Consider the following 105056-nt stretch of genomic DNA (forward strand, 5'->3'; position numbering starts at 1 on the left):
CTCTGTGTGCATGATGCGACGCCTGCCGGCATCTCTGGCTGTGCTTCATGTTTCTCCTATGTCTGTGCTGTCAAGTCGACGCTGACAAAACAAGATTTGATAAACAAGCGATACGTGAATGCTAAAATCTGTGAAAACTACTTCATGTGCCAATGAGCAGCACTCCAACTCAAAGCAATGGGGGGAAAGATGTCATTTGCTGCATGAGGTGATTAGAAACCCATATAAAGTAACAAAAAGGACAGCAATCGAGTGACAGATTGAATACCGTAAGTCATTATTTGGCAGAATATTACAGCACAGAGAGATGCAAAAATGTCTGTAATTTCAGATATTTATTCATTGGCGGGAGATGACTTCCTAAAGAGACCAGGAAATTGGAATTCTTCATGTCCTCACTTACATTAAATATGGATTGAGGAAGCGTATGATAGGGCCGCTATTTAAGTGGCTGGGGTTAAAGTAGGCAGTGATTGACCACCTCCTGTTCAGGCCTGACAAAACCCCATTTACATGCCACATCTAAAAGACACTAATTCTCCACTTTAGCACCAGCAAATGAGAATAAGGATATAAATGTAGTGACAAGCATCACGTGGTTGCATTTTGTGCACTATTTCGACTATGGATTAAGCCATTCAGACTCTCTTAACCATTTTTAAACTTATGCAACACTTGTAGGGGAAAACTAACTATTGCAGGTTGAACTAGGATGTACTAACAGCTGGGAATAAAAGCGATGGAGCGGATGGGTGAGGAAGACAGACAGCAAGAGATCAAATGAGACATCTGAAGATCCAAGCCCAGTAATCTCTGATTTCTACCTCCGAGCAACTGATCATTTGCCAAGTCAAAGCAAGCCTTCTCATCTGCGAGCTTAGTTAGCTTCCAACCCAAAACCTCATTTGGATGTCCTCAATCCTCCAAAAGAGCCTATGTCAGCCGCCATTAATGGGGGAAAAAAGAGAGATGGTTGCTGGTTGACACATAGTTCAAGACTTAGTTTTGCTCCTGCAAAAACAAGAGAAAACCCAGAGCATTTTCTAGAAGACTCTGTTGGTATGAATGAGAAAACAAGGTGAGTTCATGCCATTACAAGCAATTACGAGATTGCAGCTTGTAAAAAGCATTCACATTCTTGTAGAACTCGAAATTACAACTTGAAATCTTGTAATTTTTGGAGAGCTCTGAAGTAGTTATCTCTATTTAACAATTCCTATTATTGACTATTGTTAATGCAGTGTATTGTAAAACAGTTTAATGTAGCAAGCACAGTTAAATAACTATCTAATAATCTCATGCTAAATAAATTATAATCTGTTTGTATAATAACTATTACCTGTTGTATTGCAGTTTTGTTTACTGATTATTCAAATGACACAATCATTTTGGTGTTAATAGTTAATATGTTAATATGGATAATTCCGAGTTAAAGGACAAGAACTATTCCAAGTAGAACATCCAGGTTGTCGTCTAGTAATTACAGTAGTTACATTGTCACATGAATGCAACAATATGCCTTACAGTTGTTTGTTTGGAACAAATTGATTTGGAACAATTTTACAGTAAGTAAATGATGACATGATTTTCATTTTTGGGTGAACTATCTCTTTAAATGTAAAAATAATTTAAAGTGCACCAAGTTGTACATTGTACATTTTATATGTTTAAAATGAGTTGTCGTAACAATGAACTAAAAAAAAAAGAAAAAGAAAAAAAAAGTGGTTTTATTTTACATAGGACAGGTAGCTCCCTCATGTTGGTGATCAGATGTATTTGGCATTTTAATAAACTTTATTTCTAAATAAACTTTTTTTCAAACTGACAACTTGTTACAGAGTGCACCGCTTAACCTGACAGGGCAACATCATGCCATGGATGCTCCAAAACCGCTGGGGGCAGCAGAGAGGGTAATACAGATGAATAAGAGCCAGTAAGACATAAACTTAAAAAATGACTTTTAAATATGAAATCTCTAACTATATTTGAAATTATACATGGACACATCAAGCTAACCAGAAAAAAAGTACTAAAGATCACTTCAGCAGACATTGTTTATCAATATAGTGAGGCAGATCATTCCTTGCACTGCTCTTTCGCATTTTGCATCATTCAGAGCGATCCTGGCCGAACTTTTGGTCAGTCTGACAGTAATTTACACAGTGAATGTGTATGATGGCACAATTGAGCACTATGGTGTCATTCTCTGATATGGTGTCTATCCTATTACATGTCATAAACTTCAGGCTGCTCCAAATGATACAAAACAAATTCTCTGTATTTTAAAGCAGATTCTGTGTTGTGCTGGAGAGAGAGAGAAGGAGGTTTTCAAACAGACGCGATCATTATCCTCATCACCACATTTCATTGTGTCAGTCACAGTAAATGTGAGCTTGCAGGCAAAGCTAGAGAATATTTTAGGCATGGTGCAATGCTGGGAAACCATTTTAAAAGAAGGACGCCTTTTTATGTGCTATTAAGTGTTATTGAATTCACACACTGGGCTTCAGAAATCAGTGATACTTTGGAAATGTGTGACTAAAAATGTAACCTCAAACTGAATAGAGATTTTAGGATAAAAATGAAATAAATATTTATTTATTTTGATATTGTGGAATAAAGTAAACCAGAAATATTAAAGATTCTGCTCCATGGTTATGAATACGATCAGTCCTAATTTAGAAAACGCATTCAATTATAATTAATGTAAAACAGTGATCTCAGGTGAACCCCTTTGTATGTTACATACCTGGTCATGTGATTGAGAAAACATACAATGTGACATTTAAATCACAAGCAAACACTGTCTTCTTAGTGTCAGATTCATAAGGGATGTCCTTCACCACTATAAAAACAAATAGTATCTGAAAATCTCCGGCATGCATAGGTCAGAGAGTCAGTCAAAGGAGCTCTAGCTGACATTTAGTTGCACTGATAAATACCATGACATTTTACAAGATGGCCTTGCCTTAAAAGAGGACCTCCAATAAGGGAGTGTATCAGTCAATCCATCACACTATGCTCAGCATGTAACTGATTTAAGTGTTTACACTGTATCCTGTTATTTACAAGCTCAGCAGAGTCTTCCCTCCAATTACGAACCAATCAGCCAACATGCATCACCTTGAAAGTGACGTTTTAACCCTAACTCATTTCCTACGATCAGAAAACAGCCCAGCTTTTATCCATTCTGGATTCACAAACAATATGCAAACTGCATTCACACATAAAAGCAGTGTGGCATCTTTGTTCTGTCACTTCTTAATGTCTTCCATGAAGGCTCGGCTTATTCATTAAGAAGGTTGTCTCACCTGCAGTAGAATTCCCTCAGATTGAGTCTGCCACCCCTGCTGTGAGGAAGTGCACAACCGATGGTCTGGAAAGATAAATCTCAAGTGAATATTAGAGAATGTGTGCCTCACAGGTTTAAGTGTTGACTGGAGGAAATACCCAGAATTCCCAGGAAGATTAAGCACACTTCTAAGCTAATTTACTTCAGTCATATCCTGTTACATAAATGCTACCTGTTTCATTTAAGTGTGACTGATCAATATTTTAGAGAACAGCATATTCCAGGGCTCAGGTTTATACTGGGTCAAACCTCTTTCCAGAGACCATTGCACTGTTGTACATTATCAGTTTTTTAACTGACAGTATAAGATGTAATTTAATATCAAATAATTGCACTTTATAAGTTTCAGAGAAGCTACAGTTTATCTTTCCTTAAGATAACTTAACTCTGCTGTGGGAACACCCAATTTAATCACTGTTTTATACATTATGTCTGGTTAACTAAACCAGGACAAATATCGATGGCCCATGAACATGACAAAGATAGGGATTTAACGTTTCAGGAACTCTATAAGTAAAGAGCTAAAATATGTAGATTGTCTGACAGTCAGGAGGAGGAGAAGCTGAAAAGCTGAGAACTGACATGGTGCACCCTGCAATTTAGTTGACGAATTCCCATAATGACATGTTAGTACAGATGGAGAGGTTAAGTGCAGTAAGTATCAATCGAAATAAGACTAAAGCTGAGTTAAGGTCAACTTTGCAGGAAATTTCTTAGGAGAAAAAGAAATTGAACAGGATTTGCTTTCCAACCCAGATGACACCAAACTGAAGCTGCAGCTAGAACATCGGTGTTGGTAAACAAAGATGCTGTTGCAGAACAGAGATGTGAAGGAGAAGGAACAAGAATGAGTGAATTGGAGAAAGGCAGGCACCCACCCCATAAGCAACCTGAACTACAGGAACAACAGATATGACCACGTTCTGAGCTTCCAGTCTGTGAGAAAGAGACATTGACAGATACCCTATACTCATCTTTCTTACCCTAAGAGTTTTCGTCCAGCCAGATAACATGTGCAGCACATCCTGAGCCTCAATCCTAAACAAACAAAAGTGGATTGACCAAGTTTTGAGTCTCTGGTTCAGAAAGTCAGAAGACATATAGACATTTGTTACAAGGTTAAGCTGAGCAAACCTCCACTTCGGAGTACTTTCACCTGCATGTTCCAGATTAATGAACTTCTGCAACTTCAGGGCCTCACCTGCGTGTTCCAGACTTTAGGAAATGTTGGTGCTCCAGGAGGTCAGCATCTCACAGCGCTTCGAGTTCAGATCTGCGGACACGGATTCGACTCTTTTCCTCATTGCACTGTCACCCAGCACAACCAGTGGAAGTAATTACCACCACCTGACTGCTCAGTCGAAGATGGGGAACAGAAATATCACTTAACCAAACCTTAGCACTGCTGTATATTATTAGTGTATCATTTTTTAATTTACATTAGATGTTGTATATCAGTTAATAACAAATAACCTTTCATTTATTTGTTTGTTGCATAAAAAGGTTCTTTGCCTTATTAGTTTAAGAGAAGCAATGGTTTATCTTACCTTAAGATAATGTTACTCTGCCATGGCAACACCCAACCTCATCACTTGCACTTTATGCATCTTTGGCACTTTATTCCTTCATTATTCTTAGTGTTCATTTAGTAGCTGTTGGTTACTCTTGTTTATCTTCAATAAGAGGTTCTACAATACAATATTTCACTATCCTTTAGATAAATCAGTTAACAAACTCCATTGAACAGCCCATTAGCAGTGTTCTCATGCCAAGGTAAAAGTCCTTGTCTCGTGTCCCGAACTAAGAAAGAGGGGAATTGATCATCTGATGTGCTCATAACCGCACCTTTAGTGACATGCTATCCAAAAATAAAAAATAATAAGTACTAGTCACTACAATATGTATCAAACTATGTATATTAGCTTATGTTAAAACTGTATAATGCAAACGGATGGACATTTTATATGCAATTAAAATACATACAACTTACATTTGGGGCTGACCATGTTTCTGAGTCTATGCATAATATTCTATTTCAGTTTTATTCAATGAACAAGCTTTATAATCTTCATTCGTTTTTTGATATTGGGGCGAATTCATTGCAATGGTTACTATTCACCACAACAGACAGAAAACATCTGTGGCTTATTTAAAGATGTAGTTTATTTACTTATTCTTTTATGAGAAGCTAACACATACTGATTTTAAAACAACTGCTATTTCTGTAAGAATGTGTAAATGCTGTTCTTTCCTTCTAACTCTTTTATGTAGAAATCAATTATCAGTCTAGCAGCTCTGTTCTGTCTGGGCAGCACTGCACGGGCCACAGAATTGATTTTTATAGGGAGGGCAAGAATGAACTGAACTATAAACTGAATTATGGTTTAAACTGCAATAAAATAAAATGCAAATCTGCACTTTTAATTATGAATCCACAAGCAACATGCACCCTCAGGGATATCATGATAGTGAATGTTGCCCTCTTTATCAGTTGTGCTAGCAATAAACAAGCGTGGCAGATCATTTTTAGTATTATTAGCTGCTCACCGACTGAATCAGACAAAAAGTCTACTACTGCGCACACAAACAAACAAACAAGCCCCCAAAAGAGGCCATTCCATTTCAGTTTGATGCTCATAATAAATTCAAAATGACATCTCCAATTTCTCCACATTAAAAGAGCCGTGCAAAAAAAAAAGGAAGTGGAACTGATAGACAACCTCAGGTGTTTGCTTTGGGCCTTTCATTTTTGATGAAGCATGCAGAGCTAATAGAGCTTTTTATACAGTCCACTAGGGAATGAGGCAGTCTTTTACATACAGTAATAACACAAAAATTCCTAATCAGGAAATAATCGTAAAGAAGATCATAATCCTCAGGGATGAATGCCATCAGCACAGTAATCGTTATTTTAAAAGGCATCATTGTCTTTAGATTGTCTTTGAAGTGTTAAATTATTACCAGATTGCTTTTAGTTTAGTATTTGTATAAATGTTCGCCACAAATACAAATGCTTAACTTTTTTTTTTATCATTTAAGTCAAGAACTTTTTGACAACAACAAAAATATTATTTTCTCTGTGTTGATGGCATTAACCAAACAGTGTAACTCAGACTTGTTTTATTATAAACAATAACAAGGAAAGGTAAAAGAATCTGCACCATGACGATAAGGTAAGTAAACATACTGTTAATGAAAACATGGCAAGAAAAAAAAAAGAATAAAAAGCAAGATACTAATACTGCAATAACAACGTTTTCCAAATGGAAAAAAAATAAATAAATAGGAGGAGCATGATTTTTTCCAATAATCTGATCATACTCAAAATGATTCCAATACACAATTAAATATGTGCTAGTAAGAATGTATGAAGTCTTCTTGGGACGTTTCTATTTGCAAATGAGGAAGTTTTACTTACGACGTCCATTGCGTTCAAATCACTTTGGCTGAGGAAGTTGATGTACCTTTACAAAAAAAAAAAAAAAAAAAAAAAAAAATATATATATATATATATATATATATATATATATTTTTTTTACATGCAACTTAGCTACAATAAAGCTTAGGTTAATAAAAAAAAAGTCAAAGAAACTAATTTCACTCACATTGCAAATTAATGAACCAAATCTCGCTGACTCAGAAACTCAGAGCTCAAAGGAAATATGATCTTTCCAGCATGACTTGAATGCATTATAAATCATGTTATCAGGTGAATACATCCTTCACAGCGCACTAAAGCACGGATAGTAAATTCACAACACTGTTATGAAAACCACAGCTTGCGAATAACGCTATAATGAGTACGCAGTTTCAGTTTACACATGGTTTAAATTAATATATAATATGTTTGAATATTTGTTTTAATTTCTCACCAATGAAATTTCATATTCTTAAACTAAGATTAATGAATATTAATTAATATTTTCATTAAAAAAATAAATAAAAAAACTACGCAGGATTAAAAACTCTACACCAAACCACAAATAAATCAGCATCAAGCAACCACTATACTACATCTAAAAGGTGATTCCATACCTTTGAAATTACTTTAAGGTGTTACTTTGTCTTATTAATTTGTGTGGAAATACATTCCGTGGAAGGGACATTTGTAAACAGCCTGAAGATGTCATTAGAAGCCCAACAGAATGAGCATTGGTCTGCGCTGTAATTGAAAGATAGTGGCTGCGCAGCTGCAGTACAGGAATCTCCGTTCAGCACGCATGACACCAGATTATTCTGGGTAGACAGAAATGCAATGATTAATTTCATCTTTGGGTCTCTCGCAATCACAATTATGGGTAAGAAAATGTGGCATTGATTTGCTCAAAGCAGCAGTGCTCCTGGTGTTTCCCACAGTGTGAACTTTGAAATGATGTGTTCCTGTACCTCAGTTAGCTGCCAGGAAACAAATGAGTCACCCAGCATCCCACGCCTGCATGCACATCCAACGTATGATAAAGCCATTTCACCCAGCATGAAAGAAAAGACCATTCTCAAGTTCAGTGATTGGGTTCATAAACTCGCTCACTGCCTAAAACACACAGACACACACTCACACGAGCGGGTGCGTGCAACAGTATGCACAAGAGCACGGATGACAACTTGCACAATGTGACATCAAGCCATGTCATTTTTTTGACATATACGATTGGAATAAAAAAAAAAAAAAAAAAAAAAAAAAAAACACAACACTTAAATTAAGCAAACAAAAAATATAATTCCACATTATGATATAATGCTTCGCTTAATATTAAAGGAATAGTTCACCCAAAAATAAACATGTGCTGAAAATTAATCCTCAGACCATCCAAGATGTAGATGAGTTTGTTTCTTCATCAGAACAGATTTGGAGACATTTAGCACTCCTTGCTCACCAATGGATCCTAGTGAATGGGTGCCGTCAGAATGAGAGCCCAAACTGCTGATAAAAACATCACAATAATCCACAAGTTTTCCACAAGACTCCAGTCCATCCATTAATGTCTTCCGAAGCTGCGTGTTTGTTATAAACAAATCCATCAAGATGATCTCAACGGCTTTTAACGGCTTTGCTTTCAGCTAAAACACGATCCATAATATTGCTCCATAAGATCCATGACATTGTTTTCTGCAGTAAAAACGCCTGGTTTGAATCAGGAGAGAAATAGGCCCTGATCAAGCACTGTTTAAAAATGTAAACTGTCCAAAACTGTTCAAATATGTATGTGGATTTTGATGTGAGAGGACAACAGGGGATACACTTTTTCATTTCAAAGCATTACTATGGATTATGGATTTTTGGGTGAACTGTTCCTTTCTTTAAAAGAATGAGAATTAAAAGCATAATGCCGTCTGATTTTTGCAGAATTTAACCTGAAGGAACCCTGCTAGCCCACCCACTTCAATGCCCAATAAAGCGGACAACTTCAACTAATACCCTGATAATAATCTTATTTTTCTACTATAAAGCATTTTTTATAAAATATGACTGCAATGTCAAGTGCATCATATGATTTACCCGAATGATCTGGGCTGCAGAACAGATTACTGTTCTCCCTCCAACGCACGTCTTGATCAAAGTTGGCCTGCAGTTTTAAGTGATTCAAAGGCCGTTACATCTTAGTTTGAATGTTAATCCCTTGACATATCATTTGTGGCGATACATCAGTCCTAAAAATCATAAACTGTTGCCATAGACACTAATTAGCTTGCCAGGATGAATTAAATTGGACTAACAATGCATTGCTTAAAGGTTTCTCTCCTCATTTAAATAATGAAGAACAAACATGGCTAATTTGAGTTTGTTGGTTTGTTCTACATGAATAAAGTTGTACGATTGATTATTCCTTCCCACACTTTATTAAACAAAAAACTAAAATCTGTGTTTTTGTGATGTAAATGTGATGCAAATAAGAATTTTGGCAAAGCTGTCCTTTTCACTGATTTGGTTTGTCAATAAAACTACCTAGTAAGTATTTCATCTGCACCTTTTCTGTGCTTTACTCACAAATACCTGAAGAATGTGTGATTCAACAGCACCCTCTAGTGTGGGCCACGATGCTGCACATGAACTGTTGCTATGCTACAAAGCACAATAAATTTTCAGTTAACTCAAAGCCACATTGTCTGCTATTAACAATGATGTCACTTGAGCAATCTGGCTTGCTTCTCCACAATCAAGGTGTCTGTCAAGCTAAAACACATAACCTGACTTGACCTCCGATTTCCATGTACAATATGATCACACCAAAGATATACACCAATCTTTTTTTTTATTTGGAAAGATTGTGCATTTCATATCAAAAGCGGACCACAGAAACTTTATTAAAACAAGGTGACTGTAGTTCAGCAAACACCTTCGACAGGTCTCTGAACTGTTTATCAGTTCATACACAAACAGAGCTATGGAGAAAGAGAGTCTGCTGATGGAAAGATGAACTGAGCTCATGTGAAGGGATAGTCCTGTCAATCTTCATACATTCTTTGAATGTCTATGACAGCAAAATTATAGACGCTTACTTGGCAGAGGCCTGTTAATTTCAGTTATTCATATTACATTACACAAAAGCAAGAATATCAACACGGTAGCCATAGCGAATGTTACCATTTGGCAAAAATATACACATTTTGTACTTTGATTCCTTTTGTCCTTTCTACATTTTGTGCTTCCTTTTGGCAATTTGATGCATAACTGATTATTTTACTGAGAAGTATTTATGAAGAGCCTCTTATGAATAAGGACATACCTTGAAACTCATTCATGATGCTTAATCTGCCTACCTACTCTTTCTTGACATGAACACTATTTTTATTATTAGTGTTGCCGTTTACGCTGTTTGAGTTCAGTTTCCCTTTTGCCATCAGTTTTTTAATGTGGTCATGCGGCCCATTCCCCATCAAGGCTGAAGGGTAGCGGTAGGAACCTCCAATGCGGTCCCACAGGGTGAAGTACTGCCCGTAATTGTAGTCAAAGAAAAGATGATGGTCTGTGTGGTGAGCTGAACCGTTGATGATTTGTTGCATCAGGCTGGGCACACGGTAGTCCCCATCATGGATGGAGATGGTCCATATGTTGACGAACACGTACAGGACTAAGTACAGAACCTTGTGTAGGGGGAAGAGGAAGGGGTAGATGTGGTACGGCAGGCCCTGGAGAAATCCGTCCACAGGGTGGAAAGCGTGGCTGGCAAACGGACTGGGGATCTTCCACACATGATGTGGTTTGTGGAAATTCTGTATATGAGAAAAAAAAAAAAAAAAAAAAGCAAGTTAGATGGAGCTGAGAGTGTTACAGTTTTGTTGGTAGCTTAAAGCATACTTTTTGACCCATGCAGGTGTGTTATTCTTACTATGTACCCATCATACGGATGGTTGATAAAATAGCAAATTTTTTATAAAGAAAAATATTAGTTAATTTAGTCTTTTTGTTCAATATCACAAAGTTAATTAGATGAATAGTGCTGAATTTAAAATAATTTCACTTGGTAATAAGCTTTTATTGTTATTTTTGCACCAGATACCGAGCAACTATTAAAACAGTGCTGTAATTGTTAACTAGTAATAATAATAATAATAATAATAAATAATATATAATACACTTAAAAAAATGCAACTAATGAAATGTTTAAGTTGAAGCACTAGAACAACAAAATAAAACCCAAAATAAAAGCACATAAAATCAACAAAACAAACTATAATGAAAACTGAAAATATAAACGCAAAAGCTAATTAAATAAAAAATTAAGACTTTTTGGGGGGGGTTATTGTTTTAATTGGTTATTAAGTTTTTCCTATGTCCTCAAATCTTTTGTTATATTATTCCATCTTATTAAATTTCTTGCCCATTATTACAACAATTGAATTTAATGAATAAAATATAAGTGCCTAAGCTTGACCTGGGCATATTTAGTAAGTTTTCTACATGCTTTAATAGAAAAACTACCTTAAATTACAAGTCAAGCATTTTCATTTAGTTCAAAAACAAACAAAACATTACATTAACGGGAATTACTCTTGTCTTTACTTATATTTAACCATATGCCAATACAAGGCAGTTCATATATATCTTTAATACCTTATATATCAACTTGTGGTGAAGGAATCTGTGAATCCAGTAAATGCACATGTCAGTAAAAAACAGGAAAGAGACCATGCTGAAAATCAGCCCTGACCATCCTGAAAAACAAGCAGAAATCGTATGAGATGGTTATGCCCATAGCAAAGCGATTATCTAAAGCACATCTGACAGGCTGTATTACTGGCACTTTCCAAAATTAGGGCTGTCAGTTTGTTGCATCCAGATTAAAGCACTTTTAATGTTTCTGCTCCACCCTTGCTTAAAATTCGAAAGCTAGTGATTTCCACACATCCAGCTTTTTCCACTTCTCATTTGATAAAGCAAAGGATCTCTTACCGAGGGGCGATTCATCGACCCGGTCGTACAGTTTGCTGTACCCTCTGACCTCAGCGAAAAACAATGCTACTGTTGGTACACTGATCCAGGGCAGAGACCACAAAGCATACTTAATTTCACGTTGCACCTGGTTCTGTGGACGAAAATATAACAAATAACATACAAATATATTACATACTGTACATGTATAAATATATTCCTTTTAAAGACTGTAGTTTGCTAGCAGGATAAACAAACCTCCAAAAACTGAGGGTGTTGCTTTAATTTGTGATCAAAAATGAAGAAGTAGCTCAAAGCACCCAGGCCTAGATATAAGACTGCGGCACCCAGGTTGGTGACCACCATCAAGCCGATGATCTGGCGCAGAGCCTCGTCCTCCGGCCAAGAGGAGGGATACACATATGGAGTGAAGAAGTAATAATCTGCAACGTTCAGCACAAGGTCCATCTTTGATCCTAAGAGTTGGGACAGAAGTGTAATTAAATGTCTAAAATGTGAAAGAAGTATTCAAATTGACTTGATCGTCATTGCCATATAGTAACAACCACTAACAATACAAGAAACACTCCAGTGCACTTTGCCCAATGTTGTAAATATTTACTTTGCACTTTCCTAAGACAACATGAATTAGAAATAGATTATACTGAATGAATGCAGTCTTATAGTTAATAATAAATGCGCATCTCTTAAACCAAATGCTGTAATTGTAGGAAACAATCAGCTCACCTGTAAAGGTGCTTTTGAAGACTCACCATAAGAGAATAATACGTGAGGTTAAAGCCTCAGAGAGGCCGTCCTTCTGCTCCCACTCTAGAAACACAAACGGACGCAGCCAATAGCGGCTCACTTTCACACAGCGCGAGCCAGTTTCTTGACATCTCATTGGACAGATGCGCGTTCTGGTCATGGCGTTAGTGACAGGGAGTTCAATTCCATTTAGCGAATCGATTCTTTTGAACGGGTCATCTCAGAATCAATAACTATTTGACGACGTTATGTTATTGCATTGTCACGAGGCAAACATCTTGTTCTTTGTGACTTTATTATTAATAGTGCGTATTGTATTTTTAATCTGTCCCAGTTCAGTTTGTTTTAGCCGTAAAATCAGCTCTTAAAAAGTCAATTTAAAAATAAATGTTACATTCTAATAAACAATGCTAAATCCATTTTCCTTTTTTTGTTGAAATATTTTGTAGTTTTAGTAAAAACAACTGTGCATAGAACTAATATACGACCGTAAACATATTTCAGTTACGGTTTGTTCGTGAACCAGATTTGTGAACCGGTTGAAAAGGTCCAACGAATATCTCCTTTCACAAATTGTCCATCGCAATATGGCGCTACAGATTAATCAGGGTCTATTAAAAAAAACTTTGTAATTACTCAATTTCATTAATCCAGGTACATCGGGCTGGCTATGCTGTATTCTGAATATATTTAGGAGTTTTATTGCAGAAAAGATTCAAAGAGTAGGATATGTCGTCATCAAAGAGCGACATAACAACAAATTGGATCGCTGGGCAGAAGGCTGCAAGGGTCTGTATTATTACTTTCACTGAGATCATTTAAGAACTATCATGATAAGCGTACTTTTATGAAATCCACGCGCAACATAATTTACGATAGATACAGTGTTTTTCTTTCTTCTTCTTTTGATTGTGTAGCAAACTCTGATCATGGACAGTGAAGTTCAGAGAGATGGAAGAGTTCTCGATCTCACCGATGATGCCTGGAGAGAAGACAGACTGCCATACGAGGATGTCACAATCCCACTGGTAAAACTTCACATCTACAGTTTTGATTGTGCATTCCGAATTATGTACGTCATTATATTATGTTAAGTAACCTTCGAAATGATGGCGAGTACTGTTAATACTATTTATTAATATTCGAGCATTAATTATTTATATTTGTATTATATGATATCATATTTGCCACAATTGCTTATTAGCCCATTGTATGATTTAACTTTATTTCATACCTTTTTCTGCCAGAGTGAACTTCCAGAATCAGAACAAGACAACGGCGGATCGACTGAGTCAGTCAAAGAGCAAGAGATGAAGTGGTCCGATCTCGCCCTGCAGAGTTTGCATGAAAACACCCCAAACGTTGGCACTTAGATGAAAAGATGCTCTGTCCTCTCCAGCTGATTCCCAACCATGTATTCTGATGGAAATAACTCAAGACTCGTTTCAGATTCAAATAATTATGTGCCAATGTGATTTGCATTGTGTTTCGTTGTTTTGTTATAAAAATAAACAAATGTTTAAAATGTAAAGTGCATTATTCATTTAAACTAAGTTGTATGCTAGTTGTTTGTTACAAATAATTCTTACAACTCACACAATGGTTTCAAACTGGTTATCTAAAATACACAATACTTATTGTCTGCATACTGTATATTAGCTGCAACCTCTATGGGATCAGTTTTTTTATTTTTTTTATTAAGAAATGTATAGTTTTATTCAGAATGGATGCATTATTTTGATCAAAAGTGACAGTAAAGACATTTTACTGTTACAAAAGTTTTATATTCCAAATAAACTCTTTGAACTTTACATTCATCAAAATATTTTTCATGTTTCTGGCCTACCCTTCCTTAAAGTTTAAAAGCCAGTGATTTCCACATGTCCAGCTTTTCTATATGTATAACCAAAACCCATTTGATTAAGCAAAGGATCTTACGGAGGGGCGATTCATCGACACTGAAGACTGTAGAGTAAAGGCTGCTGAAAGTTCAGCTTTGCCTTCACATGAATAAATTACATTTTAAAATATATTAAAATCTAACAATAATAATAGTAATAAAGTTATTCAAAATTGTATCAAATAAATGCAACCTTAGTGAACATGAAACTGCTTTAAAATAAAAAAGTTCAAAACCCCAAATTTCTGAACAGTAGTGTACATTAGCCATGTACTAAAGTTGTGCTAGAAACCACCCTCCCCCAATAATAAAAAAAAAAACTACTGTATCTTTATAGTATCTGATATTTTGATTGTACTATGACAAAATGAAATGAATTAGTAACTAGAAATATTACTTAAGCGAGTGTAAATTAGCTAATCCAATTAAATGCACAAGCAGTGAAGAATGGAATCATTGAATCATTCCTTCTTTCAGGCTAAACTGAATTTTATTTGGGTTCAAAGGTGACACTGAGATGCTCCATTTATCATCATAAATATGTTTGATACATGTCTAACTGTGAGCATATTATGTTTTAGTAATAGCCAACATGTATGAGTATACTCTCTTGGTAATACAGAAAGACGTGTTCAGCTAGGTGGCTCCTTAGGCAGATGTGTAGAGGTTTGGGGGAATTTAACCAAATAGCTATGAATTTATAGTATATTGCATGAGATTAACATATCAAATGCTATCTTAATGGAGGTCTTTATTACAACAATCCATTTTGCAGCCAAATAAAATCAAATAGTAGCTGTATTACATAGATCTAAAATGACTAAGTATTGGTATTGTTTAGCCTACTTTTTTTGTTTGCTATACTAAAATATCTTCCTCAAAAATGTGCATTAAAGGATTAAATGTTATTTAAGGCTAAAAGAAATCAGACTGCAGGTACATACAAGTTTGATCAAATTAGGCTCTGAGGCTTTAATGCTCAAGTTTTAGATCAAATCCTCATGAGAAGAGTGCAAATATGGAGGTGTAGCATTAAAATTTCAGTTTGGTCCCATAAATAGAGGTTACATATGAGTGCCTTTATTTGTTTTTTCTCTCGCTAGCCACCCAACCAATTTTTTCACAGTCTAAAACAAATATAAACAGAAAAACAGCATATTAAATGTCAATCATAAAAATGCTGTCAAAATGAAAATGAACTGCATAAGACTTGGCAAAACACAAAAACAGATGTTATTAGGAGATCAACCAAAAACATCCAAATTATGCCATTGTGAGCTTGGGCTCATCTGAACACTTAAATTTTCAAGGCATCGTAATGCAATAATAATAATAATTACTGTCTACAGAACCGTAACATGCAATGACTTGCAAAACAACAAAATGGGTCCCCTAATCATAAATCTCTACTTTTAAATACCTCAAATATTGGTTTATCCCCACCTGACAGATTTGTTCTGAAGGCAATGTACATTGTACTAATTGCAACAGCACAAATTGCTCAGTGTTATTAAATGAATTGACTTTTTCAGGCAAATGTTTTTCTTTACTTTAAGTTTATGGATCTATGTGAAATTAAGTAAGTAAGGTGCTGTTCTAAAATAAGACAGAGTATCAAAAAACTCCCTGTCAATAACACATTTCTTTGAAAGTGTCTAAGTCACTTCACATTGGCACTCTCACCTTCAGTCATTCTCCACTATCATAATGAATACGTCTGCGATCACAATCTGCATTCATTGTTCAGCCCTCTAACAACCCATCCAAGCAGAATTCAGTCAAATCATGTCAAGTTTTAAAACGAAGAAAGAAATCCAGTTGCTTGTGATTAATCCCTATCATATATAATAGTAATGGCACAGTTTTGACAAAATGAAATATGCACATTTTGGGCCCCCAACCTGAAGGCAGAAAAATTAAGAATTCCATGTACCACCTAATTGTGTACACTGAGTGTATAATGAAGGAAGGATGACTTAAAAAGGGCTTCCCTTTCACTGTTACTGTAACATCCAGAAAGTACACAATATATATTTATATATATATCAAGGTACACAGAACTGTTCTGTAAAATGTAGATTACATGCATTTCTAAAATGCAAACCTTTACACTTCATTTATATCCAGTCCCAGACATTTCAATGTAATAAAACAGAACAAAAAGAATCCCTTATATCCAGTAGTACTTCCAAGATATACATAACTCGTCTGGTTATGTACCATTTGTCAATATATCAGAATATCTACAGTATATAACAAGTTATATCTCCTTGTCAAAATGTTTAAACAACTGATGAAATTATGGTACATTCAGTTCTGTAAAAAGTCTTAAATTTCTTTGTACATAAAAAAAAAAAAGAAAACAGTCAGAAGGCAGTCCACTGTCCCGCAGAGGCTGTTATCTTCAAATGAATTACTATTGACACCTTCAATAATGTTCCAAATGTATCTTGTTTGTCATTAAATGTCTGTTTACTCTGCATTAATCTCTGTCTCTGGCCTCTGCACTGACAGCTCAGCTTGTATGAAGGCGCCCTGTCCCAAGGCAGTGGAGTATGCACGATTACTATGTGGAGTTGAGAAACCAGGGAGGTGATAGGAGCTGGAGCCACCTCGATTTGATAGTGATGTTTGAGACTGAGGTACTGGATGGTAGACATCCAGATTGTCGTAGTGTGACTGTAAAGTAACGGCACAATGCCCCTGTGACTGATGAGAGTAGGATCCACTATGGTCTCTATCTGAATTGTCTGGTAGATGTGCAGGAAGACTGGACTGGTTGTAATGCTGCCGCTCTCTAATACTATGGGATCTCTCTGGCTTGGGTGGAGGAGCTGGCTTCACTGGAGCTGCTTGTTCATCTTCACTGGTGCTGCTAGTGGCTTTACCCCTGCATATGTGGTGATCCAAATCTGACCTTTCGTAACGAGGTTGGGCACTCCTGCTCTCTGAGTGTTCCTGCCAATGTTTACTGCTCAGTAGCTTTTCCCCTGGCTCAAACTTCGGGTCAAGATGGCCACCTTCAGGTAAGTGCTGCAGGCTTCGTGCTGGAAGTTGCGATTGATGTGAAGGGATGGATGAGTAGTTCCTGGAGCCACCTTGTTTGGTGGTTTTGTCCCCCATCCCATTTCCTTGGCAGTGCTTCTCTGTTTCCATATACATCAGGACATCTGGATCAGAGATCAAGTGCCTAGAACCATGCTGAGACCCAGAAACGATGTTATATCTAGCCTCCTTGCTCTCGGCAGCCATCAATACAGTTTTGCCAGGATCTGATTTGCTCCGCAAGTGTAACATGTCTATATCCACTGGCATGTAGGGTCCTATGTTGTCATACTGAGACAAAACAGAACCCTTAACTTTTTGCCTTGCTCGGCTTTCCCTGCGGATAGAGTGTATGCGAAGCCTCTCTGCTTCTTCTGGATCCAACGCAAAGTAAACACTGGCTTTTGAACCACTGTAAGGTGGCATGTCTCTGCTTATGAAGCTATGCTCCTTTAAAGGAATTAAATGCCGTGAAAGGTAGTGGTAGCCTCCAGATTTGGCTCCAGTCCGAAGGAGAGGAGCACTGTCCCGACCGCTGAAGGAATGGACATGCCGTAAGCGGATCGTACCATAATGGTCCACATCGTAGAATGGGGCATCCAGAATGTGAGAGCCAGAGTAGGGACTGTAGCGGTACTGAACTCTTCCATTCTCAAAATAAGGCTGCAGTTGTGTGACGTGGTAGTCGGCTTGAGAGGATGGTTGGTGAGACTTGCAGTGATAGACTGGATGCTGGTAGTAAAACAACTCATCATCTGCTGGAACCTCGGTTCTGGTGACTGGCACTGAGCGGATGGCAGAGGGGGGCACATGTAGGGAGTGGACTCTACGGATTGTTGGGTACACGGTGGGTCCATCTACTTGGCTGTAGCCATGGGAGTGGTGCAGTGAGCTTGGAGAAGTATACTCATTTCTCAGTGGGCCACGAGATTTGATAGAGTGGTGGTAGGACCTGGGTCCAATCGTATTGTACCGGCCATCACCGTGGCCTCTATAGGACATCTGTGGCTCTGATTTTGAGACATAAGAAACATGTGGTGGAACACTCTCTGGTCTGTAATGGTATGCCATCGTAGCCTGACCTGAAGGGGATACTCCCCGATGGTAATACACTTCTGTGGTGGGCTCCAGTAGGGCAGCATCCCCTTTTGAGTGGTAACTGTAACCTGTCTGATGCGTGGAAGCCCTGCGATGAGTTGGATGAGACTGTTGGGGAGTCTCCTCGACTGAGCCTCTCATGGATGTTTCTAATATGGCATGAAAGTTGGCAGGGTTTGCAACCTCAGTGTTGCAGAGAGCAGCCATTGCTAGTTTACTTTCAATGGAACGAACTGGGGGTGTTGGCGGCATCACTCCCTGAGTATGGTGTTGAGAAGCACTATCTGCTTTTGGATGGACAGGCTTAATGGCTTCCCATGGCTTTTCCAGAGGATCAAGAGGTACTGCCGGGGTTGGTGCAACTCTAGCATTGGGCTGCGATTTGGGTTGAAACTGAGGCTGTGCTTGTGACTGAGAATGTGGCTGAACTTGAGGTTGAGACCGAATCGCTGTATGAGGTTGAGTCTGTATTTGTGGCTGAGGCTGGAGAATTGCAATTGGTTGATCTGGCGTCTTTGTGGGTTTTGGTGGCATAACCATTTCAGTCATATGGAACTAGGGATTAAGCCCAAAAAAACATTGTTAGGTTTCTTGTACATTTGCCTTTTTGTATTTACATGTGCTGTAATTTTAGCTATTTATATCAATACCAGATTAATGACTGAATCATTCCTGACATTAATTTTGTTGCAATATGACAAAACTGAAATATCAGACAACATTCAGCATTTTCTAATTCTGAATTCACAAATGGTGAAGGCCTGGCTCATAAATATTAATAACATTATTTAATTGTTCAGCCTTGGTACTGAAGAACTAGTGCTACTTATATCCCTGCATGTACCACTGCTTACCTCAGAGCAAGGTTGTTGAATGATGGTATCGTTGCTGCTGATAGATGGTGTGGTGATTGTGGTAGTGGTTTTGTCTGTGCTCACAGGTGTCTGGCCCACAGCTGGCTGCTGCCTTTCTGGGCTTTTTTGTAATTGGGAAACTTGAGAAGGTTGACTAGAAGGCATTGCACTCTGACTTGGGGTCTCTTTTGAGACAACACACTGGCTATTGCAAGAAATGCTGGATAGCTTCCCACTATCACCTGTGTTGAGGTGCAGACTGACAGAGCGAGTTAACCTTTCAACTGGGGAGGAGGGTGGTGAAGACATAGGAGCAGACCTCTTTGATACTTCTACTGTAGCTTCCTCCAAGGATGTCTGTGATGGCAAGGAAGGAGGAGGAGGCCACTCCATGGTCTCCAGTAACTCTTGTGGCCTAATGGGGGACACTGGTGTAGGGGGTCCAGAGGATTGCCTCTGACAAAGAATAGTGGCCTGCTGGGCAGATTCTGCTAGAGCTAGTGCAAGCATTCGGGCAGCATTCTTTGGTGGGGGAGGGGGAGGTATGAGGGACACAGAGCTGACAGGGACATTGCCCTTTGGTGAGTCCAGAGCTACGGCTCCTACAGATGGACAAAACAGAGGGAACTCAAACAAAGAGAAGGCAGGCTAATATTCATGTGAAGGTAAGAAAGGGAAATGTTAAATTTCTACAGACTGTGGACAGATTTCTCTACACTGAGGCTGTTCATGCAAAGCGCTACAGGTAAAAGCCTGGTGAACTAAACCTGAAAAATCAAATAATTATCTTATGAAACCCAGTATAACTTGTTAATGATAACTTATTGTTAATGATAGCATTTACAATAAAACCTAGTGTTTAGGTTCCTAATGTACCGGTACTCATTGTATTCATGTTGGTTTCAAATATTGTTGAAAAATTAATCATCATTATAAAATCTTTTATAAAATTATATCAGCTGCTTTACCCTAACATTCTGAAAATGTATTTCAATTCAGGAGTTTGAAAATGAAAATGTCAACAAAAGTTCTCATCCTAGAAGAGGTGTATTAAACTAATTCAGGATAAAAATGTCAATGACTCCTCAAAAAACATTATGGATTTAAGCTATCATATCCCTGTGTTTCAGTTCAGCTTACCTGGCTGCTCTTGAGAACAGGTGACCTGTGGTGGCTGAGAGCATTCAATGCTTGATATGTCTTTACTCTCTTTACTCTCAAAGGTAGTAGCTTTAGAAAGAAGCTCTTGTTGAATGGCTTCACTCAGGGGCATATCGGTGGTTCTTGACAGAAAGCTCAATTTTGCAGGGGAGTCCATTGGAGATTGAGGGGAAGAGGGCTGAAGCAAAGTGCTCTCTGGTGCTTTCCTTATCATGGAGGCAGCTGATTCAGAGATGCTTAGAGGAGTCACAACAGATGACTTCTCGCAGTTCTCAAGGGATTTAACTGGAGTTTTCTCTGAGAAAGAAGCAGGGGGCAGTTTATTTCTATCCTTTAAGGCTGGACTGTGGCCTGGAGACACAGAATGACTCGTAACTTTAGCTCTGACTGGCGAGACTGGCTCTGAGCCACTGGCACTGGCCGGGCTCCTCTTCAGACTGCTTTCATCTGTGTCCAGTGAGAAAATGGAAGTCTCTGCCAGAGGAAGGCTACACTGGAAAGACATGGGGTCAAAGTCTAAAGAGGCCATGCCAATGTCAGGAGGGCTCAAGTCCACATCATCAGCGGAACGTGGCGGGGAGATAAGAGCAGGCACACAGATTGGTCCATCATCCCCATCACTCTCCCCATGGCCCAGGTTGTCATATGAGTTACAGTGTTGTCTGCTATCCAGTAGATCACCGTTGAAGGAAGCAGAGAGAGCATCACTGCTGGAACGAGGTCTGCGTGGCCTGTACACCTTAGACTCTCCTGTGTTAACAGAAAAGCAAAAAAGTTATAATTTCATAATGGTTTGTCCCTTTTATTTTTTTAGAGCTTTCGGAGTGCTATACCTTCAACGTTATGTAAAGAGGTGAGAGACTCTTCACTTTTTGCAGACCGAAGAGTACCGGTGTCTCCTCTTCCTCCTGAGCAGGGAAAATAAAGCAGGAACAGAGAAAATACAACAAACTGTTTATACATAACCAAACACCAAGAGTTCTAGAATTCTTGACTCTGATTGGTCAATATGTGGTCATATATTGTTGTTGTCTCTCGTAAATGTCCTGCAGTCTCTCCGCTCTCATATAATAAAATCTTTTAAACTCAAATCAATATTTCATGTCCATGTATTTATTTATTCAGTAAATAGCCGTGTAATTAGCAGGGTAATTTACAATCAGCTGGTCATTACTGCAAAATAAACATCTTCCAAAAGAGACAAGGCCTTATTAACCACTGGGTTTATCTTGTGATAATGACTATCTGACATTTAAAGATGAATAAATGGCACGACACTAACCAGCCAATGCCATGGCCTTGAGTTCGTTTGGTTCACTGGGATTGCGCTGCAGCTTTCGTTTAGACATTGAGGAAGATTTGCCCAAGTTAAAAAAAGACCGCCAACTGCCAACTGGAGACTTTTTAGATTTTATGGGCTGTCTTTTCCTAGGGGAAAAAAAAAAAAGATAAAATGTACAAAATGTTTCTCTTTGAGAATAACAGGCACATAATTGGTCTCTTTATAACAGCATTAAAAATTTTTAGAAAATACCTCTCAGTGGGGAACTCAATGACCGTGTGGAATTTTCCCTGTAAGGCAGCAGGACCCTCTCCCACCTCGATGTACTTGCTGTCTGCAGTGATGGGTGAGTTGATCTGTGCCTGGGTACGTGCCTGTGCCTCTTCTAATGTTAGCAGCTTTGTGGATGGAGAGGGTACCAGCAAAGATTTAGGCCGAGACAAAGAGTTGTGTCCTACAAAGACAAAGAAACGTGTGATGTATATATAGCAATATAAATAAATTTAAATATCTGTCCATATTGAATCTGTCCATATTGCATACCTGTTCCCTCTCGTATAAGCGAGCTCAGTTTGGGGCTGAAGAGAACATCCACATGGTTGAGGATGAACTCCACCACAACCGACTGTATTCGCACCTCCATGAAGGCTGCTGTGCCACTGAAGCAAGCCGATTCGATTTGCTTTGACCTTTGTAGTTGGGAATAAAAATCAGAGATTAGTTATGAATACTAGGTTTTAATATTCACAGTTATAAAATTGTATCCTTAAGTATCGGTTTTCACATACATTACAGTTGCATCATGCAGAGATCTTACCTCAGTAAGTTGGGGGCCCAAACGATGGCCAAATTCTTCGTATGCATGTTTGTCACATAGCTGAAGGTTGCTAAGTGTGAAAGATGTCTCATAAGAAACTCAAGTGTCCTACAAGAAAAGCATGAATATTTAATGTTAAACAACAGACACATTAAAATCAGACACCATGTAAAATGAGCATAATGGATTAGGTGCACACTCATTTGAGTGAACAATGTTGTAATAACAGCCCTCAGTCAGAAACGTACTTGAACTGCATTAGTAATATAATTGGTATGCTTAATGCAGTAGATTAATAAAAAGGCTGTAACATTTGAAAAATGTGGCTGTTGAAAAGAGGACTGCAAGTCCTATAGCAACCAACCGAGGGCACTGTGGTCATTTACAAACCTATAGTGCGGGGGCGGCAGCTGCTGAATGACATCATGTATTTTGATCAACCTCTCCTCATCTGTGGCTGCTGACACAGCCTCCTAAAAAAGGAGAAGTACGGCTGTAAATCAGGGTCACTGCATCTAGAACAGCTCTAACCAACGAAAATGCTCTCAAACCCATGTTCACACTTTACTGCTGAGTGGACAAAAGCACATGGTCAATCACATTTCCTGTGCGTTATAGTTTCCCTGTTTCCATTGTAACCTGAAAACACTGATGCACTCTTAACTCTGGCTGTTTTCATGTTCAGTGGCTTATCTCCAGATGCTGTAAATGTCAGTGCTTTGTTTGGCATGCAGATGAACTCTTTCTGAAGCTGGGCTCTAAGAGACATTTTGCATACTCATTAAAAGCAATCATGGCAACAAATAGCCTAAAGCCTTCAACGACTTCTGCACCGTTTTGCCAGTCTCAGATAAGAGACCCATGCATATTATCACACCAAGAACTAAAAAGGTTTTGATATCATAAGTATGGGCTGGTTGTTTTAGTATAATAGGTGCTCTCAGCTGGAGCTATTTGTATGACAAAGAGTGTGTGACTTTGAGAAAAGGCTCTTTTTAAGGCCTGTCGTTGTGGGATAAACGCTTACCGAGAATTTCTCATACAGTTGGTAGGTGAGAAGTGGGTTGGGAAGCTCTCGAAAGTAAAGCTTGCACAGGGAGCCCACGCAGTGTATGTCTTGAATGTAAACATCTTTTGTCAGATCTGGGATCTGTTCGGAGTCAAATTCATGCCTGAAGTGAGAGAGAAAGAAAGTGCTTGATGTATTCTCACAGTAGATAATCTTACAGTGATAACAATCTCACAGTTGGCTGTTTGCTGTGCTTAAAACCTAAATTGTAACTAATTGGGATGAAATGACATTTGCTTGTATTATCTTTTAACATTTGAAGTAACTGACAATTTTGGTTTTCAATGGTCAGTGCCGAGGAAGAAGTTAACTCTTTTATTCACCAAGGATGCATTCAATTGATCAGAAGAGACAGCAAAGACACTAATAAGGATACAAATTATTTCTATTGCAAATAAATGCTGCTCTTTTGAACTTTCTATTTCTATATTTCTTCACTAAAATATCTGTTTACTCTGATGTACTCATTTCCTCCTGTGTTCAAGAATACAAACATTCCCATTATAACATGTAATTATCAGCAGCTTAATATTCCGCCACTGCATTCAGAGTTTCTCGAGCAGTATGATGAATCCCTATCTCTGCTTCTAGCAATTAGGGGAGTGTGTTTATGTCTTACCGCAGCTTCTGAATGTTGGAGGCAATCCCAGAGAGACGGTACATTCCATCAACCACTCCGTGCTTCTCAATGAACTCAGTGCAGCTCTTGAGTACCTGCGGGACTAGAGGTTTAGACAAAATGTTACTGGAGCATCCTTTTTGGCACGTAAAGTGTGAGAGTTGTCAAAATGCCAATGGAATAGAATGCCAGATTCTTTGTGCAGTAAATTTCTGATTTTGTAAGCTATAAATAACAACTGCTGGAGACAGGCCTGATAGTCAGATAGCAATTCCAGGCTTTCCTGTATAAGCAGAGTTTTTAGCTTCACATTTGCTCCAGTGGCATCAGACAAACTCCAGACCTCCAATGTGACCTTGTAATGTTTCACCCAGAGGAATCATAGTCACAGACAACCCTGACTGGCCTCTAGTCTTGACAACCTTTATCCGATAGATGAGTGAGTCCAAGACTCTCAGAGGCAGCTGTTCATCTACATTCCTGACATAGCAGTCTGAAGCACAAAATCCTCAGAAATGCATCCTCACTCCTCAATCAGCACACACAGTACATTTGATTAAATAAAAGCAAAATTTGCTTTAAGTTGTCTGCTGTTTGTACTTATTGCTTTCCTTAAGTAGGGGGGAAAATCATCGGAAATCGAATAAAAAAAATAAAAAAAATAATTTTTAGGCCATATCGCCCAGCCCTAGTTTCAGGCCAGTTAATGTAGCGGTCACTTGCCATATAAGGCCAGTAATACATTCTTTATATCTTACAGTATGTTCACTGATCATCCACATAGGTTTTTATGCTTTATGTGGTTTTCTGTGATTCTGTGTTGTGAATTATCCTGATTTAAATACATGATCCAGCTAAAGCCATCTAGCTGGCAAACACAGATAAATTGACAAAACTGAGAATGATTTGTGATATTTTTAGAAGCATCAGTCTGAACGATTTGAAAATGACAAATCACAATACTTTTTTTCCTGCAAGGGTGTTTATGAATCATTGAGGTAAATTATAGTTGTAAAATTTCCAGTTTATGCAAAATATAAACCTAGTTATTTACTGTAAATATTACAATAAAACAGTAAGTTTTATGAAAAACTTATGAAAAAATATCTTGGGCCCACCAAGGTTGCAATTATTTTATTTAAAAAATAAAATAAAAAATTAAGTAAAAATACTAATACTGTAAAACATTATTACAATTTAAAATAACGGTTTACTGTTTTACTATATTTTAAAATCTAACATTTTCCTGTGATGGCAAAGCTGAATTTTGAGTAGATATTACTCCAGTCTTCAGTCTCATGTGAAATTATAATATGCTGATTTTTAAAATAGTTGTATGTATCCTTGCTGACAAAAAAAGGATTAATTTCTTAAAATTTTATTAACCCTCTTCATTTCAATGGTTGTATTTTTTTGGCCCACTCAAAACATAATAAATAAATAAATTAAAATGTTACTGTTTATATATATATACATATATATATATATATATATATATATATATATATACATATACATATATATACATATATATATATATATATACATATATATATATATATATATATATATATATATATATATATATATATATATATATATATATATATAAAAAAACGAATGGAAAAATCAGTGGAAAACTCAAGAGGGCAACAACAAAACTATTGCCTCGATTTGGCCAGCAGAATTTTTGGAACCCTTTAAATACTTTCAAAAATGCCGCCAAATACTTCAGACGCCAACATCCTTATGGCACCAAATGAGAAAGAGAAAATTTGGATTGATGTGTTTTGCTCCCTAGCGAAATACTGTCCCAGAGTATAATGAGTGCATATTAGGGAGGTCTGCAGAGCTTTACGTTAATATGACTGATCAATTCTAATGACTTGGACAAAGTGTTTAGCCATCATCGTCTCATGTTCCTTTGAGAGCGTCTGAGATGGAGAGTACACATTCTGCCATTACCCATTTTACAAACACATTAAAGCTGAGTGGGCTCATAGGTAAGAGAGGACAGTGAAGGGAGCAAAAGGGTTAGATCTTGGTAGTAAAACTAAACTTTTATCATCTACATGTATCTAACCAACTACAATGGACGAACTTTTGTAGGAACACATTTTTTAAAGAATACCAGGAATTTCTGCTTTGAGGACACTTGCTCCTGAAGGAAACAATGTCCATTCTTCTAAATGTAATGGTCGAGCAGTCGTACCAAGTTGCGTGGATCCCTTTTGAAAAGGACAAGGCTTAGATTTTAAGGGCTGGCAATGGCTCAGGGAAGATTTGAAGTCAAACAAATGGAGTAAATGCTGAAGGCTGCCAGGGAGCTTTGAATCAATGGAGAAGAAATCTCCAGACACGGCCCCCTAACCATTCCTCCTGACCTTTAGACCGCTTTAAGCCAATCAGATGCCATGGCAACCCATGCAGCCAGATCCAAGAGCTATTCTAGAGGAGGGGGGTTAGCTATGCTTTCCAGCCCACCCACATAGTCTCACATTAGTGTCAAGCACCGTCTGGATCATGAGCATGGAGTTTGAGTAGGAGAAGAAGGGGGCAAAGCTCACCGTCATGGCCGGAGTTGAGGAGATGTTCTCCTAGGTCACAGCCGAACACCCTCTCCCTGAGGATACCTCTTTGCTTCAGCTTCTGCTTGGTCGGCCTGGACTTCATGAATGTGCGTAGAAAAGTGATCAGTTTCCCGTGTTTCTTGGACACTGAAAGACAAAATGAAAATATGCATATTTAAATACATTTTCACGTCAAAGAAAAACTGCACTATGTATCTCAAGCAGCACAACAATAAATGACCCCAAGAAAATCCTGTTTAACAACAGGCCAGTGCCAGCCACATCATGTCAGCGAGCCAAGATCTTATAAAATGAAGAAAGCAAATGCACTTGGTTGTGTAAGAATAATGGTTTATGCATTAACCCTGTTCGTTTACTGAAGGAATTTCCCAAATCCTACATTGTAAGCTGTTTTGTCAACCGAGCCGAATTGTTAATTCACTCAAATTCCTCTGAGGGACCTACATCCTCCATCTCTGGGTGTGTGTTCTACATTTGGTAGAGCAAATTCAAACCACTTCATTCTCTATGGATCAATGCAACTGTTATAGAGGCACAAGTACAGTAGCATATAATCAACTATACACATTGCAAGTTTAATCTAAAAGCTCAGCACTGGAAGAAAAAGCCTTTTGATGAGTGTCTGACCATACAACACCTGTGAAAGTCATCTTATGAAAGAAAGAAATGTTTCCTTTCATTTCATTTTTTAATGAGGCCAAGCAGGAAGGACGACTCGAGCTGTTTGGTCTTCGGAGCAGCTTGCGTTGTCATCACACCCTGACACTAACCGCCATGCCCCCAAAAAATGATTTCAGCAGCCTGACTTAGAATTTGCATGAGAATATCTTGGACGATACAGAGAAAAAGTATCAAGAGAGAAATGCCAAGGATTTGACAGGGACACACAAACACACCAAAATAATTACACTGGATTTGCTATAAAACCCTGAGTCCTGTATTGCAATTGCTCATTTAACTTGGATTGTTTTCAATGATCCTCATAAAATATTAGCAAGCTTAAATATTCCGAACCAAATAACTGTTTGCATAATGAAGCTGTATGAATCAGCAAACAATCTGTTGCCGGAAACAACTTCAGAGCTGTTACAAATGCAGCTGGGAATCCTGAAAACCACAAACTGGTCCATCTGTGTTTGTTTGTGGGCACATTTGGTGGATTAAGCAGGAGACGGAGTAAAAATGATTACAAATATTACACTTGTTTATTTTAACAGTTTAACTCCCTGGTGATTTTAAGGACGTGTGATTCTTTGCACGCTGAAACCACAGTGAACGTGGCAAGGGGACATCTGCCAGCTGTGATCTCATCTGTTCCTTTGTGAGTCTTTACCTATTAAAAAGGCACATTACTCACAAATTTAATCTTTTTACTCATAAAAAGAGTTGTCGTAGGAATTTCCTGTTCTACTTTTCAAGAGCCAATAAAAGTAACTACCACACATTTCACAGATCCTCTTATTTCAGACACAGGGCAAGTGCTTCAGTGCAGAGCAGCAGTAAGAAGACTCTGCTACACTGGAGAATGAGTGTTTCTTCCAGGCTGCACTTTACCTCCGCTGAGGAGACACTGATGACGTTACAGAGCAACGTGACTGACACATAACACGTTTTTCTTTTTTTTCCTCCAAATCAACTCTCACAACATGAGTTCCAATGGCTTGCCAAAATTTTTGTCATAAAATTACTTAATAAAAACACACAAATATAACTTTGCTACACAAATCAGAATACACAAAATCTACCGAGAAAGGCAATCAGAAAACAAAAGTCTTAAAATAATGTTAAAATCAACAAAATGCATTCACCACAAATCAACACTATTGAGCAAATATTTAAAATTATATTTTTTTCAACAGTGCAAATGATTAAACCCTAATTCACACAAACTTGGCAATAGAAAGCATTTCGGTCGCATCCAGAAGTCTGAGATAGTTTAGCAACTTTATTGGCACTAAAACTGCAACTTCATAACTTACCTCAATATAAAATATCCATGAAAAAAAAGCAAAGAAATGGTGTATTCTTAGGTTTGCCAGGCAGCAGCTGCTGTGGAGCGCTCCAGACACAACAGTGAAGGATCATCACGCTCTCCCTGCCAGCCGGTAAAAGCTAATAGTCAGCATGCATTCTTTCCGCTTTCCTTTTTCCCTCCTCTCTTTCCTTTCGGACTTTGTCCAGCCCCTAATATCAACTTTCAACAGCCCTGGCTTCTAACTGCAGAGATCGGGGTGTGAGCAGCCACGCAACCCAGAGAACGAGAGGCTGTTGCATTTACCAGATATCCACTATCGAGTGATGAATGTGTTTTGAAAGACACTGGTAGTACAACACAGCAGTCTCCTGTGATGTTCCATTTAGGCTAAAGTTTACAACAAGGCAAGAAGTCAGACAAACATAAATATAACTCATTTGACTATACCAATAGCACAAAAACAATGCACTCTTTCTAAAGAAACTCACTGATAGCCAAGCCCATGTACAATTCAGCTTTTACAACCCAGACACGGTACAGCCATAAGGAAATGACAAAGACAACCCTCTCTGCACTCTAAAGCAACACGTCTGTGGCAAAACTGTCAAACAACACAAATATATGTGCTTTGCAAAGTAATGCTGACCCACTGATGTTAATTGGACAGATCTGTGATATAAGTTGCAATGAAAAAGTCAAACATGTAAAAGTGTGGGGCATTTATGGACATTTTTTATATCTTTATTGTCACTTTTGAACAGATTAATGCATTGTTGATAAATTACAGCATTAATCTCAATAAAAAACAACATATAGTCCCCAAACTTTTTAAACTTAGTGTGCACACACAATATTACTACTACTACTACTAATAAAACAAAAACACTTAAACCATTATGAGAGTTAACAGAATGTGCATGATTAAAAACAAACAACACGAAACCAGTCTCCCAACCCAACAGCTAACAGGAGTTTGTATAAAAGTCTCTGTTTTCAGAACAGATCAGTAAGGAAGTACACAATCCCCTGTAGGACAAACGGACACATATTGCTATGTTAACCTTATTAAGTTTGTCTCTCATTCTCTCACAGTTCCTTCCAGCTGTCTTGGCTTGTTCACAGAGGCAGCTGCCCTTTACTCCACTGAGAGGAAGACACTTGCCCCACAAGGAAGTTAGGAAGTGAGAGGGAGTTATGGGAGCTACATCTGGAGCAGCACCTGCTACAGCTCAGAATAAGGGAATGAAATAAATACAGCTTAGTCTGTGAATGTGAAAGAACAAGAAATTACTATACTTCAAGCATTGTCAGAACGTACAATATGCCCTATTCCTGCTTGAAACCTTGGTAAATAAAACATTACAGCAACCTTTATCACCGTTACACCACCTGCATGATAGGACATTATGTGGTTAACCATTTACATGGGGAATTTTGCTTAATGAGGTGAATGATTCATAAAGCATTTAGTGTTGTTTGATAGGTGCTCGCTGCTCGGCTAAAGCTCTGCAGGGGAGCAGAGAGGTATGCTGAATTTGAGCATGTACAAAGGCAGTACACAAGAATATGTTTGAGTCACTATGGAGAGACTGTAGTTCATGTTGCCATTGGACAAAAATGTGATTATTTTATAACCTTTCCTATCCAGGGTCATGTAAATCAGCCCGGGAGTGTGTTGCGAAATAACTTCACAATGAGGCTTTCTGGAAAATACAATGAGGTGCACTTGAAAGAGCAATGGAGCAGTGCCATAAACTGATCTCACAAGCTTCATTTCAAATACAGGCACATTACTGTAAGTGTAGACATAGTCAAATAAGTAGAGATGCAATGATATTAAAAGAATTATCAGTATCGGCTAGAATTTTCATGTTATGGATGACAAGCAAAAAATAACAGACATTTAAATAATATTCTATTTAGTCCACATAAATTCAAAATAAAACACTAAAAACTAAAATCAATCAAAACTTATATGATTCATGATTTCAGACATTACAACATTACAGTACACAGAAAGAACATTTTACATTTTTGTTTAATAATATTAATTTTTAGATTAATTTAAAGTGCTTGTTTATTGGTGGCAAAGATCATCTGAATGTAACAATATGGATGAGTATGTGTTTGTACAATGAAAATACAATACTGGCCAATATTTCCATTCTATGACTGATAAATAGCGGACTCTACAATTCTATACTATATTTAAATATATAAAAAAATCTTCTTAATAATGTATCTTAATTACATTAGCATGTTTAAAGATTAATTTTAAGTGAGCATTTAATTATGGCAAAGACAATCTAAACGTGAAAATCGAGGAAATGAGCATGTACAATTAAATATCTAAAACTGGCCAATACTGATGATCTCTAATATTGTTTGACAGCCGATATACTGTCTACACATCATGCATTTCTACAAAGAGAGACAAATCAGCAGTATTGCAGTAAAATAAAAACATTGCTAAACAGAAACATGCATTCAAATGCAGGTCAAAAGAGAGAGAGTGCTATCAGGATAAATATATAAGATAAGGGTCAAAGGGTCTCTCCACACTAGAGACACCAGAAGAGTGTTAAGTGGAAATACAAGACTAAACGTTTTGTGCTTGCATTAAATCTTCATATAGTTAACACATGATGTTAGGAAAGACCAGTGAAACTACATTCTAAAGCTATGGAGTGCCAGTGGTGTTCAGGGCACTCGTGAGTGGCAGGCAACTGTGCAGAGATGCACAGGAGAGTTTGGGGTTAGTCCGTGTTAGACGTAGTACGTGGATAAACAGTTTGGTCTACCTGAGCTCAGCCTGTAGGGGTTTAATGGGTCGAGGACCCATGCACTGTCCTGCTTTAAACTCTCCATCTCCAAATCTGCATGCCGGGAGGAGAGAAGGGGAGAGGGAGGGAGGGATGGACCCAGTTAGAGAACATGAGAACAACAGCTGCGCATGAGGCTCTATCAGCTTAGCAGTCTTTCAGGAGAGTTTTCCCATCACTCCACATTTCCTGTCCATTAGGAAAGTTTCACAACAGTTTTGAGGCTGCTATAAGTGATAAACAAGAAATGCAGTAAAATGTACATGAAGACACACTAGACTAAAATGGATAAGAGTGGTCAAAGATACAGTGCGAGAGAAATACTGTTTTATGATTCTGCCAAAGGACAACAATGCATGCAGTATAAAAAAAAAAACATAGTGATAAAATGTGTGTGTGTGCGTGAGAAAAAGAGAGCAGGAGATGGAGGATGTGTGACTAAACAAAACAAACAAACAAAACAAAATGTAAAAAAAAAAATGCCTTTGCCGCTCCATGAAGAAAAAAGTCATATGAGTTTGGAACGACATGAAGATGAGCACATTGACAGATTGTTTATTTTTGGTTGAACTAGCCCTATAAAGTTAAAAAAGGGAGATATTGGGGAGAGTATACCGGCACGCACAGGGTGGGAACAGACTCCAGGAGGCCGGCCGAGAACCAGAGCAGGGAGACGCTGAGGAAGCAGTGGAGGAAGCATGGTCAAATAACACATCACACATGCATGCATGAAGTGCAAAGCAATGCAACATACATTCCAAACAGTGTCACCCCAGAGTCGGTAGATTAAAAACCAGCGCTAAGCCCCAGCAAAAACCTTCTGCATAGTAAAAGCTTATAATATAAACTTTGTTAAAGTATAAAAGCACAAAGCAGAGCAGCGCTGCTTGTTTACAGCCACCTGCTGTCAGAGAGTGAATTTGCATGTCATTCAGCCTGCTGCTGAATCTGTTGTTTTATGTAGCATAATTCCACAAAGCCAAAGTCAGACCATTCTGTTTTTGAAATTATAAAGTTGAATTTAAATCAGAAACTGCTCAATCTATATCTTTGTTTGGATAATGATTAAAATGCATTGGTTGCCTCTAGTTTTCAATGGCTACAGTTCTAGCTGTAATACAGCAAAACATCTTTTTGTACTCATATTGTAATTCTTTCTTAATTCTTTTGCTTAAAGCTGCAGTAGGTAACTTTTGTAACCTGTCATTATGTCCTGACAGTAGAATATGAGACAGATAATCTGTGAAAAAAATCAAGCTCCTCTGGCTCCTCCCAGTGGTCCTATTGCCATTTGCAGAAAGCCATCCGCTCCCGTTAAGAAACAACCAATCAGAGCTGCGGTCCGTAACTTTGTTTGTGTTCAAAATGTAGAAAAATGTATATAATAAGCGAGTATACCATGAATCCGTTTTCCGAACCGTGCTTTTAGCTTGTCCTGAATCACTAGGGTACACCTATAATAAGTGTTCATATTCGGACTATTTTAGATTGCTTCGGGGGTACCGCGGCGGAGTAACCCAGTACCTTTGTGATTCTTCATAGACATAAACAGAGAGAAGTAGTTCCGGCTACAATGTTCTTCCACAAGACGCAAGCAGTTCTGTTTATTAACCGCTAGAGCGTCAAAAGTTCCCTACCGCAGCTTTAAATATTTGTAAAAAAAAAACAAGAAAGAAAAAAAAAAAATAGGATTCAGAATCGTCCATCAATAATCAAGATCAGTGCATCTCTACTGGACATTTCTTTTGTCCTACAACGACAAAAAAAAATAATAATAATAATAATAATAATTAATTTTTGTGAACAATCCCTTTAACTCCAACATATATCTATATAATATATTCCCAGACTCTCAGTTAGGTCGCCATTGATACAATCAGCTGTATCAGCTGTATCAGCTGTATGCCATTATTTAACAAATTTTTCATATCAGTTACTTTAATATTTTTACTTAATTGTTTTTCTTATAAACAACTTCTACTTTCACTTGAGTCAATTTCCATAAAGGTATCTGTACTTTTACTGAAGTATGACAATTGGATACTTTATACAACACTTTCTGCAATGATATAACTCTCAAAAGATGATGTTTACCACAGAGCCCTAGCACCCACCCATTTAAAGCCAGCATTCTGATTGGTCCGGTGAGTCATGATGATGATGATTCACCCATCTGTGGATGCCAATAAGCATTGATTGATACACAATACGGCTAAAACCAAACAGAAACGGCTGCAGGAGATGGATAAGTCTTCAGACAGCTTGGCAGGCCAGTTAGTCCAAGTTATGATGTAAACTGACCTCTCATAAAGCAGTCCACATGGTCCACAGCCACTCCAAATATGACTAAATGTATTGTGCTTGTTAGGATTGTGAAAGCTAGCAACAGTCCATTTGAGATTCTATTAATCATGTTGTTTCTTTTGACGTTTCAGTGCTTGGCCAGTGAGATATTCTGTAAATATAAGGAATAAATCGTACCATTCTGTACCACAGTGTGTGATGTACATTACAGGCACATACACACTCCCCAACAAACCATTAGGAATGAAAAGAGGCAAAGCGAACAACAGCGCAGATTCAACTACGAATGTAATAAATGAAGAGGGTCAAAGGGTTCCTTCATGAGGAGGGAGAAGAAAAAAAAGAATGCATACTGGGTGTGAACCACACATTTTCCCATGCAGCGTGTTGGCGATGTGCTATGAAATCTGAAAACCTTGCATGTCTCATAACCAATTTGTTGAAATCTAAAGTGACACTTTCTTAAAAAGCAGCTGTGCCCTTCCCAAAAAGGAGCTTGTAAGTTTTCTCTTCATGAAGGTTTGAAGATCTGTGATTCATGCAACAGGACCCAGAGGCTCCACTCTGCACCTGGTCCAGTTCACTCAAGTACACACACCAAACAGATTCGATCCATGACTGATTCAACACATCACTTCTTGTATACTTTGTTCCAATCCACTCTCTCTCTCTCACTCTCCAAACACGATTAACATCTCATTACAAGACATGAGTAACAAGCTAGCCTTCAAAAACCTGCATCTTTTCATGCCTCAGTAGGAATCGCAATGTATATGAACATCAAGTGTGACCTTGCACTAGGTTTCCTGATGATGTTGTTTGTGTATGTGTGTGTTTTGTGGTACCTGGTTTTGGCACGGAGTTGGTAACAGACTGCGGAACCTTGTCATTTATCAGCTCCACACACTCGCTGGGAAAGAAGCCAACCTGTGAAGAGCAGAGAAGGTTTGAGAAAGCTCCTTCTCTTTTTGGAGACAGACATGCCAAGGCTTCATCATATCACTCTACGTTCTGCTCTGCTTCTGGTCATAATCAGAAAATGACATGTTACTGTGTCATAACACAACATGTAACTCTGCTAATACACTGTAATAATTCTTCAAGGGACAAACTACTAAGCTAAAGAAAAAAGTAACTTTTGAAAATTCGGTGATACTTACTGATAGATTATAATACAGTTTTTTTGATCAAAACTAAATGCAGCCCTATATAATTTAATTAATGCTAATATTTTTGGCCCTTTGAGTGTTCGAGAAATGTGCAGCACAGTAAAAACAGGCATCTATCAGTTGGCATACTCTTTTATGCTGCATCAGCACATCTAGAATGATTTGTAACTCATCTAAAAGAGCTGAGAAAATAGTTATATACACTAGTGTTCCAAATTTTAGGGGAATTTTGAAAAAAAAAAAACGACTCAATCTCACTCATTCTATTCTGATGCATTAAAATATGTATTTTAATTCTGTGACAGCAAAGTTAAATTTTTTGCAGCTATTGCGCCAGTCTTCAGAGATCAATCGAATATGCTGATTTGGTATCATCAATGTTGAAAACAGTTGTTTTCCTTAATATTTCTGTGGAAATCATGATACATTATTTTAGGATTCTTTGATGTAAGTTCCAAATAATAACACTTATTTGAAGTATATCTATCTTTTTGACTCCAACTTGAATTGTGCTGTATGTAAACTTAAGTTTGGGTCAGTGCTATGTTGCCTCTGAAAATATTACATTAACTGATCTATTTGCATGATTGCAATTTTCTGTGATACATTCTACATTGCACTTGCTAATTATGATGATTTGATAACAGGACAATAAGGGATGCCAGGAGAAAGTTTAAGCATTTTTTTATATGAATATTTGGCTTTCATATCAATGAAAAAATCTCTGAAAACAAGGCTTATATATTTCAAGGCCATCTGACTTGTAAACGGCAGATAAAAGGACCTGAAAGAAGATTCAAAGTTCATCAGTCTCTCTTTCACCAACATGAACAAACTAAAAGGACACAATGAGCCAAATGTACATGCTTGCCATGTTTTACGACCTAAAATTTTATTTTATCATTCTATCACCTACTAAACAGCTACAGATTTATGAATCTATGACATGAATTAAGTTCATGACAAAAAGACAAGGTTTTCTGTAGCATGAGCTTATCTTGCAGAAAACATTAACCATGCCTATTAGTATAACATTGAGATTGTGACCAATCACAGACCTCTTCTACACTAGAGTTTGATTATGACTCTGACGTCCCCTGAGACCCTGCTGACATCAGTGTGTGCTGCTTCTTGTGGTGACAGCTGGCATTGCCGTGCACTGTTTTTCCATGCAGACAGATGTTGGCTACCCGACCCAGCTATAGCCTGCCAGAGCTCAGTGTCAGACTGCCCCCCGATGGATCCAGCACACATCTGCCACCATGAACCCCTCTCCCTACAAAGGCCCTAGCTGTGACTCACTGGAGAAGCCCTGAATACCAACTGCCATGAACACTTGAAACAGAGGGCTAAATCACACGGAACAAACCTGGAAACCATGTTTTCCTCTCCACCAGGTGGTGTCCTCTTTGGGTGGCATATCTATTACGGAAACAATATCCCCCACCTGAGAGACCGAGAAAGAGTGAGAAAGAAATCAACAAGACTTCACAAAATAATCAAAATTAGCATGGCAGTCATCATTAATCTCTCTTTATTTTTATCTCAGTCACCTCAAATGATAGCTCATCAGCTGCCTGTGCAATATAGCGCTTGATCACGTGGGCTGCTGCGATAGCTGGAACATTTATGGATGATTCTTCATGCACCAGCAAGTGATTCCCTTTGTTGTCAACCTGAAGAAAGATATAAATGACACCCCAGCTATAGGCAACATTGAATATATGTTCAGTGAACATCCCTCATCCTCACTGATTATTCAAGTGAATTAATCAGCTATCTCTTCTCAAATGGTATCAAATCAGTACCTCCATCCATGTGAGGGCCGGCCCACAGTTGATCTTATTATCAGCAATCGCTGAGAGACGGGAGAGGTAAGCCATCAGCATCTGGGAAACTGCCTGTAGGGAGAAAGAGCGAGAGAGGGAGGGTTAAGCTAGAGTGACAACTTCCAAAGGGGTAATTCTATAAATACAGAGTACTTTTACTGGGAGGGAAAAATCTCACATAAAACTGAGAACAAATTGTTTGAGATTGCATACTTTTTCATTAGAGAATGGTAGGGTAGGTGTAAGGAATGCAGCTTTCGTGTAGAAACGGTGTAGAGTTTTAAACTTAAAAGATAAAGAAATAAAACGTAACTCTGAGAAACAATGTTAGTCTCTTCAGTGAAATACGCTGAAAAGGGTTTGGTATAAATTTATTTGCGGCATTACAGTTATTGTTTTTTGGAGTGCATGCTTGGTGACTGTGGCTACTTTAAAGGGCTGCAGTTGCACTCTGAGATATAAAATGATCTGGATTATACTTCCACATGGCTTGCATAAAAGCTAATATAGCATGAGGTGAGGTGGAGCTGTCTTATATTTATACAGCTCAAAAGATCAGTCTAATAAAAGAGCTCAACCACACATCCGTTTCTAAAACTTAACATTCTATTTAAACCACATTACACACAGATCAGTCTTAAAAAAACAGTAGTATAATAATGTTCCTAGTGGAAAATAGAAACAGGAGGGTGTCAGATCATCAGCAAAGAGCTGAATGTTAAAACCTGCAAAAGTCATTTCACTGTGGTATCAAGCCTACAGAAGCTCTAAAGAAAGTGTTTTTGTGTGTGTGTGTGTGTGTGTGTGCTATACACAGGATTTTTTAGGCAGAGATAATTAGAGAGAGAATTTCTTAAATCTCAGCCTGTAAAACTAATTGAAGGTAAATTTGTTCCATAAAAATTCAGCGTGTAGGTTTTCTCTCTGTTTGTGATGCTCCACATCCGAGTTTGGTCTGTGGCATTTGCTTTAAATGTTATAATGCATCCCTGCGTGTATTAAGCTATACTCCAGTAAATACAGATATGGAAGGTCAAAACAAAACAACTCAAACAACCTGATTAACAGTAATCAGGTTTTCTATGGCTGTCTTTCAGAAAAGCTCAAATGAGCTGAAAACCACAATCAGATATGTTGATGCACTTTTCTACAGAATGGTAAAAATTCGAATATTTCTCCTCAGTCACAGCATTTGCATTTGACACAAATATTGGGAGGATAATTTGGCCAAATATAAACAATAACAATGCAAACAACATTGCTAAAGGTACACTATTATAAAAAATGTGAATTAGTCCGTTATTTCTTCTTTCTTTTTTTAAGGAATTAATACTTTTATTCAGAACACAAGCATTAAATTGATCAAATGTGACAGCATATATATTTAAAATCTTACACAAGGTTTCTATTTCATATAATTTTCATATAATTTCTTTTTTTTTTTTTTTTTTTACTAAGCATTATAGTCACCCTCTTTTAATTAAGGGGTCTGATGCTACATAGTATAGATAGTATATTATATAATATGAAAGACAAGTATTTTGGTTACCGATGGACAGCCAGTCAACAAGAAAAAATAAGAGCTAGAGATTAAAATAAGCCAATGAAAGCCCATAAGAGTTTATTCAGGATCCACAGAGCACTGATGGGATCTGATCCAGCTGAACGTATCCCAAGATCCACCCTCCTGTCAATTCCTTTCCCAGACGTTTGCTGGCAGACCCACCAAAATGTAAAACGAAGGCCAAAAGGGGCTCCAAAGGAAGCATAATTAGGTCAAAGAAGACCGAACAGCCAGCTGTGAGAACTCTCATGCTCTATTAAACTTCATGTATCTCTAAAATCCAAGGCAACTCTGATGGGTTCAGTATACTCGAAAACAACATGAAGAATGCAGGTACCGGTAAACAGAAAATGAACAGTGTTATTTAATGATACGGTCACTTGCTTCAGTTATTTGCCATGTTTTGTTCATGTGCTAATGAGGCTCATTTAATGCATAGGAAAAGCCTCATAATTAGTCTGTGCTTTGAGGTGTTGGTTCCTATAAATCAGAGCCAGTTAACCTTTTAAGATCATCTCAGGGCTTGTAATACAGAGTTCTCCTTACGAGATTCAGATGCATCTTTACCAAGATCTCTAAATTGCCTTTCTACAAATAAAACAGCACAATCCAACAGATGAAATATGACCTTGGAACTGTTTTCTTGCACTGGGAAGCTCAAAACACCTGATTACACACAAAACCTTTGTGGGAGCTTCCACTTAGCAGCTCAGAGAGACTTCCATTACTGCAAAACATAATGAGTGGCATTATCAGCCCCTCAAATTTCAAAGCAGGTCATTTTAGCTGTGAAAATATGGCACAGTTCAAGTATACAACTCTGTAAACAAATGCTATGTATGCCCACTACAGCAGGAAGAAGAGGTTTTTTCGAACACTACAAGGATATCCATCTGACGGTCTCTCATGGGATGCCTCACTGAGCACTCACTCATCACAGATAACTAAAGCTGTTCTGAGAGGGGCATCTTGCAGGATAAGGACTGTTTATACTGGGTATGAAAGGTTTGATCATTCTGCGTTTACAGGCAAGAGCCTAAAATGTGTCATTGGCCACAGGTAAGTGATAAAAGAGAATCCTTTTGGGGGTCTTACCTCTGCTCTTTCCCTCAGGCTGTCGAAACGGGGCAGCTCGGGGAGCTGGGAAAAGCGGCGGTCATAGATGCAGAGATGGAGATGCTTATCCAGGACTCGGAAATCTTCATAGCTTCGCCTCACGATCCAGCTTCGTCCCTGCGGGCCGGTAAAAGAGGGCTGTAACTTACAAGGTAAACAAACAAGTGCTTGAATGTGTGTTGATGTTTGGTCTGCAGGGTAAACATGAGGGCTCAGTTCTTGGATAAACTTCATCTGGCCAGTGCAGCAACATGATGACCACACACAACAGCCACTTCAGAGCAGCCACATTACAGCTGTGTGTGTTCAATCCTGGACAAAGCAGCATTCAAAGCACCGAGGAGAGGGACAAGTGACCACACAAGTTTTTTTTTTTTTTACAGTTTTGAATTACAGAATTGCATTTCCTGAAGGAAATACTGATACTTCTAGATACAGAAAAGAATCCAGTTTTCAGGAAAAGTAATATATGGAACCACGTAACCCAGATTTTTGATAAATGCAAATTCCAATTCACTATGCATTCGGTGGGAGATTTCAAAACTGTTTTATATAACTTCCAGAAAATTAGGAAGAAAACATATTGCATCAGGAGAAAGATATGTTAAGTATTGAGAAAACAACACTGGCTGAGTTTAAGCAGACGAGCTCTGGATTTTATCAGCTAAGATGAAATAAATTATAAAGGAAAGTTACATTAAAAGGAAGCGGTAACATCATAACAGTTTGAGGTCAGAAAAATTGTTTTTTGTTTGTTTGTTTTTTTGAAATTAATTAATACTTTTATTTAGCAAGTATGACTTAAACTGATTAAAAAAGTTACATTACAGTAATTTATAATGTTACAAAAGATTTCCATTACAAATAAATGTTGTTCTTTTATACTTTCTATTCATGAAAGAAGCGTTAAAAATGCATCACAGTTTCCACAAAAATATTAAGCAGCTGAAAACAAACCATTTCCAAATATTGATAATAATCAGAAATGTTTCTTGAGCAGAAAATGAGAATACAAATATGATTTCTGAAGGATCAGGTGACACAGAAGACTGGAATAATGGCTGCTGAAAACTCACTATCACAGGAATAAATTACATATTAAAATACATTGCAATGAAAACATTATATTTCACAAAAGTACAGTTTTTACTGTATTTTAAATAAATGCAGCCTTGTTGAGCATAAGAGACTTCTTTCGAAAACATTTAAAAATTATACCATGCTCAAAACTGATATGATATACACCGAACATCAACTCAACCTTTACAAGAATGTCTCTGAAAAGGGCCAAATCTACAGAATTTGACTACATTACTGTCTTCTGTGGCTGCCGTGTAAAGCATCCGTCATTCTGACAGTCCTGTGCAGTTTGACTAGGACACTTTGTGCACTGCTGCAGACCCACTGTTGACCACATTCGACCAATGAGATCTCTTAATTAAACAGCATATGTATGTTATGTTACAAAAAAATGTATTATATTCTATATACAGCAGAGACTGACAAAAATAACTGATTGCATTTCAAATAAATTTGTAAAATGTATTTTGTTTGCTTCTACATCTAACAAACATACGGTTTAGTAAAAATTCACCTGCCACTGGTGTGAAAATTGTATTTTGGACCAGTGATAAGAGTATAATGAACTGCATTCTCGCTAAATTTAAATTTTATAGATCTAGTGTCTGTTCTAATGAGCCTCAAATCTATATGGATGCAAAGATGCACCCCGAGCCATTTGAAAATCGATAAAATATGTAATGATGCAAGTCAGTTGAAATGTTAAACGTATCATGTTCAATTAGTGTAGATGTTTTATGTGGTATAGTTTCACAAAGCTTAACTCGGACCAATCTGTTTCTGCTTCAAATTTTGAAACTATACAATTTTAATGCCTACAAAAATGGTTTGTTAGTGACTACAATGAGCTACTTCCCAGAAATTTACATAAACCCCTTTCTGTGTTTGATCTTTCTACAGACATTGTACTACTTGAACAATGGTTAAAAACCTTACTTTCCATTCAGAAATGTCTTTTAAGAGCTGTGCTTGCAGAGGTTCTACTCGATCCTCTTCATTACTGCTATCTGGGTCTGATTCTGGCTCAAATTGATATGGCAATATTGACAATTATTTAGATTCCAGTGGAGCACATGCAACTATTGCCCATAATAGTAATGGGTGTATTGTATTGTGAAATCAGTATTGTGAATCAATTTATGACAACACCCTTTTTAAAAAAATTAACCTTTTCTCTCTCTTTTGGAATATCTGCACTTTCCCCTTAATTTCTTGAGTCTCCGAGCCACAGATCCCATATTCACAGTAAATGGAAAACCTCAGTGTCTTTATTTTGACCTAAACACATCTCTCTGAATCAGAGCTAGGGAAAAAAAGACATTTAAAAAAATGCTAGTGTACTAGTGCGCACAAAGTGAAAACAAACAGTTTTTCAGCCTTCCTACTTCCAATGCATTTCATAGGGTACCGAGTAGTACATTTGTTAGGAAAAACTGCCTAGTAGAGAGTAGGACTAAAGTGCTTTTCCCGTGTGTCTGATCTCTGTCCATTCAGATGGCTCCTGGCCAAATCTGAACCCTCAGTCATTAACATTTTTATTTTCTCCTTTATAAACACACAAGAGCAGTGCTGTGGGTTTGGACATCTTCTCACACACCAGGATGGAATGAGGTTTCAACACACAAACCAAGACTTCAGATATTTTTCCACTGACTTTTCAACCAGAGCTGCCAGTGCTCAAATCAAGTGCACAAGCAGCCAGCTGCTTGAATTCTGCACTAAATTTAAAGGGACAGTTCACTTAATGAAAACAATCAATTTTCATTTTTCTTTGCTTTAAGAAGCTTTTTTTGCCTATTTTTCTTACTTTTGTAAAACAAGGACAGCTAACATTTTGTAGCAACCAACTAAAGCCAAAAAGTAGGAGGTCTACATTACAAATTTATAAGCAACAGCTCATAGTTGGGCTTAATTTACAGCTTCACAGGGGCATCTCAAGCAGATGATGACCACTCTCTTACATTTGCAGATTGTTACTAGATTCCGCTAGACTTTTAGACTTTTAAATTTGGTAATCTAAAAAGCAGTGCTCAATGGGCGAGACATTGAAAAAATCCTGCAAGATGGAATGAAACGCACAAAAATGCTAATGTGTGTGTGCACAGACAAAAAATATACAAGATATTCTATCTTACCTGACAGTAGATCTGAACCAAATACACAGGCTCTTTTGACTCCAGGCCATTCCGTGTCAATTCAGTCTGTTCATCTGCGAGGGTTAACTGTAGAGAAAGAGATGATGAAAGAAGGGATGAACAGAAAGTACAGTGCACTTTCTTTTTTTAATGTGATCTGTAGGCTGCTGATGCTGAAAACACATAAGTCATCCATCATATCCTGTTGCTATTATGAGAAGCGTTGGTGCTATCAGTGGATAAATGACTAGCAGCGAAGCGCCTCTCTGTATTCAGGTGCAAAAGATGATTCCTCGGGTTAGAAGAGGTGTTAAATGATTTGTCACCAGATGGAGCATATTGCCCACATATTGTGAATGATAAATACTGAAGCACAGAAAGTGAATCCAATGACAGACGACGCACAGACTGAACCATGCATGAAAATCAGTCACTGATATTCTGATTAAATTTCTTCAGTCCATCCTAGCTTTTAGAGGATAATAATTTCTAAGGCTTCATATTAATTGAAACATCACATGGAATATTCATCAATATTTAATATTATAGTATATTGCATTATACTGTATATACAAATAATAACAACTCTTATTAATATTACCATCATCAACATCAATAAAGTACTATGACTAACTTATATCATTCATATAAAACATCCTCTTACCATGCTCAGGATATATTAACTCAGATATTACCCATTACATCATCTCAGGCTGTTCACACAATGACTCTGTGTAAGCACGCGTGCGTGTGTGTGTGTGTGTGAATGTCTCCACTGTTATGTGTTGTGTGAGTGACAAATTTCTGTTACTCATTTGAGTTTGTTCATACTGTGAGATGGGTGATGACCTCAGCGAGAGACACACAAACATAAAAAAAAAAAAAAAAACTTTGCCTTGCCAAAGACAAACGTTGACTACATCTCGGTCAAGCGCAGCTAGTAACCCACAATAAAACACACATTATCATGCAGAAATCTTCTATACTAGACTTACATTGAAAACTGCATTAAAAGAGTAACAGAACAGTCAATATTTCCGTTTTTTTTTTTTTTTTTATAAGAGCAGCAGCTACTTGGACTCGAGTCGGTAGAAAAAGCACTGAGCTGTAAATCTTGATAGAGCGTATAAAAGTTTGCATCCAGGTGGATCCACTGAAATAATTTAATCATTTACACAAAATTTCCCTCAAGATCAATAGAGTGTTTCTCTATCTCCATCCATCCAGTTAAACAGCTTGAGAGAATGAGGTTTACACAGGCAGCAATAAATATGAGAGTGGAAGAACAAAAAGTGACAACTCTCTCTAACCACTTTGTACTTGTTTACAACTGATATTATCATCCATTTCAGGTGATCTAATCACAAGTTTTCAGGCAAGGCAGCGTCAGTGAAAAGGTTGAGATATTAAACCCTTGGTTTTGTGGAATGATTGCATGTTATGTTCTATGCTGTTGTTCAGGACTCATTTACATTACAAATGTGGTCACATACATTTCTGATTAAATTACAAAATGATTTGCACTCATCTTACACCTGTATACTTGCAGTATGTTAGCGCCATCGTTTTTATTGGTTAAATGCAACACTATACAGTCATTTTGACCAGAAAAGTTGTCTATGAACAGTCTCCATTTTATGCCTAAATGATCCAATCCATGTAAATAGTACTAAATGTTTCTTTAAATAAGAAAAAGATTATGTGAATACTGAAATCTGCAGTCCCATCTCACTAATATAACTGTGCGGCAGTGTTAATTATACTTGAGTTCAGAAAGCAGCCGCTAGGTTGTATTCCTGTTACGATGAGTGAAAGCTTAGTGGCACTTCACTCTTTAGAGCAAGAGGATTATGCCCTTAAATAAGGCAGGGTTACAGAGAGCTGTGAAGTATTAAATATCTGTCTCAGTGAGTGTGCGAGTGAAACTTTAGATGTCTTAACAATACCACATGAAGGCCCGGCTGAGCCATGGTCGAAGATTTCTGTTCATTCCACATCCCTACAAGTGAAAAGTGAAATCTAACACTGACACTCTGACGCGAGCAAAGAAACAGAACTCTCACCAGCGAGGTCTATTTGAGAAGAGTGGGAAGAGGTTAGAGAGAAGCACAACCAGGTGTACGTGAAGTTTGAAAGCTGTGGGCTTCAGTAAGGTCCGGTGAGCCAATGCAGCTCATTGGAAAACACTGGGTAACGTGAGAAATAATGACCCAGTTAAAAGCAATAACAACAGCCTGCCAGTGCTGAGAGAAAGAGAGGTATCCCCGCCAGCAGTGCCAGGAAAATCAACTCAGATGGGCTTCCAGACCAAAATAGTTAGGGAAACTTACTTTAGCAGTGACCACAAAGGGTTTTAAAAATGAAGTCCAATGGGACGTAGACAAAATCATTTGCAGCAGTTATCAGTGATCCTTGGCGGTACAGAACGTTCAAACTCCATTGTTTGGTGGAGCCCTTATGGAAAGCATCTAGATTTAGCGGGATTCTTCAGCTAATCATTTTCAAGCACTGACAGGCATGAAAGATATTAAAGCACTCTGGGTGCTCAGGAGGCATGGAGCTCATTGCAAGAGCTGTTACAGAAATCCATTAGGGGTGTAAATCTCCATAGTGCATGGTTACGCAGCACTGATCTGAAGAACAAAGCATAAAGTCAACGGCCCTATACTAGTAATACTTGAAAACATTAGGTATCTCCTAAAAGCATATCTGCAGCCTTTAATAATTCCTTACATTTATATAGTGCTTTTCTAGGCACTCAAAGCGCTTTAAGTGTAAACAAAGAGAGATTAAAGTGAAGGTATGATCAAAAGGAAAAAGAAAATGGTGGGAAATTAAAACAAGCAGTCAGCAAGAGGGGCAAAGACAACTTACAGAGGTACAACATCCCGTCTGATTAACGCAGCATCTTTTGTTCACCCCGAGATTCCGGCTGCACACTCGAAGCTTAATTCAGAAGCCTAAACATTCAAGGATTCCCACCTTCAATGTCCATCAGTCAAGCATGTGTGAGAGAAACACCCGTTGTTTTGTCCGGCACAAATTCACTCAGCAGAACACAGATGTCAGTTGAGTTTCCCACCCCCTCTGGTGCGCCGTCCCTTCTGAGTTGTTGTGAAGCACGAGGACTGAGGTTTCTCCTTTGGTGCATTCCTGCAAACTCTTACACAGAGTGGAGCACTGGCTGGACGGCTTTTTGCAAAATTACAGTTTCCCGAGATTTCATTGTAGTTTGGTTTTTAAAAGTTTTGATGAGATGTTTTGGTCCTTCTCACTCCGTGTTATTTGCAATTCCTCAATATCCGAGCACACTCATTGCATGCTTAGTTTGCTGGCCAAGAGTGGTTTGGAAAACACATAGAAGAAAAAAGGATGATGAAAAAAGCATTTCTCCCTTTGCATCTGTTGTGGTGTGCTTTTACTACAGTCTCTCGTTTTCTCCAGACTCTATTGGTCTCCCACCGTTCCCAACCCCCAGCACCTCCCCCCTTAACTAGCTTTCAATGGTACAGTCCCTGGGACAAAGCACAGGGCTGGCGAGCCAAAAAAACAGTAGAGAGAGCTGTGAAGAGGGGATTGTCCTTGTAGGAACACAGAGCGGTTCTCCAGCATGTGCCCTTCACTCTTCATCCCGATCCTCTGGGGACCAGTGCAGTCCAGAGCGATAGGAACAGAAGTGACAGAGAAAAATGTTAGTGCAGCAGTGAGAAGGTCTGGAGAATTCTTAATGAACGACAAAGGGTGCTCAAGGCAGCAGGGCTGTATTGTCTAATAATCACACTATTGTAGTAGCACAAAAGACAAAGAGATGAAACAAAGAGACTCCATATGCCTCATACTTTGGCAGGGGGTGTGTTCTGTTCAGAGCCATTTATAATGACCTAATTATCATGTTCATTGATGAAGACAATAAGGTCAGGTCAGGATGGTCAACCGGTTCAACAACTGAGTATTCAGTTAGTGGGGCTGATCAGTTTAATGCAGCTTTTTTAAAGGGATAGTTCATCCAAAAAAGAAAATTTACTCACACTCATGTCATTCTATACCTATAAGACTTTCTTCTGCGCAACCCAAAAAATGATAATATTTAATGTTTCCAGTGCTTTTGTACATAAAATGAAAGCAGATGGGGTCCAAAACTTTGGAACCAACTGACATTCATTGCATGAACAAAAATGACAGCAGGTCTAGACACGAGTGGTAGTTAACTTTCATTATCGGGTGAACTATGCCTTTAAAATATTTTAATAGTGGTTAAAGAGAATGAATTTAAAATTGCAACTTCTTGGATGAGATTTCAGTATGTTGGAATTTGTATTTCTAAATATGTTCCATTTTCATTCCATTGATTTTGCCACAACTTGCAAAAATTTACCACATAAATACATTAAACAATTATTGTCAGACTCCTGTGAGCAATGTTCATGTTATCATGCATTATTTAAATGCTTGTTTGTGAGAATGATGGTAATTTTGTAAAACAAAAAGGTGTTGTATATGCTGAATGTGTCAGCTGACTGATTGTAAGGCTGCACTTCATGTTCATATCCATAACAAATGTGCCCGCTCTGTTTCTGTTGGACATGCCTTATTATATAGCGTTTACTTACCACCAACCAACTACTCACCTGGTACGTCAGACAAACGATTCAATGTGTCTAAATGTTCATTTATAATCAAGCTAGAGTGGGGCAGTTGTTTCATGATTACAATGTATACATGCTGGTCGAAGCCAACCTATATTGAACTAAAGTGTTCACAATTTTTTTATTTTTTTAAAAGAGCTTTAGTCTGACGGAAATCAAATAGTTTATGTAAAACTATTTACTGATTAGTCAGTTCTGAAGGTTTAAACTGACTTCTAATTCAAGGTCTAATAGTGACAGATAGTGCCCAAATCTCTGCCCCATGTGATCTCATGGGTACTGAAGATAAGACATGGCCTAAGGCAGTGACTATGACAGAAGTACAAGAAAACACAAACAAATACATAGATACATGTAACATTTTTAGCTGTAAATCAGTCCAAGGGACAGAGGAAAGCAATGGGCCACTCCAAATGACATCACTTGTGCCATCACAGCACATCTGAGGGTGATTAAAAAGATTTTCCAGGAGTGTTGTGAAATGCGGCAGCCAACCACAAAGAACACAAGAGGAATCCAAAAGTCCTGCTATTCGTCCTGCAGAAATGAGAAATCCTTCCCTGGAGTCCTACTCGCTCAGAAACACATGGCTCCCTCAGTTTGTTTGATGAGTTTGGGGAGGGAGGCTGGCTGGTATCAATTGTGTTTAGATGATTTCATGGAGGTGAAAGAGGTCACGCAGACCAAAACAAATACGAGACCTCGGGGACTTTAAAATGCCTTGGCTTAAATCTATGATACATTACGTGCCATTTGCTAGGATAACAAAGTGTGTTCCAGCAAGATTACAAACACATATGATGTAAGTCAACAAATGAATCACTCTCCTGAGAAAAATCGGCAAAGTTACACAACAATGACCTTTAAAAGGAACAGAACTGTGTTCCCACTGAATAAAGAAACGCCAAGTCATATAATTATTCAGTTACTCATTTATGTGTCTGGATTAGCTGCAATAGAGCATTCTTAAGGGTGGACACATTCCAGGAGAAAGATTTAACACCCTCAAGCATCCAGTTCAATAACAAGTCCAGAGTGAATTTGGAAAATACACATTCCTAAAACAGAGAGGAATGAATTACGGATGGGACAGGATTAGTCAGTAAAGGAGGCATCGGTTTGATGTATTCTACAGTATTTATTTTAACATCAACTGTCATCTACAACAGCATATATTAGTTAAGAATTATTATTATTATAATCAACATTCAATCATTATTAATCTAATATAATATCCAGAATTCTGCTATTTCATCTGACGGGGCCACAAAAACAGGTTCTGCATCTTTTAATTTCAGCAAAGCTCAAAAGAACCTTGTACAGTACAACATTTTCAGGATTACAAAGATACACACTGTGTTCCTAACATTTCTCAATTCATCCCCTTGAAAGAGTCATCAGCCAACATCAAAGCACCATTTTTGTAACTAATTTTCCACCCTCAATACATTTCAAATTCGTATTAGACCTCAAAATTGCCTTCTGTTATTATGCATAAGTGTTCGTTTTGTGCAATAAAAGCTTTTATAAATTTTACAGATGTATTTGCAGAATCTGAATATATCAGTTATTCTACAAGGTCTTTTGTTAGGCATTCACTTGATGCTAAGAAACACATCTGATTCACAAACAGATTCTGGAGGCCAAAGGGGCAACATGAGCCTTGGAGCAGGACACTGCATCATCCACTGGATAAATTAAAAACAAGACTCTCTCTCTGAACAACTATGCACATATAAAATTATAATCCAATAGTGACCTAGTTCATTCAGATTTGCCTGAACAGTGGCTGGGCTTCGTGCCAGCTTTGCCAGGGCAAATACTTTATATTAGGGGTGGTGAAAAAAATCGATTATTGATTAATCGCGAGTATGTTATGGACGAGTATGAATCGATTATTAAATTTTCAAAAATCGATTTTTTTTTTTTTTTTGCATTATTTTATTTTGTAAAAATAAATTATACCGGGAGTTGAACGTCACGAACGCGCCCAGTTCCAGTTAGCAAGCAGCCAGAACAGGTGTGTAAAATGGAAAAACCAGGAGCGAGCAACCAACCGAACCACCCAGCTCCATCTGGGCTCAAAGCAAGCGGGTGGATTTATTTTGGTTTTCATGGCAGGAGCTCTAACCCTCTTGGCGCCATGGTCGAGTTTACTCGACAAGATGCGGCACTGAATAAAACGGCCGATTTTGTCAAATAGGGTGTCAAATTTCACGCGACCTCCCCTGCACCAGATAGCAGACATGTAATACTTAATCTCTGACTCAAAAAAACGTAATGCTCCTTAACAAAATATTCGAGAGCGCATTGAATCAGTGCGAAAAAAAAGCGGAGCTAGTGTGAGAGTGAGCCATTTTATCTGACCAATGTTGTCAACGTCAGCGAGTATTGGCATTAGATTATTATTATTATCATTATTATTTTTATTATTATCTAATGGCATCAATAAAGCTTCAATAAACCCGCAATGAAGTGTTGGGACTTCTATTCGCGGACACTGATTCTGAAGGGGAATATCTGTATCCAGAAGATGACGGTGATATTGAAAGTGAAAGTACACCAAGCACAAACGGTGAATCCTCTGCCCAATGTAAATGGTCCTTTGCCAAATGTCAGAGGTGTGAACAATGTTTGCAGGGGTCGGAGTGTTCATTGCGAAATTAGCAGGCGTGTTAGTGTTGCGGGGACGAAGCGGGAGATTTTTTCCGCGCTAGACATGTATATTTGTCTTCTGACCGCACCTCTCCGCAATCGCGGTGACAGTATTGTAGTGGAAACTTTGTCTAATGCCTCTGGGTATGTTAGACGAGGTCGAAATATTCATAGGACAGTTAGGAGGCAAGGTGGGGAGTCGCAATGACCCTGACAGTAGTCCAAGCTGTGCACACTCGGCGCGTGCGCGAGGCAGATCTGTCCGCGCTGCTCATAGCAGAAGCAGAGGCGATGTGACACGGGGCATAGATTTTGAACTAAAAAGGTCTTGTCTACTTGTTTTTGTGTGTCATATGAATAATATATATGTGCCCCATACATGGAATCAGAGTGCCTGCTGCATGTAGTAAACTGAAAATCCCAACCGCTACATGCATTCGGTTTGTTTCTACCATTTATTAGTAATGATTTACACAGTTTGTTTACTACTTACTGTTGTGAAATGGAAAATCAATAATCGTTAATCGAGAATCGTTAATAATCGAAAATCGACTGTAATCGAATCGGGACTTCAATAATCGTAATCGAATCGAATCGGGAAATCAGACAGATTAACCACCCCTACTTTATATCATTCTACAAATCACGCTTTGAGAGGACACTCAAGGAAAAGGGAGGTGACTGAGGTGAATGAGTCTTTGAAACTGGTCAGGAAACTGTACCATATTCTGTAGCCAGATAAGAACACTTCACATTATAGAATAATGATACAAACAAAACATTACCATGTTGGAAAAAATCTCTTTGCTTTGGATGTGGAGGTAAGAGCTAGTCTGTGCGTATAAAATGGTCTTCCCACACGCTCTCCAATCCAGGGGGTGTGAAATGAGTGGTATTTTTAATGGGCTACAGTGTTTGTGTTTCTAAGTGCAGGTGCCAACAGAGCAATTGTGGAGTGTGCCATTGTTTCATTGCAGAGGAGGGACCCAGATACAGCAATGCCTCAGAGGCTGACATAACTGAGTAAGGTAGATCTGACAGGATTTAAAGTGGACAGGAAATTGAAGTGGATAACATTCAAGCACATGGAAGAGGGTAAAAAACTAGAACTATAAATCTCCTTATAAAATTACTACAAACATTAAATCTAATAGAAAATCCAGTCAAACCTCATTCATGTGCATGCAGCACACTAATCTAAAGGATCTAGTCAGATGTTGGATGACCTGACATGGTAAAGCTTAATTTTTCAGCTGCATTACTCCAGTCTTCAGTGTCACATGACTCTTCAGAAATCATTCTAATATGCCGATTTGTCTTTTTTCGCTGCTTAAGATTTTCAGTGAAGACCATGATAAAAAAAAAAAAAAAAATCTGACATCAAACCTTTAAAGTAGAATCAAGGTTTTGATAGTTTGACCATTGAAGCTTTAATTAATAAGCTGTGCTTTTGCTGTTAAGCATTTTCAACAATAAAACTATCAGTGACTTTAAATTCATCCCATTTAAGGTATTAGATGGAGTTCAGTGTAGCCTTATTTGTGTTTCGGACATACCTAAATGAACTCCATCGCTAACTTTTAAAACATACAAGCGAAGCATCAAATAAAAGCTATTTTCCAAAGAACACCTGGAACTAAAAAACTTAATGTCTATTAAAAAGCATTAAAAAATTCTTTCTGGAACAGTCCTGCAGCATTTATGATTTAGGCTAGTTTGTCAGCTCAGCCCTCAGACATAAAAAAAAGTGCTTGCACACCAAAAATGCATTATACTGCACAGATCTATAACAGAGCCAACTCAGCAGCTAATAAGCTCTTACAGCATGGTTTCTGTAAATGAGGTCCACAGCGGTACAAGAGCAGAAGCTGTCAGAACAGTACATGGTGGGACATAGGTACAGCAGTGCGAGGCTTTGCCAAACATGTATAATGTTTGTATGCAGTAGGGATGCATCAATCCGATACTCAGTATCGGTATCAGCTCCGATACTGCCATTTTCTGTCAGATCGGGTATCAGTCAGATGAGACCGATCCAAATCCAATATAGTGCATATACTATTCTGTGTTATTGTTAAAGGGGGGGGGGTGAAATGCTCGTTTTCACTCAATATCCTGTTAATCTTGAGTACCTATAGAGTAGTACTGCATCCTTCATAACTCCAAAAAGTCTTTAGTTTTTTTATATTCATAAGAGAAAGATAGTCTGTACCGATTTTTCCCAGAAAAACACGACCGGCTGGAGGCGTGACGTGTGGGCGGAGCTAAAGAATCACGAGCGCCAGTAGGCTTTTGCGTTGAGAGCATATGGAAGCTGTGACATTATCGTGAGGGAAAAACCATCATCCAAAACAAACCATGGCTTACAGTCAGATTCAGCCGTTTATTTATGATCCAGAATCAGATCCCGAGGCTGAAACTGAACGAGAGCAGCAGCAGCAGCAACGACTCGCTCCAAGCGGGGCTCGAACCGGTGTCTCCGGCATGGGAGGCGGACGCACTAACAAGGAGGCTATTATTTTAAGCAGTTTTACTTACCGCCTGCGGTTCCAACACACGATCGTGACCCTTTTTCGTTGGGATTGCATCATCCTTAAGAAATAAACGATACGCAAATCTGTCGTCAAATCTGTTTGTAAAACAAGCATCTTCGAAATGCAGGGAACAAACAAAAACACTTGCACAACTCCGTTGATGCTCTGTAAAAATAAACTCCATCCACTGGTCCCTTAATGCTGTTTTTTTTTGGTAATCTGTGCAGGGTTGTCTTGCCCTGGCAACCAAAAACACACTTCTTTTGTGACTTTTCGCGACGCTCTCGCTCTGATCAGTGAATGCCTGTGCTCTCTCAGTGCTGTGCTATACGGGAGCGCACGCTCTTCCGGCAGAAGTGCCTCAGGACCCATATAAGGAAATTCCGCTCCATCTAACGTCACACAGAGCCATACTCGAAAAAAACTTTCCGAAACTTGTGACAAACCGGAAGGAGTATTTTGGGAACAAAAATACTCCTTCAAACATACAACTTAATTTTTGAAACTTTGTCCATGTTTAGTATGGGAATCCGACTCTTTAACAGTGTAAAAAACTCAGTTTGCATGAAATAGCATTTCACCCCCCCTTTAAGTCCCACAAAAGGCACAAAAACATTATAAAGCACCATAATGTTTCAGATGTTTAATATGAAGTGAAGATAGAATATTTAAGTCAAGCTGGTGTAAACTCTTCTCCCCGCTGCATCTGTCTTTCATTCTCCATTCAGGATTCAAACTGCGTGTTGCATTCGGTAACTACAGTGAAAACCATGAAACTTTCTTCAAGAGCGCACAATAAATGAGACTTTAAAACTTCCTATTTTATAGGAAAGGCTCTATAAAATATTGCACATATATAATACACTACACAGCAATATCGCTGCCCTTTTTTATGCGGAGCGTCAACCTACAGAAGTATAGAAATTCTACATTGATTTAAAAAAAAAAAAACTGTGCTGGGATCGGAATTGGCTGATACTCTTTTGGTGTCAGATCGGTTCTGAAAAAATGCTATCGTTGCATCCCAAGTAAGCAGCCTGCATGGCCAGCATTTCCACAGATAGGAAGAGATTGCATGAAGCTGTTTAAAAGCTGCTTAAAGGGGTTCTATTATGCTTTTTCACTTTTCCAACTTTAGTTAGTCTGTAATGTTGCTGTTTGAGCATAAAAAGATCTGTAAAGTTACAAAGCTCAAAGTCCAATTCAAAAGAAGATATTATATTCAACAGAAATCACTTTTCAAAAACTACAACGAACGACTGGACTACATACTTTTTTGGACTACATGCATATCTTCTGGGATTTGTGATATAACAAATACAGACGAATGGGACGAGACCTGGTTGCCTTCATTTGATGCAGGAACTATTCCAGCCGTTCATGACAGACTGGGTTGAGAGGTTTTGTAATAACGTAAAAATGTGAAAATGTAAGTGTTTTTCAAAAAACCTAGTATGAGAGCCTGTTCTAGTACACCCCAAAAACAAAATCAAGACTCTGTAATAGAGCATAATAGGACCCCTTTAAGCAATGCTGAAATGAAGGTTAAGAGACTGCAGCGAGTGAATGGGGTAGCCTGATGCTCAACAGAGAAGTTCTTCAGTAAATGGCCAGTTTCTAAGAGTGCGGTCATTTGTAAGAGCGTTTTGATTCCTGAATCACCATTGTTTATTTGTAGAGGGCATGGGGCGGGGACAGAGGGAGATTGGCAGGGCAGTCAAGTTCCCCTCCTCCAAGGTCTATTTCACATGTCATTTCCTCCTGATATCTCTACCCCACAATACCAGCTGAGACATTTTGTCATTAACAAGAATACTTGGGTCAACTGACAGACATGATTTATGTGGCCACGCATGAACACAACGATAGATACACATGCACACTGTGGTCTGAGATGTTCTGATAGAGAGAGGGGGGGAGACCACATAGGACATCATGTCTCGGCTGTGCGCGACTCTGGGATTTATGCATCCAAATCGCTCACTTGGCAACTGTCCTGCAAAAAAGGTACAAATGTAAATAAAAAGCACAGCTTACATAAAAATGTAATGCAAGTTCTCATAGCCAAGAGCTTGCCAAACATTGAATGTCACAATCTGCTTTGAGCTTCACAGGGTCTTTATACAGTATTTACTTCTCCCTACACACTAAGCAATGGATCTGTTCACTTCACTCCAAACTGTTTAACTCCATAAGTTTACCTCAATTTAAACAATTAGTGTTAATTTAAGCTTTCCATTCATCAAAGAAGCCTGAAAAAATGCATCACCTTCCAACAAAAATATTAAGCCGCACAACTGTTATCAACATGTCTAATAATAAATGTTAATTAATCACCAAATTAACATATTTTGTTAATTATTTCTGAAGGGTCATATGACATTAAAGACTGCAGTGATGTTGAAAATTGAGCTTTGCCAAAACACAAATAAAATATGTTCAAATATATTAATATAAAGTGGTTATTTCAAATAGTAACATTTCACTATATTACTGTTTTTACTGTATTGTTGATCAAATAAATGTAACCTTGATTAATATAAGGGCCTTCAAAAACACAGTAGTGTATGTACTGCAGTCTTTAATTTGATACACTTAACATTTTTAAAAATTATTATTTGGGTAACTTACAATACTGTACAGAGATGGTGTGCAATGAATGGTTGGTAAATTTCCATTTGCATTTCATGGGTAGTGATATACTGATGCACAGATGCCTGTGTTTTCAACATATATGCTCCTAGAGCTTTAGTTTCTCACTTAAAATGGTTGATTAACCTGTGGATTTCATTTCACAGGGCACTAATGAAAGATCTGTATGCACTCACAATCTGGCAACTAATCAATTTACCATTAAACACGGTATTCTAAGATGTGCCAACATGCATAAATGTCTGTTCAAAGAAGTAAAACAAGAAATTATTTTGTAAGAGAGCGCCTGCAAATATCAGACACCAAAGGAATTGGAAAGACAGCCGTGCATTAAACAACGAAGAACTGAACTGGTGGAGTGTTCATGTGTGGAAATGAACTCCTGGAAAAGATTAGTTTTATGCTGCCATACAAAATTTAGATACTTCATCATCTAGGAGGCAGAATTAAACCAAATTACTTCCTCTGCCTCATAAATCAGAATAGCAGTGTTAACAAAGCAGATGCTATTTCCTATAACTTTCCCATCAAGCATCATATGGTGCTGATCAACACATCAATATTGCCCTAAAAATAAACAGCTGACCAGCCCAAAGCAGGAAGAGGATCCAAGCTTTCATGGTCTGTGGTGGGAATGGGAATCAAGCAGAGACAGTGTGAGAAAGAGAAATTAATAAAGGGGCAAGGAAGGGCAGGAGAAAGTGGCTTTATTTTATTTCAGTTCATTCCAGAGATCTTAGTTGCAAAAACAACCATCACCCACTCTTTATTAAACTAGCTGATTTGATAAAGTGTGTCATGTTCTAGACTTGCTGTTATGCTGCATGACTCCACTTCAGGTTTACATCGAGGGCACGAGCATGCATTCATGTGAATGTGATGGCTGAACAGTGACAGCAGCCATACTGGCCTGTATGACCTGTGGGTCAGAGGCTGTATCTCTGCTCCATGCTGCCTAACAGCTCAGGAATAAATGTGTCGTGCACCAGCTGAGGGGTAAGAGCATTTGACTTTCTCCACAGGCAATATAAATGATATATAAAAATAAATTAAGAGATGTGAAGATAGATTGCTAGATAGAAACAGAGGGTAAAAAATAATAGCCAGGCTGTAGAAAGTAATTCATACAGCCTGAGACAGAGCTGCAAATAGTATAGGACTGAGAAGACTGATTTATCATATCTTGGTAAAAAATGTAAGAGGATGAGAGTGAAAAAAAAAAAAAAATGTTTTGCATCTGCAAAAAAAAACAGCTTCTGATGGTAGCTGGTTTGACATATGGTCTAGCTAGTCAAAACTGGCCTTTACCAGGTCTTAGCAGGTTCACTTGCTGGAAGACCTGTAATAGGCTGAGCTAGTTAACTAGTTAGTTGGATTTCTTGAAAAGGTAGTATGACCAGGTTTCTTTCAGCAGAAGATAATTTTAGCCCTAAGTAGGGATGCACAATATTAAAATCTGGACCTATAATGTATTTTACTTAGAGATGCAACGATTGTAATTTTCTTGGCTGATTCTGATTTCCAATTTTTTGTACGTGTGACCAACCGATACCGATGTTTGAGGAAAAGATTATATTTGCAAAAAAAAAAAAAAATTATTAACCAATACAATTCCCCCAATCTGGACTCAGTTACAGATGTTATCTCACTTAAATAACTTTCGAAATAAAGTGCTCTGTGACTGGAAAGAGGTAGAAATGAGTTACTTTTATAACAAAACGGATGTCATTTTCAACTATGCTTATAAATCGTCTTTTTTATCAATGTGTCATTTTTCACATCAAATTTTTACATTGTTTCAATTCATTTAGAATAGAATAATAAGAAACAGTTAAGTTGTTACCATTCAAATTAAATCAGTATCATAATTTTTCATTGAAGGAAAAATAAGCTAGTTTTTTTTTTTTTTTAAGGACCAAGTGGTGAGCGGCAGACAGTGAGCCTTTGTTTGATCAATTTAGCCTTAAATCATCACGCCTTGCCTAAAATACAATCTATAGATTTAAAAGAGTCTTAACATTGAATACAGCATCATTTTTGCTCATAAAGGTAAGATTAATACATAATTTCTAACTGTAAAGGGTCTACTTTTATTTGTGTGCACTCACAATATCAACAAAACATTGTGCTTTTATAAAATAAAAAACAGGAGCGCTTCACAAAAATGAACTGATACTCAGCGAATAAAAAAAAAAAAACTTAAACTCTTTCATTACAATCATAATCCGTACAATCAATTATTTTAAATGCTAGAAGAGAATTAAGGCAGTACAGCATATAAAAAAACTGTTCATTTGAAAATTTGGTAATTTAGCACATATTAAATTAATATTTAGTTAGTTATTTTAAACAACAATATTAAGTGACCAAGTAATTAAAAGGATTTCCAAATCCATGCAGCATACAAAATACTTCTTGGTTAGAGTCTAACCAAGACTATTTTATATTCTAAAAATGCAGCAGGTTTAGCTCTTTTGAGACAACCAAGCATACATTATAAAAAAAGGCATGATGGACCACGGTGAATGCTGGGCATTGAGCACATTCTCTGGCAGAGGACCGACCCAATGAAAGCTCTGGGTTGGGGGGTCATATATCCAGAGAGTATACCGAGTAGCTATATGAGCCTGGAGCAGAAAATGGGGGAAGGGACAGTGGCACACTAAAACCACGACCACTGCCTTTACTCATTCACCAGCAGGGACTGTTTACTATGGAAAGTATTTCCTCTGGTACCAGTCTCAGAACAGCAACAGGTGAATTTAAGACATATCTGTATTGGAATCTAAGTAGTGCTTTTGTCTTCAACTGGCTGTGGTGAGGGCATGGTGCCAGTTACCACACAATGCGGTACAGTGCTGAGCAATGGCAACGAAAGGAACCAGAAGACAAACGTTCCATTGTGTGAGAACATAAACCAACAGACAATTGGCCACCGTATCCAACAACACAATTAAGATGTCAAATGCAAAGTCACGTCCAGAGCTTTAAACCACATCCGTATAATGTCAAGCAACATAAGCAGTAAGAGGCAATGTACAGCAATGAAACAGTAATAAAATCAATGAGTGATGCTACAGACAAAATGCCATGTGGGCAATGCAGCAATTATTGCTTAACCTTTAGCAGTGAGGCACAGCACAACATCGTAACATGAAAAAAAGGATATTCGTTTTGATATTTGCTAAAGATTACATTTTAAAATGTCTAAAGATCAACTTAAAGTGATCAGTTAGATGAGGGCAAAGGTCAATGCAAAAATTGGGGAAATGAGCATGTAATTACATATGGGATATTAACCCTCTGGAGTCTAAGGGTATTTATGGGGCCTGGAGAAGTTTTGTCATGCCCTGAAATTTGGACAGGGCTATAATAATATGTGAGCAGCATGTATGTACATGATTGTAATTTAGAGAATTTTTTTTTTTATGTGTGGTTAGTGAAAAACTAAAAATGTTAAAATCACTTGAATAAGGCCATAAAACACATACAGAATATTGGGTCCCAGGACATTTGAGAACTGGAGCTTACAGCTTAGAATTTTATCTTTCTAAATTACGTGAAAATCATCTTGTTTACTTACTCACAGAAAACAATATATTGATTAAAATTTATTTAGTCTCTCATTAGACACTTTTGTTGGTAAAAGTCATATGCGAGTAGGCGTCAACTATCATGAATATCATTGTGATTTACACCTGAGAAGACAAATGCCTGCATAATGAGCTGCATAATAAGCCTATCAGTCAGATGTGTGTCACTGAGAGGGAAGAGTTACAGGAAAGAATGTGAAGACAAAATAAATCTATATTATTTTATGTCCGTAAATATGAATATATTTAATTATCCCACAACATAATTTAATATCCACTTGGGGGAGCAGTTAAACAGTTTATTAGGAACAATCAAAGCTAACTTTCAAACAGCTTGAACTTTTGCATCATTACTCCAGTCACACAATCCTTCAGAAATCCTTTTAACAATCAGATTTTCTACAAAAAAAACATTTATTGTTATTATTATTATCATTATTATTATTATTAATATTGAAAAGAGCTGAGAATATTTTTCAGTGTTTTTAGGGGGGATAAATTGAAAGAACAGCATTGTTTGTTACATTTGTTAAAGTTATCTTTATTTGTTACATTTATATTATTTACAACAAGCTTTTGAATGGTATAGTATAGGCCTATTTCACACCGTGACGTAGGCAAACCGGAAGTAGGGTAACTTATTTTCCGGTGAAAGCGCTAGCGTTCATTCGCTTGCCGAAAAATGGCGGAGACCAGAAGTAATCAGATGTGTAGTGTGCCTTTGTGTTCAAATTCAAATAAAATACAGCCTTATTTATCATTTCATAGTTTTCCCACAGACGAAAATTTTAAAAAAGCGTTGAAATTGGGCTATACGGAGAGAGGATGGGGCGATCTTTACTGTGAGGAAAGGTAGGACTTTAGTACACGGAGGATGAGGTCTGTGTCTAACCGGAGTCCAGTTGTAAAGATCCTTTTACTGTCTATGTAAAGATCTCGCACCACGAGCTGTGACTTCCAGGTTTGCGTGGAAAAGTTGCAGAGACGTTAAATCACGCGTCAAAACGGGATGTTTGTGTTGCAGAGCAGTAAATGTCAAGATGGTACAGGAGGTAGATTACGACAGCCGTCCTGTCCCAGGTGAGTGTAATGTGTTAACTAAAACCATAACTTATATTAAAAGCTTATCAGCAACTATAGACATTAATAAAATATAGTATGTTTTATTTGTATTGTTAGATGTAACGTTATACATTTAATGTAGCACATGGTAGCAGTTATGCTAACAGTCGAGCAGGTTAGTGAAGCAGTGTTTTTATACTTTTGCCATCACCCTTTTATACTGCTCTCTTTCTGGCTTAAGTTTCACAAAATTAACAAAGACAATTCAAGTCATCAATAAAATCCACACCAATGTAGGAAATAAGAGCAGTTGAACAAACACCTGTTGTACAAGCAGAATTCAAATTATTTTATAATGGTTTGTAGGTTATTTAACTTTGAATTGATGTTCTAAGCAACTGGTATATTGCATAAATGTGCACAAATTAATAAGTTGTTTTTTATTAAAGTGTTAAGTGTTTAACACAAAATAATACATGTATTGTTGTTTGCTTTACTTTAATTAGGTGCTCTTGCTGAGGCATGGGGGGGGAAAAGAGCTGGAAAAAACACCTGCTAATGACATCAGCAGCATCTACACACCTGCTAATAACATCACTCTCCTCCTCACCTGCTAGTGACACCATGCTTCTCTTCACCTGCTAGTAACTTGCCTGGTTTGTGATAAGAATTTTGCTATCTTCTAGTAAGTTTAAGCTTTTGTTACCTTCTCAGCCAGGGTTTTAACCAACATTATACATATAATCTTTCACATACTTCTTAGTGTGCTTTTTTTGCTGAATTTAATGCTTAGGTTTTAGTGGAAAAATGAAAGTCATAAAATTTGAATAAAAATCTAACTATACTTATGATCTGCAATATAGTTTCAGATTCTGAACACATCAGAAAACACATACTCCTGACATATCTTTCCAGTGTGGGGTAGGTATGTTGCAACAATATGACATTAATAACAATAAAATGTAATTAATTGAAGCATGAATTATTGGGGTAACTGCTTTTTCTTGTAATAGAACACTATAGAACTACATTTACTATAAAACAGGAACATCATTTGTTGGTACATTTTTCTTGCCTATTTTCTTCCTAGCAAAAAATATGTATGTGCCAAAGTAGAATTCATCAACGTTAGCCGTGATCTCTCTCCACACCCTCTTCACATGGAAGTCACCTCTTGTACTTATCACAAGATCACACCAGGTTAACTAAGCCAGTAACCATCAGCTGACCAGGGAATGCCAATTGTGTGTTTCTTTCTCAGTTTTGCATGGCCCCCAACAAACACAATGTGGGATGCCTCTCTGCTTTCTTTCACATCAGGGCACTTAACCTCTACCAGGCCACAGAGAGGATCTTCATTTGGGTCCACCACTTTGCCATCTGCACCAAGGTGTGGAGCATCAGGGTGAATGATGAGACCAGATGGAAGAACGTTAACGTCAGGTCTCCTCATAGTGGTAAAGAACCTCTGGCTCAAGTTTCAATCCTCTACACATCGCTCTCTAGAGACCCCGACAGATGTTTACACACACTTTTAAATTCAAGAAATAAATGCATTTAACCTGCAATTACAAATGCATAATGTTTTGATGTTTTAATCCCAAAATGTTGAATACTGATATTTGAAATGATAAAAAAAGTGCTTTAAGATGTGAAATTAAAAACACCGATATCTATACAATCATGTATTGTAACATCACTTCTTTTAATGTTTTTACTATACAGGTGATATGGAATTTGTTTAAATTGTGTTAAATTTTTGTGAAAAAATAAAGTATTACATGTTTATATGAAATGCTTATACAAAATAAATATGTAGTTAATTTTAACGTATATCTACATTTCTTGCTTTCATACATGAAAAATCTGCCTGGTAGATTTCTGCCATTTACTGGAAAACATTTAGAATTGCAATTTTAAACAAAAGCACTATATGAACATTGAGTGATTTTATTACACTAATATACAATCAGACATCCCAATTTCTGTTTTGGTAAAGTCATTAAGTGTCATGTCATTTAGAAGAAGGGAACACTTTGTTTTTTTTGTGTGTGTTTTTTATTTTATTTTATTTGGGGTCCTGAAATACCCTGAACACTGCACAGAGGTTAAGATGACCATTGCTACATAAATAAAATAAAAACTGAAACTCATCCTATTTTGTTTTAATTCTTCCTTACTAAATTACACAGTTACTGATGCTATGGACTGTGGGATTACTAACAGGCTACATTGGAAACCATTTTGTGATAAAAAAAAATAAATAAAAATGAATAATTAAACTAAATCCTGTTTGTATTTACCTCAAGCTGATGTGGTTCTTCACGCTTTCTTAACCTATGGCCTTAATTACCACTTTCCCTGCAATAATATTTGAGTCTGAAGTGTGTCCAAACACACACAGATAGTTAACAAGAAGTAAGATTTTATTAAACCGCTTTGAAAATAATGCATAAAAGTAAATTAATTCTAAAATCATTATCATTGCAGCTGGCTTATTATACATAACGTTACCTTGATAATCAAACGTAAATTGTTCCAAAAATAATTTGTAGCCTTCTTCCAACATGGATCTATTCACATCTCCCTGAAAATCATCAAAAAAAATGAACAACATATGCAATTCGGCGTTTTGGCAGATAATTTGACGGCTGGGAGAAAACAAGCTGTTGCAATCCATTATCCTAATGAGTAGCGATCGTAGCACTGGCGCGACCAGAAAAACCGCTACCCTACATCCGGTCTCGGTCGCCATCTTGTGAAATAGGCCTATTGTATATTGTTATTGAAACTTCATAATATTTCACTTGATTATAAATTTAGTCAGGAATTATAGTTTGGAAAAAGTCTAACTAGTAAAATGTTTACACATTATGTGTAATCTAGTACAAGTATATAAATAACTAAAAAGAGTCTTACTCATGTTTATGATCTCTACTGAATAAAGTGCTTCATTCTTTTTTTCTGAGGAAATCCATTTCTCAAATCCTCAACCACATCACAACTTTTTGGGGTGAATTATGTCTTATTCCTCTCATCGGGAAGCAAACAGTAAAATATAAAAACTTGAAGAACAGTCTCGTTGCGTTGTGTTCTGTTCTGTTGTATGGGCGTATTCAAGCCACACGCTTCAGTGAAACATTAGAATCTAAATAGAGCGTTCTGTGCAGGGGCGTGGTCTCATTAGAAGATAATGAAGAGAGACGTGAAAAACAGACATCGTGTTGTTTTCATATGGATTACTTTATCACAGAATATTTGTTTTCGGCAGCACTTGTTTAGTTTAAAAGGTCAGCGCAGACAAAGGCTGCAGACAGCACACCTTGTTTGTTATATTTTATAAGCATTAGAGAGTTCTTTTGCAAACATTCAACCAAAAAACAAAAAATTACAATCCCTATACTTTTGAACGGTAGAGTATTTTGTGCAAGTGAATTTGTCAAAATGTAAAAATATGGAAAATGAGCATGCACAATTATCTGATATAAACCAATACATTATATATATATCTCTACACACATATACATAAAGTACATTAACGATAGGAAGATTCACTGATTCACACCAGTACATTTGCAACAATAAAAACAGATTTATATATCATTTATTTATGACCAAAAATCTGTGTCCAATATTTTATATATAGATTGATTTTTCCTCTCTAAACTGTTTCTCAAGTGCGTTCTAGCTCTCATCACCGCTGCTGCTGTGGGAATCTGACAAATCACAACACTATGGAGACCCGAGGTCTGTTTCATGAAAGACACTAAGAAAAGTGGGGTTTGAAACAACCTACCAAAAACTGCATTCTAAAGCGGCTCCATAAACGAAAATTTTATTCACGCAATCTCACTAATTTGTGCAAGCTTATTCTTAAGTAGCCCTTCATAATTGATCCACCATTTCAAAGAAATAATTTCATAGCAAATAAATTTGTGCTGTTTAATGCATTTGAGATGTGTTTTCCTCAGTGCATAACTGAATTTCATATGTATATCATATTTTCATCTGTAAATGTTAAAAAGTAATGCAAATATATCAATTTTGCTGTCAGGAGTGGGCGAGGATTACGTGAGTTAATGAGCACTGCTGCGCGCATGCGAACTAAACAGACGGAGTGCAATGGAATAGCAGCACAATAGTTCTGAGTAAAATATAAATTTTGCTAAAATATTTTTTCTTGGACATTAAATGTGTCTTTTGTAGAATTCTAAACCTACATATAAATGTATTTTATGATAGCAGTAACTGTAAAGGGACTATTGTAATGGGTAAATCAAATATAAGCTATTTCCATCGCATCGTATTTCACTGAATCGCATTTGTGTTGAATTGAATCTAATCGTAATTGGGTGACTCATGGCATCGGTAGCTGCATCATATGTATCTTTAATGTATCGTATTGTTGGCTATGCATCAAGATGTGCATCTCATAGGCCTCATTATGGAGATGCACGTCCCTAAAATACATATAAAAATCACTGATAACTGGTATGGACAACATGCAGAGAAACTCAGTCATTCTGCTGCTCTTTTGGGAGTATCAGTCAAGTGATCTGCCTGTAATTACAAACCATTCATAAATCACCAGCAGAAGGATGACATCTAGGGTTCTAGTAGGAAAACACCAAACATGGCTGATGTTCCCGTGCCAGCTGTTGTTGTACAACCACAGGCTCATTCATTCAGGGCTGCAGGACTTCTCTGGGTTTAGATGTTTTGTGCATAAACCATGATTATGTAGCAGAGAAAAAAGAATTATTGATGTTCTTCATCGTCGCCATGGTACCCTGCTGATGGGCTGCAAACAGGTAAAAGCAGTAAGCTGCCGCCCTCTACTGGACACCAGCACAGGCTACAATCTGAGGTATCTATTTGATGGTTTACGCATGTTATACCTACAATAATCCATAAACAGTAATACAGAAATATAGATGCTGCAGCATCTGAATGTGAAATAGCTGTCTCATATTTTGGCTTTCCCAGGGCGATTCCTCCAAAAGCAGGATTACTATTCAGTGTAAAGGCCCCCGAAGAAACCACTGCTTCACTCCCTCCCAATTGTCTTGCCCTCAACACCATGCCAATCTATTTTCTCATTCTGTGAGCGCTCCATTATACCCTTAATCCCAAACACAGAGGCACAGAGATTTCCCGACATTGTCGCAGCACCCCACCTCCTGTCCCTACACAACAAGGCACTATTCAGCATTCCCACCAATCCTTTTAGGCTTTCACTGAGCTTTGATACAGTTTATAATGAGAAATGTAAAATATGTGAAAGGGAACAGCAATTCTGAAAAGACACTGAAGAAGCTGAACCTATTCACCTAGTCTGAAATACAGATAAGTAAAGGTTTTTTTTACCACTTCAAAAGATGAATGTCGAAAGTAGGATTGGGTACAGTGGCCATTATGTACAATTGTGTCATTGCATCAGGTCTAGCACTGTCATGTTTTAGTTAAACACAGTTGTTCTGGTTCCGTCTGCACCCTGTCTAGGGCTGCACGATGTGATGTTTAAGCATCGATATCGCAATGTATGAATCCACGATAGTCACATCGCAGGATGCACAATGTAGGTTGTCGTAGTTGATCCGTTATTCATTAACTGTACAGGCCAGCTGCTCCCCGGCCCTTGACGAATGTGATTCGCGGATTAATTGCACAGCTTAACCATCATAGAGTGAAAGTTTTGACAGGGCAGAGAGAGAGAGAGCGTGTGAGAGAGAGAGAGAGAGAGAGAGAGAGAGAGAGAGAGAGCAAGAGCGCTGTCTTGCTCTCTCTCCCTCATGCATATTAATAAAATTAATAAATTGACACAATGGTGTTGATGTTTAAATCATTTAAAATGAGAATGTAAGTGTGCTCACCCCATTTTTGTTTGTAAGAAAAATTTTGATTAGATTTCATATCGCAATATATATCGCAGAAAAATAAAATATCGCAATGTCATTTTTTCTCAATATCGTGCAGCTCTAACCCTGCCTACCTGTTTTTGAAAGGGATAACATCCTGTAAATGCACTCTTATCCTTTCCAGAGCGTTGAGCTCTGTTACTGCCTCAGAACCGAAGTCACCATGTACAGCGCTGACCTAAGCTGTCACACTCCTCGAACCTAGTGATTCCCACCCTGTTTCTCAGGGGACACAAGTCATATGCTTCATGAGTCATGTGTTTCACAAAAAGTAATATGCTTCACAACACAACCCCCACTTTAAAGCAAACTTCTGCAGATAGGCCTTTTACAGATGCATTTGCAGAAAATTTACTTATCGAATTAACTTGCAAGTTCATCTTTACCGAGAGCCACATGCCGGCATTGTTTCACTGTTGAATAAAAAGTGATTTTACCCATTTCTATATGAATAACATTGCAGACTGTGAATCATTTGTTTTCAACACAACTGAATACTAAGAATTTTTATATTTAGTCATGATTTTTGCAGCTAGATGGATCTCAACATAATGGAAAAGAATGCAGTAGATTTTAGAAGTTTAAATACTTTTGAATTGAAACATCTTTAAAAAAAAGGGACCCGAGGACCCGGTCAACCCGGTTCTTGACGCATACAGCTCTGTGATTTCAGCAAAGCAGAAAACGCGGACGGAAACTCAAAATCCAGTCATGAAAATGAAACTTACATTTTAATATGGACAGTCACAGAATTTGTCAAAGTTAGCATAAATTAATCAAATCAAATCTCCATATGGACCAGTATCTGTAAATGTTAAGCCACAAAAGTTGGTTGAAATATGAATACTACATGTTCAGAGAAGTGCGGGTTTGTTTACAACTACGTGTGACGGTTGCAGTAATTTCAGTCACTTCACAAGCATTTTACCGTTTCATTTGAGTAAAACCAGTGTCAAAATAAAAGTTAATTTTTACATAATTTTTTGCATTGTGATAGAAATATTACTATTATTTAGTAGAATGTATGTGTATGTAAAACTTTTTTTTTAAAGAAATCACACAATATTTCTTCCATGTTTTAATTTTAATAGCAAATCCCCTTTTACCAATAAATACATTTAAATTTCATTAATTAAAAGACAAATTCAATTTTGGTGAAACTTGTTTACTGTTTTTCATAATTATATTACTATTAGAAAAACTTTAAACACAATTGTTAAGTAAGTATAAGTATAAAGTATAAGTATAAATAAGTATAAAGAATGGCATTGGTTTTATTTTGAGTGATTTTTTTTTTGTTTTTGTTAATTAGCATATTTTTGTGCTTTGCTATGGTACCGAAATTGGTACAGAGAACCGTGGATTTTCACTGGTATCGGTACCGGATACTGAAATTTTGATTCCGTGACAACACTACTAGAGATATTGGGAGAATTAAAAAATCAAGACACGTCCAAGAATCTACCTTTTCGTCATCAATGAAAGACATCTGTTTATTAAAATGGATTATTCAAACAAGTTTTACAAGGATAATCATTAGTTCCACTAAAATCTAATACATTTTTTCACCCCAAAAGAGCCCTGAATGGGGTAACAAAGACCAGGTCATAAAAACCCTTCTCTAACCAAGCAGACCACAACGTTTCTTGCAATATAACAAAATTAATAATGAGGCCACATTTTGGTGTATTTGTATTAGTTGTTATTCAAAGTGAGAATTTTTTTTATGCTAATGAAACTTAATTTATATATGATACTTTAAATATATTTAATTTAATACAAGTATAATAAATGGTGCTTCATGTCATGAATGCATATGTATATATATACATAAGTATATACACACACACACACACACACACACACAAAATTACCAACATTGAGAGAATCTAAAACTGGTCTTTCTCAGCATTCAAAAGTGAAGAGATACTGAAACTGCAGGTTCACACTCTCTCGTAGACACGTTGAGTTTTTTTCTTACGCTTTTGATGCAGTTTCAATTAAGATCCAATTATAATATAGTGATGCATCCATGATTGAATTGTGACATATGTATTGAGATGTGTACTGTATTGTGAAGTAGTTGGTGATACCCAGCTCCAGCAGAGGAAATAGTCATCTGCAAAAGTGCTACTGCTGCTACAGCGATATTAAATCATGTTGATCCTCATTTTTCAATCCCCCAAAGCCTTGCATTAGAGACGCCCTACTGTCCCTGTCAGCTGTGGCACTTTGGCGTTATCTGCAGACCCCTGACATTTAATTGCACAAACACGCATCCACATCAGAATTTAATCTCTCATGTGCCTCATTTTCAATGCTGTCCTTTTCAAGTCTGGTCACTGAGGTCACCTCTGTAGTTAATGCACTGAAGTCCACTGTTATTTAGGGCTTAAGATCTTACCTGTATTGTCCCAAAGTCAACGTTTTCATAGTGGAAATGGGCACATTCGGCTAACTTTGGAAAATGTCCCTTGGTGAATGAGAGCCTGAAAAGATCACAAGACAATATCCAATATTCAGTTCAATATTAAACTATTATAAACATGAGGGCTAGTCAGTGAATGTCTTTTTGCTAATATGAAAAAAAAAGCATAAGCCTTTGGGACTTTGGCTGTTTTTTTTTCACACTTACTTTTTGACGTTCTTCACCTTCATACTGGCGGAGCTGCTGCAAGAGCGCATGAGAGGCTCAGAGCTCAGCTCTGGAATTTCAGCACTCCGTGCCTGAAAGAAAAATGCACATGCTTCTTTTCAATGCATGATTGGGACATGACAGTCTGTGGATAACCCATCCTCACCAAACAGTTATGGCCTGTTCACACCAGGGCCAATGTGACAAAACAACATAAAAGTACTGCATTAAAAATTTAAAATATATTTTTGCTAATTATTACCAGTTGTGATACTGAGTTTTCGTCAAACACTATAAAAAATAGGTAATCGTAGATTATACAATGTTATGTTTTAAATATTTTGTGAATAATGAATTTTGTGTAAAAAACTTTCATTTTGATTTCGTGTGCACTCATTTGCTACAACTGAACTGTCCATCAACTACTGTGCTTGTTAGATATCAGTATTGCCACTGAAAAAATTGTGTTCAACCATATTTAGTTCAGACTTTATGTGAATAGCCTTTTACAATACCATCAATAACATGTATCCATTACATTAATGTGATAAAGCACTTGAAAATCAGTTTTTAACGACATGAACAGTCTTGTTCCATCTCTACACAAATCTTTGTGCAAATAAAAGCTAAAAAGACAAACCTCTCGAGTTAACAGCACAGTATAATGAGAATATCCTTTAATATCAGTGACTACCTGTACGCACCATAAAACAAGTCTGCTGAGTAATGGAAGGAGAGAGAAATCTACAACAGGGTCAAAGACAGGTTAAATGGATATGGCAAAAAGCTGAGAGCCCCTGAACTCTGGTTTTAGAAAGGCTAAGCTTGTGCCCTGCCTCTAAATCATTTGACAGCTGGTATGCTTTATAAAACTCTGTTGCCACTTTCTCCAATGCCTAGCCAAACGAGAGACATGCAGTCATCTGGCAAGGCCAAATAAAACATGCCAGTGATTTGAAAGCTCCATGAAATATGAATAATGCTTTGAAAGTGTGACTCTTAGCTCCGAGACAAGGGCTTATTTAAAGTCTCTTGACCATGCAGCCTTCAAATGAGCGTGCGGCTGAACAGACCAGCTTCTGCTGGTGTAAAACATGGTGTGAAAACTCAACTGGGTCTGATCCAAATCTGGTTCCATTTCGTTATTCGTAACAGCCAGTCTAATAATCATCACAGTCTCATTTCACTAAAAGTGACACTGAAACTAGGTCACAACCGTGAAAAGACGACTAGAGCTTGATGATCTTGACTGTACAATTAACAAGTTCAATTAATATCCTGGTACACAATATTATAAAACAGAGCAAAAGAGAGTTACATTAATTTGTCATACGAGTGAGCTGATACACGGTGATTCCCTTGATATGTCCTCACTAATCTGTTTGTGCTCAAAACAACATCAGCCAACAGTCAGGTTGCCATGGAGACAGATTTTTTTGTTGCATTTTTTTTTTATCAGCACCACTGAATGCAAGTGTGTCAGTGCTGGTGAAATAATCATGAATTGAAACTAATGCAGTATTGAACAAAGACGTTATAGATGCTGTAGATATTCAGAGCAGCTTAATAAAATCATCCATTACTGCACGGCTCTCTGGATAACTCCGTTTTGATAGGTCAGTCAGGGGACTTCTACAATCAAATCAAATGTGTCACCACTCATTATTGCACAACAATGAAAAGTCATATTATAGTCAGCTGCTTCATGTCGGGGTATATTTTGCAGTAATGAACAACTGACTGCATTACATCTTACCTATTTGATAGCAAAACGGCATAGCTGAACACTAAATCAAGAACCAATATGTGGTATAAAAAGATGACTATAGCAAATAAGTACAAAATTGTGACTCTATGCTATAATCTTACTGATATACTACCGTTCAAAAGTTTGGGGGGTTCTTTCTTTAAAAAAACTATTTTATTTAGCATTTAATTGTATTAATGCATCAAACTGATCATTTCTTAAATGAATATTGTTCTTTTGGACTTTCTAATCATCAAGTATCATAGTTTTCACAAAAATATTAACCAACACAACTGTTTGCTACATAATGAATGTGAAATGCTTCTTGAACATCAATCCATCACATTGGAATGAGTTCTGAAGGACCATGTGACACTGAACAATAAAGTAATGGCTGCTGACAAATTCAGCTTTGCCATCACAGAAATAAATAATACATTTAGAAATACATTTCAAAATAAATTCATATAGAAAATTATTTAAATTGTAGTAATATTTCACAATATTAGTGAATTTTAGATGAAACAGATGCAGCCTTGGTGAGCATAATAAACTTCAGAAGCATAAAAAGGTAGTGTATTTTTGATTGTTTTTCTGCATAATATTTTTGATTTAATGCTTTAACTGGATTTGCCCAAACTTCCAGTGCTCCATTATGTTTTCTGTTTACCATACACATAAATCTGAAGTTCCTCAAGGTCATCTGACAAGAGCATGTTCCCACAGACTGGTTGTAATGGCTGACAGTCTACAGCAGCAATATGGCTCTTACGTAAAAGAATCAAGGACCCACAAAAAAAGAACAGAATTATCCTTCAGAAACAACAGATGTGATATTGTCCCTATCGAACACCAAGCAGTCGATCTTTAATTTGTACAATTTGAGGGTGTGCTATCCCCTGTCTTTACGACTGGCTTTGTAAAGGTTGGGCATGGGAGGGAGTCACTAAATTTGTGCGAGACCGCGAGAACTTGGCTCCTCACCATTGCGCTGATGGTTTCCTCCCAGTCAGGTCGCTCTCGGGGGTGGATGCTCCTGGGAAGCTCTGGAACGATATCGTCTTCTTCCGGGTGCCGTCTAGGCCTCAGGATCCTGATGGGAGAGGATGGGATGGAGAGAGAGAGAGAGAGAAGGGAGGCAGGTTCAGTCTGATAGCCTGTGAAATATACAGATATAGCCTGCTTTGCAGCTGCCTTTGAGAATTACGACAGTGGAGCTGAGTGGAATAGGCAGTGTGACAGTAAAAATGACACGTCCTCAATGTAAGAGTGAATTAGAACGTCCCATCCTTCACAAAAGTGTTAATGGCAGCATCATTTCAATTAGGCAAGATGTCGAAACTAATCACAGTGACATAAAAGGGAAAGAATGTTATCCAGCATGCACAGCAGGCAATCAAAGCGAGATCCCTACAACAGCATGTAGGGATGTCTGCCAATATAAAGGGGGGGGGGGGGGGGTATCTGCAGTTTTCTTTGGAAAAGCCAGTAGTCTAGAAAAGTTGATCTTAATCATATGGTCTTTAATGGGTTATATGAAAGAAAGCGCAGATACTATTTCCTTCCAACCTTGCTGAGAGGGTGGGAAAGACAAAGTGGCAGTCTGGCTCGCCTCACATGGGCAAAATGACAAACCACCACTGATGGGAGATGAAAAGTGCAGTGCGGTCTGTGGTACCGTTACACTTTCCAAAATGGATGCTTGGACAGAACGTGTAATTGTTTCCATAAAAAAAGAATGGAACGAATAACATAAGTTACAAGATATGGATTAAATCAATCTAGATGACCTGGAAAATGGCTTTGAACGCTTATTTGAATGTTGAGCATAATGTGTGACTGGGCATCTTAAAACACAATGGTACGCCCAGCAATGTCACTAACTGTGAGAGTATGTCTGTATTTTATTTTATATGTTGCCATTTTGCAATAAACAAGAACTTGACACCACCACACAAATCTGAGCTAAATTAATGACACGGTTTGGGTCAATGTAAGACCTTTAATTATGCAGATGATTTATGGAGCTCAGTAAAAATGGTTCTCGCCATAAGGGATGTGCCAGGGAAAGTGCTCTTAAGATGATTTGATGAGCAACAGCAATATATAGACATTTAGGTTATTTAAAATTATTCTTGTTAATCTGATATTGTTTCAAAATCTGACAAAATGACCTTGAAGACGGACATAAATGAACAACAAAGAACAGTCCTAGCACAAGGACACCGGACTACAAAGCAAAAATAAAAACTTTAACACACGATCAATTCACTTGAGAAGCAAAACTACAAGACTAATATTCTACACCAAGAATCTACATTAAATTAAGTTTACTTTTCTTACACCAATGGCCAACAGTTTTTTCTTAAGCATAAACACTAAATTCTGACAGATTCCAGTTTAAAAGAGGAAAAATAATTGCCAATGGGGTGAGAAAAATGAACTTAATTCAAGACATATCCTCTGAACAAAAATCTTAATACTATACACAATTTCACTGTGCAAATTGATCCTGCTTGGAGGCTGTTTAGATACAATATTGTTACTGAAAATAAAGATTAAGTGATTTTGCGCGGTATGCTAGAAAACGGGATTTATCCAGGTCTCTGTAGTGCACCTACATCTCCTCCCCCTCTTGCTGTCAGTTTCAGGCTCACATGCACACTGAACCAACATTTCAAAGCAGAATAGAAGAGGCTGGGTTATCCATATGTTACTGACACCAAACTGTCATCTCCTCCACGAAGTTCTGATACAGCAGAGTTTGCATCCATAATTACCAGGATGGAGGATGTACAGAAAGCAACAGCATGCTGCATTATGACACTATGCCAGGACTTTTCGTTGATCCAGGTGCAACCAACTGCAGTGCTTAATCAATAACACGATTGATCACATTTACTAGAGCTACAAAACTCAGCAGCCATGGGCCCGTGTGTATTTTGGTTAGTGAATCATTCACAGAACAAGAGTGCTCAATGAGGCATGGCGTGATGGACCATGGGATTCCATAGAGTACATGTGAAGATTAGCAGGGTTTTTTGGGGTGAGGTTAGCGAGATATGCTAAAACACTAATAACAGGCCCAAACGGAATCTGCACCCACAGAACTTCACAGTAAGGTCTGAAGTTTTCTGGTCATTCATCATTACAAATCCACTACCCATGCTTTTACCTGCAGATACGAGCACTCTAGTGTCTGTAATTGGGACCTCTAGACTAAAAAAATTAAGTAGGGCTACACGATAATGACAACAAAAAAATCATAATTGTTGATTATTCCCTTGAAATTGTAATTGGGATTGTTAAATATGATTATGGAAGTTAATTTAATCACATACACATTTTGGCATTTTAGAGTGGGAATGATCAAAACAGCCTTAGATAATTGGTCTAAAGGAGCACCAGGCCTAGAACTCACTGTGTCATGCATGGCACTTTCTATCTGCAAACTCCAGTGGCAGACTGTCAGTGAAGTAATGCGAGTCAAACCAGTCCACACAGAATAACGCTTTCCTATTAAAATTACCAAAAAAATTATTTTTTTTAACACGAGAGGCTGCCGGCTTCTACATCTCTTCCATCATGAAAAGGTATTTTAGAGAAATTAAATGATGGTGTTCTGGAGGATTGGCACCTCACAGTTATACAAAATAAATATATATATATTATTTGATTATTTATTCCCTTTATGCACATATGACTTTTTTCCATGGAACACAATTTTCCATGGAACACAAAGTGTTTTTTATCATACAATTACAAAAAAATAAAGGTTATAGTAAATAATTGTATATGCGTACACAAAGCTTATTGTATGACCACTTTGCTATGCTTTTGGCCATTGCTATTGGTGATTTTAGTCTATGGAATATCACTGTGAAGATAATTTACAATACTACTTTTGTTTTCAATGAATTTCAGCATAAAGGTTTGTGATGACACAAGACTAGTTAATAATGACTAAATGTAAATTTTTGAGTGGACTACTTAATGCTTCACAAACAGTTGTCGGTTTCAAGCAGGGCCAAGTCCTGCAGGAATGCTTTGTCACTGCAACGATGAACAAATTGTCAACTGACAGGAAAATGCTGATAGATATGCACTCTGTGAATCATAAAGCAGAGAACTCTCCACTGTTTGCTCAGTCTTACCCAATCACTGACACAAGAAGATTCTGGCAGTGTTAATTTAGTTAACGAAGACAACGATGAAAAATATTCGTTAACGAATACAATTACACGTTACCGAATATTCTAATATTTTTTCTGTGACTAAGACTTGATGAGCTAAAAATAATATATGATGACGAAATTATGATGAAATTCATGCTGCGTCTTCATTAACTAGACTATAATGTTATTTGAGGACTACCGGATATTCAAAATGCATCCTATAAGCCCTATTCGGACGGGACTAGTTTTCTTAACTACGTTTGAGTTTCGATTCTTACCACCTGACGTCATGTACCAATTCGGACGGGACTAACATCTCCGTGTTTATTAAAGAGGTGGGAGGGTCTGTTTTGTGCATCTGGGCATCACAGAGATCACGCGCTCTGTATGCGTGCATTGCATTCATTCAGAATGATTGCCATTAGTATTATTACATACTAAATGGCTAGTATAACAAAACCATGTTAATGTGTGGTTCCTTTAGTTTAACTTGTTTTACTTTTTTTGTGTAGTAGGCTAAACCTACCTTTATGTTTAATTTTGATAAACATTATGTAACTGAGTACATAAATGAACGTGAGTAATCTTACCTGATGCTGATATTACAACAGCCTGTATTAACCGTTTACGTGATCTTGCTCTTGATTTTATTATTTGTATTATTTTTTTATTATTATTTCTTTGCCGGGAAGCAAATTTATCAAACATGAGCGCGGTAAGAGCATCTACGGTAATTCGCGTTGGCCAAAACACACGAGGAAACGCGTTCTTTAAAAAAAACAATTATAATAATAATATTTTTATAAGATACTCCTTTTTAAAGGGATAGTTTACCCAAAAACTGAAAATTGTCATAACTTATTCACGTTTTTCCAAATTCAGCCCTTGATTCAAATTTCTCATAATCTTAATTGATTTGGTCTAAAGAGAGACAAATTAATGATTATTTTAGTTTAAAGACTGTAAATAAAAATAGCTACCAAAATACATTTTGGTAACAACAGTTTGGCTAAAACTATTGACTAAAAGTAATGACTAAAAGTTGACAAAAATGCAATGCCTTTTCGTCGACTAAAACTATGAAAGACTCAAATGACCAAAATGTGACTATTAAGCTTTTTCTGTCTCGAGATGAAGACTAAGACTAAATCAAAAATGTCTGCCAAAATTAACACTGGATTCCGGTCTAACACAAGTTTATTTTAACAGATCTATAAAAACAAATCTGTGAGGATTGTCTAATAGAGCATTCAATAAATAAATACATTTTCTGCACCACTATGAATCTACAGCACCAAACAAAATTATATTTTATCAGAGTTGTGAATCTGAAGACCGAACTGAATTTGATGGAAGAAACAAATACACACACACACACACACACACACACAGAACAATGGAATCATGGACAATAAATAGCAGACCTACAGACTACAACTACACTGTGAACACACACCCGGAGCAGTGGGCAGCCATTTATGCTGCGGCACCCGGGGAGGAGTTGGGGGTTTGGTGCCTTGCTCAAGGGCACATAAGTCATGGTATTGCTGGCCCGAGACTCAAACCCACAACCCTAGGGTTAGGAGTCAAACTCTCTAACCACTAGGCCACGACTTCCCATAAGATGATTAATAAAAGTAAATGTATGCTTCACAACTCAAGCTCAGTGCTTTACTGTCAAATGTGTATTACCAAGTAGTAAACATGTTTTATTATGGATAATATTTTTAGTAACTGCACTTATTATAGCAAAAAAAATAATAGTTGTATGATAACACTTTCTTTATTTTTAATACCACCACACATCCCACCACCACCACCAAAACCAAATCTTCTTCTGGCACCACCATCTGTACAACTCCATCTGTACAAAAGAACAAAATGTACAGATTCCATTGATAATATAACTATTGGTCAGTAATATTGTAAATGTTAATTTAAATGTTAATGAGTAAATTTTCCACATTCTGCACAAGGAAAAGATATACAAAAGTCCCATTTAATCTGCAATAACTTTAGCAGTTGGATGTTGAGCTGGGTGAAAAATGAGTCTTACATGGAAACAGTGACCTAATGGTTAACGGTCTAGACTGCTAACACAAAGATAGTGGTTTAAAAATCCAAGTAGCCTGACATCACAAACCTGTTTTATCACTTCATTGTCCTTGAGTGAGGCACTAAACCCCCAAGTTGCTTGGAGCAAACTGGCCCTGTAATCAGCACACAGTAAGCCGCTTTGGAAAATAACCATCTCTTAAATGTCAAGTAAATGGCCACACGAACAACTGATCTACTTTAGGGGTCTCGCACTGAAACTTAGATTCCATCGATTAGAATGGTAACAAAGTTTAGTCTTCAAAATGAACTATTACATATTCTTAGCAGACTGTTCTGCACTTTAAAAAAGCAAACTACACGCCTAGCTTGAGGCTATTCAATGTCAGAGACCTACTTTAGCCGCTTATTTAAGACACACATGCAGTGCAGTGGCAGGACAAAATATTGAAGGATTGCAGAGCTCCAGGTCATCACAGTATCAGGGACTGTGGAAGAAAAGCCTCAGCACAGCTAAAGCATTTCCCCTAGTGACTATGAATCATAAGCATGGGTGTGTATGAAAATGACGACCACATTTGGAAAGCTTTCCACAACAGCTGAGAGAACACGCAGCCTCCCCAAGGTTGTCCATTTTCTTGCCTTCCTTCACTGATGTTGTGCTAATATCTAATATATGCTAAGCTGTGGCTGCCATGGCAACCCTCCACATACCAGATCTGGATTGTGTTCAAGTGAGGCTGAGGGCTAAATGGCTGGACAATAATCCTCAAAACTCAGGACAGTTGCTGCAGGGCACGAAACCTTTGTTTGGAAGGTGATCGCTGAGGGATTTAGGGCAGAATATATCAGAGAGGATGCCAAAGCGTGCAGGCTCTCGTGAGTGAAGCCGATCATGTGACTTGCGTTCAGGGCTCAGCCGGGAGAGTGGGTGGGTGTGGGAGTGTACTGGCACTGAAATGCTTTTTATTGGCTGCCATAGCTTTACTACTCAGCATCGTGGATTTTCATACAGGCTGTGCACTCAGCACCATGTCATCTGACTGTAAAATTTGGAGTTTGATGACAACAGGGATACATTTATGAGGGGAAAGACGTTATTCTTAAGTGATTAATGATCTAAAGTTGGGTATTTATCAATGCTTGCAGCTTGGTGATGTAGCTCTGCGCACAATGAGTTGGATATATGAAAGCATCACTCTAAGAACCTTTAGCCTACATTGTTTCCACTGCATCTGCCTGTACCACCTAGCGCTTGCACTTCTGACATTTCTCCTCAAGCCCCTGGAGAGGAATAGAATGTACGTGCCCAAGACTTCGCTGCACACACACGCAGAAATAACCTTTACAGTTATGAATGAAACGGCAAGGAAGCAGAGGGCATGCTGAGGTAGAGACACACATATTCATTCACACAGGAGCAAGAACGTAACACAAGTAGAAACAAACAGGTACCTAAAATGAGTCAAATAAGCTGGGTGAGTTAGAAAACCCTGACGGGATCTGATGAGGAACGACGGCGAGTCTTACCTGTCAGAGATGTCATGACTTCCTGTGGCTCCGAGCAGTCCGAGAGCTGCACTTCCCACCACTGCAGCAGCCCCACTACCAGCCTCCATGATACTGAATCACTGCAGGAGCAGCCTGCCAGAGAGAGAGAAAGAGGGGCAGGGAGGGAGAGAATGAGAGCAAGGGAGAGAGAGAGAAAAAAAAAAGATGTAGAGTCAGTACAGAGTTAGAAATGAGAGGCAAAACAAGATGGATTAGTGTCTCTAGAAGATTGTTGAAACCAGGGCGAAACTCTGATCTTCATACTCTATTAGGTTCTTTTAGGGTGATGCATAGACTTTAGGAAAATGTTATTCATCTGTATTCAAATGGTGACATTGAATTCATTAATTTTGAACTGATAATACATTTTTTTTAAATCCAAGCAGATTAACCAGGTTATTTAATGAGATCTTCTATCTTTTATCAGCTGATTCCTGTACCCGTATGCCCATTAACAGTGTAGGTTTCTCCTTGTGCTACATAAAAAATGTATGTTTAGCTTTGCCTAAGGTTAAGTCATCTTCAAGTATCTTAAGAAGTTTTAAAAAAAATTATATTTAGAAATCAAATTTTCCATATTCCAATAAAACACAGGTATGGACTAAAATTGTGTCCAATGTAAACGTGAACAAACTTTATACGTTCACATCCAACAGTCAATGATCATTTTATTGATTAATCATTTTTATTTGACGCCAATATCATCATCCATCGCAATGTTCACTGGTTAGTCAGTATTTGCCTTTCCTAGAAGGCTGGGAAGTAATCACTTATCAGAGCGTTAATATAGATGCCAACTGAAAGAAAAACTCTCTCTTACAGAAAACATTACAATATTATTCATACAGTTAGAATTATTCCAAAGAAAGCATTTAAATATATATATATATATATATATATATATATATATATATATATATATATATATATATATATATATATATATATATATATATATATATATATATATATTTTTTTTTTTTTTTTTTTTTTTTTTTTTTAATATGCCACCCTTATATCAGCATTTGCTATTGAAGAACCTATATCTATCATTAATTAACATCTGTCTAATTGGCCCCTCCCCTTGTGCAAAAGCAGGTACTTAGCAGAGGTTCCTAAATCTTGGTAACAGTACCATTAAAGCTGCCACCCAATCAGAAACAAAGCTAATATTTGCCACGCAGGAAAACTCCACCCCAAAGCTCTGTGTGGATTTAATTGCAGAGACAGGAGATAAATGACAAGCTGAACAAAAGAACATCCCTTATCCATTTAAAACAACAAACCCCTAAACCCACACAACCACTCTCCTTTAGTGGCCATCAACTACCACCATGCGGCTTTCTTTGTGTCCTCTGAAGCAGACAGGGAGATCTTTATGAAAGACTGGCAGGAAGAAAAATTGTAGGAAGAGCCGTTCACCCACGCATGCTCAAAAAGCAGCTTCATGTCAATGAGAGGAAAGGGTTGTTGTAAGAGTTTGGAGCTGGCAGAGAGGAACTTGTGGAAAGTTTGCTTTGTAAACGATTCTGTCAACGATATCAACGAGTTGAGCAACTGGATAATGCAACAGTTTAGACCAACTGTATCATAAAAAGCGCGTGAAATAATGTTAGCCAAACCACCAAGTATTTCACATTCTATATAAAATCTATGAGTGCTATGACCAGACCGATCAAACAGTTGTTTTGTAACCTAGGGATCACCAACCTGCCTACAAGGCAGCACCACAACCATTACAGAATCTTATAGATGTCTGATATTAGCATGTTGGCAAGCGAACAAAGTGATAGTTTAACAAAAAAAACTAAACAAAAAAAAAAAACATGATAAATTATATTGCATTCAACATTTTAACTGTGTTTTTAGTTAAAAAAAAAAACTTCAATTTTGTTTTCATTAATCTAATATCAAGCTGAAATCAACTAAAAAAGAAAAATTGCCCTGGCATAAGTTTAAGAAATCTAATAAAACTGAAATAAAAATCTACGTAGATAATTAGGGCTGTAACAAAATTATTTTGATGATCAAGAACTGACAATGCGTTAAATAAATTAGTCCAACTGAGGAGCAAGTTTATCCATCACATATTTTAAAGAACCAACAATGACTTTAAATGTTTTGTAACTATGCAAGTAGGGCTGTCACTTTTAGTTTGAAAATCGATTGCACAATTGATCTGACCAACCAAAAAAGTTTCGAAAATTAAAATAGGGAATTGTTTTTAACCTAATATGTATACTATTAATTTTAAAGGAATTAAACAATTTAAAACTATATATGTAACAAAACTCACAAACAAGCAGAAAAAAAAAATATAGAATTCCGAAAGTGCAGTATGCGTTGCGAAAGCTAGACAGAAAATACCAGCAATTTTACGCGCCTATAATGCTGTGTTCACACCAAACACGAATATAGCGTCTGGCGCGAATGATTTCAATGTTAAGTCAATGCAAAGGCGCATTTACGCGTGTCTGGAGGTCTCGCGGCACGAATTAGGCGTTTAACACGGCGCGGAAAATGTTACAGGAGATTCTGAGTTATGAAAAGGACCGTTGCAAGCCGACAGCGACCGGCTTTTGTGGTGGAAAATTGGCAGTAATACCCCCACCTTGTGCAGCTGTACCTGAGTATCCCTGGGACATCAGTGCAGTCGGAGCACGTCTTCTCAACAGCTGGACATATAGTGAATAAAAAACGCTCTGCTCTGGACCCCGAAAATGTTGATCGACTTGTTTTCCTGTCCAATAAATTTGTAATGGTGTTGGTTACATTCAATAAAAAAACACACATGGCCTGTTCTCAAGTCCATTTAAAGTTTAATTTTTTGAACAGTTGTTTGAAATGGATTGAATCATTATTTATAATAATCTTGGAGATTTTTGAATTGCCACTTTATAAATGTACTTGCATTGCTAGCACTAAGCTTTACTGTTAGACTTACAGGAAAATCTAAAAAGCACTGAAAAAAAATGCATATCTGCATTTCTCTAGACTTTTTCCTCCAACTGATTTATTTGCAATGCATTCTGAAATTGGCAAATCTTTAAAGGAAACATTCAGTTCTGCCTTAGATTGTGGCCAAAATGAGTGTTTGAAAATTCAGTGCTTCATTAGATTCAAATTACTTTACAGTCATCTTAAAGGTAAGAAACCGGGAATATTTCAACACTAAAGCGTGTCATTGACAAATAAATGGCTCTCCTATCAGTTATCACAAATATCACAAAACTGTTTACTCAAAACCATTCATTCATATTCTGTTAACATTTTGTTCTTGGAATAGGTTTAAGGCCAAGAGAGGCTAATTTTCATTGTTTTGATTTCATTTGGAGAATTCTACTTACAAATGAATCTGCATGATTTCATTTTCAGGCTAGTTGCCAGATGAGATTTAAAATAGCACAGGCGTTGCAGTGGCAAAAGGAACACAAATAAATATTTAGACCCCCATAATGGAGCATCAGCTTCATGAAGATCTGGATGAAACATGATCATTGACAATCAGACAATCTGTCTGGTGTAATACGCGTTGGCCTGCACTAATGTGAATAAGATGGCATTACATCAGAGGGCAAGCCCCTGCCTCTGCAGAGCATAACCTCAACAAATGTAACATGAGGACGGTCGAGAATCTATTAAAATATCCGAAGGGCTACACAGAAGTTTAAAACTAGGAATAATGTTTCTACTCCATTTCTCACAGCTGTCAGGCAACATCTCAATAATAAAAGGTTCATATCTTCTTCGGATTGTCTGCCCCTGGAAATAGTGACATGACATACAGCCAAGTATGGTAATCCAAAATTAGAATTCATGCTCTGCATTTTACCCATCCAAAGTGCACACACACACACACACACAACAGTGAACACACACCCGGAGCAGCAGACAGCCATTTATGCTGCGGCGCCCGGGGAGCAGGGCACATCAGTCGTGGTATTGCCTGCCCGAGACTCAAACCCACAACCTTAGGGTTAGGAGTCAAACTATCTAACCATTAGGCCACAACTTCCCAATAGTATACCTTATTTTCTGAGACAAAATAACATAAGCATTAAAAAAACCTCAAATACAAGGTGAGATTGTGGGGATCTGATCATAAAACAACAGCTTGAGATGTAGCAAACAAATAAATCAATGACGCACACTACAAGGTGAACATCTGTGAAATCTGTGAACTGTTCAATAAATCACAGTAAGCATAGAGTGAGGTCAGGGTAAACAATTATTTTACTAAATCAGTATTAAATAGTTTTCCACAAAATTACATTACCATTTTTTTTATCACTTCAGCATCTCTATATCTCAAGATATGAGCACTTGCTTAAATTTTTTACACAGACAAAGGAGACGCTGATGAGCAAACTTGTACTTAGCAAATAGGTAATTACCAGAGGTTTTGTCTGAGAGAAGAGCAGCTCTATAAAGCCAAAGAAAAGACCAGAGATAAGAGTAGACAGCATCCAGCCGATGATGAGTCCATGAGAAACACTGCCAGAGCTCTGATGAAGCCCTGCCTCACTGAATTATATGCCAGGAAGACAGCAGCTTTGAACAGATTTACACAGGATTTTCATAGTCAGATCTTACACCTGAGAATGAGACAGTAAAAGAAAAAAAAAAGATAAAGAAAAAACTATATTATCTGGCCGTCTAAGTTAATTTGAGCATCCCGGTGGAAAATGATTGCACTACAGGTCAGATGAGAGTACAATTAAGAATACAGACTTCCCATCTCTAACCTACCCACCACTGAGAAAAACAACCACTCAGCCAACACCAAAAAGACATATTTTTAAACCCAAAACTTGAGGAAAAGTGAACAATTTATCATGTGGCAGATACAGAATAGGGATCGACCGATATATCGGGACGATTTTTGAGGATTAAGCCAATACGTGGTTGTTGCGTTCGCCGATAGTTTTTTCAGCTGAAATATTGCCATACACTTTGAAAGTGGAAACACGTTGCTCTATATGTGCATGCATCTACAGCTAAGAAAGTATGTGGGTCAAAATGGAAACCGCGAATGCCTCGTCTATAAAACAGCTTGCCATTGAATTTAGGGAGCTGCAAATATTTAATGGTATTTGTAGGAGTTTTTATTCAGCGACCACCTGGCTGTGGTTTGGACCCGTGCTCTTAAAAGAAGCGACCCGGTTGCGAAGCGCATGTTTGTCGGTATCGGCATCAGCACTAAAAAATCCATATCAGTCGATCCCTAATACAGAATGAGGCATTTTGGAAATAGTGCTATATTATTATTTTCTGTGAGTGGTGAGTCAGCATGTCCTTTCATTTGGAGTTCGGGGAAATTCTAAAAGCCCTGCCAGATTCAATACAGCAACCTGCCAAACTGCGTTCACAAATAGGAAATATGTGCGGTCACTCAAGTAAAAAAAATAGAGTTAGGTAAACAGCATCATCAAGGTAAGACCTGTCAGTGTCTCATGATCTACAAGGGTATTTATCATGCTACTGTTGCTTTACCCTGCAAATTTTAGACCTAATACCTGTGTGAGAATAATTAGCATGCTTTGAAGCACATTCCTGCCCGTCCCGTGGGTATTGCTATTAGATGGCTCTTCATGCTTAATTAAACTGAGAAAACAAAGGGACAGTTTGTACTGTTAACCAACTTGAACTTACTATATTTAGAAATTATCCCTCTCCCCACCCTTAAATATAAAGCAACACAAGTCCAAATGACTAATGAAAAATCCTGGCTCGTAGTAGTTCCCATGGACGTTCTTCTTTAAGCAGGCTTAGTGTTGTGTTTTTTTATCAAAACATATGTAATGGATGAATGGGTATGTCGCCCCGCATCAGACATCAGTAATCAATCGGGCCGAATCTTGGGAGAAAAGGTCAGTGCTGATGAATAGCCTGTGCTCTGCTTATATTGCTGGCTTACATGGGAAGTGGGCAGCCGTCTGAATGAATAGGAACAGGCAGACTGCTGGGCAGGGAGACTCTCGAGCCTGGGAAAAAAAGATAAAAAAAAACTGTGGCTCAGTGGGCCCACAGAAAAGACTCTCCACTCCAAACAATGCGGGTTAGAAACCTACAGCTTCACCAGATCGGCTGTAGAAATCCAGCAGAGTGGGGTCGTGGAGAGAGCAGCCCACTGTCCAACAACGCAGCCCCTGCGTGGGCTGCAGGTCACTATCAGGCCAGAGACTACAAAGCTTGGAAAATAAATTCTGCAACTGTTTCACTTATGTAAAGCGAACACTGTAAAGCGCTGTTATCTATATCAGTGATACACAAATGGAAACTTTAATATTATTAATATTAATATTATACAAAAATTATTATATTGATATTATTGATTGCTATTGATTTTAGATTTTAATGCCAAAATAGAATGAATTGAAAGCAAAAATAAAAAGGTTTATTTTCTTGCAAAATGACATTGTTGATAGAAACTGATAACAGCAGTGGTCTATTATTATGGCAAAGCAACATGATAAAAAAACTAAAAAAAACAATAAGAGATTCAAAACAACAGAGGAAAAGCAATAAAAACAGATGAGAATGTAAAATGACTCAGACGAAGCTGGGCACTGAGGCTAATTTTCTTTTTTGGCCTCTGCAGTGCTTCTGTGGAGCGCTTTAGTGATTTCACTTATTGTAGTTCATCACTACTTTCTGGAGCCAGGTTCAGAGCTAAATAAACTCTACAGAAGCTAAATGAGAAAATTCTGCCAGTCTGATGCAGTTTCACACTTCAGACACCAAGGCTTGAAGGCTGAAACTCAGGAATCTTGTGGAGTGCCACAGACAGAGATAAATGAAACCAGTTAGACTGTTTATCAACAAGATAGTGAGCAAGCATATTACAATGGCCTTCGGAGGACTCTAACTCAATGCGATAACTGATAATGAAGACTCCTTGTAGTTATTGTCCATCTACCCACCACTTAACAAATGTGGCCAGTTAGCATTGAGTGTCCTGTTTATCAAGCTTCAATGAATCCTATTTGCACCTGAGTGGCGGTACATGTTTGTTTCGGTTTCTGATGTTGCGCTGCATAGCCCAGCTCGTGAAATCTTACTGGTCCAAAATCCTGCTCCATCTAACTGGATATTAACTTGAAATCTCTTTTGACTGGCTGTGATTATCATCAACATCACATTTAGTGTGAACAACGTGGTCAATCAAAAGACCCGCTGGCCAACCATGAACACAAACTGCGTGAGGCCCCCACATAAATTAAATTCTTTGTGAACTGTCAAGATCTCATTGTCACACCTCTTCCTTTGATTAATGAGGTAGAAATAACATGGCATGATAATCCTGTCAGTGCCATCCTGTCGCTAAACAGAAACAGCACCTCACCTAAACTCTTCCAGCAGAGATTCACAGGCCTGATAAGCATCCCTCTCTCGTATTAAATGCAAAGAATTTTCTTCTTCTCTCCAGCCCAGCTCCTTTAAAGAGACACAGAGAGAAATCTAGGCCGTCAACCACCAGCATACGACATAAATATTCATGAAACGGAGACTGTGTGTTTCATCAGGGCCTCACTTTTATTTCATCGGCATCTTTGCTAAGAAAGACAGAATGATACACTGCCTCATTACACGGAGAACTGAACCAAAAGTCTGTTGCTTAAAGTATGTCTCCTTGCAAGGCCAAAACACAAAATCCTGCTCTGACTCCGAGTTATCTATGGAAAGGTGTTTTTGGGAAGTGAAACCTCTGTCACTTAGATGCAGTGCTGGATTGAATGCACTAGTATGTTTCAAATGCACAATCAGATCCATGGCCTGTGTCGCTGACATTAATTATCCCTCAGTGTGCTGGAAGAATAGGTTATGTCTGCATGCATGGATGCATCATTATGCTTAATTGCTTCATCAAATTGTGTCTAACCTCGTTTTAGTTTCGACAGAAATTCAAGCTATGGCTATATTTAAAATAAACGTAATAATGAGCAAGCAAATACATACTGTTTCCTCCAGGAAGGGAAAAAAAGTGAAGTAATAATTTCCCAATTGACCTTTCTTAAGCATGCTGGCTCCAAATAAAGCTTTAAATGAAATTTCACAAACTACAAAGCAATATACTGTAACATGAAATGTAGCTAACTCATTTGTTTGTTTCTACTCGCTAATGCAAAGTGCAAGTTGGCACCGTAATAAAAATGACAAAAATTTGCATACTAAAAGAAAGTGAACTGAAATGTTGAAGCAAAGGTATTCTAATATCCTTTAACGTTGCTATTAAAAGCCAATAAACACCATTAATATCCTTTAGCAGTGTTAATTCTTGATTTCTCATTTGCTACACAATCTTCTCAATTAACTACTACATGAGTCTCTCTGATCTAGAGTGCACAATGGTGTGAAGTTAGTGAGATTACATTTAGGACAACAGTCACCCGACATGATCTTCCTGTACAATTAAAAAAAAAAAAAAAAAAAAAACAGGCCAACACTCCTTTTCAAGTATACGAGCAGTTCATAAAATGCAGCTCTTACATCTATGGTTTCTGGTCTGGATTTAAATGAGAACAAAATCAGTCAGTACCTCAGGGTGCACATGTAGGAGCCGATTCTTTAGACTACTTGAATGGTCTAATTAGGACTAATTTACTCAGTAAAAATAGAAAAGCAGACTTTTGCAGAAAGCTGCATGTATAGAGGGGATAAAATTAGTGGCCTAACGGAGGAGGAGTGAAATATGGCACCACTTGAATTACCAGCCTGAAACAGGAAGACTATATTATTTTCTTGTTTTGGCTGATAAATTGCAAAATTCGATACTAAATCATAATAATATTAAGATAATAGTACTTTAGATAATAGTAAATAAAATACAGATATACATAAGTACTGATATGGTATGGTAGATATTTTTACTGGAAAACAATGTTCACTTTTTATTCAACGGACAAAAGTCTAGGGAAAGCATGGTATGGCGCTTCTAAAATTCTGATTTCAGCTGCACAATGACAGGATTTTCTCTCTATGTTTGCACCATCTCTCTCATCAGACAGACCTGTTTGATCTGTCTTTTTAAAAAGCCCTGACCCTAATTCTGCGAGCAGCATGCTTTCATGAAGTAATTCATAACAGAGCAGAGGAGGAAATAGGCCACCGCTCTGAGGACTGCTGCACATGTCATTGAGAAGCCACAGACAGTCTGAGTGTAATGCATGTTTACTGCTAAAAACATTACAGGAATGACAAAATATGATACAACTTCCTTGATAAGTTCTCTCAGACAAAACAAATTTATATTCAGTAACTTACTTTGCTCATCCATAACCTTAAGCAAGATCCTTGTGTCCTTCTGTCTGACTGACATTCACATTAGATAAAGGAACCTTGAGAATCCTGCATCAAACCATTCCAGCTTCCACACCATTTGACACTAAATCAATACCCCTGCACCCATCAGGAGAAATCTGATCTTCCCTTCTGCAGTCCCAAGGGCTGGAACATTACACCTGCCCATAATATCTAAATTCAACCTCTTCCAACCAGCCAATGTGCATGAAGTTTGTAAATAACATTCAATTCCAACAGGAAAGAGAACCCAGCTGAAGACACAACAAATATGAACTCCACTTGACGCCTTTCAAAGAGTGAACTTGCAGCTTACAACATCTTGGCATGAGTATGATTAAGCATGATTATAGTGAAGATGGTAGCTCTAAGGGAGGCCTATTTTACATGTCACTATGAAGAGCAGTTAAAGCATCATCGCCAAATTAAAAGAGTCTTCTCACAGATCAATATTTAAGTATTAACAATCATCAAATGTACAGTTTTTAAGTGGGCTTGTCGAAATAATAACGCAATTTCTAAATCTTGTAAAAATATTTATTTGATATTCAAATTAAAGCTATAAATATACATAAAATATATACATATAGATTAACATATTATATTACACACTAACTGAGTACTTTTTATATCAGTGTGAATCAAAAGAACCACTATATTCAACCAACAACAAAGAAAGAAAATAATTAAATAAAAACTAATTATTTGTATTTTAACGTATTAAACAAAATATATAGGCCAAGCTATTCTAACTTTCCATTTGTTACAGAATTTTAAATTAAGAAAGATATTTACTCATGGGTTTTATTCCTAAGTAACTATTATTGTTTACGATCTGTAATATTTTACAATTTCAAGTTTGAAACAACAAAACTGCATTCATTAGCATGTTTCATTCTACAATACAAGCAAGCCAGTAAATATTCCCCTAAAAGAAAATTCACTGTTTAAAAGCAAAATATGACTGTTTGATTGACAGGTTGTTTGACACATGGCTGAGGAAAGTCTGTGCCTCAGTAAGACAGCATAAGATATCGCACTGATATCAGAGGATAAATCTAAGATAAAAGGAGAACGCAGGCTGGTGACAGCACAGGGCACAGTTTTCTTACAACAGAACGGGCTATTATGCACACTAGAGGAAGCTGAGGACAGTTGACCCTGAAGACCTTGCAAACATCAAATTCCTTGTTTTGAAAGATGACAGCAGGACGCCCTACCGAAGGAAGTTTTAACCACTGATAATTTTTTGAACATTCTGAAAAGGCAAATACACAAACTCGCATTGGGCTCCTCACATTAGAAGAGTGAAATACATGAAAAAAAAAAAATCACATCACTCCAAGGACAAAGCAGCAAGCGACAAACTTTTTTATATAAATCTGAATTTTTGTCCCAACCATAAAAACTGCATTATTCTGGATACATTTATTTATTTATTATTTTTTGTGGTTCTCTCATGATTCTGAAGAAAAAACAGACAACTAAACAAAATCACATGTAATTTATGAATAAATAATTCAATGGCTCACTCAAGATGTACTTGTTTAATTTACTGAATGAATCAACGTTTTTGAACGAATCTCTTGTATGATTCAAAGACAAATATATCTTGACAACCCCCTCTTTTCGCCACTTACTGGCGTAACAATTGAAAGATAAATCTTCATTTGAAGTATCAAATTACTTTCAAAAGAATATTTACTCTTCTTACTAATCTTAATCACTACCATACACATCAGAGTTTATATCTGAACTGTAATAAACTTTTATTCCAGTACTTAGTGATCTGAATGTTTGTAACAGAAATAATGATACTGTGTGGTTGAAAAGACTGAAGCGGTTTCATTCATGATAGATGACAGCTGCTCTCTTTAAGGACAATGGCGGCACGAATGCAAATGTAAATGTTCAAATCTTCAAAACACACTGATGTGATCGTACGCTGCATGGACGAACCAACAAGAGATCACAACATTGATTGCACATGTCAAAGGTGGAGAAATGAAACAGGAAAATCATTGTAATTTAGGAATAAAATCACATTGGTGTTTAAATCGTGTTCACAAACTTTTACGATCTATTAAATGAAAGTGCTTTGTCATGTTGGTGGTGACACCTCTCTTGCAACATGTTTAGCAGTTACAGATATTATACTTAGCTTTTTGGGCATCTGACCTCAAAAGTTGCCAAACTTGGAGCGCTTCAATTAGCAAGCAAGGTCCTGGCAGATCACTAGGTCACAGATATAGAAAAAAAAAGTGCATAGGAATCGACAGGCAGAAAAGATTTAAATATGAACCCTGCATGTTCTGCATGTCTCAGTTAAGCCCCTTTCACACTGCACGTCGGACCCGCAATATTCCCGTAACATTGCCTGGTCGCCTTCTGTGTGAAAGCAACCACGTCCCGGAATTGATTACCGAATCGAACCCGGGTCGGGGACCTAGTAACATTGCGGTAATCGATCCGGAACGAGCGCTGTGTGAACAAAAGCCAGATCTAAGTCCGTATGGAAGTGATGACGCGCGTTATCGCGCGACTCTTTTACCGGCTGTTTTGAAGGAAGATCAACATTCACGACGAAAACATATGTGCAAACTGTAATGAAGCAGAGATCAGTTAGTTCCTCACTTTCCGCGCTGACGCCGAGATCGTTTGCTTGCTTCAGTTAAAGTATAACGTGCCAAGCGTTGTCGACTCGTACATTACACGTCACGCGCTGATGTCACGTGTCGTTACGGGATCTTCAAGGGTTGTGTGTGAAAGCACGCACATATACCGGGTCATCACTGGCAGTGTGAAAGTGTCAAATCTAGCGACCAGGGAACAATTACAGGAACACTTTACCCCTGTATTTGCCGGAATGGCAGTGTGAAAGGGGCTTTAATTAATGGCTGAGATGCCTGATTTAATTTACTACACACTAAATGAGGACATAAACTCACTAAATGAGGACATAAACATATGAACAACAATTCCAGAACTGCTCCGAGAGTCACTTCATGAGCATTTGACCATTTGATTTGAGTAAAACTAGAATCATATTACATTCACAGAAATGCACAGGTACAGGTGTTGGGTGATATGAAGATTTTTCAAATCCCGTGAGATCGACGATATACAATATTATCGTGCATGGGTGGGGCAAGAGAGAGACTCTTTGTTTTTGTCATAGCATAACTTTTTGGTGTTTAAAACCGCAGAGGTGCGTGAAAGAGAGCCTATAGCATCACCAATAATTGAAAAAATATACTTAAAAACATACTAATAAAACTGATTTCATAGGGCCCTATGTTATTCATATTCCATTTCTATATTTAAACAAGGGCCTGCTATGTTTGCTGTTACAAGCAAACACTTCCAAAAGCAGATTCTCATCTAGCATCAATAAATAAAACCACAAGCCAAAATCACTGTTGTGAAAATGCGCCACAGGATCCAGCAAGAAGCAATAGAGTTCCTGTGTAATCGCTCTGAATACTACATATTTATCTCCAGAAGCTGGAAAAGATACTAAGTTTCAAAGCATCTGAGAGAGTGAACAAGCAGGCTTATTACACTTGCTTGTTCCACGAGTCACAAAGTCAATGTTCCTGACAAAATACCAGTGCTTTCCATTCTACTCCTCTGGCCAGCAACATTTCTTCCCGTTTAGAGTCTTTATGTCTTCGCTTGACCTTTATCTGGCAGACATTGCTTGAGAAAGGATGTGATCAATTAAAAAACCTGGCTTACATAAAATTTAAATATCTGACAGATAAAGCGAAAATAATCTTTGACATTAAATTTTATCAGATATATATTATATGAAAGCTGTTGATTATAAATGTCAGATGAGTCAGTTCTTATAAGAAATTAACAGGAAGTCTCCTCCTTTACAGAGTCAGTTTATGACCCAGGTTATTATTTGTATCCAGAGCTATGCAGATCACACTGACATGCCTGCAGAGTCCAGGTGCGAGTCACATCCAAGGACAGGTCAATGCTCATTAATTCAGCACTGCATCTGAGAGCTGACAAATCCCAGCATCTATACCTCCAAAAATAACTTTGCTTTGCAGATGGTTTGTCACAATCACTATAAATAAAACCCCATCATAAATAAAAAAAAAATGTTTTCTTGCAAAGGTAAGTCAGTAAGGCAGAGTTCAAATGTGTTTTTAGGTTGACTGTGCAGCATGATAGAGATCAGAGCACCACTCGGTAGAAGACGTCTCACAAAACTTAGCCTACAAGAGACTTTTCTGTGACCTCCTCAGCGAGCAAGAAAAACTCCACAAGATGGCTTTGAGAAAGGCCCACTGTTGAAGAGACAAGCAGCTTTCGATCTCCAATGTACAACTAAATAAGCACATATCAAAGCCTTTGCAGTTTCACAAAAGAATAACACAACTTGGTGTGGGTTCAAGTGAGCATTCAAGTGAGTTTTGAGAAAGAAATGGGACAAGAAAAACTGAAAAAACAAAAAAAGAGGTCACTGCAAACTCTATCAATAAAGCTCGAGAAATGTCTGGAGGTCGTGCATCTATCAGGAACAGAATAAAATCAGTCTCACCCTGGGCAGCTGGCTGGATCCATCCACGATCACTCCGTGCCAGCAGCTGATCAAAGAACCCAGGGCAGCCTGTGGCATGAAAACACTCCAGAGGGAAAGTAAACTTTACCCAAGTGTACTTCAAGAGCAAAGAAAAGAAATGGCAAAAAGCAATAAGACAGTGGTTTGGTCTTGACTTCATAATATAGCACAGTATGGATGTGTTCCAAACCCAAACTAGCAGCATCCAAACTAACACGAAACCTCATTAGCAACAAAATTGGAACTCTCTACATAGTTAGAGCTTAGCATATTGCTAAGCTAAAGACACATTGTGCACAAGTGCATTCTGGGATGTTACATGTATACCGCAAAAACAAGTTGGCCAAAACAAGTTATCTTGGAATAAAATACATGTCATAATTCCAAATACACTTTATTTGGTGTCAATATACCAGTGCAATAGTTTATAAAGCTTAAAACTGTCAAAGGAAGAATTCTACCATGGAAAACCTGACACTTTAAACCAGAGTGGACCAATGAGATCTAACTGATGGCTGTTATTGCCTAAATGTGCAGATGAATAATGAAAACATTCAGTCTTTAATGATTAATTTATGAGTCTCAATCCATAATATCACAAGTCTGTGTCCTCAGGAAGCAGTTCACTGGTACAGAACAGAAAGCCAATGGTTTATGCATATAGACATTTGTTTTGAAATTCAATTCAACAATCTTGGGGAAAATTACAAGGGCTAATCAGCTTGACTTGAAAGAAAATGCATAACTTACCCAATGAAGAACTTATACGCCTAATTATGTTAAATAATGTTTTCAGAGTTAATTTCAAAGAATAAAGGTGTTTTTAAAAGGCAACGTTAGATCATGGACAAGAAGGGCTTTATGAAAAAAAATATATATATACACACACAACGGCAATCATCTCTGTCAGGCTGATAGATCCTGCTGTTTTAAAAGGGCTCAGGTCAGACGTGAGATGTGACCCAGAATCTCTTGCATATGACATAAACACCTCAAGCAGTCAAAACTAAAACTTAACTAGGAATAAAGTGTAAAAAAGGCCATTCGGCTAAGCAAGCCAGGACAGTTCACCTTTAATGAAGCAGCTCCCAGCAGAGATGGCAGATAACATCAGTGTTGGTATAGGCGGTTCTTCGTTGTCTTACAAGCCTAAATTGCTCTGTGTGTCCTAATTCTGTCAGGCGTGGTTTCACTCAAGATTTACATCGATTCTGAAAAATCCTAGATCACAGCAAATGCTCTTTACCACATCACTCTAACTTAAAGTATCACATTTTAAAATAAAGTATTTGGCCATTTCACTTGATGTGCTAATCAACAAAGATTTCAAATAACAGCAGCTCTGTCGAATATGATGAGTACTGACACAAAAGATACAGTTAAAATGGCCATCCTTTAGACGTACAAACATGCACAACACAGAAGTTTCACCTCTGACCTTTGTGTAAATTTGAAATTAACAGCTCAATAGTAAACACTAACTCAAATATCTGGGCTGTCTAATAAGTTATAGGCTAACCAAACACTGCTCAAAGAAAAGTACATCTTAAAACTGTTTAAGCATTGTGTGCACATCATTTAAGACCAGTATAATGCGAATGACTTGAAAAGACAGAGCAGCCACTCTGTGTTCAATTTTAACATTTATATATTTCAGCTCTAATATAAATCTACAAGTTAGCTGTCATCAGCCCATTCATGACTCGTGAAACAGCTTAACACAGCGTGACCTTGTTTGACCTGATCTCCACATCCCAATCCAATTAAAGGTATAAGAGATTATCTGAAGCAGCACTTACAGTTAAAATTGAAGTCTCCCTGTTTATATTACTCAGTATTCTTCAGAAGTGATCAACGACTTGCCAAAGGGTAAAAAACTAAATTTCAATAGTTATTCCCAGTGCCCTCAGTCATAACGTTTAATGGCGATCAGAAGAAATATCCCTCAAGAAGGTACTGAAATTATGTTTTGGCTAACTGGTTGTTGCTTGAAACAAGTCTGACAAAAGCAAGCATGTTGTACGCTTTTAATTCTACCAACAACACTAATGCTTAATGGGGTCATATGATGCTTTTTTAAAGATCAGAAGCACCAGATTGTCGTAGGAAAGTCAGAATTACCTCCTATGCTAGATGAAACGGTCATCCCAGAGCCATAGTAAGAAGAGAGTTATTTCAATGGAATTCCAAAACGCTTGATTCACGTAGACCTCAAATAGTTCCAGGAAGTTCACAGTGGGCAATTGAAATACACAGAGTTAGAGAGACAGAACTCTTAATTTTTGGAAATTAGTAGATAAAAAAAATATATATTTTTTTTTTTTACATAATTTATAAAATAATGTATATGTGGTATACAGCTGTATCAGTATTGTTTTTAAAAGATATATTTGAGGATTAATGTGGTTAGCTATCCTTGCCTGTCTTGTTAACATATTTTAGGCTAAAGGGCCGTACACACCGGGACGAATATCGGCGCGCGTTATTCGCCAGCGTTTTTCAATGCGTTTTTTGTGTTCACACCCAAGCGATTTTCGCTGACGATGAGCCGAGTGAACATGCAAATTCATTCCCTGACATTAGATGGAGCTTAATGTAAAACAGAAATAACCCGGTACACAAGGTGGCGCTGCGCAACTTTACGCTTCTGACACTCGCTTTTCACTCAGCAGAAGAGAGCAAGTATTTACGCGCTTCTTGTCAAAATCATACAAAGAAAACATGAATATTTCAAGCACCAGTTCCAGCGATGAAGAAATTATTGTTCTGTTGAATGAGGAAAGACGCCGGAAAAGACACCGATTTTGGATACATCCCATAGTTACGAGAAGAGAAGAACATGGGGAGTTTTATCGACTGGTACAAGAGCTGAAAATGTATCATGAGCGTTTTCGGGGATATTTTAGAATGTCCGTCAGTGAGTTCGAAAATTTACTTCAACAACTGGCTCCCTCGCTTAAGAAAGAACAGACACACTACCGTAAACCAATTGACCCAGAACAGCGTTTGGCCGTGCGTTTACGGTGAGTTTGTTTACATTGTTATTCACTTCAATGAATGTTGTAAAAACATATGTGAAGCATTGTTAAAAACTAGTTTTTGTCTATTTCTATTTCAGTTTTCTGAGCACTGGGGACTCGTACCACACTATTGCGTCCAGCTTTCGACTTGGTGTGTCAACTGTGGCTTCGATAGTGAGTGAAACCTTTGATGCAGTGTGGCACTGCCTCAGAGATGAACATTTGCCAGTGCCTACTGAAGAGATGTGGAGGAGTACAGCCAGGAGATTCCATGAAAGCTGGAATTTCCCTAACTGCTTGGGAGCCATGGATGGGAAACACAAGGTTACAATGGTAAAAGTCTGTGTTTGCTATAGAAACGACATCGTGGTCTTCTACCAAGGTAACTTCAGCCTCTATATACAAATACAATTAAATATACATTTGTGTGTTTTAAAAACTTGCATGTTAGTCAAGTTCAAATACATCTTAATGTTCATTGTCGTTTTACTAATCTCATGGTAAATATTAAGTTTGTCAATTTTAAGTGAAAACTAATCTTGTTTAATGTTTTTGCTCAATCTGTTCCTTTAACACGGTACTTCTTTAATAGTTAAGAGGTCTAAGTAGAAAATACAGTAATAATGTACAGGTTTACTGTGATTACTTCTATAATGTGGTACATATTTTTTTTAAATTTAGCCTAGCATGATTCTTAAATAAAACTGCTCCCCTATTTCAAACTTTTCATTGTCACTAAGGTCCATCAGCATCCTGTGCAAGTCTATTAAATAACTCCTCACCAGCAAAATCACTTTTAAAAGCCTTAATAACACAACGGTGGATGAAACTTCATGAAGAGAATGAATAACATCCCGTAAATCTAGGAATAATCAGTTTTAATGCATAGGGTAATCTGGTTAGCTGTACTGATAATATAAAATTTTATAATACATATCTTACCTTTTAAAAGTAACAGCTGTCTCTTCTGTTGCATCTCTGTGGCGCTGATAGTATTAGCGCTAACTTCCGGGAACTATTGAGCGGCTCCATGATCTGCCATTGATGTAAAAAACTGGTCCACTGGAGTGAACAGAGTTGTCGGACCTCTCTCTCTCTCTCCACAGCTCTGGGTCATCCATAAAATGTGTCGCTGTTCTACGTAATCTTAAAGATTCCTAAATGCACTTTCAGAAGGTCAAATAAAGTGCTTTTGCTTAGATACACACAGCATCTCCCTGGCATGGCTGATTCAACACTAACTGCGGTTACTGAAACCACACCTTCCTTCTTTGCTTGAACATTTGGGCAGCATTACACAAATATTTCGACATAGTGACGTAGACGTGGGTGTTTGAATGAGCCATTTTAGGGGGGAGAGCAGAGTCTTAACTTTGATAAAGAATATCTCTTTGGATTTGAGACTTTAGTATTTGCAACTTTACAGATCTTCTTCATGCATCAAGAGCTTGTAACATTCCAAAGAGAAAGGAAAAATTGAAATCGCATCATGTGACCCCTTTAAATAACACTGACATGCCACACAGGACATACTGAACAGACACAAAACAGGTAGTATGTATGGAGTACCCATTTGCATTTCAGTCAAATTAGAGTTAACAGGAAGAATGAGCTGTCAGAACGGAGACTGAAGATTCTCCACAGATGAGTCATCCATCCCGTTGCTCGTTCCCACAACTGGAGTATGTTTGCTGTGCTGGAAGTTTGCACTGAATACAGCAATCAAAGAGGCAGTTTATATCAAGAGTGATTCAGGAGTTGATCAAGGCACAAGATTGTTTGAATAAATTAAAGAAGGTCCTTTCAATAGCAACAGGTCTAGTGATGCATCAGAAAACGCTCTTCTGCAGCCTTTCAGAATACATAAATATTCTACAAGAGCCAAATAAATAAATATTATATGATTAGGACAACTTAGCAAAGTAACCCAAAACCAAGCCCAATTTTAGCCCAAACACTAACTGCACATACAAAATTCCCAGGATGATTAGAGTAAAAATACTAAGAAATTAAAGTACAGAAAAACCCATGTTGAACTGAATTCCCTCAAATTCTTTCCCAACTAATAAAACCCACAGATGTCTGAACAAATGTAAAATTTAATTATACTGCTTAAATGTTAAGGGTCCCAGCAAGCACTGCTTCATGAATATATTAAACCATATTATATAATTTTTTTTTTTTTTTTTTTTCTGTTTGTTGTTGTTTTGTCCATTTTTTTTTTTATTTGTTGTGTTATGATGCCAAGAGCTCATCTTTTTACATTTGTTGACTGTCACCATTTTTAAGGTTTGTGGGTCAAGTGTTGAGGTCTATGTAAAACGTTCTAAAACTATGTATATCCCAAATATCTTTGCTTTGTAAGGTGACTGTGATTTCACAATAATTCAACTAAAACGCCATCTTTTATGGTTACTAAAATTATCAATCAATTTGTTATCCACTGAAAAAAGAAATCTGCAGTTGCCTTGATTACTTTATTGACTGAATTTAGCACTTAGTGAACAAACAAATTCAAACTTATTAAAAAAAAGTAGTGTTATTCAGGACAAATTTTAAGACAATTGAGAAAACCGACAAACCTGAATGCATTAGGTTGCATTGAATTTAAGTTTTCCCAGCAATTCCCTTTTTAAAGTGTGTAGATACACTCAAAGTAAACTGTAAACAGTGCGAACATTCCCAAGGTATGAGAGTTTTGTGCAGGGGAACTCCGCGGCACACCATATTGCCAATTGAATACCGACTGAGAACTTCTTTTGTCAAGGCTTCCACATTATCCCCCATTGTAGGAATTCCCTGGCTGTTCTCAAACATCCCCACTCGAAGTGGGAATTACTTATACGCAAAGAATCCATAAGATGCTTTTCATGCTCATCACACACTCGCTCACTCACCAGAGTGTGGAGGTCAGAGGACAAACCCATGTATGAGATTCCACCAATTAATGGACATGCAGCCTGGAATGACAAAGTCCTCATTCCCTAACAATGCGTCCTTAGCCCTCAGAGCTGGGGGTTAGAGTTCAGAAAAGGCTTTGTGTGTGGCAGCACTGGTTATTCATAGACAATGAACCCTTTGATCGAATTGCCAACTTTTCAGTTGCTGAGAGGATTTGAAGTATGGTTTCGTTTGCCAAATGTATGAGGTTATGTAAGCAGTAGAAACATTTCTGAACTTTTAGGAGAATACAGAACACTGCTTTGTTTTTCCCATTTATAGCAGAAAATTTACGGGAATACTCTAATTCGGAAAATAGATATAAACTACTGTTCACAAGTTTGAGGTTGGTAAGAATTTTTTTTTTTTAAATGTTTTCCAAAGATCTCTTACTTTCACTAAGGCTGCAATTATTTGATCAAAAACCATAAAAACATGGGCTAATATTGTAAAATATTTCAATTTAAAATAGCTACTTAATTATATTTTTTTATTTACTTGGTAAAGCTTAATTTTCAGACGTCATTACTCCAGATTTCACATGATCCTTTAGAAATCATTCTAATATGATGATATGGTAAATTTTTGAAAATGTCTTATTGTCATTAACAGTTGTGCTACTTAATATATTTGGAAACGGTGAAATACTTCACATTCATGAAAGAATATTTTGAAAAAAGAAATATTGTGTGTGTGTGTGTAATATAGACGCAGATTTTTCAACAAATAAATAATGATAATTATTATTATTATTACTTAGCATTACTAGTACTAAGGACTGTAATATAATAATTATATAACACTCCATTACATTTTATTAGTCCTGAGAAACCAGACTCACTTCTTGCAGGTTTATAAAGGTAAACCATGATGAGTAGCACATAGTCGTCACATCAGTCAGCTAAAGCTTGCACTTACACAAGCGTTTTGAGCTGAGTATTCCCAACTGTTAATGAAAGAGCTCTGCAAAGTGCTTAGGATGGTGCTCCCACCACCATAACATGGACAAAGTGTTGTAAAAGCTAAACACAAACACATGTACATTTACTTTGCTGACACAACATATCTTTAAGCAGGAAAGCAATAATGATGAGGTTGAGTACAGTACACATTCCCCATAGTTAAAGGAGAGTTAGTTCATTGCACAGCACTTTGCTCGACATCTTTTCCTGATGTTTTGTCAATTCCAGACTTATTTGTCTGTTTAACTAAGCTGCAATGCGTCAGCCTAATTCAAACATCCTTCAGCTCTGAGGTTCTCCTAAACCCTCTCAAATAAGCAGCCCAATTACAGCACTCATATTCCCTGCCAAGATTATTCTATCTTCAGATACACTATGCTCCTGCAAGTCCCTGTCGGAAAACTTAACATTTGGCCATGACTGAGCAGAGATCCCCTTTACAAATCAAGCAGAACTAATTGGTTAGTTGTTACACAGCGAACAATATTTTTTAAGTACAAAAAGGGGGAAGAAGTAATCAGTTTTTGTCTGAAACACTACAACTACAACATAACAGTTCACTACACTACCCAAATGTATTTTCTTCCAACTATGTCAGAATACCCTAAATGGAATTCAAGTCTTGCAGAAGTGGGCTAACTTTGCATTAGCCTTGCTGTCTAAGACAACATGCCCATTCAACTGAAAATATCAACGAATTCCTTTTTTTTTTTTAACTACTGTTTGTTCCAGAGAGGTGAATCACATTAGTTCAGCCACTGAGAGGAAGGTTTGTACAATCTCTTCCTCCCCACAATGGCTTTCTGAAAAGCACTGCCTTATGTCATTCTGTTTTGCATGTGTTTGCATAGACTTACAAAGCAAATGCTGTTCTCGTTCAAAGAATTAAAGCCATTAACTCAAACGCACATTATCAGCCACTAATGTATGTGAAGAGAGGGAAAAAAATGAAGAAACACGGACAGCGATATGCTTTGACATTTAAATTCGAAGATTTCAATTCTCTCCTCATTCCACAGAGCAGTGTGATGACCTAAAGGCATTCACCAAGTACACATGAAAAAATGCAAACCCCTTCACATAAGGACAACAGATGGCTGCTGGAGAGAATCAAACTTTAATATTACAACACACCCCGTACCACAGTGATGTGGCTGACACTGTGATCTTGAATCACATATGCTGTTTTCACCAAACAAATTAAGCTTAGTCTACTGAGAGAGGTTCATTTTTAAAACGGTCTGAGGATATTACAGAAAATCTAAACTTGCTGGCTTTTGTTACAAGCATTCATTTTATCTCAGGACAAGGCTTACAGAATTTAAAATAAGCTGGATAGCAAGTATAAATGGCTGAATCCCTGAATGTTAATCAAATGCGACCCTATTCTTCAATCATAAGACTAAATGACACCATCAAATATTTAAAAAGAAAGAAGGGAGGAAACATGAAGTAAGGCATTAGAAAGCCAACATAGATTTGTGACGGACACACTTCCCGTCTTCCACAGTGATGCATTGCTAATAAGACTTAAACATAACAGGAAAACTAATCCCGTCTGGATGGAAGCATTCCAAAGCTTTAAATTTCTCCATCAAGAGTAATACGTGTAAAACATTTTGTAATAACATTACAAATATTTATTCAATTTGTATTCATACAAGGACTGTCTTCACTGGTTAGGTAGGTCAGATATCAATATCTTATCCCACACTGCCTGTCTCAGTTAAAGAATAGATTAACTAATGAAACCATTTGATCTCATGCCTTTTGGGAAAGAAAAGCTTCAACTGCACAAAAAAAAAAAAAAGATTTTAATATGAGAGCTCTTCTATGAAGTGGTTGCTTTGGACACGATGGGTTTACACGATAGCAAATCAGTTCAATCACATCTAGGCAATGTGCAACCTATGTTGACAAGTACATGGGCTGTTATCAGTTTAAATGCTTATCTTGCTCCTTACCTTCAATTATATTGTCATTTCAGTGTTAAATGTTTAATGTGTTATTGCTTGTTATCAGTTGTGGTGAATATATGACAATTTCAAGGAGTTATGCATCACTGTTCTACAAAGAATCACTGTTAGAGTAGCTTGGAATTTGCATGCTAACTGATGCAGGAAATTGGAAATATGAGCGGCATACAACCACTCCGCCAATCAATAACAGCTCATTGCTTTAGCAGCTATTCAAATCTTGATGACAACACACGGGACAAAAAAAAATACAATGGAAGTCAAGAGGAACTGAAACTGGTTGGTTATCAACATTGATCAAAATATAGTTTTCTTTTTCTTTTTTTAAAAAGCCATACATGTTTGGAACAATGTGGAGTTAATGGTGACAGTTTTTGCTATTTTTGGATGGGCTATCTCTTTAGAGCATCAGGCTAGATTGGATGTAGCTGGCCTCAGTAACTGCAGAAAAACTTAATGAATGAAAGCTGTATCACAACACAGGCCAGAGCCCAAGCTATACATATACATATTGCTGTAATTATATCACCAAAATCAATATTTTGAGCACAGGACCAAGAGCACAGAGCTGCTTTAATAAGCACACAGACGCCTCCAGCTGACTTTACAGGCTTAATGTCAAGTCTGGGAATCTTTCAGAGACTGTAATGCAATTTAGGATTCACGGCATTATTTTTCTAAAGCAAAGTGGATAAAAAGGATGGCATTTTTCACTGTCTCACACGTATAACAACCAGAGTTTAGTTTAAAATACTGATTTGTGAGTGCAAACCCCTCCCTACAAAGCAAAAGGGAAAACCAGACCTTTATGTAAGGATACCCATATTCTCATTTGTCTAGACCAAAGGTTTTTAAACAGTATAATTTTTTTACACTTTAATTCAGGTTTTTACACAAGAAAATACATAGATGCCTTTTAATTTTTATGATGTGGTCACTGGCACGAGTGGTCATATTTGCTGGCATCCATAAGACTGAAAACCCCTGGTCTAGACCAAAGAAAACAGTACACGTAAAACCACAATCGTATGCTGAGGATTTTGATCTGCACCAAATCAATCGCTATAACACATTACGGAACACGAAACGTCTTCATGAAGGGCAATGACTCTGTTTCTTTGCATATCTCACATTAAAGGGTAATTTAACGATAAAATCCAGTGACGGTATACTAAGTTTATGCACCCTTAAAAGTAGGCTACAGAAAACAGTCCACCACCACCCGAGAGAGAGAGACTGTACGGTCTTGTAAATAAATATTACATCCTAATCGATTTCTACGTTAAATGCACACCAGTATATTGGCAATTAATACAACAAACAGCACAAAATAGCACCCTGTAAACGTGAGTTTTTTTTATGTACTACAGCCATTTAGTAGAGTTTATTATAGGAGAGGACGCGAGTGCACGCGCGCGCGCACATACATTCTAGCCGCTCCACTTTCCCCGCTCGTGCAGGCGTCTCACTAGCAAGTAATGAATAAATATAACAGTAACCCGCGATATTTAGGCACTTACCGGTGGTAGAATACTGGAAGTAATCGGGAAAATTTAAATCGGGGTATCAGTGTGGCTCAGCACCGCTCTCTCCAGTGATCCTCCACGAAGACCGCAGCGAGCCAGCTGAGAAACCCGGTGCCAGAGAGTCGCATCGTGAAATTAAGAGATTTAAACGAAAAATTCCCAAATGTCCGGACGAAACTGGATTGTGCTGCAGAAAATTGCACTTCAAAGTGGAGAAATTCTGTAGGTTCATTAAAAATGTCCTTGTGGTCAAGGAGTTTGTCTAGCTAGCTCTGCAGCTAGCTACGTTGTCTATGGTTACCATCCAGCTGTTCGCGCGGCGTTCCTAAACTGAAAAAGAAAATAGCTTAGTAGCTTGTAGCTTTAAAAAAAAATATATGACTGAATGTGTGACTACATTTGTCACGTATCTGCCGTCCATTTTATTGTTTGCGAATATATGAAGAGAGGTGTGCTGTCCCGTCTGCTGAGCCACGCGTACTTGCCTTGCCACCGGAGACTTCGTTTCAACATTCAAAAAAGCGTGACCGCCCAGTGGTATTCCATGCGCGTCACCGTGACCACATAGAGTGCGATTGGCGCAGAAGGCAGAAGCGCCGTATTTAATTTAATCATTTTTTCACGTTCTAATTATTATTTCTTGTTAGGGCTCGGTGTATGACTTTTCAAGATCATGAAATTGTCGTACTGTGCTCATTTTCTCTTGAAATATGCTGACACATCATCTCAATCTGGCACTGACTGGCATGTATTAAGGTATGTATTAAATATTGCTGTTTTATTTAACTTGTGTTGTTAATATTGCCGACCTAAGGCTATCATCTGTATATTATGTTATACTTTGTCTTGTCTATTTATTTTATTATTTTTTTGTTTGTTTGTTTGTTTGTTTGTTTGTTTGTTTTTACTCATAGTACTGTGTATATTATGTCATACTTTGTCTTGTCTATTTTTTTTGTTTGTTTGTTTGTTTTTACTCATAGTACTCGTGTATATTATGTTATACTTTGTCTTGTCTATTGTTTTTTTTGTTGTTGTTAGTTTGTTTGTTTGTTTTTACTCATAATACTATTATCAAAAGTAGCAACTCAACTTTGAAAACTTATATTTATGCATTTAGCAGACGCTTTTATCCAAAACGACTTACTTTGCATTCGAGCTAACAGTTTTCTCCTAACATGTGTTCCCTGGGATTGGAACCCCCAACATTCCACTTGCTAACACAATCCTATACCACTTGAGGTACAGGAACACTATATTATATAAGATGTTTATTTTTTTAAAATAAATATTGTCCTCCTGTCAGGACATAAAGTTTTTATTAAGTTTAATATATTTAAATGTAAAGTAAGTATTGAGTTATGGTCTGAGAAGAGGTTTCAAGGGTAGTTACTGATAATGTAAAAAAAACAATTTTTTATTTTTTTTATTTGTACGATTACCTCAATAATTTAAGTTCTTAATATTTCACTATTTTCACTATCCCTTGAACCAATTTCAAGGGATAGTTCACCCAAAAATGAAAATTCTGTCATAAACAACAAGTGTGCTTTCATTTTCTTGTCTCTTTTATTATATCAAAATACAAAACATTTTTGAAGCAGGGAAAAAAATGGCATGGGTCTAGCATCTGAAAATGTCAAAGAGCTCTACCAGTACTGAGTGATGTGAACTGAAGTGATGACGGTGAGGTCAGTATCTATACTGTCTCTTTTTTAAAATACTTATTATCATAATTTATAATTGTTTTATAAATGTATATACTTAGCAGCCCCACTTTAATCTATTATATCAGAAGTGTATATATGAATAAATCAACTCTGATTCTCTAAAAAATAAACTATGTCTGAGGTTGTACAGCTGTTTAGAGCTACCGGAGAATGATAAACCACAGCAGTCAAAGTATCGATTGAAACTCATAACTTAAGGGCAGCCATTACAGAATGGTGTGATTAATAAGCACTGTACAAGAGAGGTAAACAGAGTTAACCCTATAAGTGCCGCTTCAAATTTCATTTATGTAAAGCATGAAAGCACGTCAAAACAATACAGCAAAGCTATTGAACAGCAGTGACTACAATACAAATGAGGTTAAATGATACAGAACAAAGCGGATTCCTACATTCCTTAATGTATTGTTGAACATGATAGACATTTTTGAAAATGTACAGTAGTTCACCCAAAAAATAAAAATTGTGTCCTTTATACTCATCATAAATTACATGTTCTCAAATATAATTTGTAACAACATGAAGATTTGTAAATGATGTCAATTTTATATTTTTGTGGGAACAACTGTTCCATTAAAGACTTGAATTATAAAACCATCTGAAAAGGAAATATTTATGATAAAACAATGACACACTATAAAATCCTTGTCTTGTTTATGATCTCAGATTACAATTTGATGTTTAATCCTTTTTCGTTTCTGTGCAGGCAAACGTTGAGTGTTTACAGCATATGGATTGAAACCGACATCAGTGGAAAATCATGGCATACTAATGACATTTATTTGACTCTGAATGAGGTCGTATTGTGATGTGCAAACCTGCAAATAATTCTACAAATAAAATTAAAATAGACTGTGATATTACAAAGTATGACACCAG

At 37.4% G+C, this 105056-nt stretch overlaps 3 protein-coding genes across 8 annotated transcripts; 1 reads left to right on the plus strand and 2 right to left on the minus strand.

The window, feature by feature from the left end:
• Positions 1–9586: 9586 nt before the first annotated feature.
• On the minus strand, positions 9587–12635 carry LOC127942367 (lathosterol oxidase-like). Of its 2 annotated transcripts, none has more exons than XM_052538075.1 (5): positions 12471–12635; positions 11982–12199; positions 11745–11877; positions 11406–11506; positions 9587–10564 (listed from the first exon to the last, which is right to left on the minus strand). In XM_052538075.1, the coding sequence occupies exons 2-5, from the start codon at positions 12189–12191 to the stop codon at positions 10112–10114; spliced, it is 897 nt and encodes a 298-aa protein (XP_052394035.1). In that variant the 5' UTR covers positions 12192–12199; positions 12471–12635; the 3' UTR covers positions 9587–10111. The 2 variants fall into 2 exon arrangements, with proteins under 2 accessions (XP_052394035.1, XP_052394036.1); XM_052538076.1 differs by having other exon boundaries at positions 12497–12587.
• Positions 12636–13120: 485 nt separating this feature from the next.
• On the plus strand, positions 13121–14022 carry LOC127942368 (anaphase-promoting complex subunit 13). Its single transcript, XM_052538077.1, has 3 exons — positions 13121–13280; positions 13409–13519; positions 13739–14022. Exons 1-3 carry the CDS (start codon positions 13221–13223, stop codon positions 13862–13864), a joined length of 297 nt encoding a protein of 98 aa, XP_052394037.1. The 5' UTR covers positions 13121–13220; the 3' UTR covers positions 13865–14022.
• Positions 14023–15339: 1317 nt separating this feature from the next.
• On the minus strand, positions 15340–102952 carry LOC127941808 (rho GTPase-activating protein 32-like). Of its 5 annotated transcripts, XM_052537241.1 has the most exons (25): positions 102442–102952; positions 78124–78237; positions 71348–71456; positions 68617–68708; positions 68386–68470; positions 42922–43008; positions 39686–39823; positions 37006–37098; positions 36751–36873; positions 36567–36644; positions 34874–34955; positions 32350–32400; positions 31704–31778; positions 26904–27053; positions 24337–24439; positions 23676–23820; positions 23039–23121; positions 22649–22756; positions 22375–22520; positions 22084–22285; positions 21832–21977; positions 21383–21457; positions 20529–21299; positions 19389–19990; positions 15340–19089 (listed from the first exon to the last, which is right to left on the minus strand). In XM_052537241.1, exons 2-25 carry the CDS (start codon positions 78210–78212, stop codon positions 16864–16866), a joined length of 5859 nt encoding a protein of 1952 aa, XP_052393201.1. In that variant the 5' UTR covers positions 78213–78237; positions 102442–102952; the 3' UTR covers positions 15340–16863. The 5 variants fall into 5 exon arrangements, with proteins under 5 accessions (XP_052393201.1, XP_052393202.1, XP_052393203.1 ...); XM_052537242.1 differs by lacking the exon at positions 32350–32400; XM_052537243.1 differs by lacking the exons at positions 31704–31778; positions 32350–32400 and having other exon boundaries at positions 102442–102951.
• Between the last annotated feature and the right edge of the window lie 2104 nt (positions 102953–105056).

This window comes from Carassius gibelio, chromosome A21 (assembly GCF_023724105.1).
Source record: "Carassius gibelio isolate Cgi1373 ecotype wild population from Czech Republic chromosome A21, carGib1.2-hapl.c, whole genome shotgun sequence".
Lineage (NCBI taxonomy): Eukaryota > Metazoa > Chordata > Actinopteri > Cypriniformes > Cyprinidae > Carassius > Carassius gibelio.

What these genes read in the sequence shown, in the direction of transcription:
- LOC127942367 (XM_052538075.1), bottom strand. Translation starts at nt 12,191, where the DNA reads ATGGACCTTGTGCTGAACGTTGCAGATTATTACTTCTTCACTCCATAT. An exon ending in GGTCGATGAATCGCCCCTCG is followed by an intron (nt 11,507 to 11,744) that starts GTAAGAGATCCT and finishes CTTGTTTTTCAG; the next exon opens with GATGGTCAGGGCTGATTTTC. An exon ending in ACCACAAGTTGATATATAAG is followed by an intron (nt 10,565 to 11,405) that starts GTATTAAAGATA and finishes TCTCATATACAG; the next exon opens with AATTTCCACAAACCACATCA.
- LOC127942368 (XM_052538077.1), top strand. Translation starts at nt 13,221, where the DNA reads ATGTCGTCATCAAAGAGCGACATAACAACAAATTGGATCGCTGGGCAG. An exon ending in CTGGGCAGAAGGCTGCAAGG is followed by an intron (nt 13,281 to 13,408) that starts GTCTGTATTATT and finishes TTGATTGTGTAG; the next exon opens with CAAACTCTGATCATGGACAG. An exon ending in AGGATGTCACAATCCCACTG is followed by an intron (nt 13,520 to 13,738) that starts GTAAAACTTCAC and finishes TTTTTCTGCCAG; the next exon opens with AGTGAACTTCCAGAATCAGA.
- LOC127941808 (XM_052537241.1), bottom strand. Translation starts at nt 78,212, where the DNA reads ATGGAGGCTGGTAGTGGGGCTGCTGCAGTGGTGGGAAGTGCAGCTCTC. An exon ending in TGGTTCAGATCTACTGTCAG is followed by an intron (nt 39,824 to 42,921) that starts GTAAGATAGAAT and finishes ACCGGCCCGCAG; the next exon opens with GGACGAAGCTGGATCGTGAG. An exon ending in CCTCAACTCCGGCCATGACG is followed by an intron (nt 24,440 to 26,903) that starts GTGAGCTTTGCC and finishes CTAAACCTCTAG; the next exon opens with TCCCGCAGGTACTCAAGAGC.